The 130369-nt window shown below is 43.7% G+C and overlaps 10 protein-coding genes and 1 non-coding gene across 21 annotated transcripts; 6 read left to right on the top strand and 5 right to left on the bottom strand.

The window, feature by feature from the left end:
* Positions 1-14656: 14656 nt before the first annotated feature.
* Positions 14657-30893, bottom strand: bcat1 (branched chain amino-acid transaminase 1, cytosolic). The gene is made up of 11 exons (XM_064938493.1): positions 30791-30893; positions 29768-29827; positions 25041-25241; positions 24025-24135; positions 22579-22698; positions 22223-22383; positions 20504-20646; positions 19928-20013; positions 18362-18502; positions 17927-18001; positions 14657-16070 (listed from the first exon to the last, which is right to left on the bottom strand). Exons 1-11 carry the CDS (start codon positions 30842-30844, stop codon positions 16032-16034), a joined length of 1191 nt encoding a protein of 396 aa, XP_064794565.1. The 5' UTR covers positions 30845-30893; the 3' UTR covers positions 14657-16031.
* A 7394-nt stretch (positions 30894-38287) lies between these two features.
* On the top strand, positions 38288-62356 carry LOC135514836 (inositol 1,4,5-triphosphate receptor associated 2-like). The gene is made up of 36 exons (XM_064938489.1): positions 38288-38912; positions 39236-39343; positions 39826-40006; positions 40378-40436; positions 42215-42290; positions 42387-42545; positions 42686-42803; positions 44797-44847; positions 45480-45557; positions 45960-46016; positions 46318-46377; positions 46632-46696; positions 46845-46938; positions 47142-47276; positions 47586-47687; positions 48803-48954; positions 49751-49862; positions 50735-51014; positions 51786-51838; positions 52768-52867; positions 53051-53225; positions 53573-53648; positions 56379-56425; positions 56677-56762; positions 56859-57019; positions 57471-57555; positions 57733-57778; positions 57914-57947; positions 58025-58165; positions 58330-58464; positions 58585-58741; positions 58820-58863; positions 58979-59106; positions 59964-60068; positions 60433-60552; positions 61400-62356. Exons 1-36 carry the CDS (start codon positions 38288-38290, stop codon positions 61662-61664), a joined length of 4470 nt encoding a protein of 1489 aa, XP_064794561.1. The 3' UTR covers positions 61665-62356.
* Positions 62340-70450, bottom strand: dnai7 (dynein axonemal intermediate chain 7). The gene is made up of 16 exons (XM_064938490.1): positions 70113-70450; positions 69787-69804; positions 69430-69517; positions 69106-69197; positions 68872-68976; positions 68536-68673; positions 68148-68282; positions 67913-68016; positions 67434-67743; positions 67219-67333; positions 66764-66927; positions 65812-65995; positions 65377-65591; positions 64984-65142; positions 63220-63333; positions 62340-62865 (listed from the first exon to the last, which is right to left on the bottom strand). The coding sequence occupies exons 1-16, from the start codon at positions 70113-70115 to the stop codon at positions 62596-62598; spliced, it is 2214 nt and encodes a 737-aa protein (XP_064794562.1). The 5' UTR covers positions 70116-70450; the 3' UTR covers positions 62340-62595.
* A 6868-nt stretch (positions 70451-77318) lies between these two features.
* On the top strand, positions 77319-78680 carry LOC135514838 (electron transfer flavoprotein regulatory factor 1-like). 2 transcript variants are annotated; one of them, XM_064938492.1, is made up of 3 exons: positions 77319-77426; positions 77975-78051; positions 78225-78680. In XM_064938492.1, the coding sequence occupies exons 2-3, from the start codon at positions 78007-78009 to the stop codon at positions 78468-78470; spliced, it is 291 nt and encodes a 96-aa protein (XP_064794564.1). In that variant the 5' UTR covers positions 77319-77426; positions 77975-78006; the 3' UTR covers positions 78471-78680. The 2 variants fall into 2 exon arrangements, with proteins under 2 accessions (XP_064794564.1, XP_064794563.1); XM_064938491.1 differs by lacking the exon at positions 77319-77426 and adding an exon at positions 77465-77631.
* Positions 78681-83092: 4412 nt separating this feature from the next.
* LOC135514835 (electron transfer flavoprotein regulatory factor 1) lies at positions 83093-85432 on the top strand. 6 transcript variants are annotated; one of them, XM_064938482.1, is made up of 3 exons: positions 83093-83184; positions 84310-84386; positions 84537-85432. In XM_064938482.1, the coding sequence occupies exons 1-3, from the start codon at positions 83115-83117 to the stop codon at positions 84780-84782; spliced, it is 393 nt and encodes a 130-aa protein (XP_064794554.1). In that variant the 5' UTR covers positions 83093-83114; the 3' UTR covers positions 84783-85432. The 6 variants fall into 6 exon arrangements, with proteins under 6 accessions (XP_064794554.1, XP_064794555.1, XP_064794560.1 ...); XM_064938483.1 differs by having other exon boundaries at positions 83094-83184; positions 84313-84386; XM_064938488.1 differs by lacking the exon at positions 83093-83184 and adding an exon at positions 83238-83520 and having other exon boundaries at positions 84313-84386.
* A 1686-nt stretch (positions 85433-87118) lies between these two features.
* LOC135515094 (sodium-coupled monocarboxylate transporter 1-like) lies at positions 87119-94514 on the bottom strand. Its single transcript, XM_064938926.1, has 14 exons — positions 94164-94514; positions 93565-93630; positions 93393-93444; positions 93202-93269; positions 92862-93016; positions 92571-92711; positions 91035-91164; positions 89770-89858; positions 89359-89468; positions 88144-88211; positions 87962-88048; positions 87623-87837; positions 87299-87402; positions 87119-87204 (listed from the first exon to the last, which is right to left on the bottom strand). The coding sequence occupies exons 1-14, from the start codon at positions 94512-94514 to the stop codon at positions 87119-87121; spliced, it is 1722 nt and encodes a 573-aa protein (XP_064794998.1).
* Positions 94515-95389: 875 nt separating this feature from the next.
* LOC135514832 (small subunit processome component 20 homolog) lies at positions 95390-101209 on the top strand. 5 transcript variants are annotated; one of them, XR_010451737.1, is made up of 9 exons: positions 95390-95436; positions 96231-96306; positions 96970-97095; positions 97236-97587; positions 97775-97886; positions 98004-98083; positions 98390-98565; positions 98753-98856; positions 98999-99089. XR_010451737.1 is itself a non-coding variant. In XM_064938477.1 (9 exons), exons 1-9 carry the CDS (start codon positions 95412-95414, stop codon positions 101051-101053), a joined length of 1170 nt encoding a protein of 389 aa, XP_064794549.1. In that variant the 5' UTR covers positions 95390-95411; the 3' UTR covers positions 101054-101209. The 5 variants fall into 5 exon arrangements, 4 of the variants coding, with proteins under 4 accessions (XP_064794549.1, XP_064794551.1, XP_064794552.1 ...); XM_064938477.1 differs by lacking the exons at positions 98390-98565; positions 98753-98856 and adding exons at positions 99629-99750; positions 100904-101209 and having other exon boundaries at positions 98999-99125; XM_064938479.1 differs by lacking the exon at positions 98999-99089 and having other exon boundaries at positions 98665-98850.
* On the top strand, positions 99228-99355 carry LOC135515139 (small nucleolar RNA ACA64). The gene has a single exon (XR_010451765.1). It is a non-coding gene; the product is annotated as a small nucleolar RNA ACA64 (small nucleolar RNA).
* Positions 101210-101463: 254 nt separating the features above from the next.
* Positions 101464-107463, bottom strand: LOC135514834 (ADP-ribosylation factor-like protein 1). Its single transcript, XM_064938481.1, has 6 exons — positions 107359-107463; positions 104272-104409; positions 103965-104046; positions 103626-103737; positions 103257-103435; positions 101464-102133 (listed from the first exon to the last, which is right to left on the bottom strand). Exons 1-6 carry the CDS (start codon positions 107360-107362, stop codon positions 102103-102105), a joined length of 546 nt encoding a protein of 181 aa, XP_064794553.1. The 5' UTR covers positions 107363-107463; the 3' UTR covers positions 101464-102102.
* Positions 106879-118262, top strand: LOC135514831 (DENN domain-containing protein 11-like). The gene is made up of 11 exons (XM_064938476.1): positions 106879-106910; positions 107805-107908; positions 108012-108436; positions 109216-109315; positions 109743-109901; positions 113679-113835; positions 113972-114110; positions 114334-114465; positions 114702-114852; positions 114966-115034; positions 115216-118262. Exons 3-11 carry the CDS (start codon positions 108046-108048, stop codon positions 115409-115411), a joined length of 1494 nt encoding a protein of 497 aa, XP_064794548.1. The 5' UTR covers positions 106879-106910; positions 107805-107908; positions 108012-108045; the 3' UTR covers positions 115412-118262.
* A 3530-nt stretch (positions 118263-121792) lies between these two features.
* On the bottom strand, positions 121793-125647 carry LOC135514540 (FYVE, RhoGEF and PH domain-containing protein 4-like). Its single transcript, XM_064937970.1, has 11 exons — positions 125428-125647; positions 125172-125317; positions 124781-124937; positions 124316-124454; positions 124023-124081; positions 123673-123813; positions 122983-123167; positions 122851-122881; positions 122670-122747; positions 122273-122398; positions 121793-122099 (listed from the first exon to the last, which is right to left on the bottom strand). Exons 1-11 carry the CDS (start codon positions 125629-125631, stop codon positions 121893-121895), a joined length of 1473 nt encoding a protein of 490 aa, XP_064794042.1. The 5' UTR covers positions 125632-125647; the 3' UTR covers positions 121793-121892.
* Between the last annotated feature and the right edge of the window lie 4722 nt (positions 125648-130369).

The following is a 130369-nucleotide window of genomic DNA, read 5'->3' as shown; positions in this document are numbered from 1 at the left end:
TATGCTATGGGGGTACATTTGTGTCTTTTTGTTTTTATTTTCAATCAAAAATAATTGTTCTGAAAACAACCTTTTCCCGACACATAGGAAGTCAAAGCGGACACCTACGAAGATGTCATCTCAGATAAGCAGCTCTGGGCTGTATTGACGTATCCTGAAAATGACATCCGCTGCTTTAGATTGAACGGTCATATCTCAGTTATTGTTTTCATATCTATAAAAAAATCAAGCTGTTTTCTTTACTATCAGAGAGCGAGCTGATCAAGGGGTCGAAAATGTAGATATTGCCAGATGTTCACTATCCGAGGAACAGGCCGTGGAAGCTGTATTGCTGGAAAAAGTGTTCATAACCAGAGGTAATTAAACTGTTCTGTGTTCTTTTTCTCCATCTCTGTCTGTCTTGTGGTACATGGAACCTGTCTCACATGTATTAATTAAAAAACCCTTAAGATGTCAGCTGCTTATTTTCAGATTTACACCAGACAAACACAGCCATTTTCACTGGACTATCTGTTGCTATCGGTTGCTGCCAAGTCATGATTTCCCTGGGGGTTAGCCTTGCAATAACCAAGTGGTGAGAATTATATATATATATATATATATATATAAATGTTTCAGGTACACTCCGATAGGTGTCTCCATCACATACAGTATCTTCTATTGACATTATCTTCAATTGTTTGTTCTCATGTGTCTGTTTTTCAGCATACAGTACTCTGTAGCCACTCAGTGTGGACACCAGGTGAGACCACACTCACACAATAACAGTCTCTCTTCTTCACTTCATCCCTCTCCCCCTTCTACCTAAATCCTCGAGGTTATATCAACTGTTTTGGTGAACCACTCCCGCATCTAAACTGCCTGACACAGAGGGCACAGCATGATCATAGGTGAGATGTCCCTTGGTCGGGTCAATAGGAAGTATTATTAAAGAGATGCTTTACATTGAAATAAAAATGAATTAGAATTTAAAAAACAAGGCCGAATCATGCTCTCTCTCTATCCATTTGTCACTCGTTTGCAGGTATGTTTTGATGTGAGAGAGGAAGCCAGTCCTGTCATCGCCACACCACCCGCTCTTAAGATAACCTTCAGGCCAACTGGGGGCCCAAGGCTGGTTAGGAGACACAGCAATTGTGATGAACTGAGAGAATATTAGAGTAGCACTGTAATTCATGAATCATATACTGTCTGCCACTGTTCTTATCTCTTTCCCTTTCTGTCTTCTCCACTTCTCTCCCCACCTCGTCTTTCTTCCTCGTTTTATAATGCACACCATATGAGCATTGAAGTACAGATTCAACTTGTATTTATAATATAATATTACAATTATCATAATTATAATGCATTTATAACACATGGATAATGAACTTCTTTCAACAAAGCGTTTCACATTCTCCACTGGTTGAAACTAAGTATCTCATTGAAATGCTATCCTGTGTCCTCAGATTAATGCAGATGAAGGGAGTTAGATGTGCATAGTAATTGTTTTCTGTATATATGAATTACAAATCAATCATGTTTCTAGTCTATTGCATAGTTACAATGTGTAATCATTGATGTCCCAGGAGCAGGAGTGGTAAACACTGTTGAAGTGTATAATTGTAATACATACATGCAGACACAGCATCATTCAAATAATGGAGTTTGATATGACTGAAAAAGAATGTCTTAAGAGATTCATACCTGAACCGCACCTTTATTTGCCAAGGAAGAGTTACATGATCAGTGAATAGATTCAATGGGGCGGCAGGCTGGCCTAGTGGTTAGAGCGTTGGACTAGTAACTGGAAGATTGTGAGTTCAAACCCCTGAGCTGACAAGGTACAAATCTGTCGTTCTGCCCCTGAACAGGCAGTTAACCCACTGTTCCCAGGCCATCATTGAAAATAAGAATGTGTTCTTAACTGACTTGCCTGGTTAAATAAAGGTAAGATAAAAATACATTAAAAAAAAAAATGTACAGGCGACAATGTGAGAATCTCATGCGTGGTAATAACTACAGTATGTGTATATAGGACTTGCATCCTTGGCACAATAAAGTTATTATATTCTACTCTATCCATAGATAACAGTATAACTTCTGTCCCTCTCCTCTACCTGGGCTCGAACCAGGGACCCTCTGCACACATCAACAACAGCCACCCTTGAAGCATCGTTACCCATCACTCCACAAAAGAGCAGAGCAAGGGGAACAACTACTTCAAGGTCTCAGAGCGAGTGACGTCACTGATTGAAACGCTAGTAGCGCGCACCCCGCTAACTAGTTAGCCATTTCACACCGGTTACACATAGGCTTCCTTAATGCCATTCAGACTTGAAAGTTGATACAACAACTATGATAGCTGAGTTTCATAGATAGGTTCTGAACTAATATTCATACCAAATGTTTTAGGGTCCATACACAGATCGGCTCCATACTGTAGCTAGCTACACATCCTTAGACACACAGTTATATACATACAGCACTACACAATAAGGAAGTAAATAGTTAGCTATGTTACTTCAGCTGCATTGCAAGACAAGCTTACGCAATTGTACATTCAATTTGCAGTAAATGTTTTAGCTAGCTAGATTCTTTACATCCACTGTTTCACCAGATGACAGCCTGGTTTGCTGGTTTTCTCAGGAGTCCCTAAAAAAAAAATAATAATCTAAATTCATTCTCCTAACAATAGCTAGCTGGCTAATGTTAGCTAGTCAGATAACTTGCTAAATAGCAATTTTCTCATTTGTATATATATACTGTATATACTTTTTTATATACATTGATTGGTTGATTCATTTTAAGCTACACAATGATAAATAGCATACATTTTTTTCAAAAGGAATCCAATCTGTTAGTAGTTGGATGTGTTACACCCATTACTGAGATGATTTGCGGTAGTCTCAGTATTCAATCTTCAATACTGTATTCCCTGCACTGGCAGTCATTCTGAATGCAGATCGCGGGTGATAAAAAATTACACTTGTTGGATATCCTAACTCTGGCTGGATTCCAATATAAATTAAATTATTAGCATAATGTGACTTGCAGACCTGGTGTGGTCTGTAAAGCAGGAGTTTCCCAACACCACTGTGTCAGGGTATAACTAGTACCTCAAAGAAAGGCCTTGTGATATATGTCATATATTGTCATAAAGAAATACATTTTGGGGCTTGTGGAACCATTCATAGATGGTTCTAGGAAGAACCTTAAGATTATAAAATCTGGGATCCTGATTCCATTGGGTCACTTTAACACAGAACCTGTCCATTGTGAAATGTACTTGTAAAGTCTAATAATTTTCCTCTGTATATAATTTCTGCTCTGTTTGTAATTGTATCTGTATAAAATGTTTGGATTGTTGATTGTTATACAGGACACCATTTAAAAAGAGACCCTGGTCTGAATTGGGATTCCCTGTATAAGTTATTCTAGTGGTTAAGAGCGTTGGGCCAGTAACCAAAAACTTGCTGGTTCAAAGCCAACTAGGTGAATGTCATGACTTCCGCCAAAGTCGGTGCCTCTCCTTGTTCGGGTGGCGCTCAGCGGTTGGCTTGGCCGGGTCTACTTGCCATCGCCGATCCACTTTTCTTTTTCCTTTGGTTTTGTCTTTGTTTTCACACACCTGTTTTCCATTTCACAATTGTTTGTTCCTGTACTGATTCTCCTGTGTTTCCCCTGGTGCTGGGCAAAATAAACCTAACTGAACATGTAATAATCCTGCACAACACCATGGGGGAAACAGGAACAAATAAATACAGGAAGAAATAATTGTGAAATGGAAATCAGGTGTGTTAAAACAAAGACAAAACCAAAGGAAAAAGAAAAGTGGATCGGCGATGGCTAGTTTACCGGCGACGCCGACCGCCGGGCACCGAACAAGGAGAGGCACAGACTCCCGCACGCGGCTTGTTGTGTAAAGTACGTTGCTCACTCATTCTGCTCTCCTGCACCTGACTTCATGCACCAGCTTCACTCACCTTCTGACAGTGCAACAACTTTCTGAGCCCTTGAGCAAGGCACTTAACTCTAATTGCTCATGTAAGTCGTTCTGGATAAGAGCAAAATATCCTCTCTTATTTTGTCTCTGTCTGGCAAGAGCTGCCCCTATTCTCTTTATATACAGTGCCTTCGGAAAGTATTCAGACCCATTGACATTTCCACATTTTGTTAAATTACAGCCTTATTCAAAAAATGTTTTTATTTTTTATCCTCAGCAATCTACACACAATACACCATAATGACAAAGTGAAAAACTGTTTTTTTTTTGCCAATGTATTAAAACTAAAAAACAGAAAGACCTTATTTACATAAGTATTCAGACCCTTTGCTATGAGACTCGAAATTGAGCTCAGGTGCATCCTGTTTCCATTTATCATCCTTGAGATGTTTCTACAACTTGATTGGAGTCCACCTGTAGTAAATTCAATTGATTGGACATGATTTGGAAAGGCACACACCTGTCAATATAAGGTCCCACAATTGACAGTGCATGTCCGAGCAAAAACCAAGCCATGAGGTTGAAGGAATTGTCCGTAGAACTCAGAGACAGGATTGTGTCAAGGCACAGATCTGAGGAAGGGTACCATTCATAAATCGAAGAAGTTTGGAACCACCAAGACTCTTCCTAGAGCTGGCCGCCCAGCCAAACTGAGCAATCGGGGGAGAAGGGCCTTGGTCAGGGAGGTGACCAAGAACCCAATGGTCACTCTAACAGAGCTCTAGAGTTTCTCTGTGGAGATGGGAGAACCTTCCAGAAGGACAACCATCTCTGCAGCACTCCACCAAATCAGGCCTTTATGGTAAAGTGACCAGATGGAAGCCACTCCTCAGTAAAAGGCACAGGCCGCTTGGAGTTTGCCAAAAGGCACCTAAAGACTCTCAGACCATGAGAAACAAGATTCTCTGGGCTGATGAAACCTAGATTGAACTCTTTGGCCTGAATGTTAAGTGTCACTTGTGGAGGACACCTGGCACCATCCCTACGGTGAAGCATTGTGGTGGCAGCACAGGCTGTGGATGTTCTTCAGAGGCAGGGACTGGGAGACTAGTCAGGATCGAGGCAAAGATGAACGGAGCGAAATACAGAGAGATCCTTGATGAAAACCTGCTCCAGAGCGCTCGGGACCTCAGACTGGGGTGAAGGTTCACCTTCCAACAGGACAACAAGCTTAAGCACACAGCCAAGACAACACAGGAGTGGCTTCAGAACAATGTCCTTGAGTGGCCAAGCCAGAGCCCGGACTTGAACCCGATTGAACATCTCTGGAGAGACCTGAAAATCCCTCATTCCCTCCTCCCTACGCTGTCACTGGGAGTCCAGCCAAACCCACTGAATATGTCTGACTGTTGTCCCTGTAATGTAGTTATATTAACTCACATTCACTGGAATTCACACTGGAATGCTTTGGTTAAGTGCATTGCAGCCATTTCTATCTACTATCACCGCAAGTCATTGTGGATTTTTGTTGAGTTTTTATGCGAAGTCGTCATTTAAAAAATAACATATTGGCAATTACAGTCAATAACAATAAAACAACCCAGTGTTGTTACAGAGGTCCTAATCTCTATTTACTCCTGCAGTATTACTTGACACACACATACACGTTGTTTCATACAGATTTATGCTTTAGGTGTGTGTGGGGAGGGGGTGTGTGTGCGTCTGTATGTAAAGCTGATCTCAGTACACCACACATCAAACTCTAGTCTTGGGCCCCCCTCGAGTCTAGTGTGTCCCTTATACAGTAAACATTCTGGGGGGAGTGTTTCTCCTCTCTGCCTTAGCCAGCCTCAGTCAGCAGTACTCGCCAGGACCAGGGATGGGGGCACGGTGAGTAATGTTGTCTTTTCCTGATCCCAGTCAGTCCTACACACACACACACACACACACACACACACACACACACACACACACACACACACACACACACACACACACACACACACACACACACACACACACACACACACACACACACACACACACACACTCAGTCCTATTCCTACTCTCACATGCACGTGCACACACACCCACGCATGCACGCATTCACAAACACACAATCTCACACAGGTCGCGTCAGGCCCCACTAACAGAGCCTGGGTCTGGGGGGTTCAGAGAGGGCCCCCCACTCCCGTCAATGGCTCCTTTGTCCTGCTCTGTGTTTGCAGAGGAAATAGCTGCTCTTTATTCTCCTGTGGGGAATATGAAGCTGAGATCACCTAATCAAACGGCACTGACAGAGCAGCTCAGTTAACCCTCGGCACCACACCGCTTATACACACACACACACACACACACACACACACACACACACACACACACACACACACACACACACACACACACACACACACACACACACACACACACACACACACACACACACACACGCACACACACGCACACACATGCACACACACACACAAAATGAGACACGCACACACAATGGGCCTTTTATGTGACCCCCCACACCCTATCTCTCTGCCTACATTCATAAATCCTCAGACGGAATCTCTTATTCTCTCTGTCTGTGTCTTCTTCTCTCCATTCCTTCATCTCTCCCTCTCCCCTCCCTTCTCTCTCCTGCTAGAGCTCTTCTCTCCGTCTCTTCATTTCCCTCTACCTCCTCCCTCTGTCTCCTGTCCCTGTCTCAGCAGAGAGGTTAAAAGAGAGACACAGTGTCATCATACTGTAGGGATTAACAGCAGTGACACTGGAACAGATTAACTATGCTGACAACACAGACACACACACATACAGAAGAGAGGGGAACAGTAAAGGAGAAATGGAGAAACAGCGAGAGACAGAGAGAGAAGAGCTATTGATGCTTTTATGGCTAATAGAAAGAAAACATAGCGATCTGCTGCTATTCAGCCTCCAACCACAGGTCTGAGAACATCAGAACAGGTCACGGGAGGCAAGACAAGGGAATGGTTCTGCATCTGTGTACGGCAGCAGTTTCCATAGCTCTGTAGCTCCAAGAGAAAACACAAAGATGAGTCTTCATTACTATTTGTCCCTGACCCTGTCCAAGCTCCCTGTGTTCTTCTTCTCCTTCTCACATCTCCTCACACTCCGCTCGTATCGAAGCCTGGAACAAACACAAGGTTACAACCCTGCTTCCAGCTGGCATTGTCTACAGCTGGCATTGGTTCTCTGACTGTGAAGCTACCTGAACATGCGGGGTCACAGTCGATTCAAAGAGGAGTTCTGTGAAATGTCATTTCATTGATGTTTCATCTGAACTAACTAATGGGAACGGATGTTCTGACTAAGAGAGTGTTCTTCTCTGTACGGTTAGGCTGTTATTGTGTTAGTACTCTCTGTGGGAAGGGAGGCTGACCGTGAACAAGGCTGAAGGTTCAGGAGGGGAGCGAGAGAGGACGTGGAGGAGGAAGAAGAGGGGGAAGAGGAGAAAAGGAGAGGAGAGATAAAGGAGGAGAGCAAAGTAACTCCGTCCCTGAGCTGCCCCAGGGCATAGTGCAATATTGATGTGAGGGGTGAGAGACCACACACAGGCATTCACAAGCACAAACACACATGTATATACACACACGCACAAACAAAAGTACCTGAGTGTGCAATCAAAGACTACCCGCACATGCACACATAGAGTGAGTACTCTGACTGCACTTTCACGAAGGTCGTAGGAGCAAGGCAACGTCTATCTTCATTAAGAGAACTAGTCCCTTTGACTCTGTAACCAGCTCTGCTATTCTTTAGTTCACAGCAGATGGGATGAATCATGATAAATCACAGCTACCGCTCTAACCCTGTGGCCCCTAAAATACCAGTAGGACCTGGTAAGCCTAAGTCCCAAATGGCATCCTATTCCCTTTATAGTGCACTAATTTTGGCCAAAAGTAGTGCACTATAAATGGAAAGTAGTGCACCATAAAGCGAATAAGGTGGCATTTGGGACACAGCCTAACAGACCAGGGGAGACCAACAACTCCCAGCAGGGTGTGCCAGGCCACAGTGGTAGTCAGAGAGGGGAGAGGACTGAAGTCTATTCCCATGTAAAGATCAAACCACTGACTCTGCAGGGGAGAGATGTTGAATATGCAGAGAGGAACTGCTGTTTGTGGTGTATTCTTTACAACTGGACCCTTTTAAAACATGCAGAGGACGAGACGAGTGAGTGTGTGTGAGTGTGTGTGTGTATGTCGAGTGGTGTTACCTCTCTTGGGAATCTCAACACCGCAGGGAGTAAATTACAATTACAGTGTTTAACCGTTTTATCGGCACTTAGAGGCCATGTATGTTATGGTACTTAAAACACACACACATTTACATACACACACACACACACACGCACACACACACGCACACACACACCAAAATACCGTGTTCTATTGATGAATCCATCAACCTAGGGTGAAGCCACCTCTTAAAGAACATCGATTTACAGATGGTTTTCAGTGTTGTACAGTACACAGACCATTAAATATGACTCCATAAGATATGAGTGACTGATAATGGAGGGAGAGGGAGAAAGGGAGAAAGGGAGAGAGGGAGAGTGGGAGAGAGAGAGAGAGAGAGAGGGAGAGAGGGAGAGAGGGAGGGAGGGAGAAAAAGAGCAGTGAGCAGTGGAGCAGGGAGGGAAAGAGCAAAGCAAGAGGGGGACAGAAACAGAGGGAGAGAAAGAGTGAGAGGGAAGAGAGAGCAACCAAGACAGAGACAGAGTGAGAGAGAGGGAAAGTAGAAGGGCACATTGTTCCTGTGCTGTACGGGTATGTAGTGCTGGCTTGTCTCGGTGCACGTTGGCCAGTTGGCTGCTACGTCCTCTGCCTTGCTGGCTGGTAGGAGGCTGAGGTGGTCAAGGAGCTATGGGTGGCTTCTCTTCTGGCAGAGTGGTGCGTGCGTGTGTGTGTGTGTGTGTGTGTGTGTGTGTGTGTGTGTGTGTGTGTGTGTGTGTGTGTGTGTGTGTGTGTGTGTGTGTGTGTGTGTGTGTGTGTGTGTGTGTGTGTGTGTGTGTGTGTGTACGGTGACTCATGCCCACCTGCAGGGAGACAGAGCAGTGCCAGCCGCCAGGCCTGGAGAACATTACTCACCATCAGGACTCGTCTCTCTCTCTCTCTCTCTCTCTCACACACACACACACACACACACAAAACTCCACTGCCAGTTTATCATGACCCTTTGGAAAATAAAATATACACGCATCCCATTGATTCAGGTGCAGGACAGAAATAACGCATGAAAAACGGAGTAAAATCCTCATCACCAATATGCTCCCCAACACACAACTCACAAGACATCAAATGTTTGGACCCCCACATAGACCCCTTTTTCTTCTGTGTCTGTGTTGCGTCTCTGAAGCGAGGGATGAAGTGAGATATGAGGTGGAGAGATGGAGCGGGACAGTGTAGCTTTGGCCAGGGGGTGATACACTGAAGGGAGAACACCACAGGAAGTCGACACACAGACAGACATTGTGCTCCACACCAGCATCTAGCCCTACCTTTCCACTGCTGTGTATGGCAATGAACGAAGATGAATAACTATCTGAAAGGCCTACAACTGAACAATGGCATTGTTCCCTCCCACTGGGAACACACTGGCTGGAATAGACGTTGAATTGACATCTGTGCCCAATAGGATTGTTCTACATTTTGGAATTTGGAAATACTAATAGAAATATTTTAGACATTTATCATCAGACCTGAAGTCAGTAGAATTTGAGTATTATCTAACCGGTCCGTTTTGTGGCCTGTACATTTGGCATGTCACACAAACCACAGTAGCCTAGTGTGACTGTGAGTGAAGAGACCAGAGTGATCTCTATCCGTCTATCCCTCCATTACCGCCACCCCTCCATCCTTAAGCCCTTAAGCAGCGCTGTAGTTAAAACTCCCTAAAACTCTGTTAAGGCAGATAACATGTGTCAGACAGGAATAATGCTGATATAATGTCATCTCTACAAGTGACACCTAACGTTCTGTCCCGGGTGCTAACAAAACCCATCACACGGCATCAGACAGGGAGAGCTAGGCTAGGAGCTGTCTGTCTGTCAGAGTGCTTAAATCTCCTCTTAATCACACAGAGAGAGGCTCTTATTTTTATTTTTTTAAATAAACATTTTAATGTAACAGCAGAGTTTAACAGAGAGAGGAGAGGGAGATGTTGATGATTTGTGATTAAATGATTTCATCACTGTATCAGGGTATTAAGACAGCCATGACATAGATTACTTCTACATCCAGTTTCATTCTGATTGGCAGCGATCCAGGATCCCAGAAATGGGGAAATGAGGAACATGAGGCAGGCTGGCTCTGATGCTGTGACGGACGGATCAGTGGCGGTAACCACAGCTGGTGTACGCTGCTACCGCCACCTGCTGGCGATGTGGGTCACGGCTGTAGAGTACGACGTCTCTCCTTTGGATCTCTTACTTTTTCCTTTCTATTTATCTCTCTCATTCTGTATTTCTAGCTCTCTCCCCTTTTCCTCCTCTGTCTTAGCCCCTGGAGCTGTCAGTGTCACGTCGAACAGAGAGGGAGAGAGAGGTCAGAGAGAGAGAAGAACATATATATATATAGAGAAAGTGAGAGACAGCGAGTCGTCAGCCATTAGGTGATCATTCCTGGCCTCCCAGCCATTAGCCCTCAATATCAGAGAGGTTTGTGTTCAATCACGATGCCTCTGTTTGCCTCAATCACGACGCATCTGTTTGCCTCGATCATGACGCCTTTGTTTGTCCTGTGGGACTCCTCATCGTGGCGCTATGACCTAAATACCCTGATACCATCTTCCTCCACTGTCTGCGTCTCAGATCAGACCAGGGTCTGAAGTTCCAGCCTCAGAAAGAGCAGAGGGGAAGGAGAAAGAGTCAAGAGAAGACAACTAGAAGACAAACAACAGCGGCGAGCGAAACAAAACGGCTGCGAGTTCACTAATTAGCATTTCAAATTGGACAAACTCAAGATGACAGCGTCGTGCTTGTCAAATCAGATCATGCCCTGGCGGTGGGAGAGAAAGAGCGGAGATGAGAAAAGCGAGGGAGGGGAGGGAGGGAGGAAGATGGAGAGCGCTCAGAGCTAAATTCCTCTTGCTGCAGCTGCTTGATGACTGGGCGCCAGCGGTTTCTCTCTCTCTCTCTCTCTCTCTCTCTTTCTCTCTCTCTCTCTTTCTCTTTCTCTCACTCTTCTCCCTCTCATCTCCTCTGATTACTCTGGCCCGCCCCTCCGCTCTGTGCTGTCCCCTAGTGAATGTCACTGCTGTCTAAATAAGATGTGACAATTAAAACATAATCTTATCTTCAGGCTAAGAGGAGGAGAGGAGGGTGGATAGGGTCCCTGCTTGTCTCTGGGTGTAGGGCTATGACACCACAGGAGACCACGTGAAAAAAATACTACAATTTACTATGGAATACTACAGAACTTACTATAGAATGCTGTAGTAAACTATAGTATACTGTAGAGTACTATACTACACACATACTATAGAATGTTGTAATATACTGTAGTATACTGGAGAATACTATAGTAAAAACTACAGTATTATCAGCAAAAACACTCAGTAGTAAATACTACAGTAATGTCCGCAAAAACATTACAGTCAGCAAAAATACACACAAAAAACACTACAGTAAATAGTAGAATATTTAATTTGCATATACCTTGCCCATTTCCCTCCCCCATATCCCAATTTGTGCCACCCATAAGTGAGAAACCTACGTGCCAAGTATAGACCATATATTGTGTTCCCTACAAGTTATAGAAAAGAGGGTGGGTGGGTGTAAGCTCCTCGCTCCAAGGCACTCTGCAGGGAGGCAAAGAAGAAAACAGAAGAAGAGTGACAATAAAGAGGGGAAGGAGAGAAAAGAAAGAGATGATGGAAATGATTAAGAGAGAGAATAGAGGGAGATGATGGAGAGGACTAATGGAGAGAAGAGAGAGAATAGAGAGAGATGATGGAAATGATTAAGAGAGAGAAGAGGAGATGATGGAGAGGACTAAGAGATGATGGAGAGATGATGGAGATGACTAAGAGAGAGAAGAGAGAGAATAGAGGGAGATGATGGAGAGGACTAAGAGAGAAGAGAGAGAATAGAGAGAGAAGAGAGAGAATAGAGAGAGATGATGGAGAGGACTAAGAGAGAGAAGAAAGAGAATAGAGGGAGATGATGGAAAGGACTAAGAGAGAGAAGAGAGAGAATAGAGGGAGATGATGGAGAGGACTAAGAGAGAGAAGAGAGAGAATAGAGAGAGATGATGGAGAGGACTAAGAGAGAGAAGAGAGGGAGATGATGGAGAGGACTAAGAGACAGAAGAGAGAGAATAGAGAGAGATGATGGAGATGACTAAGAGAGAGAAGAGAGAGAATAGAGGGAGATGATGGAGAGGACTAAGAGAGAGAAGAGAGAGAATAGAGAGAGATGATGGAGAGGACTAAGAGAGAGAAGAAAGAGAATAGAGGGAGATGAAGGAGAAGACTAAGAGAGAGAAGAGAGAGAATAGAGGGAGATGATGGAGAGGACTAAGAGAGAGAAGAGAGAGAATAGAGAGAGATGATGGAGATGACTAATGGAGAGAAGAGAGAGAATAGAGAGAGATGATGGAGATGACTAAGAGAGAGAAGAGAGAGAATAGAGGGAGATGATGGAGAGGACTAATGGAGAGAAGAGAGAGAGAATAGAGAGAGATGATGGAGAGGACTAATGGAGAGAAGAGAGAGAATAGAGAGAGATGATGGAGAGGACTAATGGAGAGAAGAGAGAAAATAGAGAGAGATGATGGAGATGACTAAGAGAGAGAAGAGAGAGAATAGAGGGAGATGATGGAGAGGACTAATGGAGAGAAGACAGAGAGAATAGAGAGAGATGATGGAGAGGACTAATGGAGAGAAGAGAGAGAATAGAGAGAGATGATGGAGAGGACTAAGAGAGAGAAGAGAGAGAATAGAGGGAGATGATGGAGAGGACTAAGGAGAGAAGAGAGAGAATAGAGAGAGATGATGGAGAGGACTAATGGAGAGAAGAGAGAGAATAGAGAGAGATGATGGAGAGGACTAAGAGAGAGAAGAGAGAGAATAGAGAGAGATGATGGAGAGGACTAAGAGAGAAGAGAGAGAATAGATAGAGATGATGGAGAGGACTAAGAGAGAGAAGAGAGAGAATAGAGAGAGATGATGGAGAGGACTAAGAGAGAGAAGAGAGAGAGAATAGATAGAGATGATGGAGAGGACTAAGAGAGAGAAGAGAGAGAATAGAGAGAGATGATGGAGAGAACTAATGGAGAGAAAAGAGAGAATAGAGAGAGATGATGGAGAGGACTAAGAGAGAGAAGAGAGAGAGAATAGAGAGAGATGATGGAGAGGACTAATGGAGAGAAGAGAGAGAATAGAGGGAGATGATGGAGAGGACTAATGGAGAGAAGAGAGAGAAAATGGAGAGAGATGATGGAGAGGACTAAGAGAGAGAAGAGAGACAACAGAGGGAGATGATGGAGATGACTAAGATAGAGAAGAGAGAGAATAGAGGGAGATGATGGCGAGGACTAATGGAGAGAAGAGAGAGAGAATAGAGAGAGATGATGGAGAGGACTAATGGAGAGAAGAGAGAGAATATAGAGAGAGATGATGGAGAGGACTAATGGAGAGAAGAGAGAGAATATAGAGAGATGATGGAGAGGACTAATGGAGAGAAGAGAGAGAATATAGAGAGATGATGGAGAGGACTAATGGAGAGAAGAGAGAGAATATAGAGAGAGATGATGGAGAGGACTAATGGAGAGAAGAGAGAGAATAGAGGGAGATGATGGAGAGGACTAATGGAGAGAAGAGAGAGAGAATAGAGAGAGATGATGGAGAGGACTAATGGAGAGAAGAGAGAGAATATAGAGAGATGATGGAGAGGACTAATGGAGAGAAGAGAGAGAATATAGAGAGATGATGGAGAGGACTAATGGAGAGAAGAGAGAGAGAATAGAGAGAGATGATGGAGAGGACTAATGGAGAGAAGAGAGAGAGATGATGGAGAGGACTAAGAGAGAGAAGAGAGAATAGAGAGAGATGATGGAGAGGACTAATGGAGAGAAGAGAGAGAGATGATGGAGAGGACTAAGAGAGAGAAGAGAGAGAATGGAGGGAGATGAGATGTATGAGTCAAGAGGGAGAAGAGAGAGAAGGAGATGGGATGGAAAGGAGAAGTATTCTACTGCAAGCCGCCACATGTTGGGGAATTTGTTTACAGTTTCCTGTCCTGCATGCGATCAACAACCAGTTAAAAAGGACTACAGTGCAAAAGGGGAAAAGTACTGTATCTAAGGCCTTTCTACACTACCCCTAACATTTCCTTCCTGCATTGTCAGTGTGAAGCTACAGACTCAACTCCACTGGGGAAAAGTACTGTATCTAAGGCCTTTCTACACTACCCCTAACATTTCCTTCCTGCATTGTCAGTGTGAAGCTACAGACTCAACTCCACTGAGGAAAAGTACTGTATCTAAGGCCTTGGGAGCTCAGAGCTGTACCAGGGGGTAAGTTGGTAAGATATGTGGGCTGGGCTCTATACCAGCCTGCCACAGGGCACAGGGCTGGAACCAGCACCAAACAGCCCTATTTTCACTGGGAGGCAGCTCAGCCAAGAACCACAGGCCCTGCCCTGGGGAACCACACACACACACACACACTGCACTGAACATAATGCAATAGACACAAACGTATGTTTTGGTGCATATTTATTATTTGAATCAACAGAACAGGCAATATTGTATCACTCAACACATTGCATCGATTACATATATCTCTTCCATCTAAGTATATATAGAACTTGACACAAAACAGATTTTGTGCAGATAGAGAGAGAGGTCAATCCAGGTCTACAGTAAATTTAGGACAATCCAGGTCTACAGTAAATTTAGGACAATCCAGGTCTACAGTACATTTAGGACAATCCAGGTCTACAGTAAATTTAGGTCAATCCAGGTCTACAGTACATTTAGGTCAATCCAGGTCTACAGTAAATTTAGGTCAATCCAGGTCTACAGTAAATTTAGGTCAATCCAGGTCTACAGTAAATTTAGGTCAATCCAGGTCTACAGTACATTTAGGTCAATCCAGGTCTACAGTAAATTTAGGTCAATCCAGGTCTACAGTAAATTTAGGTCAATCAGGTCTACAGTAAATTTAGGTCAATCAGGTCTACAGTAAATTTAGGTCAATCCAGGTGTACAGTAAATGACAGACATTGGTCCAAGATAGTACATCTCTACACAAATGACCAGTATTATGTTTGATTAGATGTCACCATCAACAGATTGTAGATATAACATACATTTTGACATTAAGCATCACACACTTGATTGTGCACAGCAACTGGCGTGGAATGATATTACTACGTGCTACTTCGACTTGTGCTTTCCTTGATACCAGTGGTTGGTGTGTCATTCTACCACTCTAGGGTCCAAGCTTCAGACGTCAGGGATCTCTCTCACTCTGATATATCAGGGCTTATTTCCAGTGCCCTCTGAACTCATTCATCGTTCTCTTTTAGCAGTACTAAACTGCGCTCCATGATAAACTTGCTCCGTCGTTTAAGCTCACATTAAAAAGTATATAATTGTGCGAAATACAATTCTAAAATCATCTATTCAAAATAGAAATGCCATACTCAAAAAAGAAGGTTTTCACATGACACGGGTTCAAACAACACACGTGCATGTAACGATACTGAAATACATAACATCTGCCTACATAACATGACCCTTCTAAAGGCCTACTGAGTCAAAGTGGTTTAACATGAGTTGCTGGTCATTGCTCCTCCTCTAAACCTTCTGCTGGTAATACTTTAGAGCTAACCCTTTAGCAGGGCTGCCACACCAGGGCAGACTATTGAGATCTGCGCTGTCTGCGTGTCAGTTCTGTGCAGGGCAGGGCGTGTTAATGGGGAGGTCGTGCACAATTTGAGCAGAGTTAGAGTGGAATAATATTGCTACTGACCCTATGGGATTTCAAACTGAGTGTGTGTGTGTGTGTGTGTCTGCGTATATGCATATGCAGCTTGTTGGTGCTTGTCCCAGATACCCACACCACTTTGTCTCGGTTACACGAGGACAGACCAGTCACTCTGGGTCCGGCCGTACTGTGTCCAAGGAAAGAAAAGGTATCAGAGGGTCAAAGGTTAAACTGGGGTCAAACAGGCATAAAAACACAGGATAACAATTACCTTAGCAATGGCAAACTGTTTTAACTCCTTGCCTACAACACAGTGAATGGTGCAACCGAAAACACAAAACAAAAAGAACAAATAAGCAGAGGAAATCTTGCGAACTCAGCCGCACACAAAACAACAACCAAATCAAAACAGAATGTTCCTGAAATGCGACAACCGCGGAGACAAATCCAATTATTTACGTCTCATGTTGCAAATTAGTTCTAATGGACGGAGTCGTGAAAATAAATAAGCACCCGCGATGAGAAACAAAAGAAATGCAATTTCTAATTAACATGAAAGAGAAACGGAGGGCCGTGTTAGTAAACCCGTCTTTCATCCCTCTTCTCATCCCTCACTCCCCTCATCTTAGACAACGTGTTTGTTGTGCCCAATGTCTTCTTCTTGGGGATGCCATTCTGTTTCTCATCCAAATTAAATGTCAACAGATTTAACATCAGGCTGGAGTTTTTTTTTTCTTAATTTTGTCAATGTTATTGTTCATTAGGCTCCTCCGTCTCTCCCCTCCCCTCCCTGCCTCTCTCTCTCTCTCTCTCTCTCTCTATCTCTCTCTCTCTCTCTATCTCTCTCTTGTTCAAGCAGGCTTGCGGTGTCTTGGCTTTGATCACAAAGGCTGAGACAATAATTAAGTTTGTGTAATTACAGCAGGCATCTTAATGAGAGCTTTCAGGGCTGTGTGTCTGCTCTATCTCCCATCCCTGCCCAGCCATTACTACATGAACCTCCTCCTATCTCCTCTGTCTGGGTGTGTGTCGGCGCCACAATGAGCTAAGGGGGGGGAGAAGCTATCGCTAGGGCCACACATACACTCAGATAAGGTTTACACACACAGGCAGGCAGGCATGCACACACACATACACACACAGATACACACACAGGTACAAACGCACAGATACACACACACAGCACTAGTGATTTGGCAGACGAGGCACATGCAAGCTCTTACACAAAGCTGTGCCAATGAGGAGATTTAGAGGGAAAACAATAATCACCTGACCCTGACAGGGTGAAATGATATGAGGCAAAGAGGAACACAAACTCACAGACATAACAGAGAGACGGCCAGACAGAGAGAGAGAGAGATACGGAGAAAGATCTACACTGAATGAATGACCCACTCAGTTTAACACCAGATATTCTGGTAGGCAGGCAGGGTGAGTGGGATGGTGTCCCTTTACAGCTCTTAACCAAAGTGATGGAGAGTAGAACATACAGATATGTGGCAAGCTACAGGGCAGAACACCCACTACACTTTACTAATACAAACCGCCCTGATACACAAACACAGAGGAGACAGAATCGAGATGAATCTAGTATGTATCTCTATGGAATAGTCTGTGTGCTGAGGATGACATCAGTCTAGGTCAGACAGTTGGCAGGCCCTGACGTCCATCCAGCTGTTACCATTACTGTGGGAGAGGCCACATCTGCTGTGTGTGCCTGCATACATACATACGTGTTTGGTTGCGTGACGAAGTACACTGTGCTTGCCTAACTGTATAGCTTTTTTCACTGTCCCTGTCCACTTTCTGGGCTCAAATGAGTGATCCACTGCTTTGCAAACACACGTGACCGCCAACCGGACAACTTCTTGGACAGCTACGCCTCCGAAAAGGTTCCAATTTGATAGCGCGAGAGGAGGTTAAAGTACAATCTACCTCTGTTACACGTGTCTCACTGACCACACACTGGTTGAATTCAATTACGTTGAACCAGTGTGGAATAGACATTGAATTGATGTCTGTGACCAGTGGGGTGTATCTAACCTGTATATCTGTGAGTTCCTTCATCAGTCTAGAGGCCACCTGGGGGAAATCGTCCTGGCAGGGGATATGAAGGTTCTAGAGAGAGACACACACAATTTAAAAATACTATGTTCTGGAGTAGCTGTTCAGCGGTTTATGACAAAGTGTTAAACATGTGAAATTGCTTGATTGGAATCATTCCTTCCTCTATTTAGTCATCCATCCATTCAGTCATCCATTCACTCATCCATTCATCCATTCAGTCATCCATCCATTCATTCAGTCATCCATCCATTCATTCAGTCATCCATCTATTCAGTCATCCATCCATTCAGTCATCCATCCATTCAGTCATTCATCCATTCAGGCATTCATCCATTCAGGCATTCATCCATTCAGTCATCCATCCATTCAGTCATCCATATGTTGTAAGGGTAGTGAGTAGTGGTTGTGTACCTCTCCCTGGTAGAGTATGCGTCCCACGGGACTGACCACACATGCAGTACCAGAGCCAAACATCTCCTTAACACGGCCCTCTTTCAGAGCACAGCGTAGGTCTGCCATGGTCAGGTACCGCTCACACACCTTAAACTCCCCCTAGAAGAGGAGAGTCGATGAGGAGAGAGGGAGGTGGATGAGGAGAGAGGGAAGTGGAGGAGGAAAATATATCTAATGAAACTCATACAAGGGCAGGCTTCTGGATGCTTCTCATCTCTGCTGAAGACTTCCTGCATGCTGCACAATAGTTCTCTCTCTCCCTATATCTCTCTCTCTATATACCAGGGCTCTCCAACCCTGTTCCTGGAGAGCTAACCTCCTGTAGGTTTTCACTCCAACCCCAGTTGTAACTAACCTGATTCAGTTTATCAACCAGTGATTAAAATAAGGTGCACTAGATTAAGGTTGGAGTCAAAACCTACAGGATGGTAGCTCTCCAAGACCGGGTTTGGAGAGCCCTTCTCTCTCTCTCTCTCTCTCTCTCTCTCTCTCTCTCTCTCTCTCTCTCTCTCTCTCTCTCTCTCTCTCTCTCTCACACACACACACACACACACACACACACACACACACACACACACACACACACACACACACACACACACACACACACACACACACACACACACACACACACACCTCAGTGTGGTATCTTTGTTGTCAGATCTGCCTGTGCTTTAGCCAAGTCCCCCAAGATTCCTTGTCATGCTATGCATGTATCTGATCTGGCAACCAGGCTACTGGTTTAATGGCCAGTCATAACCCCTGGTATAGTGCCTGTGCCCCTGTAGCAGATGGAAGCAACCCTGCTAGTATGTCCATGCGGGTGTCAAGTCCATCTTTCCCTTAAACCCAGAGTGCCATGGAAAGTTCAACCCTCTATCTCTCTCTTGCCCCCAAACATGTGCACTGTGTTGTTGTTGAACTATCTTGTGTCTTACCCTTAGAGAACACATTGTACTTGCCCCCATCTTACCCTCTCTATTTACAGTACCAGTCAAAGGTTTGGACACACCTACTCATTCCAGGGTTTTTCTTTATTTTTACTATTTTCTAATAGTGAATATATCAAAACTATATCAAAACTATGAAATAACACATATGGAATCATGTAGTGACCAAAAAAGAGTCAAACAAATCAATCAAATCAAAATATTAGTAGCCACACTTTGCCTTGATGACAGTTTTGCACACGCTTGGCATTCTCTCAACCAGCTTCATGCGGTAGTCACCGGGAATGCATTTCAATTAACAGGTGCGTCTTGTTAAAAGTTCATTTGTGTAATTTCTTTCCTTCTTAATGCATTTGAGCCAATCAGTTGTATTGTAACAAGGTAGGGGTGGTATACAGAAGATAGCTCTAATTGTTTTGCTTTGTCATTATGGGATACTGTGTGTCGATTAATGAGGGGGAAAAAACTATTTAACCCATTTTAGAATAAGGCTGTAACATAACAACATGTGGAAAAAGTCAAGGGGTCTGAATACATTCTGAATGTACTGTATATAATTGTCTCTCTCTCATACCCATTTCCTGGTGAGTTCCAGGATGCTCTGCCGCGTGATCCCAGGTAGGATTATTCCATCCAGAGGGGGCGTTGCCAGCTCCTCCTCTGAAGAGAAAAACGTTGGATGCACAAATGAATTAAACAGGTCATTTAGTGTCAATGGAATATCCGATCTGAACCCAGTTTACAGAGATAAGAGAAGAGGTGAAGAACAGCACTGGCTATGTGAGACTGCAGCTGCTGTGATATACACTCTGCCCACTAGATGTCGCTGTTGTACAATCAGACACAAAGATCCATTTCCTGTTCAGTAATATTATGTCCACATCAACCGATCCAGAGGAGGATGGTCGTGTTCCCCTGCGGACGCATGCCAGATCTTACAATGCCTGGATAGGAATTTTAAGTATTAGCTAACCACGTCATATGTTCTAGCAATTATGTGGCATGCAACCATTGGTTGATGCATGGAATGTCTGAGCATGGGAACGCAACCTGTATTTTCTTTGGTCTTGTCCAACTGCAATAGCCCTAGTAAAGCAAAGTTATTATCTCTAATCTCATTGGCCATGACACTGAAAGTGATCATGATTACCTCCATTCTCATTATTCCAGAAGAGGAACATGTTCATGGTTCCGACCTCTGTGATTTGATGGTCATCTCCGTACAGCCAGAGGACCTGCTGGCACCCATAATCCACTGCTTCATACTGGGCGTAGATAGATGCTCCGTAGTTCCTGTAAACAACTCCCCAAGTTCATGTTCATTTTAATCCACAAACGAGAGTTGTCAGTTTACATTTAAATTCCATGTGTCGCAATCCGAATGATTTGACACTGTTCCGGTCGTTAGAGTAACCAAGCGTGGGCCCCTATTGTGTACTGTACATAAATGATGTCACAATGAAATCCAAAGCTCTTTAGAGTTGAATCTGGAGTAAAGCTGTATTAGTAGTGTTGGCAGGGTGGGGATATCAGGGTCAGGACAAATTAGTAGAACACGTTGCAAAGCAAGCATTTTTACTGCATCTCAAAAGAATACTGTCATGTCTGACCTGCCTATACTCAAAGGGTACAGTAACCAAGTCCAATCCTAACTTGTGAAATGTAGGATATTAGAACATAGACTCTGTCTCTTTAACCTCCCATCTTACAGTCTCCCATCCCTCCTCTAAACCCCCCATCTTAAGTCTCCCATCCCTCCTCTAAACCCTCCCATCTTACAGTCTCCAGTCCCTCCTCTTACCCTCCCATCTTACAGTCTCCAGTCCCTCCTCTAACCCTCCCATCTTACAGTCTCCAGTCCCTCCTCTAACACTCCCATCTTACAGTCTCCAGTCCCTCCTCTAACCCTCCCATCTTACAGTCTCAAGTCCCTCCTCTAAACCCCCCATCTTACAGTCTCCCATCCCTCCTCTAATCACCCCATCTTACAGTTTCCAGTCCCTTCTCTAACCCTCCCATCTTACAGTCTCCAGTCCCTCCTCTAACACTCCCATCTTACAGTCTACAGTCCCTCCTCTAACACCCCCATCTTACAGTCTCCAGTCCCTCTAACACTCCCATCTTACAGTCTACAGTCCCTCCTCTAATCACCCCATCTTACAGTCTCCAGTCCCTCCTCTCCCATAACCCTCCCATCTCTCCACCCTCCCATCTTACAGTCTCCAGTCCCTCCTCTAACCCTCCCATCTTACAGTCTCCAGTCCCTCCTCTAACCCTCCCATCTTACAGTCTCCAGTCCCTCCTCTAACACTCCCATCTTACAGTCTCCAGTCCCTCCTCTAACCCTCCCATCTTACAGTCTCCAGTCCCTCCTCTAACCCTCCCATCTTATAGTCTACAGTCCCTCCTCTTACCCTCCCATCTTACAGTCTCCAGTCCCTCCTCTTACCCTCCCATCTTACAGTCTCCAGTCCCTCCTCTAACCCTCCCATCTTACAGTCTCCAGTCCCTCCTCTAACCCTCCCATCTTACAGTCTCCAGTCCCTCCTCTAACCCTCCCATCTTACAGTCTAGAGTCCCTCCTCTTACCCTCCCATCTTACAGTCTCCCGTCCCTCCTCTAACCCTCCCATCTTACAGTCTCCAGTCCCTCCTCTAACCCTCCCATCTTACAGTCTACAGTCCCTCCTCTAACCCTCCCATCTTACAGTCTCCAGTCCCTCCTCTTACCCTCCCATCTTACAGTCTCCAGTCCCTCCTCTAACCCTCCCATTTTACAGTCTCCAGTCCCTCCTCTAACCCTCCCATCTTACAGTCTCCAGTCCCTCCTCTTACCCTCCCATCTTACAGTCTCCAGTCCCTCCTCTTACCCTCCCATCTTACAGTCTCCAGTCCCTCCTCTCCAGGCTCTGATGTATTTGGAGTCGGCCCAGAGAGAGACAGGTTTAGCTCCTGTACTGAAATAGGAACCAACAGGACTCAGGATCACATAAAGCAGAGCACGGGACGGCTTCTTCACTCCTAGAGACGGCTAGGAAGGGACACAGGCCACACACACACACATACACACATGTCAATAGTTGACATACTCGAGCTATTCACAAACTAATGATTACTACTTCACCAACAAGTATAGGGGAAGGTAGCCCTGTCACAGCATACGAGAGTGAATGAGACAATCCCTCACAGAAGGAGACAGAGAGTGGTTGGTTGGTCATCTCCTCACCTCAGTACCCAGGAAAGTGGGTCGGATGTAGAGACTGGCAGAGTCTGACTTGGGTACCCACTCCAGATCCACCTGTACCAGCCTCCTGATACACTCTACCAACTCTGCCCTGTCAAAGGCCTGGAGGAGGGAGGGGGGAAAGGGAGAGAGGACAAATTAAAGGTTGAGCCGGGAAAGGAGAAATGGGACAAAAATATGAACAAATAGAACATTCAGTGACTGCAGCAGACACTATAGAAAGTAATTTAGCAGGCTCCTATCCAGAGTGACTTACAGTTAGTGCATTCATCTTAAGAAAGTTAAGCGAGACAACCACATACTACAGTCGTAGTAAGTTTTTCTCAATTTAAAGGTTATCTGCAAAGTCAGTCCTAGCAGGATCAGGATCAGAGACAAACATGTTGATGTCCTGGGGAACATTGTTCCAGTCTTGTACTGTACACGATATGACACACTGTAGATACGAGACACTGTATCTATATACCTATTAAAAAAAAGGTAGAGGCGTGGGTCAGAAAACCAGTTTTCTGACCATTTGCCTCATGTAGCGAGACACATCTCCTTTACATAGAGTTGATCAGGCTGTTGATTGTGGCCTGTGGAATGTTGTGCCCTTCCTCTTCAATGGCTGTGTGAAGTTACTGAATATTGGCGTAAACTGGAACACATTGTCGTACATGTCGACATGTCGATCCAGAGCATCCCAAACATGCTCAATGGGTGACATGTCTGGTCAGTATGCATACCATGGAAGAACTGGGATACTTTTTAGCTTCCAGGAATAGTGTACAGATCCTTGCGACATGGAGCCGTGCATTATCATGTTGAAACATGAGGTGATTGCGGCAGATGAATGGCATGACAATGGGCCTCAGGATCTCGTCACGGTATCTCTGTGCATTCAAATGGCCATCGATAAAATGCAATTGTGTTTGTTGTCCGCAGCTTATGTCTACCCACACCATAACCCCACCGCCACCATGGGACACTCTGTTGAGGTCAGCAAACCACTCGCCCACACAACGCCATACATGTGGTCTGCGGTTGTGAGGGCGGTTGGACGTACTGCCAAATTCTCTAAAATAATTTTGGAGGCGGCTTATGGTAGAAAAAAATGTACATTAAATGCTCTGGCAACAGCTCTGGTGGGCATTAATGCAGTCAGCATGCCAATTACACGCTCCCATAAAACTTGATACATACATTTTAGAGTGGCATTTGATTGTCCCCAGCACAAGGTTCACCTGCGTAATGATCATGTTGTTTAATCAGCTTCTTGATATGCTAAACCTGTCAGATCGATGGAATACATTGGCAAGGGAGAAATGCTCACTAACATGGATGTAATTTTGATAGAAATAAGCTTTTTGTTCAGAATAAATAGAATATTATTTTACAGGCTGTAGGCTTGTGCTGTATAGTACCATAGCCTGTACGTGTTCTTACCGGCAGGCAGGCCCTCTCTGCAGAATTGGCCATACGGTTCATGTTGAGCATGGGTCTGAAGAGACGCACTTTGTCATCAGCATCTCGGTATGCCTTCATACCCTCAAACAACTGACCGCAGAACAGAGGAGAGGAAAGAGACAGGGGTTAAGACTGGCAGACAGGAGAGAACCACTGAGCTCTAGTCATTCTCTGAACAAAGTGAATATACTAAAATGTAAATGTAAACCTAATGAATGAGGACCAGAATGGGAAATTGGCTTCCTGAACCTACAGTATGTGTGTGTGACAGTAAGTTCCAGTGCATATAGGGGAAGGTAGCCCTGTGTTGTGTTGGCTCTTTATGTCCAATCCACTGTCCTTCAGCCTTCCTGGCTGTGCTCTTATTAGAGCTACAGTTAAAGTATAGTGCATTCATCTTAAAGCTCTCACCACAAACTCTCAGCATCTCAGCAGCACAGTCTGTTTCCTGATTGAAGACAGTGAAATTGGGGCTGAAAGATGTGACAACCATGGGGAAAGTCCGATACCTGTAGTGTAGATGCTGATCTGTACATTTTTACCAGTGTTGGAATTGCTCACTGGAAGGCTGGTGAGAGCCTGTTTAACCCCTCCTGTGCCAAGTACGTTATATTAGCTATAAATGCCTGTTTAAGCCTATTCCTTTTCATTTGGGACGTTTGCAGACTTGTTGTTTGTTTAGACAGTCGTTTTGCAAATATTTTGTAAATATTTCTGCCATCCTTCATTTTTTAACACTATAATTTAATAAATCTGAATCAGATTTTGCCTCCTGCTGCTTTGTCATATCCTTGAATGAATGAATGTTATTAGACATATTTAAAATACATATAGATTACCTAAGTTATTTTAGTACAAAATAAATACATAAATAACGAAACAATCCACCGACATATTTCCACTGTTGTCTTCATCACTGTCAGGTGGGCAGCAAGAATGGACAGCGTGAGACACATGAACTTTCTAACAGGGCCTAACAAGGTGGTGTTTCCTACCTGCACAGCGTAGTGCATGGCTGAGCAGGCCGGGTGGAGAGACAGGTTACCAAAGGGCTTGATGTGAGGTTTCTGCCAGCCTCCAGCGTTGGTCCACTCTATGGTCAACATGTGGTCAGAGAACACAGTTCCAAACACCAGATTGGTCAGGTCAGGTTTGGCCTTGTGGGTCTGGGACAGCTCAATGACCAGGTCAGTCGCCTGGGGGGAATATAGAGGGCATGGTTTAGATGTAAACTCATAATACACACTGCTTTGGGTGTAATATACTGTATGTCATTGTATGTCATCGGGTGCTGTAAGTGTTGTAGGTGTCCTGGAGGACAGGTGAAGTTTGCGGGCGGTGCAGTTGCCATACCAGGTGGTGATGCAGCCCGACAGGACGCTCTCGATTGTACATCTGTAAAAGTTTGTGAGGGGCTTAGGGGCCTTCTTCACCACACTGTCTGTGTGGGTGAACCATTTCAGATTGTCAGTGATGTGTACGCCGAGGAACTTTTCACCTTCTCCACTGCGGCTCCATCAATAAGAATAGGGCGTGCTCCCTCTGCGGTCTCCTGAAGTCCACGATCAGCTCCTTCATTTTTGTTGATGTCGAGGGAGAGGTTATTTTCCTGGCACCACACCGGCTGCAACCTCACCACCTCCCTGTAGGATGTCTCGTCATCGTTGGCAATCAGGCCTACTACTGTTGTGTCTTCTGCAAATTTGATGATTGAGTTGGAGGCGTGCATGGCCACACAGTCATGGGTGAACAGGAAGAACGCATCCTTGTGAGGCCCCAGTGTTGAGGATCAGTGTAGTGGAGGTGTTGTTTCCTACCTTCACCACCTGGGGGCAGCCCATCAGGAAGTTCAGGACCCAGTTGCAAAGTTTGGGGTTGTAGGGTACTGTGGTGTTGAATGCTGAGCTATAATCAATGAATAGCATTCTTACATAGGTATTCCTCTTGTCCAGATGGGATAGGGCAGTGTACAGTGCAATGGCGATTGCATCATCTGTGGATCTGTTGGGGCGGTATGCAAATTTATAGTGGGTCTAGGGTGTCAGGTAAGGTGGAGGTGATATGATCCTTAACTAAGCCTCTCAAAGCACTTCATGATGACAGAACTGAGTGCTATGGGGCTATAGTCATTTAGTTCAGTTACCTTTGCTTTCTTGTGTACAGGAACAATGGTGGACATCTTGAAGCAAGTGGGGACAGCAGACTGAGATAGGGAGAGATTGAATATGTCCGTAAACACAAAGTGCATGCTCTGAGGAAACGGCTAGGGATACCGTCTGGTCCGGCAGAATTGTCTTACTCACGTCGGCCATGGAGAACGAGAGCTCACAGTCCTTGGGAGCGGGCTACGTCGGTGGCACTGTGTTGTCCTCAAAGTAGACAAGAAGGTGTTCAGCTTTCAGTTTTGCTCGAATGCTGCCATCTATCCATAGTTTTTGGTTAGGGTAGGTTTTAATAGTCACAGTGGGAACAACATCTCCTATACACTTCCTGTTGAACTCAGTCACTGTGTCTGTGTATATGTCAATGTTATTCTCAGAGGCAACCCGGAACATATCCCAGTTCACGTGATCAAAGCAATCTTGAAGCATGGATTCTGATTGGTCAGACCAGCTTTGAATAGACCTTAGCATGGGTACTTCCTAGCTTGAGTTTCTGCCTATAGGAAGAGAGGAGCAGAATGGAGTCGTGATTTGATTTGCCGAAGGGAGGGCAGGGTAGGACCTTGTAGCCAATGGTCGAGAGTTTTGTAGCATGAGTACTACAGGCAATGTGTTGATAGAACTTTGGTGGTGTTTTCCTCAAATGTTTTTGTTAAAATCCCCAGCTACAATAAATGTGGCCTCAGGATATGTGGTTTCCAGTTTGCCGTAAAATCCAATGTAGTTCCTTGAGGGCCGCTGTGGTATCGGCTTGAGGGAGAATATACACCGCTGTGAGCATAACCGAAGAGAATTCTCTCAGGAGGTAATATGGTCGATATTTATTGGTGAGGTATTCTAGGTCAGGTGAACAAAAGGACTTGAGTTCCTGTACGTTATCACAATCACACCATGAGTGGTAAATCATGAAACATACACCACCGCCTTTCTTCTTCCCAGAGAGTTCTTTATTCCTGTCTGCGCAATGTACTGAGAACCCAGCTGGATGTATGGATGGGGACAGTATATCCGGAGAGAGTCAGGTCTGCCAAGCTTGTAGCATCATACCCAAGAAGACTCAAGGCTGTAATCGCTGCCAAAAGTGCTTCAACAAAGTACTGAGTAAAGGGTGTGATTACTTACTGTATGTAAATGTGATATTTCAGTATTGTATTTTTTTATACTTTTGCAAAAATGTCTAAAAACCTATTTTTGCTTTGTCATTCTGGGGTATTGTGTGTGGATTGATGAGGGGAAAAAAACAATTGAATCAATTTTAGAATAGGGCTATAAAGTAACAAAATATGGAAAAAGTCAAGGGGTCTGAATACTTTCCAAATGCACTGTATCTCATCACGCTCTTCAGAGTTCTGCAACTCTCCCGCTGGCCAGTAGAGGACACTCCAGGCTTTTAACTTCTAGGAACATGAGCTACTCAATAAACGAACACAACCACAGAGGACACCTTACACAACCGCTCTCAGGGTAGGAGTTGTCTTTACCACAGTTCTCAGATCAGATTACTCTCCCCCAATCCTAACATTAACCAGAAGGGTGGGGGTAAATATCAAACTTAGTCTAGATCAGTAGCTAAAGGCAAATGCTCTGCTGTGGTTGGCTGCTCTCAGTGCCTGTCTGGATTAGGTCTGTCTCAGATCTACCCTTCCTGGGCTACATTTACACAGGCAGCCCAATGCTGATCTTTTTTCTCACTAATTGGTCTTTTGACCAATCAGCTGTGAAAAAGGTATCACGTGAAAAGATCTGATGGGATTGGTCAAAAGACCAATTAGAGGAAAAAAAGATCAGAATTGTCTGCACGTGTAAACACAGACCTGTAGCAGCATTGCGTAATTTCAGATTACAGAGGGGTAGTGCTGGCCAACAGTCTGAGAGAGCACTATCAGAATACTCTCTCTCTTTCTCACAGTCACACATCACTGACAGCAATGGTTACCAATGTTTCGGTCTAATATCTCCATTTACTTATCCAGCCATGAATCGGACAGATTGATATTTTAAAACTTCAGTGTGATAAAATTTGAAAAAATACAGTATAGTTTCTGATGACTTTATCTTCTCATTAGTTCAGAATTCACACACTTCTTTTAAGAAGTGCGTTGCATGACAAATCACTTCTGACCTGCTGTGAAGAATCTGAGATAGGCCCATTTACAGAGATACTGATAACTCTGTTAACTAATGTAATAGCACCCGTGAGCATGACTTAGCTGTGTAAAGGTGAATGAGTTTCAAGTAATCCATGTTCAGTGTAACATCACATGCTCCGTTGGTCAGGGATTACCAAACTATAAATCCTCCAACATCCAGCTCAGGTGGGTCACAAAACAGGAGTCAGATTCCTACTAGTGTGTACAGCAACAACACAGGGGTCTATAGCGTACACAAGCTAGGCTCAGGTACAGTACTACAGAGGTGCTCGTACAGTAGTTCAAGACTACAGACCTGATGCAATTATGAGTCTGTGGCATCTACAGTATATGAGGCCAGTTTCTCAGACATTGATTAATGAATTATAGGCTTAACCCAGCCCTGAATGCGCAAGTCTTAAAATGGTCTATAGCAGTGTCCAACTCTTTAAATGGTCCTGCACAGTCAATGACAATTCTCTCTCTCTTTCTCTTTCTCGTTCTCACCTCTTTTCTCTCCAACCTTTTCTCTTCCCCTCTATTTCTCCTAATCACCAAATCACCTGCCTGCCGCCTGCCTGGCTGTCTCCTCACTGTGCAACATTAGACAGCAGAGTAAATCAGACCTAAAGCAAACCACAGGTCACAGCTCACAGCCTGACTGACAGGTTGTGCTTAGGGTGATCTGGGAAAGTGGATTCTCAGCAGAGATGACACAGGACCTCCTGGATCAACCAGGGCCCTTATCCTCCTCTCTCTCTACCTCTCTGAGGGCCACAAAGGGCAACAGCATTGAGTATGTGGTTAGCACAGGGGTCTGGGGAGCACAAGCCAAAGGAGGGGCCCCAGAAGGGGTTAACCACCATGGATCTATAAAATGAACATCTTGGGATCTCAGGTGGATTTCTTTGACTCCATTTTGCTAAGGAGGAAGTATTGTTGTTTTTGTAGGGGGATGTGTTGTTTTTTTTGGATCTAACGGACTGAGAGGCATTAGGAGAGCCATGTGGTTGGGGGGAGGTGTCCATGCTGTTGGTGTGATCTGGACCTTTTGATTGACAACCAGGGGAGTCTTTATGAATATCAGAATCATATCCAGGAATATCAAGATGGTGCAGCTGGGCTCCTCACTGAAGGCAAGTGATTAATCTAATTCACCACAGTGAAATGGGCAGTTGGAGGGGTAGGCTTCTCCAGTTTGCCATACACTGACAAACTTCAAATGTCTTGTGATTGCAGTTTACATGCAATATAAATTACTAATGTAGCAGTATGTGCAATATCTGAACTGTTCCACATTAAAATAGCATTGCTGTACAACATGCCTTTGCACACACTTGTAGTGAATGAGGCAGCGATCACAATGTGTTACACAGAATAATGCTCGTTGCCATATACATTATACCACCGGGTAAATGATGAGAATGTTACCTTGAAGCTGTGGACACTGTCTTCCATGCCGTTTCTGCTGGATACATCTTTACCGGAGCCCTGGGAGGACATTGTAAAAAACTGTATATAGATGACAACTTTACATAGGTTGTAATCAACTACTTATAAGCCTAAGCGTATTAAAACATTCACACTCGGGTAATGTATTCAGACAATGAGAGGATAACAGGGTAAGTTATTTAAAAAAAATGATAATGGGTAACAGCATGGGATGGGGAGCAGGGAGAGATGGGGTTGTCGGAAAGAACAGTGAGGTTTTCTGACGTAAATTGAATGAGGATAGGACTATGTATTGTCTGTGAGGGCCTGTGTGAGGGTTGAATTCCCTGCTCTGCTCAGCACAGGAGATCATTTTACCTGCAGAAAGACGATAGTCTGTCGCCAGGTGAACTGAAGGCTTACATTTACATTAGGCTATCATTACTCCACAAGCAAAGCGCTAATCATATAATAATAACAGGCATAATAATAATAATAATTGTGGTTGATTGCTATTCTATAATGTAAGCTATTTTAACATGTGATCATGCAGTAAATACTGTGAAATAACGTCACTGATTACCCCTCGTAGTTATTATGAGCCATTGGTAGGCAGCCTATAAAAACAGGCTACTACTGTAGGCTACTGTAATAGACAAGCTGGTTATAAGAGCAACAGACGAATAACAGAACATTCCGTCGGCGTGATGCAGTTATATAAAATGTGTCGTCACATGCTACAGCTGCCATCTCAAAACACATAGGGCAAAGCAATATAGATATGTTAAATCGTTTTTTAAATCGGTATATCAAAAAAAAATAACAGGCGCAGTTGAAACAAGTGTATTGAATTGCAATCCTATCTTTTGTCGGTCGTACGCGGTTTAGTGTTTACTGAACGCGACCTGCGTCAAGAATTCTTATCCCGTCATTTTCAGAAATAGGCAACGATAACGTATAGGTTAGCAGTGGCGAGGTCATCCAGCATGGCCGTTTTTCGGTTACTGGGAAGAGGACGTTTACCTTGAGAGATGGAGCGTTCGCTGCTGATGGGGGGACGGCTGTAGAACTCGCCATGATGAATCATACACAACCGAAGACGCGCGCTCTCTCTCTGTCACCAACACACTCCTAAACCGCTTACAGATTAAACATTTGTTCGCTGTCAAGCCCATTGTATAATGTTAGATCTAGGTTCCTGGGCCAACCACAACATTGGTTTTCGTTGAAAATGTGTAATGTTTGATTTGCTGGCCAACTTTTGGTTTATAACATTTTGTGGGACAAATGTTATTGTGGACAGGCGGTCATGCATAAACCCTCACACACATGGGACAGTCACATTATAAAGATTAACCAGACGGCTTTCTCAAGCAGGGTTGTCATAGGTTTTCCATATGGTTATCTATAGAAGCTCATGTGGATATAGGCATATGTCCTTTTTTTTGTTACAGTAGCTTACTTCCTTCCAACTGGTCTCCCATTAGTCATAGACAAGCTGTTTTATTTGTATATTATGGACATATTCAAACTCTCCCTATTCCAGTCCCCACATGCTTCAAGATGTTCACCGTTGTTGCTGTGCCCAAGCAAGCTATGGTAGCTGAACTAAATGACTCGCTCCCTGTATGCCTTCACCTCTGTCATCATGAAGTGCTTTGAGAGACTAGTCAAGGATCATATCACCTCCACCCTACCTGATACACTAGACCCACTCCAATTAGCTTACCGCCCCAATAGGTCCACAGACGATGCAATCACCATCACACTGCACACTGCCCTATCCCATCTAGGCAAGAGGAAAACCTATGTAAGAATGATGTTCAACACATTTAAGTCATTTGGCAGACGCTCTTATCCAGAGCGACTTACAAATTGGTGAATTCACCTTATGACATCCAACACAATAGTACCCTCCAAACTCATCATTAAGCTTGAGACCCTGGGTCTCGACCCCGCCCTGTGCAACTGGGTCCTGGACTTTCTGATGGGCCGCCCCCAGGTGGTGAAGGTAGGTAACAACATCTCCACCCCGCTGATCCTCAATACTGGGGCCCCACAAGGGTAGGTTCTCAGCTCTCTCCTGTACTCCCTGTTCACCCATGACTGCGTGGCCATGCACGTCTTCAACTCATTCATCAAGTTTGCAGACGACACTACAATGGTAGGCTTGATTAGCAACAATGATGAGATGAGCCTACAGGGAGGAGGTGAGGGCCCTCAGTGTGTGGTGTCAGGAAAATAACCTCTCACTCAACGTCAAAACAAAGGAAATGATCGTGGATTCAGGAAACAGCAAGGGGAGCACCCCCCTGTCCACATCGACGGGACAGTAGTGGAGAAGGTGGAAAGTTTTAAGTTCCTCGGCATACACATCACGGACAAACTGAAATGGTTCACCCACACAGACAGCGTGGTGAAGAAGGCGCAACAGCGCCTCTTCAACCTCAGGAGGCTGAAGAAACTTGGCACCTAAAACCCTCACAAACTTTTACAAATGCACAATCGAGAGCATCCTGTCGGGCTGTATCACCACCTGGTACGGCAATTGCACCGCTCTCAACTGCAAGGCTCTTCAGAGGGTAGTGCGGCCTGCACAATGCATCACCGGGGGCAAACTACCTGCCCTCCAGGACACCTACAGCACCCAAAGTCACCGGAAAGACAAAAAGATCATCAAGGACAACAACCACCAGAGCCACTGCCTGTTCACCCTGCTATCATCCAGAAGGCGAGGTCAGTACAGGTGCATCAAAGCTGGAACCAAGACTGAAAAACAGGTTATATCTTAAGTCCATCAGATTGTTAAACTGTTATGCTGCCAGCATAGAGACTCAAATCACTGGCCACCTAAATAAATTGATTTAATAAAGGTATCACTAGTCACTTTAAATAATGTCACTTTAATAATGTTTACATATCCTACATTACTCATCTCATACTGTATTTTATACCATCTATTGCATCTTGACTATGCCGCACGGCATAGTGCATAGATATATTTATATGTGTTCCTGTGCAACTGGGTCTTGGACTTCCTGTCGGGCCGACCCCGGGTGGTGAGGGGAGGCAACAACTTCTCCGCCACACTGATCCTCAACACGGGCCACCCCAGGGGTGTGTGCTTAGCCCTCTTTTGTACTCCATGGGTCACCCACGACTGCGTGGCCACGCATGACTCCAACTCAAATATCAAGTTTGCTGATGACACAACAAACAACGACAGAGCTGAGGGCATTGGCATCATGACATTTACCCAGTGCCAGGACATTTTAGCCAAAAACCTGTTTGCATCTCCCAGGAGGCTTAAACTTGGCCGCAGCCCATCAAAATCCACAAAGAAATGGTTAATTGACCACAAAATCAACATTTTGCAATTGCCATCTCAGTCTCTGGACTTGGACCCCATTGAAAACCTGTGGTTTAAATTGAATGGAGCGGTCCATAAGCGCAGACAAAGGATACTGGTGTTGTGTCTTTGGCTATGCCGGATTAAGTGATATGACATGCTATTCTATAAAATCATTTTTCTGTAATTAATATCACCTGATTGAGCTAATCATGTTAAATGCAATTAACTAGAGAGTCGGGGCACCATGAAATAATATTGATAGAGCTGTTATCTTCCGAATAAACTCTTAAAGACCTAGTAATATTTTACATCAATAGCAGTCAATATTAAATCATCACCTTAATTTAGTCTCATCTGAAAGTTGTAAATTCTTGGTTATCTTCACGAACCCTGGCTAACAAGTTGAATCAGCAATACAAAATTGGGTTTAATTATTTATTTACTAAATACCTAACTAATCACGCAGAATTACACATACACATAATTAATCATAACTTGATTACAAATTACGTCATAAAGGAAAACGTCCCTAGCGGGCAGAACAGATATGACAGCTTGTTGCACAAAGGAAAAGGGGCTGGGTTTGAGTGAAAGAGCGGGAAGACTGAGGAACAAAAGGACGAAGCTGTGTTGTCGTAAATACAGTATCAAATGCATTCTAAATTACCGCCCATTTTGAAAAGGAAAATGCAATAAATATTTCCTCTGAGCTGCGCTTCGGTAAGTTGGAAGATGGAAGGCCGTGTTGCCAAATCGAGTCCTTTGTCCTTTGAAGAATGTCTCTGTTGGTCAATTGGATACGTTGTTGTGACGTCGTTGTGTGGTAGACGGGATACTCTGTCTGTTCCTTCCTAACCTGCGTTTGCAGCTGCTGTTGCTAACTCAACGGCTAGGAGGTATCACTTCTGTAGTGAATAAGAGTTCAAAGTTCATACCATTCGCAAACAAAGCTCACGCTGATGTTGGCTACGTTCTGTAGTTATTATCTGAACCATTTTGACATCGGACCGTCGTCCTCCCATCCTCGGAACAGGAGGTTACATTGTCGTCAAGGCTTTATATAGGAAGGGAGAGGAAGGCGTGTTTGAAACGCTTTATAGCCCATGTCCCTTCACAGGGGCTGGCCACTGATTGAGCATAGCTCTAACCTTATGAAAACCCAAATCTCACATTTTAGAAGCTAAAATCACATTGCATCCCATCACAAATAATTTCATATTCAAACATTTAAATTGAACAACAATTCCATGTAAATCCGATAACTCTGATGTGTAGACTTTCCACTGTAGAGTTTATGTCATCTTATCATTGATGAGAATGTCTCAGATGACAACCGAACTGACATCATATTCATTAAGTACCACAGCATATGTTGAATTAATTTCCCCCCACCTTCTGATGTTCCCAGAATCTCTATGTTAACCAAAGGGGTTTTCAAATGTAACATCAGTAGGGTAGAGAGAGGAAAAGGGGGGGAAGGAGGTATTTATGACCATCATAAACCTACCTCCAGGCCAACGGCATGACACTGGGAAACATTCTGTATGGAGGAATAGTCTAAGATCCCTCCAAATATGTTCTCCAATCTCATCAAATATTTTAGAAAAAGGCTCGGTGCCATTATCCTTGCAAGGTGAGGTACAGTATATTGGAAGCAGGGGTGGCAATCATTTGTACCCCTATCTGTTTTAGAAAAAAAGATTACTTGTTAAACAAAATCTCTTTCTCTCAGCAATTGTATTAGAATCAAATATTATAATTTTCCCCCAAAAAATATGTGTGCAATGTAGCTCAGTATTTGTATTTTTTATTTTATACAATCTTTTTAGCTCATCTTTATCAAGGTTGTCAATCATTTTGGACCTGACTATATGTGTACAGAGGTCGGTTGTATCATTGAACATAAATATAAACGCAACATGTAAAGTGTTGGTCCCATGTTTCATGAGCTGATATAAATAATCACAGACATTTTCCATACACACAAAAACATATTTCTCCCAAATTTTGTGTACACATTTGTTTACATTCCTGTTAGTGAGCATTTGTCCTATGCCAAAAGAATCCATCCACCTGACAGGTGTGGCATATCAAGAAGTTGATTAAAGAGCATGATCATTACACAGGTGCACCTTGTGCTGGGGACAATAAAAGGCCACTCTAAAAGGTGCAGTTCGGTCAAACAAGTTTTGAGGGACTGTGCAATTGGCATGCTGACTGCAGGAATGTCCACCAGAGCTTTTGCCAGAAAATGTCATGTTTGTTTCTCTACCATAGGCTGCTTTCAATTTGAATGCACAGAGATACCGTGACGAGATCCTGAGGCCCATTGTCGTGATATTCATCCACCGCATCACTTCATGTTTCAGCATGCTAATGCACAGCCCCATGACTCAAGAATCTGTACACAATTCCTGGAAGCTGAAAATGTTCCAGTTCTTCCATGGTCTGCATGCTGACCAGACATGGCACCCATTGAGCAAGTTTGGGATGCTCTGTACGACAGCGTGTTCCAGGTCCCTTTCAATATACAGCAACTTCGCACAGCCATTGAAGAGGAGTGGGACAACAGTCCACAGGCCACAATCAACAGCCTGATCAACTCAATGCGAAGGAGATGTGTAGCGCCATATAAGGCTAATCGTGGTCACACCAGATACTGACTGGTTTTCTGATGCATGCCCTTACCTTTTTCCGTAAATGTACCTGTGACCAACAGATGCATATCTGTGTTCCCAGTCATGTAAAACCCATAGATTAGGGCCTCATGTATTTATTTAAATCAACTGATTTTCTTATATGAACTGTAACTCATTAAAATCTTTGAAATTGTTGCATGTTGCGTTTATATTTGTGTTCAGTATATAATATGCATTGTGGTATACAACCAAACAGGTTTTCCTCCCTGAATTGTCCCTGCTGTTTATGGCTTTTCACTTACTGTTCTTCTCTCATTTATATATTAAATGTACATTGTCTTCCATGCATGTATTACCCTAAGTTTATCAAAGCCTACTACAATAAACCATTGTTGATGCTAAATGATGCACAGACGTCTCAAAAGATACAGACAGGAAGAGAGAGAGAGAGAGAGAGAGAGAGCATGAGGACAGAACATTCATTACAAAATATGTTGTGGAAAGTGTTAACAGTGTTTCATTCTTCAATGTACATGATATATGAAAAACACAGTGTATCTAACTATTATTATTGTACTTTAGTTGGTATGATACCATACTATGTGCCCTATGTGTGTTCTTGACGGCAGGCAGGCTCTCTGCAGACTTGGACATACGGTTCATGTTAAAAGCATGGATCTGAAGAGACACACTTTGTCAGAGAGACAGAGACAGAGACACAGAGAGAGAGAGAGAGAGAGAGAGAGAGAGAGAGAGAGAGAGAGAGAGAGAGAGATTTGAACTTGTATTGTACAAAAGACATTCCAACGTGGACCTTTGGTGTAGATTTTCACTAGCCTATAAGCTCTCTCTGAGGACATGATGTGACCTAACCTGTTCTTCACTCTTAGAACACATTTCTTCATGCAGAACCCTGGCAATGATCAATTGTACTCTCACAGACATCAGAACCATGTTTGTATTGATATAAACAGTAACAAAGTTATCCATTAGCTTACATTGAGGTGTGCTGTTTACATTGGGATCACAGCAAGTCTACTGAAAAATAGGTACATTGATTTGGCATTAGTTGACACGATATTCTATTCTTCAAAGTCACCCTGTAAAATACTACTTGGTTTTAAATATACTTAAGTATCAAAAGTAAATGTGGTTGCTAAAATATACGTTAGTATCAAAAGTAAAAAGTACTTATTTATTTATTTACAGATAGCCATGGTCACACTCCAACACTCAGACATAATTTACAAACAAAGCATGTGTGTTTAGTGAGTTCACCAGATTAGTGGCAGTAGGGATGACCAGGGATGTTCTCTTGATAAGTGTGCGAATTGGATAATTGTCTGTCCTGCTAAGCATTCAAAATGCAATGAGTACGAGTCAGGGAAAATGTATGGAGTAGAAAGTACATAATTTAGGTATGTAAGTGAAGTCAAAGTCAAAATTGTCAAAAAAAGATCAATCGTAAAGTAGAGATACCCCCCAAAACGACTTAAGTAGTACTTTAAATACTTTACACCAGTGCAGGGTAGGCACACTGTAATCAACTTCATAGACAACACCTGGCCGGTGGTACAGCGTATTTGTTGGTTTTTACCACTTTCTCCAATCACACATCTCCAATTGTGGATTTTTACACTGAAAAATAACTGACTTTCGACTTGTGAGTCTGAAGGTCTGTGATCAAACGGGGATGCAACAATATTATTGGCCACAAAGGGTCAGTGTTGGCTTGGTTTTAGATGAGTGATCTACCTACCTCGTCGGTTTCAAATTGCAAACACATGTCACTCAAGCGCTCTGATTGATTTGCCGAGTGTGGTTTGACTTTGAAGGCTGTATCAAGCGAATTTAGACGTCAAATAGGACTATTTACGTTTACAAAAGATAGGCAACACGGTAAAGAGAGGTAAGTAGCCTACATCAAAATCCAAGTATAAACTACGACAGTCTGTCCATATTTATTGAAAAAGAAAGAAAATTGGCGTCAATTATTCATGGCAGTCCTTTTTATCGTATTTTGCATAACACAAGGCTACAACATTTTTGTCTTGTCAACAAAATATATATTAGGGTAACTCACTTGTTAGTTTAATGTTTTTAGAAACATTTGTTAGTTTACAGAAGATTTGATTTAATAATAAGTGTCCTTTCAGTTAGTGGCTCAGGTAAGCTCCTTATTTTTATCCAGGTAGACTGCTGGCGTGCTGTGCTCTGTTGCTCCCATTTAAAAACTAACCCTATGGTCTACACACAAGAAACACAAGAAGGATACACTACAACAACCTCAATCAACAACTAGTCTATTTGGGATGTCTGAAATGTGATGAACTTGGGAAGTATCAGGTGTGATGGACTATCAGTGTAATTCCTCTCCTTTCACTAAACCCGTCTCCTTTTAATGATTTATTTGACCTTTTACTTTACCAGGCAGGTCAATTAATATCAAATTCATGTTTACAATGAGGCCGGTCTCCAATGACAGCTTCTCCCCTCTTTAGTTCTCGTGTTGTCACCCCCTGCTCCAGCATGGACCTTGGAGTGACCCATCGTCAACGCCACAACCCTGTTGACAGCATCTGTCGTAAGCTGCAGACCATCCAGCGGCACGACCGTGAGGTTAACCCCTCCTCGCCCTTCCAGATTCCAAAGTTCACGTCCAGCAGCTACGACAGCCCCCAGTCCAGCCTGCGCCGTAACCTGGAAGTCATCCTGAAGAAGCGCGAGAGGGAGGGGCTGTTAACCCCCAAGGGTTCACCCCAGCTTCCCAGGAGCTCCCACTGTCCCAACCCCACCCCTATCAATCCCACCATGAACCCCCCAACCCAGGTCAATGCTACATTTACCATGAAGAGTAATCCTGGGGAGTGGAGGGGGGTGGGGTTAGGAGGGCAGAGGAACTGCTCCACCCCAGCTGTCCAGACTGGAGACACTTTTTTCAGCTTCTCTCATGGTCACCAGTTTACTCAGCCTGAGGCGGGGACAGGGTCTGATGGCAGCGAGAGGCACAGGACCCCATCTCTGACTCGCCCACCTGCACAGAGCCTGCTGTCCTACAACCTCAACTTCTGCTCATCGGACTCCACGGCCAACCCGCTGCAGTGTGAGCTGCCTTACCCGGCCCTGGTTGTCAAGAGACTGTCCATGGGAGACGGTAAGGGGAATGCACACCCTCACTGTGGGATTACGAAAGCACTGCTCAGTTCTTAGTGAACAATGACATCAATGATAACTATTGATCACAAGGTTAAGAGCGTTCCTCAGGCCTGTCACACACTCATTTCCATTTGCCATCTCTTCTTATGTCACACACCAGTATGTACATTTTATTATGTTGCCTCAAGGAATGTTATGCAACTGGCAGAAGATCAATCATGTTTATTGGCCACTGATGTCGGCTGATGAAGTGGCCATTGGCCAGTGTAGTTACAGAAAGTGTGTGTGTGTGTGTGTGTGTGTGTGTGTGTGTGTGTGTAGGAGCCATGTCCTCTGAGAACCGGAAGGAGACGATGACTGAGGTCAGTCTGATCTGTGAAGAGGATTTACTAGACACCATTTTCCATGTTTGTGACACCCAGCGCAGAGGTACGCACTCGCTCACATACAGCATTAATCTCTCAAAGTATCAAATATATACTGAGCACAGAAGGACACTCAAAATATCAAATCAAGCACATTGTGGAGTACACACTCTTCTATCCCGACTCACCGTATCAAACACGCATAAGGAGGCACAATCTCATACACACACTCACTGTGATAAAGTTTTGTTAAAAAGGCAGCCAGTAATTTACTCCACTGGGGTGTAGCCAGGTCTGCTTTCTTTTCTTTGTTTCTGAAGCAGTCAATGATGTGATACAAGTGCTCTAGATTCCCTGTGGGTGGTTGTCTCTCCACAGTTCTATTTTGTTTACTAAAAGCTGTTACTGAAAGAACCTCAGGTGGAGGAAGGCGATTGCTATGACTCCTGGGGAGGTCCCTTCCCATGCTAGTCACCAGTCTGACTACGGTAACCCAGTAAATGACTATGATAAAGACGGTAACCCCGCCTCCTCCTGCTCCTTCAGGTAAGGTGTACGTGTCTCGTATCGTGGACTACCTGCGTCACACCACCAGCCGGGGTTCTGAGGACAGTGGGCTGGAGGACCTGTGTAATATGCTGGACCCAGAGCACAAAGATGTCTCCATAGACCTGGACACCTACCACGCCATCATGAAGGAGTGGATCGATGACTGCAGAAAGAATGGGTACTGGAGATGTTTTCTGTGCCCCCCCCCCCCCCAAATGGCACTCTTCCCTTTTATAGTGCACAACTTTTGACCAGGGCTGTGGTCAAATGTAGTGCACTACATAGCAGTGCATGTTGTCTTATCCCTCTTTTGCCTGTAGAGGGTGCTGTGTTCTAGTTCATGTGTTCTGTCACAGGGGCAAGTGGATACCAAGTTTTCAGTCGAATATTCTCATCAAAGAGCTTGTTGTCTATTAGATAAGCTTCTGTAACTTTTGTGTTGTAACAGATACATTAACCTCTGCGTGTGTGTAAGTAAGCCTGTGATATTGTGTGACTGTAATGTCATGTTTCTGGGTGTCTGTCTCCTTGTCTTCACCACAACCACAGGGACGACACACCAGAGGACCTAACTCAAGAGTCTGTCAGACTCCGAGACAGCCTGTCAGGTGAGTTGATAAAGACATACAGTGCCTCCAAAAGTATTCATCTCTCTTGGCATATTTTCTATTTTGTTACATTACAACCTGTAATTTAAATTTTTATTTGGAATTAATGTAACGGACATACACAAAATAGTCCAAATTGGCGAAGTGAAATTAAAAATTAGTTTATTTTTTTACGGTGAAGTGGTGTGTGCATATGTATTTACCCCCTTTGCTAAGAAGCCCCTAAATAAGATCTGGTACAACCAATTACCTTCAGAAGTCACATAATTAGTTAGATTGCACACAGGTGGATGTTATTTAAGTGTCACATGATCTCAGTGCATATATACAGTTCTTCTGAAAGGCCCCAGAGTCTGCAACACTACTAAGGAAGGGTCACCACCAAGCAAGCTGCACCATGAAGACCAAGGAGCTCTTCAAACAGGTCAGGGACAAAGTTGTGGAGAAGTACAGATCAGGGTTGAGATAAAAAAAAAATCTAATTTTGAACATCCTTGGAGCACCATTAAATAAATAAAAAATGGAAAGAATATGGCACCACAACAAACCTGCCAAGAGAGGGACGCCCACCAAAACCCATGGACCAGGCAAGGAGGGCCTTAATCAGAGAGGCAACAAAGAGACCAAATAACCCTGAAGGATCTGCAAAGCTCCACAGCAGAGATTGGAGTATCTGCCCATAGGACCAGTTTAAGTTCATTGCTTAAAGAAAGAAATAAGCAAATGTTTGTTTGCCAAAAGGTGTTTGGGAGACTCCCCAAACATATGGAAGAAGGTACTCTGGTCAGATGAGACTAAAATTGAGCTTATTGGCCATCAAGGAAAAACACCTCATCACCCTGAGAATACCATCCCCACAGGGAAGCATGGTGGTGGCAGCATCATGCTGCGGGGGATGTTTTTCATTGGCAGGGACTGGGAAACTGGTCAGAATTGAATGATGGATGGATGGTGCTAAATACAGGGAAATTCTTGAGGGAAACCTGTTTGTCTTCTAGAGGTTTGAGACTGGGATGGAGGTTCACCTTCCAGCAGGACAATGACCCTAGGCATACTGCTAAAGCAACACTCGAGTGGTTTAAGGGGACACATTTAAATGTCTTTGAATGGCCTAGTCAAAGCCCAGACCTCAATTCAATTGAGAATCTGTGGTATGACTTAAAGATTGCTGTTCACCAGCGGAACCCATCCATCTTGAAGGAGCAGGTTTGCCTTGAAGAATGGGCAAAAATCCCAGTGGCTAGATGTGCCACTGCCAAGCTTATAGATATATACCCCAAGAGACTTGCAGCTGCAATTGCTGTAAAAGGTGGCTCTACAAAGTATTGACTTTTGGGGGTGAATAGTTATGCACGCTCAAGTTTTTTTAGTATTCTCTTTTTTCACAATAAAACATATTTTGCATCTTCAAAGTGGTAGGCATGTTGTGTACATCAAATGATACAACCCCCCCCCCCAAAAAAAATTATTTTATATATTTTAATTCCATGTTGTAATAGGAAAAATGCCAAGGGAAGCCACTGTATAGTCTGTCAGACTCCGAGCCTGTCACAGACATATAGGAGACATTAGAGGACTAATCAGAGAAATGGATGACTGTTGTGAGGGGTGAAGCTTTTCTCTGGTACCATGCCTCCAAGTAGCTCTCTCTCTCTCGCTCCACCACTCACTCTCTTACACACAACTTCTCATTTTAGCAAGTCAATGTATTTTCTCTCTCATTCTTTCTATAAGCATAGACCACTTCTCTCACTCCATCTCTCTCTTCTCTCCATCAGCTAAGAGGTCTGTCCTGCTGAACATGACCTCAGGTAGTCTGGAGGCATTTGGAGGGGAGGTGTCACGAACAGATCTGTAAGTAAATGCTCGTGTTCCTGTGTGCATGCAATTGTCCAATTTGACATTTGACTAACTGTGTTTTACCCTGTATGTGACTGTTTTTCTCCCCAGTGAGACGTCAGACCTGGTGTTCTGTGTAACCGACCTGCAGTTCAGTAACCAGAAGCTTCAGGAGGAGGTGAGGAAGCTGAAGCAGAATGTGGAGACCATGGAGGATCATAACCAGAAACTAGCAGAGGAGAACGAGGAGCTCAAGTCACAGGCCAGACTGTATGGATTGTACACACACACAGTCACGCGTACACATACCTTTGAAATGCCTGCCTTCCTATTCCGCCTTCTCTCAATTGAACCTCCTATTAGGCTCCACATACACACACCCAAGTATAATGTCTCTCTCCCCCCTGTAGAGGCCAGCAGCTGGCCCAGAAGGAGAAGATGTTGAAGGATGAGGTGGAGGAGATGAAGATGAGTCTGAGCTGTACAGAGGAGGGCAGAGCCAGGGCCTCGGCTCAGACCAAACATATGGTATATACAATCACACACACTACTTCACTGTCATGCTATTCAACTATCTACACTGAACAAAAGTATAAACTCAACATGCAACAATTTCAAAGATTTTACTGAGTTACAGTTCATATAAGGAAATCAGTAAAAAAAAATGTTTTTAAAATAAATTCATTAAGCCCTAATCTATGGAATTCATATGACTGGGAATACAGATTTGAATATGTTGGTCACAGATACCTTAAAGAAAAGGTGGGGGCGTGGATCAGAAAATCAGTCAGTATCTGGTGTCTCCACCATTTGCCTCATGCAGCGAGACATCTCCTTTGCATAGAGTTGAGCAGGCTTTTGATTGTGGCCCTTGGAATGTTGTCCCACTCCACTGGAACACGCTGTCGTGTACGTCGATCCAGAGCATCCCAAACATGCTCAATGGGTGACATGTCTGGTGGGTATGCAGACCATGGAAGAACTGGGACATTTTCAGCATCCAGGAATTGTGTACAGATCCTTACAACATGGGGCTGTGCATTATCATGCTGAAACATGAGGTGATGGCAGTGGATGAATGGCACGACAATGGGCCTCGGGATCTCGTCACGGTATCTCTATGCATTCAAATTGCCATCTATAAAATACAATTGTGTTCATTGTCCATAGCTTATGCCTGCCCATACCATAACTCTACCACCACCATGGAGCACTCTGTACATAGCGTTAAAATCAGCGAACACCTCGCCCACACAACGCCATACTCTGTCGGCCATCTGCCCAGTACAGTTGAAACCAGGCTTCATCCATGAAGAGCACACTTCCCCAGCGTGCCGGTGGCCATCGAATGTGAGCATTTGCCCACTGAAATCGGTTACGACTCCGAACTGCAGTCAGGTCAAGACCCTGGTGGGGACTACGAGCACGCAGATTAACTTCCCTGGGAATGTTTCTGAGAGTTTGTGCAGACATACTTTGGTTGTGTAAACCCACAGTTTCATTAGCGCTCTGTGTGTTTGGTCTCAGACGTTACCGCTGGTGAAGACTGGATGTGGAGGTCCTGAGCTGGCGCAGTTACACGTCGTCTGCGGTTGTGAGGCTGGTTGGACATACTGCCAAATTCTCTAAAACGACAGAGGCGGGTTTTGGTAGAGAAATTAACATAAAATACTCTGGCAACAGCTCTGGTGGACATTCCTGTAGTCAGCGTGTCAATTGCATGCGCCCTCAACTTGACACATCTGTGGCATTGTGTTGTGACAAAACTGCACATTTTAGTGACCTTTTATTGTCCCCAGCACATGGTGCACCTATGTAATATCATGCTGTTTAATCAGCTTCTTGATATGCCACACCTGTCAGGTGGCTGGATTATCTTGGCAGTGGAGAAATGCTCACTAACAGGGATGTAAAAAAAATTTGGACAGAATTTGACAGAAATATGTTTTTTGTGTGTATGGAACATTTTATGGGATCTTATTTAGGCTCATAAAACACAAGACCAACACTTTACATGTTTAATTTTATAGTTTTGTTCAGTGTGTATTGAAAACAGGTGCTTCCACACAGTTGAGGTTCCTGAGTTCATTTAGGGTCATCTATAAAGATGCTGGACAGGCCATTATTTTGGCTACCATGGCTATGCCACCATAGGATGATAAATGCCCGTGTCCACGAGGCACAAGTGGTCACTGAATGGTTTGTTGAGCATGAAAATGATGTAACCCATATGCCACGGCAATCTGTTACCAGACCTCAACCCAATTTGAACACTTATCGGAGTTTCTGGAGTGGTGCCTGAGACCGCATATTCCACCGTCAACAAAACCCCAAATTATTGAACTTCTCGTGGAAGAAGTGTGTCGCATCCCTCCAACAGAGTTTTAGACACTTGTAGAATCAATGCACCTTGGCATAGAAGTTGTTCTGTCTCGTTTTGGTGTTTCCTTTGGCTGTCTCCTGTATCCAACTAACTATACCACGTCCACAGTCCTATACTAACTCAACATCTCCCCAACAGGAGAGAGAGAACCAGAGTCTGATTGCCAAGATAAGCTGTCTTCAGGATGAGGTGCTGGAAACCTTTCTCTCCACACAGAACCCCTTTCATCAACATCTACATTGCTTTTGGGTCATTTCATTACTTTATCATGTATTTAATTGGAGGCATCGTAAAGGCACCTCGAGGGCTTCTATGTGATTGTCATTCCTTTTAATGAGAGATTGGATTTGGTGGCGAGTCATCAGGATTGTGCTCACCGACCAATCAGTGTCATTGATCAGTTAAGTGCCTACTAGGGCAACACAACAACAAAGCAGCAGGACTATCTGATTCCCCTGGGAACTTCCTGTCTGCTGTTTTTCCAGGATCTAAGACAGTTTTTCCCAACCCTGGTCCTCCATTACCCACGACAGTACAGTTTTGTTGTAGCCCTTGACAAACACCTCATTCAACCCATTGAGGACTTGATGATTAGTTGCCAAGTTGAATCAGGTGTGTTTGTCCAGGGTTACAATAAAAATGTGTACTGTTGGGGTTACTGGAGGACCAGGGTTGGGAAACACTGATTTAGGAAATGCCATTCCATGGCTATCTACTCTGATGTACCTTGTCCACTTTTAACTGACATGGTAGGTTAAAATAAGGCATATTTTTCGGGTAGAATTACTCATCTCTCCCTCCTCCCCCTACCTGTGGACTAGAACATCAAGGTCACCATGGAGATGGATGACCTCCAGAAGAGGATGATTGAACTGTGTGACCTAAACGCTGAGCTGCAGGTGGGTCCACACAACTATATTGAACAAACTATTGTACTGTTGAGGGAATAAGCGATTCAAGGTTGGCAACGAGAAAGCGGTTTCCTGGAAACAGATTGATTAAGCCTAGTTCTCAACTAAAAAACAACATTCAATTAAGATTCTCCATTTTTAGAATGCTTCTTAGTCCAGGACTAGGCTTAATCTGTTTCTGGTCAACTGTGCCCAGAAGAAAAGGTTGTGTGAATGTTTGTTTTGCCTTTCATGGTCTTCTGAAGAAGTCCTGGAGTGCAGTGCTATGGACCTACGTAACTGGCCTTTAGGATCAAAGTGATCCCCACGCCTGCTCCTGATTGGTCTGCCTGTGTGTTGTGGATGAGTGCCAGTGGTTTCATGGTGTAGTGTCTGTTCTCTCATCCACAGGTCCATAACCATTCCTTTGATGCTGTCGTGAGTGAAAAGGAATCCCTCATACTCCAGGTCAGTATCATCTGAATAAAAAAACAAACCATTTCTTTATAGTACTTTTTGTTCCGTATCTGTTCAGTAATGAATAAAGATGGGTCATTGTTGTAGTCGGGCTGTCCCCTACTGCACATTCTCTATGATAACACGGCTGTACAAAGCAAAAGTCACATTATAGATTGGGGTCCTTAGATAAGTGATAACCCAGGCTTCAGGGCATAGTCTGTTGATCTATTCATTCATATGACTGTACATTTGGAACGGGGGGAAATATGATAATCAAGAATATTGCTGTCATGTTGTCTCCCCTCTACAGAAGTGCAGACAGATTGAGGAGCTGATGGCTACAGTGATGGAGTACTCATCAGTCACAGAGGTGAGGAGGCAGTCTCGATAATCATTACCCTATCCCAAATCTCCCCTTAGCCCCTACTCCCATGCACTAGATCATAAAGGAGTGGATGTGTACAAGCAGCAACGTTGTAGCCTCACTGCTCTGAACTGCGACCAGAGAGCTCTGCAAAATGATTTCTCTCTCTCAGCAGAGCCCTATATGATATGCCTGCAGTGAATATGTATTAGCTGTAGTGGTGTTATCTAACCGTGTTTGATGTCTGTTGTCTCTGACAGCTGTTGAGAGCAGACAAGACCAAGCTGGAGAGCCAGATACACATGATGCCGCCAGACATGGCAGTGTAAGTACACTGTACTAGAGGTGAAGCCTTGACTGGTCTAGTAGCAGGATTGGGGAATTCTGTGTATTCTGTGTTTAACTATATCCTTTTCTCTTCGTAGTTTGTTCTGATTGGTTCTCTCTCTCCTCTCTCGCTCTCCCTCTTGCAGTGCAGGTCTCTCCCTGTCGGTGGCGTACAGGTTGAACCACAGCACTTCAGGATCCCTGCAGACAGAACTGGCCCTTGCTCAAACACCTCCGGAGGTCAGTTAAATATATCCCCTCGTTCCATGTTTGCAGCCTGTGAATTGAACACCCACTCTCTCTGAGTACCCTCACACCTTTGAGAACCAATCCACTGTATTCACCCAAAACTTCAGCTCCAGGGACCCTATTATGCTATCGTTTACTGAAACCATCAGCCTATCCGCTTCAGGGTTAATGACCAAGTCGTGTTTTATTTCCAGGGTGCGGCGTGTGTGTCGCCACAGAGCTTTGCATCTGTGCTAGATGAGTCTCTGGACAGGGAGGTGTTAGTGCTCCTGCAGGGCCCCACACCTGACCAGATGTCACCGGAGTTCAAGAGCCTCATCAACAAACTGGTACTCTATACAGTAGATACAGCAGACATTGTCCCAATTGTACACTATAGATACAGCAGTCCTGATATTTCATTAGATATCTTCAGCCCTTACTGTCCTAATGATTCACTCAGTACACTATGCAGGGACTGGTATCTAACCAGCACACATTTCAAAAGCATGGAGAAACCATAGATGCACAAAAAGTAGTTATGATTGTGGTGTAGATGCATGACTTATTTTCTTCCATAGAAAATTGAATTGATTAGTACTTAAAGGAGTTACACGGATAACCTGAAACACATTAATTGTTTTTCTGGTTGTTTTCAGAAGAGAGATTTTAAGGACGAGGGCCTCTCCATCTTGTCAACACTCAGAGGACTCATGCACCACTATGGCGGACCAGGGGCTAGTAAAGACCCCAGACTGCAGGTGAGGGGCACACACACACACACACACACACTATCTCGATCTCGCGCAGGCGCGCACACTCCCTCTCTTGTTCTCATTCCTTCTTTCTGTCCTCTAACTCTGTCCTTTCATCCCCTCTCATTCTCTTGCTCTCTCTATCCTCACTCTTGCTCTCTCTATCCTCACTCTTGCTCTCTTCTCTCTCTGACACACACACTCATGCTCCTCTCGTTCTATCTCTTGCTCACTCTCCCTCATTCTCTCACTATTTTTCTATTGTTCTCTCTCCCTCACTCACACACTAGAGCTATTCGAGTGGATGTATCAACCCACTATCCAACTCAGTGGTAGAGGAGGATGTTACTGAGTCACTCTGTACCAGAGAACTGTGTGTGTGTGTGTGTGTGTGTGTGTGTGTATCCTGGGGGTCACATATCTGTATCAAAGAAGAGGTTGGTGTTTCTCTAGGTTCAGAGATTCAAGAGAAAAGAGCAAATACCTTTTGGTTTTCCATCATATTGCTTTTCACTTATCCTGTTCTTTCAGATCAGTGCAGAATACAGATACAGGAAATGAGACACGGAAATGAGCAATTAGGCTATTGAGATGCACCCTACTGAGTTCAATGTGGAGAGTAGGGAGGAGTTTGGGTTGAATAGGACTCTCTCTGCTCGTAGCTTTTAGAGGATTACATAATATGGCTGTTCTCTCTCTCCTCTCCAGAGATCCCTAATCTACACTGTTATATAACTATCTCTATCCCATCAATGCCTATTAATGCAGCGTGGCTTAGTTAGTGTGCTGTAGTGTAAATTCAGTCTCTCTCGCAACACACACACACGCTCGCTCTCGTTCGGTCCTTGTCACCTCCCTCTGCCACCCTCTCTCTTTCATTCCCCCCTCTCTCCCTCCCTTTCCTCTCTCCCACCTCCTTTCTCTCTCCAATCTGCATTCGTCAGACACGTCCACAGTAAACCTTCTTCTTGAGTAAAGAGTGAGTGCAGTAGTGTCACTGACTGTGACTAAGAGATGGACATACTTTACTGTACGTCTAGTACTGCTGGATAGGCTGTCTGACTGCCTGAGACCCTGTAGCTCCAGGAAGAGGCTGACTCCCTGCCCTTTCTCCCCCACAGGCGGTGCAGTCTGAGCTGGATCAGAGGAGGACTGAGTGGGGCCTCAGCCTGGAGCAGTTGGACCAGTACACCGACTCCCTGGAGAACAAACTGATCAAGATGGCCAGCAGCATAAGGAAGTCCCGCACTGAGATACTACACCTGTCAGTCAGGTGAGTGGGGGTTGAGTGTGTGTGTGTGTGTGCGTGCCTGCCTGTTGGAAGTGAGGGTCAAGAGGAACTAGTGCTGCTTTTCTCTCACTGGTCAAGTAGAGTTTGCAGGTCTTGTATAAGAAAGGGTTACAGTGTGGTGGGAGGGGCTTTCATTGTCTAAGAAGATACAGACTCTGTGCAGGAGGGATCTATGGAGGAATCTGGTCATATTTGGTTGCTTGCCTCTGCTCTCCTGAAGTCTCTGTGCTCTGGGTCTGACTGGGTGACCTCTAACTTGTCTAAGTAGTGGTTGGGTCCTGGTCCAGTATGGCTCTGTCTATAGCTGCCTCACTGCCACGTGGGCCCGTTCCACACTGCCGCCCTGCTCTGGAGGATAAGGGGGGGGCGTTATCAGGCCAGACTGTGGGAATGTTGTCTGGGCTAGCCAGCTGTGCACAGACCCTCTGGACTAGTCTGGGACTGGGTGTTAGGAGCTGTCCGATACTGGGAGCTAGGGGCTCTCCAGAGCTCCTGCCATCTTAGTACAGGCTGGGCAACAGCAGCATGGGACACTGCATGTGCCTGCGGATTGGGTACAGTATGTTATGTTATGGACCCTTCACTACGCTGTCAATGGGCTGGGTGAGAGTGATGAATCTGTTCATTTGCTTTGTAGTCACTGGATGCATGATTGCCGTGGTTTCAGAAGTATTTGTGGCTAGTGACCCTTTTTGTTGTTGATGTTTTTGGGAGTGTGTTGCTTTACGTGTCTGTCTGTGTAAATATGTGTGTAATTTACGTGGGTCCGTCCGTGCAGGGTTCAGGAGCAGGAGAATCAGAAGCGGCAGCTGCGTGAAGAGTTGGACCGGCTAAATACCCCGGGGGACAGCAGGGAGGCCAGCTGCCAGACCCCCGACGAGGACACACTGGTAGGAGAGGGAGAGATGGAGGGAGGGAAGAGGTAGACGGGACAGCAGAGACTGTGAAACCCCTGACCCTGATGATCCACATGTAGGACTAATTGAGAGATGGAGAAAGAATGGAGGAAGAGGTGTCCCCCGTGTGCCACAGATGCCATGTAGCTTTTGAATATCTGTGGAATATCTTGTAGAAAGATGGTATGGGAGAAAGATGTCGGGTATAGTGGATATTGGGCTACTGTTGGGACACAGGCATTGAGAGCTATGGAACATAGCAGAGAATAGAACTCTGATTCAGATGGTGAATAGCTGTGTAACTTTGGAGTACGTTTTCTATCCAGATGAAGAGGCTGTTTAATAGAGACGCTAAAGGATGGAGTGGGAGGCTGAGTGGACACTTAGAACACTTTATGATCAGGAGAAATATTATCTGTCCTGTTCTGTCATGTTAATTTGTCTATCGGCCGTAGCCACAGATCTAGGATCAGTTTACCATCTCCCCAACCTTAACTATTAGGGAAGAGAAACGTACAATTGATCTTAGATCAGCATTCCTGGGAAAATTCTGAAATCTCACATTAGTACTTTGAACAGGCTCCATTCTATGTATATATCTATAATTTATTTATATCTATAATTTATTTAAGTAGGGACAGATTCAATTAAAACATTGACACATTGAATAAACAAGTAACTTTATCCTACTGTTTGTTTTGTATTCATTAGACTTTTTAGACAGTTTATCCTGTGCTTCTACTTGCTCTTTGGTGTCTAGGCAGAGTTACTGGAAAAACCTCTTTCTGCTAATGTGGAAAATGCTTTAGAAATAGATTTGATTGATTCCCTGAACAGGTTTTAATTCAGTTCATTTATTTTGTCAGGCTGGGGAAGACCTGGACTGGGACGAGGAGTTTGTCCTCCAAGACTTCCTGAAGAACGAGGGGGTGGAGACGTACAGGGACTTCAAGAGTCAGGAGAAGGGCCCGACGGAGGAGGACAGACTGACGGAGAGGGGGGACCAGCCTGGAGAGGGGGAGGTTGGGGAGAGGTGGACCGTGGTGGGGGGAGAGGGACCAGAGGGGGGAATGAGGGGGATCTCCCTTCTCTCTCCTCTCTCGGAGCAAAGTGAACCCGACCAGACGGAGGGAGAGGATCTGAGAGGTGAGTAGGATTCCACAGATTAGTGATGATCATATCCTATTAGAACTCCATATTGGGCTGTATTTTAGTGAGTTGACTGGAGTTCCTGTAAGGTTTCTCTGTGGTTCTGGGCTACTGAGCTGGGTGACACACTGGGTAAACCAGGGGTTAGTGAGTCCGTCCAAAAGCCTGTGTGGATCACCCCTGTAATCCCTGGAGTCACAGAGTACTCAGCCACCCTTGAAGAACCACACCCACACAGCCCTCTGGGGTTTGTGGCAAGGACAGCCATAGATGGCCAGGGTCTCCAGAAAGGAGAGTGTGTGTCCTGGTTAAAAGCCCCTAGACGGCCCAGCCTTCTGTCTGTTTGTGTGTGTGTGTGTGTGGCTTGTTTGTGTGTGATTTGTTGGCAAGTCTTCTATGCCCCAGCCTTCTATGGCCAGGTGTTAAAGTCATCCAAACCTAGTGGAAGTGGTCTCCCTGCATCACTGGCTGCCAGAACCCAAAGAGTGTGTTTATTACTGCCTCTAAACCCACTCTAACACAGACAGGGAGTTTAACAGGCTAATAATATGGTCTAAGATGGTAGTGAGTGGGGCTTAGTTTGACCTTGCCAGTGACCCCAGCTGAATATCACGGAGATGATTTTCAATTTTAACTAATTAGCTTTTCTTCCTTCCGGTCTCTCTCCCCCTCCCTCCCTCCACCCCCCTCTCCCCCTCCCTCCCTCCACCCCCTCCCCTCCCTCCCTCCACCCCCTCTCCCCCTTCCCTCCCCTTTTCCCTCTCTCAGAAACCACAGCGGCAACAGACAGTGACCAGAGGGTGAACAGTCTATCCCCACAGGTAGATGGCAGTCTCTAAAACCTATTACTCTGTATGTAACCTTATTGTGTCAGTGTGCTTTAAAGCTTTTCTCTGGATTTGTTTTCTGGTTGTCCACTCCAGACTTGACTGGTGGTTGTTTGTCATATAAATGAATTGGTATTCATTTGAGTAGAATTTCACCTTGGAACATTGCTTTGAATGGGGATGTCCCTTCTAGCATGTAGATCTCCGTAGTCGTCAGAGTGCATGTGACCGTATGTGGTGGTGATAGTTTTAAGGGGCCACTTCTTCCTTTGGTGCTGGTGGGCAGGAAAAGGGGGAATGGTCATAGGCCCCGTTCAAATACAAATACTGAACATGCATCCTTCCCTCGCCTCTTCCTTGAATGAATCAACTATCTATCCTGATCACTTAGGTTTTGTGTAGCTTTTACCAGTCCTGCTATCATGTCTGATCAGTGACCACTCCAAGGAAGGAACAGAGTAAGGAAGCATTTTAAGAGCATTGGAGCAGAAGTGTTAACCACACCTCAGTGAATAGACAACAGGACATGGACCAATCTAGGCTGGAACACGCACTCTTTCCATCTTCCTCTCTCATACTTTTTACTTTCCTCCCACTTGACAAACTCATGCAACCTTGCTTTTATTCATTAGTTCAAGAAAGACTAAACGGAATGGCTCATCTACTGAAGTCGCGCCTTCTTACTTAATCGGATCGATAGGGAATGGACAGTGACTCACACTGATACAGAGGTGACGTAAGAGGTTGTTTTATACGCTTTTGTTGTTGGATAAGCAAAGGCACTGTTGCTTGCCAGTCTGATATCGCTACATCCTTTCACATGAACTGAATGGACAGGTGGCTGTTATGTATTGATGCTCGTCTGTTGATCATATTCATACTTTTCTTTCTCTTTTAAGTGATATGTATGTGTTGTGCCTCAGGGTGTTAAATTACCAGAATGCTTTGGGCCTGAGGACGCCCACCAGCATGCTGTTGACACCGAGGAGCATCCACTCCTTCCCTCCCACTCTTCTCTATCGGGTAAGACAAACTCTTCCTCCCCTCTGATCAGTCTTTTTCTCTCTGCACTATGTAATCCCTGACTCTCTCGAGCCTGCAACTACAGCAAATGAGTATCTCTCTTCATGCATTCAGTATATTTAATTGAGTCGGATGGCCCTCTCCAATGCCGTTTCACTTATGACTCCTCACCCTTTTGTCCAGATGCAATGAGCCCTAACACCATAGTGCCCCTTCTTCAAGACACACCTCAGCCTGGCTCACCAGAACACGACAGGGCCATCACTGCTGGGAACAGTCCACCCCCCAGGCTGGCTGAGATGGTATCTCCCAGCTGCACTTACCCTGTGATGAATGAGACCATTTTACTGACTTGCAGGTGAGATCAGAACTCTGTGGCTTTTACATTATTCGTAGTTTCGGTGTGAGTGCACTGTAGCATGCCTCTCTTCCTCTCTGGACACATTTGCCAGTCAAATGAGTTTCAAGTTGAATGAGGGAAATGTTGGCTATGTAATTGGGCCCCTTTAGCGATAATTTGCATACCCACGATGCACCTGTAATCGGGGCTGGGGCAGTGACTTTGCTCTCATAGGTTTGCGCAGTCAGTCAGTGACCCCAGCTGCTTCCTACTATCTGAGAGAGATAAGCACACCCCAAATCATTTGTCATTTCTCTGGTTGGGCTCTATGCGACACATACCTTTCACCTTTCTCTCGGGGTCAGCTCCCAGCAGACAGACGGCAGTGAAAGAGGAAAAGGAGAAGACATCACCACCTCGACCAATATGAGTGACACACAGGTCAGTACAATACACAGGAAGTATTTTACTGATGGCACAATGATGGGAAGACTAACTTCCTTCATTGACAGTCGCAGCCACTGTGACACCATCTCTTGACTTCCCCTTTTCTATCGCTCTCTGTCCCTCTTTTACTCTCTCTGTTCATTCTCTTCCTGGTTGGGCTGAGTGGCGCTGTGTTGTGGATGGAGGGGTATGGACAGGGCCTGGTCGGCTGAGGGGTGTGCCAAGAGAGGAGGGGTTTAGGGTGGAGGGGGACACATGGTCCCTACCTCCTGTGAGTATTCTACTCCAGTTGCTTCACTGCACACTTTGCTAAGGGAGGCAAGTATGACTTAGTTGGTTTCTTCATCCTGATTGTGTACATAGGATGTTATGTCTGTGTAATGAGTCTTTATGTTTACGTGTATACCGTTGTGTAGTCGACTAAACTTCTCTCTATTTTCTGAGCCGGTTTGTGTGTGGTTATTTAAGTGTTGTCCCAGGGGTTAGCCGTGAGTCCATCGACAGAGACAGACATGCGATTTCTGTTATTCCAGTCTCCTGCTCTGTGTAGGCACAGTGGGGTGGCACTCCCAGAGGGAGCAAACATATTTCTTTGAAAAGAGTTAAGAGTGCAGGTTTCATCTGTCTGGGGTGAGGATTAGCATTTAGAGCTGGATCTGTGTGTCAGTTTGGTAGACTGGAGAGGAGTGAAAGAGCAGGTAGCCTAGCAGTTAGAGCGTTGGGCCAGTAACCGAAAGGTTGCTAGTTCGAATCCCTGAGCCAGGTGTAAAATCTGTCTGTGCGCTTGAGCAAGGAAGTAAACCCTAATTGCTCAAGGGTCGCCATTGATGATGGCTGACTGTGACCCAACTCTCTTAGGGTGTCTTGGGGAGAAATAAGTCATTATGTTTCTGTTTGTAGGCTAGTAATCCAGTTTGATTTATGTGAGTTTATAAAACTCAAGTCAACTACAAGGATTAACAACCATAACCGGGATCCCAGGACAGGGAAATTACAATATTTTCCCCCAATGTCGCACTAATGCAATTCCACAAAATATACAACATGTGCAGCAGCAGATTGGCAAAACAATTAAATAGCACATTATCCACGCATGTTGTTGCATGGAATCCCAGCATATATACTTCACACAGTCGCCATAAATTAAAATCACACATTGACACGGCCGGACTGCACACAGAGACCCAAACCAGTTTAGAGGTTGCGTTATCAAAAGCATGTCAAAATACCGCTAGAACTTTTCCCGCGTCCACTGCGCTGTCTCCTATTGCTGCCTATATGAGAGCTTCCGTAGAGAATGTGGGATCAACAAATGTTACGAGAGTAGATATGGATATTTGTTTTTAGAGTTGATCCCCATTTTAAGATGTCTTGAAATGTAAACAATTTCCTCATCTCTCTGTTATTCACGAGCTGACTTGCTATCTGCATAATCATCAACTCGATTTTGCCAAATAGAAGATATTATGTAATTTAGTTGGTTATCTAGCAAGCTCAGCAACTTTGGGGATGTGACTTTTGTTTGACTGCCGTTACAAAGTTTGTATGCTTCGAGAACGCTTTTAGCCTTCGCCTACTCGGGGTGCGTGCTGTGTCGCGATAGGCTACTCGGGGTACGTGCAAGCCTACTGCTGAAATGCGCTGAACTAATTGAGGAACATAATAAGCTCCGAATTCATGAACGGCTATTCAATTCACAACGATGTCATTGGCGATCAAAGTTACACTCATTACTAAATATCAGTTTCACTTACTGTGAAATCTTTACATAGGCTAGTGGCGCAGCCAAGCCGGCAATGCACAGACAATCTTATTTTGAGAGAACCCTGGTATAGTGAGTGACTAAATGTTGGTTTTAAACAGGCAGTTCCGATTTTTACCGGTATTTCCTGGGACTCTCGGGATAGATATGAATTATTCCCGATGTTGAAACTTGGTTGAACACTTAAACCTTTTATAATCCCTTTATGAACACTTAATGACCCACAGCAACATCAGCTTTGCCAGTCTGGCAGTTATTCAGTAGCAGGAAACGAAGACACTGGCATTATTGGCCAAATCTGCCTGACTTCACCCTGTTTGCTTATAAATTATGCAATGTCCTGGACTGGTTGTTGCATGAATATATGCAACAGTCTTGGATTGTCCTGTGTCCCCGCTTCTGAATAACCGTTTTGTTTCTAAACATGGGCTGTGTAGAGTTTAAAAGCTTCATAGATAATACATAAAAGGGATTTGGATCCAGCTTGTATGTGTTTTGCGGTGAGATTTGAGTTTGGTTTTTATAGTGTCATTTTCCTCTTGATTGTCATGCACAGTTCCATTACACAACAACCACTCAAAGCATAGCTCTGCGCTCGAGTAGCCAGCTTTATATAGTCTAGTGCCTTCCGCTCTTACCTAGCTGTAGTGTGTTCTGTATTCCACCGCCCACACTACTTACTGCCCTGCCAGTGGAGTGCGTTGTCCGCGCGCGCGCACACACACAGCTGCTCTCCACCAACCAGCACATTAAGTAGGAAATGAGAAATCCCCATCCTTTCTATTCACTGTACAGAGCAGAGATAACATTCTGATGCCATGGGACAGGTATGGTATGCAATTTTGCGCATGTGTCACACTTTTTAAATCATTAACTTCCTCTGACGAGTGGTGCTGAAAGTATGTTACAAGGTTACTTGTATTCATCTCTCTCATTTTTTTTTGTCTTTCTCTCTCTCTCAGAAGATAACCAAGGACCAGCTGGCGGAGAGAGTGCTAGCAGAGGACAGGTGAGTGTGTGTATACATGATTGTGTCCTAGTTACATGATGGAAGTGGTGTACTTTTCTCTGACATATGCTGTCTGTGTGCTGAGATGAATTTTCTGTTAGGAGGTTAATGTTGACTTTGTTTGAAATGTTTAGAACGTTACTCTTGCTTTTGGTTGTGATGGAGACACACGGTAGTGATAATGGCAAGTTGTGCAATTGTTTTGGCATGGTGGAATTGCTGCAGCGCTCTGTAATGTGTGTGTGTTCCAGCACCAGCCTGTTACCAGTACTAGAGGAGGAGGAGGACACACAGGAGTCAGTGGTGCAGGTGCCTACAGTGGAAGTGGACTTGTCAGGTAGGAGGATACAGGAGCTATGGCATGCCATCAGTGTGTGTGAGGGAGAGTGTGTGCCTTTGCATGTGTATAACACTTCTTTCACTGGCTCTACAGGGACAGTCAGTCTGGCAGGGGACAGAGGCTCTCCGACCATGGATGGACTGAGTGTTGCGCCCACTGACCCATCACAGGGTCCAAAGGATGCTACCACACCTGACCCTTCAGGAGCCAAAATTGACTCCCTGGTTCTCAGGAGCAAGTTCAAGAAGGAACTGGTGAGCTGTCTATTTAATTATTATATGGCTCGCTGTCTCAAATGGCACCCTAATCCCTAGTGCGCTACAAGGAGTCCTGATCAAAAGGAGTGGACTAATCATTTGAGATGAGAGCTCTGTGATAGTGAGAACTTTGCATAAGTAGTATCATGACCTTGTGAAAATGCTGTCTTTCATGCCTTGTGTGGAAGTGAAAGAATGTTCACTCAAGTCGACTCTGTGCTTATCTACACAGGGAAGCACTTCACAGCACTCAGGCAGAATGGAGGATAGTCCTACAGTATACCTAGCTAGATCTGTACAATGTGACACTGGATTACAGTCTGTTAGAATCGAGTGTGTGTCTGTGGCGGCGGGTAGCAGCGAGACCGAGAAGTGTGTGTGTGTGTGTGTACAGTGAGGGAGAGTGTGTGTGTATACGGAGTGTGTAACGTTCACCACAATCATCCAGGAGCTGTCTCGCAGTATGGATGTCATCGAGGAAGGGAAGGTACAAGAGGACCTGAGTGAAACCAGTGTTACCACCGAGAAGGACAGTGAGTTGACCCCAGATACCTCAGCTGAGAACGTTCCTAATATTTTAATACTTGCATAAGTCTAATTACTGGCTGAAGTCAAAATTAAATTGTCACGTTGTGTGGTTGACTAGGAAAAAAACAATATCGGTCTCAATAGCAAGACAAATGTTTCTTTCTCTCTGTGTGGCGTACCAGTTGAAGCCTCTGTTTCTGAGGACTCAACCATAGGGGACAGAAGCAGGTAGGCTGCTCAACATACAGTACCTCATCTTTTAAAGATGCATTACAAGATAATAATATAAATGCTCTCAGGTACTGACACTCATAGCTCTGTTTTCTAGTGACATACTGTATTACTCTGTTTTCCTCATTGCAGCCTGTCCCCTAACGGCAAGGAGATTGAGGTAGTGGTAAGCTTTCCAACATCTTCTTTCTCTTGACTATCTCTCTGTATGTATCATAGAGTTAAGGCTTGTGTTTCTGCCAGACTGAGTTCCAGCGCCTGTCCCTGGGCTTTAAGTGTGACATGTTCACCCTGGAGAAGAGGCTGAGGCTGGAGGAAAGGTCACGAGACCTGGCAGAGGAGAATGTCCGGAGGGAGGTGTCCAGTTGCCAGGGACTATTACAGGTGAGAGGGAAGGGACTGGGTACAAGGGAGACTTCAACCACATGTAAAGGGACCGGTTGAAGAGGGAGACACAGGAGTGAGGTGTCCAAATGTAGCTGTCAGGACCTGCTACAGGTGAGGGGCATACAATTTCCTTTTCCCTTCCTGGTGTCTGCTCTTCCCAGGCCCTGGCCCCTCTGTGTGAGGATGATAACCAGTCTATGGAGATCATCCAGAGACTTCAGAAGAACCTGGACATCCTCATCCAGTCCATGACCAGAGTGTCCAGTCGCTCAGAGATGCTGGGCGCCATACACCAGGTACAGTACAATTGAATTGCGTGATTTGTCCCCCTCTCTCTCCCCTCACCTTTTTTGAAGAGAGTCATATAGGTAGACGGTGTAGGTCGGCGTCTGTGTGACTTCGCTCTCCCCCTCCAGGAGTCTCGTACAGGCACGGCAGTAGAGATAATGGTCCAGCATGTAGAGAACCTGAGGAGGATGTACACTAAGGAACACGCTGAGCTCACTGAGCTGAGGGAGAACATGCTGCAGAACGAGAGGTCCTTCGGATCCCACTCAGGAGGAACACACTCGGGTGAGGAACACACACACACACACACACACACACACATTTATCATATGTTTCTTCCTAATACTGAATATTTTCCTTTAGATGATTTCAGAGGCAAGAAACCATCTGGAGCAACATCCTATAAGGTAGGTCAGTTTAGGCTCAGTGTATATGATGTGCTGCTGTTTTAGTCACTGTAGTGATCACTGTCTGCATCTGTACACTGTCTTGTATTGTTTTCCCTATTCCTCCTTTCCTCAGGCATCAGCCCGACGGGTCAGCATAGCAGCTATCCCCCGGTCCGGTGGGGGAGGGGGACCCATGCATTTTGACATGCCTAATAAACCACAGGACACTGAGGCAGAGAGACTCACCCGCAGATCTCCCTGGTAGGTAGACTGCAGCACTGTGTGGGGGAAATAGGGAGTTGCTTAAGAATATTTAAAACGCAGTTTTGCAAAACAAACCCCATTCTGATTTCTGAGGAAGAAATTTGCATCTAGGGGTTTGTAAATTGGGGGCCTTTGTTAAAACATGACTTGCGGGCTGTGTAGTCTGCGTTAGTGGAATGTGATGTGTTGATTGTGTATGTATGTGGCGCGGTTACAGGAATATGACGTGTGTATTGTGTATGTATGTGGCGCGGTTACAGGAATGTGACGTGTGTATGTGGCGTGGTTACAGGAATGTGACGTGTGTATGTGGCGCGGTTACAGGAATGTGACGTGTGTGTATGTGGCGCGGTTACAGGAATGTGACGTGTGTGTATGTGGCGCGGTTACAGGAATGTGACGTGTGTATGTGGCACGGTTACAGGAATGTGACGTGTGGATTGTGTGCGTATGTGGCGTGGTTACAGGAATGTGACGTGTGGATTGAGTGCGTATGTGGCGCGGTTACAGGAATGTGACGTGTGGATTGTGTGTGTATGTGGCGTGGTTACAGGAATGTGACGTGTGTATGTGGCGCTGTTACAGGAATGTGACGTGTGTATGTGGCGCGGTTACAGGAATGTGATGTGTGTATGTGGCGCGGTTACAGGAATGTGACGTGTGTATGTGGCGCGGTTACAGGAATGTGACGTGTGTATGTGGCGCGGTTACAGGAATGTGACGTGTGTATGTGACGTGTGTATGTGGCGCGGTTACAGGAATGTGACGTGTGTATGTGGCGCGATTACAGGAATGTGACGTGTGTATGTGGCGCGGTTACAGGAATGTGACGTGTGTATGTGGTGCGGTTACAGGAATGTGACGGGGAAGAGCACGGCGCGTCCTCCTCTAAAACGCTTTGTTAGCTCCGGGGCTTGGATTGAGACTGACGAGCCCTCCCTCGTGATGCTGATGAAGGGGTAAGTGCTGATATCGGCTGTGTTGTAGAAGCACTCGCGTGTCTCATATTAGCCCAACCTGAAAACAAACATTCTGCATTTAATTTCCCCAACCATATACTGTATCTGTATGTAACAAGTCAGCAGGAGAACAACCTGCAAACATAACAGGCGCATGTGGAACATTGACTGCAGATTATCTGTGTGCATGTAACAATATGTGGGTCCTAAGTGTGTGTTGTTCAACAAGTGTGTGTGTTGTTCAACAAGTGTGTGTGTTGTTCAACAAGTGTGTGTGTTGTTCAACAAGTGTGTGTGTTGTTCAACAAGTGTGTGTGTGTGTATTTTGTGTGTGTGAACCGTGCATGCCCACCCCGTCCCACAGGCCTGCCTACGACGCAGACTCTCCTTCAGATGAGGAGAGGAGGGAAGTTCCCGTTCAGAGGAAGTCCAGTCTCACTGAGCTGGGCAACAAAATCACCTCCCTGATTATGCCCAACAAGACGTTAGTAGGGAACCAACCGCTAGTGTTTCACTTCCATCTACAGCCAGGCAGCACTGCTTTCTACTGCTGCGTAGCTGGTTAGGCTTAGTAGCTTCTCTGCTGCTCCTGAGCCTTATACACTTTTCATACCATCGTGCCCACCTGAACCATACTGTACTGTCCTGGCTCAGATAGTTTTTTCCACCAACTACCGTGGAAGTGTAACGAGGCCAGAGCAGTACAGCTCGGCTTGGCGCAGTAGTGTGAAAAGGGTTCTAGATGCTGTAGCCTGGATTCCTGTCTGCTTTAGCCAACTGCTTGACAAATGTAAAGCGGTTGGTTAAATCATAAGCCCATCTGGATTCCAGGCAGTGCTGCTTTAGGTCTGGGGAGCAGACATCTGGTCCAGATTGACTGAGCAGAAAGACTGGTGTGAACAATATACCTGGTCAAGAGCGAACGCTTTGTGAATCTGGCCCTTGGTCTCTTGAGCCCGAGCAGTCTCTGGACGTGTGGTTCTGGTTTCTGCTTCAACCAAACTCTCCTTCGGCTCCAATCTCTTCCATCTATTCCCATCCTGGGGAGTGTATGTGAGACATGCATTGCCTCGCCGCTCAACATGCTCTAGGGCTGTTTTTCTATTTTCTGTGTACCAGGTGTGTGCTACAGAGAACACTTTGGAGTGGTGGTCAGTCCACGCTGCTAACACCATCCTAATTTAGCCTAGGCGCCAGTGTGTTTCTGCATCGCTACATCACTGCTTTGGGAAGATGGACAGACATTAGCTTGGCTTCAGCTAACCCAGGCTAAGTCTTACTTTGGCTTCCATTCTAAATAGTCTCTTTCCCCTCTCCCACTCTTTCTCCAGTCCCATCCTGGCAGAGCAGGCCGCAGCAGCCCCGTGTTTGGGCTACTCCTCCCGGCCTGCGTCTGCAGCCAGCGTGTCCCGGGGACTGTGGCTTTGGCTGGCCCTAGTAGTGGTCCTAGCAGGCCTTCTGGCCCTCCTAGCCAGCCTGGTGCTGCAGCCGGCCGTGGATGGAGCGCCCGTGGGGACCGGGGACTCCTGGGTGACCATCCAGCAGCTCCTGTGGCCCTACACAGGGCTGAGGCACAACGGACAGCCACCGGTTTAGAGGGGCTGTGGCCCCAACAGACGGGGATGGACTGGTAGGCACCTGGGTATGGTCAACCCCTGGAAGGTCTTCTGCAACTTGAACCATCACGTGTGATAGACTAGTTAGTGTGTGAAGACAGAAGCAGTCGGTGTTTGTACTGGGGCTACTGAACACTGACCACAGATTTCCTATTGGTGCCCGGAGACATTCTACAGCGCCGTTACGGAAGGGGGATTGTAATGTTGCTATTTGTGGGCACAATGTTGACCAATCAAGTCGAGGACACCAGCATTGGGCTGTCCAATTATGTAATGGACTTCAGCGCATGCTATCCAATCACGTCACACCTTTTTTGAGTATTTGTTGGTCCATTATCCTATGTGGATTTAGCCGCTTTTACTTTTTAAAACACATTTCATAGTAAACTTCTGAATCTATTATGGTATTTGTGGTTGCCTGAAACAACAATTACAACAATTAAAATGCAATTTTTTAAATGTTTTAATTTATCGTTTGACAGCATTAGTGTTAGGGGATATGTGTGTATCTATTATATTGCGTCTTTGTGTTATAACCAGCGTTTTGTTACAACTCATACAAATGGTTTTTACTCTACTTTAAGTGCTCATTTATGAAATTCATCCACTTTTGTATGTTCCAAAGGGGAGTCAAAATTTACACAATAAAGGAACTTTATTCTACAGAAATAAGCTTTGTGGTTTTTCATGAGGGTCCATCTGTTGTAAGGGTTAAAGTTCAGTTAGCAGTCTGTCATACCCACGGTGTTCCGCACAGTAGGTTGAAGTTGCCGCTAACCTACCTGATACAAGATCAGAGATACATATTCCCCCTAATGGTTAAAGTTATGATTGGGAATAGTTAAATCTGATCCTAGATCTGTGGTTGTTGGCTACTCTGACAGAGCTTGGGGGTCTAGTATCTACTGTAGTCAGGAGTATGTGAGAGGCCGTGTGGCACGCAGCAGTCTGTGCACGGCATCAACGAACAGATGGTGAGAGCGTCGTTCCTCTCCGGCGGGTGACATGCCGTCTCGGAGCATGTGCAGGAAGGTGGAGTGGAACTCGCTGCCTGGGTCCAGCTCTGGAGAGAATGCCTCACTGTGTTCCTTGATCCTCAGCCTTTGGCTCCTCTGGGCCCCCAGCAGGTACACACACCACGAGTCCTCTCGGACCGGGACCGGGTCGAGGTGCTCACACACCTGGGGGAGAGGTTAATCCTACTGTACACACACCACAACGACACTGGGATGGCTGCTAGGTGCTCTCACACTTTGGAGAGATCAATAGTAGGGGAATATCCTGTCCATCTGCACGGACAAAGTACTATGCAGGTGCAAGGAAATGTCAGTACTAGAGGTGAATCTCAACCAAATCTAGTCTGTCCAGTCAACCAGCTCAGTGTTTCCCCTATATGCACTGCAGCTCTTCCTGATTCTGAAGCTACTTCTGTTACTTTCTGGGGAGGTCCTCTATGCAAGGACTCAGAGTGTGTGTGTGTGTGTGTGTGAGGATGTGGGTGTGTTTAAACCGTATGCATCTAAGTGTGAGTGTACCTGCAGCACCAGACGCTCATGGCCACACTGCGTGTTCCACTGGCTCCAGGAGAAGGCGAAGGCAGAGGAGAGCAGGGCCATCTGTTCATACACAGCGTATTCTATCAGAGGGTCCTGGAGAAAAGGTTAATGTTATGACAAGCTTTTCAACAACACCATTTAAGCCTAACCAGATTTTCAGATCCACATTTTTTTAGAGGGTCCTACAAGGGAGGAGAAAGATACCGCATCAGACGTTTCTACACCCCAACCTACTGTATTTTATTTTTAGTGAAAACGAAACATCCCATTTTCAGGACCCTGTCTTTCATAGATGATTCATAAAAATCCAAATAACTTCACAGATCTTCATTGTAAAGGGTTTAAACACTTTCCCATGCTTGTTCAATGAACATGCACCTGTGGAACATTCATTAAGACACTAACAGCTTACAGACAGTAGGAAATTAAGGTCACAGTTATGAAAACTTAGGACACTAAAGAGGCCTTTCTACTGTCTCTGAAAAACACCAAAAGAAAAATGCCCAGGGTTCCTGCTCATCTGCATGAACATGCCTTAGGCATGAGGACTGCAGATGTGACCAGGGCAATAAATTGCAATGTCCGTACTGTGTGATGCCTAAGACAGCTACAGGGAGACAGCACGGACAGCTGATCATCCTTGCAGTGGCAGACCACGTAACAGCTGCACAGGATCGGTACATCTGAACATCACACCTGCAGGACAGGTACAGGATGGCAACAACTGCCCGAGTTACACCAGGAACGCACAATCCCTCCAGTGCTCAGACTATCCGCAATAGGCTGAGAGAGGCTGGACTGAGGGCTTGTAGGCTTGTTGTAAGGCAGGTCCTCACCAGACATCACCAGCAACAATGTCGCCTTTGGGCACGAACCCACCGTTGCTGGACCAGACAGGACTGGCAAAAAAGTACGAATCGCGGTTTTGTCTCACCAGGTGTGATGGTTAGATTTGCGATTATCATCGAAGGAATGAGCATTACACCAAGGCCTGGACTCTGGATCGGGGTGGTTACGGTCTGGGGTGGTGTGTCACAGCATCATCGGACTGAGCTTGTCATTGCAGGCAATCTCAACGCTGTGCGTTACAGGGAAGACATCCTCCTCCCTCATGTGGTACCCTTCCTGCAGGCTCATCCTGACATGACCCTCCAGCATGACAATGCCACCAGCCATACTGCTCATTCTGTGCGTGATTTCCTGCATGACAGGAATGTCAGTCTTCTGCCATGGCCAGCGAAGAGCCCGGATCTCAATCCCATTGAGCACGTCTGGGACCTGTTGGATCAGAGGGTGAGGGCTAGGGCCATTCCCCCCCAGAAATGTCCAGGAACTTGCAAGTGCCTTGGTGGAAGAGTGGGGTAACATCTCACAGCAATAACTGGCAAATCTTGTGCAGTCCATGAGGAGAAGATGCACTGCAGTACTAAATGAAGCTGGTGGCCACACCAGATACTGATTGTTACTTTTTATTTTGACCCCTCCCCCCTTTGTTCAGGGACACATTCAATTTGTTAGTCACATGTCTGTGAACTTGTTCAGTTTGTCTCAGTTGTTGAATCTTATGTTCATACAAATATTTACACATGTTAAGTTTGCTGAAAATAACGTTTTCTTTTTTTGCTGAGTTTAGGTTTTTGTTGCTGTACAGGTTCAACAGTGTTACAAGCAACATGATTTGTGTGCCCACATTGCTTTGTGCAACATGCATCATCTAATCCACAGTATGCTGATGGCACTCACCTTTGCGTTTACGCTGACATATTTGTCGGAGTATTGGTTGACGAAGATGTTGACCCCGGCGCTGACCATGGCTTTCTGAAGTCCAGAGGGACTCATCCACTGGCCCAGGATGTGGTTCAGTCCTCTCTCCTGGTCTGACTGGAGCATACACTTGCTGCCCTGTCAGAGAGATGAATCAGGATGCATTATCTCATGGATTTGGGTAATTCCTCAATACAATAATAGCCTCGTTTCCTTCATTACCACTGAAAACATTGTCTAGATTTCCACACTACTGTTTCCCCAGATATGAATCACTGAGGAATGTTCACGAATAGAGGAAGCCATTTTAAACTTGAAATGCACCCAACAGTGTCTGAAGGAGATGGAGCATGACAGATAGCGAGTTCTTGCCTTGATGGTGATGCTGACTTCAGTGAGGGCTGCGGTGATGGTGAGCAGGGCAGAGTCCTGGCCCAGTGGTCTGAGCTCCCAGCTCTGGAACGGCATGTTGGCATACGAGTCCTGTAGAAGCGTGAAGGCGTAGAAGGAGTCCATCTTGAACGAGATCTTCCGCTCTGCCTGGTCGTACGACGTCTCACTGATGCAGTCGGTCTTCCAGTGCTGACCTATTGATTGACAGAATTTTTAGATGTGTTGACTAGACATCATGGCTCTCAATAATGTAGAAAAGGGAATCATGTCAACTCCACACATTTCTATCTGAAAGTTCTGTACTCCCCCCCCCCCCCCAAGGTAGGAACTACATTCAGATTCTGGCATATGTTAAATACTTGTATCACTATCAGTCCCATGTGGAGCCCGTCAAGTTCTCCAGGTGTCTCTCACCTTCAGGGTCCCAGCGGGCCACCTGGGGGTCCTCCAGGAATAGGACAGAGTCAGGCAGGGTGACTGTGACCCCTACAGGGGGACTGGTCAAGACCCCACTGTCCTCCAGCTTCATGGAGGCAGAGCCCTGGATCTGAGTCTGCTCTGTGGGGTAGGGGAACAGCTGCAGCCCTGTGTCCAACAGCTGGGGGTTGGGGTGAGAGACACTGATGTTAACTTAGAGAAATAAAGCTGGTTCTGTTACTTTCCTCAAGGTTATCTAGTCCCCTTGATTAATGCATCATATACTTTATCAAGGAGTTTACACATTCAGTAACACACAGACAGGGTGCCCAGTGAAAGTCCATGGAGTAGGAAGGGAAACTGCTGTCAGAAAGGGCACTTTCTGAACTATACTGAACATAAATATAAACCCAACATGCAACAATTTCACAGTTCAAAGGAAATCAGTCAATTGAAATAAATTGGGCCCGAAATCTATGGATTTCACATGGATGGGCAGGGGCGTAGCCATGGGAGGGCATAGGCCCACCCATTGGGGAGCCAGGCCCAGCCAGTCAGAATGAGTTTTTCCCCACAAAAGGGGTTTATTATAGACAAAAATACTCTTCAGTTTCATCAGCTGTCCGGGTGGCTGGTCTCAGACGATCCCGCAGGTGAAGAAGCCGGATGTAAAGGTCCTGGGCTGGTGTGTTTTACACGTGGTCTACAGTTGTGAGGCCGGTTGGACGTACTGCCAAATTCTCTAAAACAACATTGGAGGCGGCTTATGGTAGAGAAATTAATATTCAATTATCTGTCAACAGCTTTGGTGGACATTCCTGCAGGCAATGCCAATTGCACGCTCCCTCAGAACTTGAGACATCTGTGGCATTGTGTTGTGTGACAACTTTACGTGTTGCATTTATATTTTTGTTCAGCATAGGTGCTGTACTTGGTGGTTTTGGTTCACCTCTCTCATTTCCCATCCATTGAGTTGTTGGGACTGTGGCGGCAGACGGAAGACATCGCAGTAGAAGACTCCTCCCAGGGGTGTGTACTGCTGCAGGTCAACCACCTGACCCTCATAGCTGTCAATCACTGGGTCCATTGGGGTAGGGGTGGAGTCTCCCTCACCTGGACAAGACACACGTACCGGTCAACATGGGATTCACAATATGGAATGAAAGGGGCAGGTTAATTCACAAGCCGTGTTTATAGTGACATGGCTAGGGTTGCAAAATTCTGGAAACTTTTCCCAGAAATCTTGTTTGAAGGACTTCTGGATTTCCTACTTATTCCTTTCCTGATTCCAGGAATGTTGCAACCCTAAACATGACACTAAAAAGAATCCAAACAGAACAGTGTAATATATAAAGGGACTGTTATTTGACCACTTTGTCCTCTGAGCCAGTTGTAGTCTCTCACCTGAGTCATCTCCCTCTAACATTGTATCTATCTGACTCCCATTCTCCTCCAGCTTCTGTTTCGCATCCTCCAGCTGCTTCCCCTCCTCCTTCATTGATATCACACTCACCGCACTCTGACACGCATACACATGCACACATGGATACGCACACAGACGTTAGCCCATGTCACTTTTTTTTTATTTGATTAATTCATCCTTTTTGTTTCCAGCTTACCTTCCTGCCTTCAGACCCTCTGACAGACTGCACCTCTTCTTCTGCACCTCCCTGCTGTGTGCTCCCTCTCCTGTCACCATCTCCCTCAGTCTCCCCACACTCCCCCACAGGGGTCGCTCCCTCCAGAAGTGGTTCCTCCCTGGTCCCCAGGCCCAGGGACATCCTGCTGGGGTTCTGGCTTTTCAGGTTAGCCAGGTGAGACAAGTGGTCGTAGTGGGTGTGGAGGATTCTCACAGCGACGTCACTGACTGCCAGCTGTTTGGGCAGCTCAAAGCCCAGTCCCACCTCCTCGAACTGGAACCCTTTAAACCTGGGGAGCCACAGAGAGAGAAACACTAAATTGTTCTGTTTTTTCTTTACCCAACACAGAATGGGTTTGAGTAGAAAAGTAGACAAAGACTTAGCAAGGAGACTAGATAGAAAGTCTCTATTTGTGTGAAGTGAATAGAATGAAATTCAGACATACGTCTGTGACATGCCTTGGGTTCTTGTTAAGGTTGGCCCACAGACACAGTGTGATGATGTCATCCTGGACCACTGTCTGCATGTTCCCCGTCTCAATGTCTGAGTGAGCATTGGCCCACTGTGGCCAGGGAGAAACACACAGACCTCAGCAAAACATGCTCATCTCACATTACAAAACTTAAATACAGTCGTTTCCTAAAACTGTCAGACATGTTTTCTGCATGTCTTAAACATCATCAGTACCCCTACCTTGAGTATCTCCTCAGTGCTGTGGTCAAGTTTGGATTGGATGAGAGTCTGGATGGAGAGCAGGGTCTCCTGGTACCTCAGGGCATCAGCTGGTTCAGGCTGGTCCCTCAGCATACCCTCCAGCTCCTCTAGCAGCTGCAGGCGGAGATGAAGTGCAACCGTGTTTATGTTCATCATTCATTTGGTAGAATCCTTATACAGATCAATACCGGTCTCAAATAGAAGTGCTCTTGACAGAGTCCCATTAAGTGGGCTCAAACAGGAACAAGTGTTTTAAAATGCAAAACTGAATTGAGCGTTCTTATCGGACACATTCAGAACCGGTAGAATCCCCTTCTCCTGTTTCATGTCTCCATAATGTTACCCTGGTGTTTAATAGTAAACCCACCCGTAGCGCCAGGGCACACTCCTTTAGAATCGGTTTGATCTGGACCTCTGGGTCCTCACACCACAGGTTGATGAAGGTGTTGATCTCCTGCTGGACTGACGGGTCTGGACTCCCGTCACAACGCATGTACCTGTCCCACTAGGGAGAAAACGAGCAGTGTTTAACTATGTCAAATGGGGCTCATCTGATTTATTTATCTACATCTACCAAGGCCATTACGGTAGTCTCTTGGACACGGTGTCTGGTAAAATCATAACATGAAGACTCGGACTAGCATAGCTAATATCTTAATAACTACACAAAAGTCAGAGTTAGAGCTTTAGAACAATCACACACCTTGGCTTTCGCTCTGGAGTCAGTCTCCCACTTGGTGACTGCAGTCTGGTTCTCTTCCACTAGATGACGCAGTTCGTTCAGCTCATCCTCTCTGCGATCTTTGTCCTGTCACAGAAAGCAAGCAATGATCACTCTTTTTCATTAGAACATTACGGACAGGTTTAACTTCAAGAGCCCTCGCTGTACACAAACACACCGATAACCATGAATGATAATGGTCAGTGATGGTAATACCTTTAGTTCCAGTTTCTGATGCTCCTCCTGCTCCTTTCTCTCTCTCTCCAGCCTCTCTTGCTCCTCTTTCTCAGCCAGGAGTTGTGCCTCCTCTACACAGCAGAGGGGGAAAGGAGTCATGGGTCAAACATACACTCATGGGGCTACTTCAATGGCGTGTACTGTATCTGATGTATCACTGTGCATACTATTGAAGCATCTATGATACAAATGGCAGTTCAATAACACAGATCAAATGGTACAAATGTGCACACAGACATACAACAATTAGCATATGACAGAGGTTTCATCATGGATTGAATGATAATGAGAAATGACCAGTACCCTCTTCCTTCTGTCTTCTCTCATCCTCCTCTTTCTGAAGTTGCTCCTTTTCAGCCTTACTGAGCTTGCCTCCTTTCTTTTGGGCAGACTTGAGCCAAATCAACAATTCAACTTGATGAACAAATGTAATCAATTGTGATCATAGACACATCTGCAAACTACTGAATTCTTGCAAGTTGTGGGCATTACAAAAGTGAGTATGAAGGTGGCTATCTAAAGAACTTAAACTCTGAGATGCTGGGTAGAAACTGAGAACGTGATATTATATTCAATTTAGCTAGCTATATCTACTAGGCCGAGCTTGTTAAATCTCTCATGAATCAATATTATGCTATTCATAACAGTTAACAGAGTTACCTTTGCAGCCTTGGGTGGCTAACAGGGAGAGAACATACAGAATCGAAAGTTAGGGGATATAGTATTTAGCTGTAGCAAGATAAGGCTGAACGAAGCAAAAAGAGACAAACACAGACTTGCAGTAGCTAGCTAACGTTAGCTAGATTACTTAGCTAACTCTGGTTTAGCTAACAAACGTTAGCTATGTAGCCAGTTTGTTGCCAGAGCAAGTAACTTATGCAACTAGCTGTATCTATCTACTTAATATTTTAACAACCTAACCAGATATTCATTTTCTAACTCACTAGTTAGATAAAGTAGATAACATTTGTTTGAAAACTGCTCACCATTTTCTCTTGGTGGGATATCTGTCAGCTCTCAACTATTTTTCGCGTCCAAGTTACCATGGAAACGGTAACGCCCGCACAGTAGGTCAATATTTTGTTTTGCGACATGTACAACGATTTATGGCGTTGTTTATTAATATGTTTAAATGTTTATTATGAACACAAAAAATACAACAACAACAAAAAACAAATATACAAACAAGAGTACATAAACCTAACAGACGGGGGTTTTACATATCAAGATTCATTTTTGAATTTGTTAGATACTTTTATGGTGCGTGTTGCTTTTTTGTTTTTACATTTACTGATCATTTCAAAAAAATATTTCAATTTATTAAATAATGTGAAACGGGGTTTGTTGTCTGCCCACTTAATTTTATGGACAAAATCTTCCATGAAAAGATAAACAAATTAAAAATGGAAGTTAAATCAGGGTCCATATAATTTGGTTCAAAATAAAATATAATATCAGTCTTTCAAATGAACCTTAACAGTTGTTTATTTTAAAATCAAATCTAACTCACACCAAAATCTTCTGACTTAAGAGCAGTCCCAAAATAAATGGTCAAGAGTCTCTGGGTCACAATCATAAAATGCACACTTGTTATCAATAGCTATTTTAAATCTGTGTATAATAAAGGTCTTTACAGGGTAGATTCTATGAATGAGTTTATGATACTTATTTCACCTTATTAGATATACAATATTTACCAGACAACAACGAGACTTTGTTCCAGTTCACTTGTCCTAGGGCTGCATTCCAGTACATTTTAGCAGAGGGAATAGTAACACATTGACATAGTTTCCTTATATACATGTTATAGTTTAAAATGTCAATTCCTTCTAGTTGTATTGAGGCTACAGAATCCTCAACAGTTGTACTTGGAGTATTGTTATATTCTCCTAAAAGAAGTATAGCACCTTTAGGGACAGCTCTAACAACAATTTGATACTCCTCTGGAGTGAATGTAACATTGTGTGTTGTAATAAATTCTGGATAATCATATAGTTGTCCATCATTATTCAATAATTGTTTAACCTAAATAATGTTGTCAAACCAGTTATGAAAACCAAAGACTTGTTTTTATATTTTATGTCTTTATTATTCCAGATTGTATACCTATGAGGGGAAAATTGTGTTTGTACATGAGGTTCCAAGTTAGAAGTACTTGTTTATGAAAGTTTGCAAGCTTAATAGGGATTTTACCCATATCAAAGTTGCATTTGAGTAACAATTCTAGACCACCAATTTGTTGGAATATTAAATTAGGGATGATATTCCAGATGCAATCCTTATTTCCTACATAGTTTTTTAAAAATAAGAAAGAGATTGGGCATCCTTGTTTAATTCCATGTCTAATGTCGAATATTTGTGAAGTTCCATGGGATATTTTACAGAGCTGTTACTATTATTGTAAAGTATTTTAATTACACTTTGAAAATATTGACCAAAACCAAAAAAATCGAGGTCTCAAAAAGAAAATAATGTTAATAATGTATCAAATAATGTATCAAATAATAATGTATCAAATGCCTTGTAAAAGTCTACAAATAAAAGAAAGCTATCGTCCATAATGTGCTCATTGTAGTCTATCAAGTCCAATACTAGTTGAATATTATTACATATGTCTGCCCTTCAGAAAACCAGACTGGGTTTAGTCAATGATTTGGTCAAGAACTTTTTAAAGTATTTCTGCAAAGATGGATGCAAGTATCTTTCCATCATTATCCATTAATGTGATTGGTCTCCAACATCATAGAATCTTTGTTTGGTTTGGGTATTACAGAAATTAGGCCCTGTGTCATAGAAACAGGCAGGACCCCTAAATCAATTGCCTCCTTAAAAACATGAAATATAAATTCAATAATATCCTCCTGAAAATATGTATAGAATCCACTGATAAGGCCACCATTCCCTGGAGATTTGTTCTTTCAACCTGCTGATACATTTTTTTTTTCATTAATCTAAATAATTTCATCACAAGACTTTTGGAAGTCTTCATCTATGAATTTTGCACTGTCTTTGACAGAGTCTACAAAGTCATATTTTACTAGTAAGACAGGCATTACTGGTATAAAGGTTAGAATTCTGAAGCATATTTTGAAATATCTTTGGGGTTTTCATTTTCTTTACCATTTATATTGAGCTTATGAATAGATGTAAATTCAGAATTCTTTCTAAATTGTAAAAGTATTTTGTATTTTTTTCACCTTCCTCCAACCATCTCCTTCTTGATCTTATAAATGTCCCTTTTGCTATCTCTTCATACATTCAGTCCATTTCTAGTTGTAAAGAGAATAACTGAGCCTTTCCTTCTTCATCAAGGCCCTCCATAGAGATTAGAGAAAGGATTTCCTTAACAAGTTTATCTTCCCTCAATCTTTTAAGTTCAGCAATTTCTTTACCTCTCTTCATGGCTGTTTGTCTTGTTCCATACTTCATTCATTCCCCATAACACTTAAATAGTTGGGCTTTCCTCCAATTGTCTTGTTTAATATCTTTGACATCCATCTTGAAATTATCATCTTCCAACAGTCTACTATTGAGTTTCCAATAACTGCGATTCGGTTTAACTTCAGATCGATTCATAGTTAAAGATAAGTATATAACTTTATGATCAGTAAGAATTGATGGTTCAATTGATACCTTGACTACAGAATTATCTAATGAATTAGAAATCAACCAGAAGTCAATTCTTGACTGTCTGGACATGTCCTTGTTAATCCAAGTGAATTATTTTTTTATCAGTATATTTAGATCTCCAAATATCTACTAATCCAAGACCAAGACATAATCCTGAGTTTAAGAACCTAACTATGCTGGATCTGTTAGGAGGGGGATATCTGTCAATCATCACATTAGATACAGAATTAAAATCTCCACCCAAGATCATTTTGATATCCTGAAATACACCTATAACTCTGTCAATTTCTTAAAATAATATCCTGTTGTTTTGTTTGTTGTTGGATGCATAAATATTCCCTAATAAAAAGATTTCACTGTTGAAATGTACTGTTAAAATTAACCAACGTCCAGAGTGGTGAATCGTACTACTGATGACCTTCCCTTTAAATTCACCTCTTAAAACTGTTACACCTGCAGAGTGGTTGTTGCCATATGATAACCAGATTTCATTACCCCAATGATTTTTTTTCCAAAAAGATAGATCGGAAGAACAAGAATGAGTCTCTTGTAAAAAGTAAAAGTCTGCATTAAACCGTTTGCAATACAGGAAAATAGTCTTACGTTTGAGTAAATGTACGAATACCCCTGACATTAATTGAACAAAGAGATAAAGACAAACTTCAACCAACAACCTTGTTATGCTAATATAAGCTTTTTCTACGGATATGTAACTCAAAAGGATTTCCATCACATTATTAACCTCTCCAACAACAAAAAAACAACAAAAATGGTCATAAAGTTACCAAAGTATTCTTACTCCCACAAGGGGGAGACATTGCGTAGACTTTACAATAAGCAGTTATTCATCTACAGTTAGTGTTTAGCTTACCAGTTCTCAGGTCAGCCTTTTCTCATTCAAGTGGTTGTGTACATTTTTATAATAAAAGGCTGCTTTTCACCTGGTAATCGTTTTGTTTTTTGGCCTGACAGTTCTGTCCGAGTTAGACTGGTTCTCACTCAAATGTTCTGATTTGGCCACATTTCTTTCCCATCGATCACTCTTGCACCGATTTAAATATATATATATATATAAAATATATATATATATTATATATATATATATATTTTTTATAAGGCATATAATGTTTTTTAAAGGCCCCCTGCCTTTCGAGCTGCAGCCACCATCGACCACAGTTTCTCTCTTGTCACTTCGTCTGCTGAGGTCAGATCTCCGTGAACCTCAATTTTTTGCTTGATGAGGAATTCACAATTCTTCGCTCGCCTCCAAAGAAGATCCCGTGTAGATCTGTTGGTGAACCGGATGACGGTTGTCCTCGGTCTCTTGTCTTGATCCTTAAGTCTTCCCAAAGGATGGACGCTGTCTACATTTTCCTGAAGTTTGGCTTTTGATTTGGGAATGACAGCTCCACAGACGTCAACTACTCTGCATTTGATGTCTTCACCCGCCTGCTCTGGAATTCCATGGAGCCTCAGGTTCCACCTGCGCTGGTGTCTCTCCGCCTCATTCACCTTTTGCTCGAGGTCAGCCACCTTCTTTTCATTTTCCTGGCAGATAACGTCCACTTTCTTCATGTCACTTTTGAGGGTTTTCACTTCACCGAAGATAAAGTCAACAGATTTTTTTAATGGCCTCAATTTTCATCGTATTCTCCCTAACCATGACCTCCAAGCCATTTGCCCTTTCATCCATCTCTGCTGTCAAAAGCACTAAAATATTGTTTTGCATCTCAAGAAGTGACACCCTCTTTGCCTCATCTTTTCCCCCATGGGGCTTGACTGGAGTGCCTGGGTCGTAAGGTAAAGGCCTGAGCTGGGGACTGTTTATGATCTCATAGTTACATTTTGATTGTATAACGTAAAATGCCCTTTTTTCAAAAAAATGTTTTTGTCATACAATCAAAATAAAACGTCAATAAAAATGCAAATTAAGTCATACAATCAAAATCTTGACACAGGTCCATGTAAGCACCTGTCGAGAGGTTCAAACCCATAATGTACTGTATATTTTTGTGCTTTCATTACATCTGGGAAATTCGACGTCAGTGATCTTCAGGTCGCAAAGTCTGCGCTCTAGAAAGAGGCCTGGGTTGCCGACATGGAATTCCGAGTGGGATTACCGTTCAAAACGATTTTTCCAGGTTGGAGCTCGTTTTTTTCCGAGTTCTCAGTTGTCGTGAATACACTGAAATCGGAAATAGGATTTTCCCGAGTTCCCAGTTGTTTTTGATTACATCGGGTTCATATTGTCTCACGTCAAGGAAGAGTGATGCTCCTCGTGCTTTCTGACGTAATACATTGGCCGTGTTCAAGAGGATCAAAACCGTATTATGTGTAAACTGTGACTGCCCTACAAATAATAATGAGTCGGTATTTATGATGAATTGTGATTTTGTCGATGAGTCAGTCGGTAGTCACCTGCACTCGTTTTGATGCTCTCGAACACTGTCAATGACATAGGTCATAGAGTCTCCACCCACACTGCCCGTTTTACAAAAAAAAATATGATTATTCATGTTCTGAATCGTTCAGTGGGCTCCTTCTCTAACATTTTATTGATACTATATCCCAAAACTCGGATTTCGTCTCCAAATACATCTGATAATAAGCACCGAGCTCTGTTGACATTGCAATGCAGGTTTCTCGTAACATCATTTGAGGATTTTACATTTTGTGGTCGTCGTCTTCAAAGTTGTTTCCGCGGGTCGCAAAAAACGGCTAGTTGGACCCGTCTGAGCGGTTGGCTGAAGATGCCCTTACCCGCTAGTAACTTAAACTGACTCTACTTTGGTCTGACCCACTACAGGCGATCTGGCAAGAACCAGGTAGATGTGTCCATATCCAGAGTTTTATTCTCCAGTCTGGTGTGACGTTTTGGTAACCGGGGAAATCTCTCTAGGATTTTTGACCGCTTTTTTTTCTCTGGCCTCCATTGGTTTACAGTAGTTACCCTAATCCTGTCTATCCTACAAGGGTAAAAACTTAAATAACTTTTGAATGGATTATGGTAGAGACATGATGTTTGGACCATTTGGTTTTCATAGATTAAATACACAATTACATTGTGGCCGTGTTCGAGAGCGTCAGAACTGTGATGTAACATGGATAAATTGGGACTGACTGACTGATCTACAACAGTGGAGCATGATAGGAGGATGGGCTCATTGTAATGGCTGGAATGGAAGAAATGGAACAGAGTCAAACATGGTTTCCATATGTTTCATGTGTTTGATTTCATTCCATTCCAGCCATTATAATGAGCCCGTCCTACTATAGCGCCGCCCACCAGCCTCCACTGATCTACAAATAATATTGTGTAGTTATTTAGGATGCAAGGTGATTTGTAGATCAGTCAAGTCTCAACTCGCCTTTAAAGTCGGCTTCAATGTCGAATGAGCCCATTATTTTACCCATTGGGTAAATTATGACTGACTGACTGGGTGCATTTGACATTGCAGCCAGATTTAAAGGTGAGTCGTGACTGAAATTTAACCAATTTAACCATGATACAACACCAATTTATGCTCTTGAACTGGCTGACTACAAATAATAATGGGCACGTTCGAGCCAATCACTTTGTCAAGTCGGTGACCAAAGTGTGTTGTAATAAAAATGGTCCAACTTGTCATGTGATCATGACGTTTTGACTGAAGTCCACTGCAGGTTTCTGCAGTTGCTCTTCACCAACTTCACCCTGCAGCCATTGCCTGCATTGTAGACAGCTACTGTACATTGTTAACCAATTATTAGTTGTTGTTTTTTACTCATGCAAAAGTAACCAAAGAAAATAATTGAAACAGGAACCAATTTTGCCATGATTAATGTAATACATTTTCGTACCCTACAAAAAGAAATTGAACTGTATTTTAAGACGGTTAAATGCTCTACTAACAAAAAACCTGTTAGAATTGTAAGTATATGCATGTCCCTTAAGGTCCTTGTGCAATTGTAATGTGATATTGTACCCCCTAGCTCGATTGTCTATTGTTTGTAATCTATGTATGCTTGTGTTCCCTCATGTGCTTTATGTATTGATTTGATATAAAAAATAAAAATGTATACAGTGGATAAATTCATGTGATGTTTGAGGCCCTCACACTAATTGATTGTACAATGTACAGTACACACATGTTTGTTAGTGTGTGATATGGGGTTTGAAAACATGTTTACTTCGACATTATAAAGAAAAACGTATAAACAATGGCAACACTGACAGATTAATCTGAGCGTTGCTGTTGGAAAAGCAGATTCGTGTCTGACATTCGGCTGTCGCAGATGCACCTCCCCCGACTTCACTCCGCGACTTTCCTCTACAGTCAGTTAATTTAGCTTTACCACTCAAACGCTCCCAGTGAGTAGTTATTTATGACGCAAGGTTCTTTGTAGATCAGTCATGCCGCGTTCATGTTCTAGTTGAAACTATACAACTCTAACATGTCCGATTTGCTAACTGGTTGTAGGAATATGCGTGCCGCATTCAACGAATCAACAAGTAGGAAATGTCCGAGTTTCCTAGTTCCGACTTGCATGTGAACCGGAATCAGTCGGCAGTCGCTTGCACGGTCAGCTGCCTGCAACGCTTCAGAACGTGTCACTCCTATGCGACGCTCGTCCCTCAAACAGCTGTATTCGGATATGGCTAGATGGGATCCAACGTTCGTCAAATTAACGTAAAAAGTTCATTTTTAAAATGTTATTTTAGCTAACCATGAACCAGTTTTCTAACCTTCTATGAAAAGTCAAAGTCCCTTCTAGCCGTGACTCTGGAATCGACGCGTTTGACGTAATGCTCCCATGTAGCCAGTTTTCAGCAAGACAGATAGCGTTCAGCACAGCACTGCGAGGATTTTATCGATAAGGGAGCCTAGCGATAATGTAATGAAAACTAAATTATATCGTGTGAATAATTCGACTAATAATAAAGCAAATTACTGTTTTTATAACCGAGGTGTTTAGCCAATTACGTTACTATTAGCTGGCTAATCATTCGCTTTACCACCTAGCCGTAGACTTTGTACTGTTACCTAATCTACCTGCTTAGTGAACTAAAATGAGCTAAAATGCACTATGCATGACACATGGATAGCTTAATATAAGGCTCACAGGATACGTGATTGACAACAATTAGACATAAACATATTTCTTTCTGAGCCGATTTACATCAGCTGCTGAATAGTAATTCACCTGTTGAATCTTCTGTCTTTTTCTTCCATCCCAGTGGTGAAGGCTGCTACGGTCTCAGGCAGTGGCATGGCCAACCCTCTGAGGAGAGAGGTTAGACAGCTGTACAAGAATGTGAGTTCAACACTGACCGACTGCTGTCAATGCACCAACGCTTTGTTGTTGTTACCCACACTTACTTTCAATAAGAGATTTGCTTCCACTCATGCAATCTTTTACTGTCTGTCCCAAACAATCTCCAAAGCACTGGGATTATCACTAGTAACCTGCCTCCTTCCCACTGACAGCTACTGTATCTGGGACGGGAATACCCCCAAGGAGCAGACTACTTCAGGGAGCGTCTGAACAGTGCCTTTGTGAAGAACAAATATGTCACAGACCCCAAGGAGATCAGAAAGCTTGTCAATTGTGGAGAGGATGTGATTAAGGAACTGGGGACCCTGTACTATCTGAAGGAATATAGCGCCATGAAAAAGCGTTTCTACGAAGAAGAATTGTTAGGTCTGCTGAATATAGGCAGACCGACAGACTGATAGCCTAGATGTTTGGCAGCTGAATCTTCAGTATGCGGGTTGTTCCATGAATAGAGAACATTTTGGGTAGTGTAACTTGGTCCCCCAAAAATATTGTTTTCACCTAATTTTAACATTCTGTCATAAAGAGCACATGTCAAACTTTCTAAAAACATTTTGTTCCCATGTCAAGGGCTTAAATAAAACTAATGACTAGTAAGTGCCATTCAAGTAACAGGTTTGTGGTTTTCGTCTTACATTTGCCATAAATCCCCTTTCGAAATGCAAACTTCACAAAAAATTAAATGTTGAAAAAATATTTCTATTCTATCTATGGGTAACAGGGTTGACATGTTATGCTTGATGAAATGAGAAGACCTGGAGTACCCTCTTCCTTCTGTCTTCTCTCATCCTCCTCTTTCTGAAGTTGCTCCTTTTCAGCCTTACTGAGCTTGCCTCCTTTCTTTTGGGCAGACTTGAACCAAATCAACAATTCAACTTGATGAACATAAATGTGATCATAAACAAATTTGCAAGCACTGTATGCTTGCAATTTGTGGGCATTGCAAAAGTGAGTACAGATAAATAACATAACTAAAGTGTAGACTCATGGATGCTGGGGAGAAACATGGTATAATCTATTTAGCTAGCTAGGCCTATATCTACTAGGTCTAATATCTCATGAATCTAATGTAGAGAGAGCTATGCTATTCATAACAGTAACAAAGTTAACTTTGCATCCTTGGGTGGCTTACAAGGAAAGAACATAGAGAATAGAAAGTTAGGAGATATCAAATCAAACTTTATTTGTCACATGAATACATAAGTGTAGACTTTACCGTGAAATGCTTACTTACCCTTAACCAACCAGCCCTTAACCAACAGTGCAGTTCATGAAGAGTTAAGAAAGTATTTACCAAGTAGACTAAAATAAAATGTAATAATAAAAAGAACACAATAAGAATAACAGTAACGAGGCTATCTACAGGGGGCACCTGTACCGATTCAGTGTTGCCAACTAATTATCAGGGTAAGTTGCTGGAGGCAGGTTGATTTGTTTCTAAATGACGTTGTGATGTCATTGCGTGATAACCTAAAACTGCGTCATTGTGTAGAATACATAATAACGTTACCAAAAATTAATCGTTAAATACTGTAGCAATTTTTACAGAAAATTGTATAGCTCTACATATTGTCAGGAATCCACAGATATTTATTTTACTCACTGAATAATGTTCACTATCAGTGATATAGAATCTAAACAGTCTGATGAACCCATCAAAGTTGAAGAGATTATAGAGTCAATCAAACATCTAAAGAACAATAAATCACCAGGTGTTGATGGAATTACATCAGAATTTTACAAATTATTTTCTGAACCCTTCCTATTTGAAGTATTTTTTAGAGAGTATTTAAAACGATGTTCTCCCTCCTACAATGAGTCAGGGGTTAATAACACTGATACCTAAGCCTAAAAAAGAAGTGCTGCTCATCGATAACTGGCGTCCAATTTGTCTTCTTAATAATGACTATAATATTAGCCTTACAAAAAATAATTAAAGATTTCCTGGCTGCAATCATTGATGAAACACAATCTGGCTTCATGAGGAACAGACATATTTCTAACAATATCAGACCATTATTAGACATACTTGACCACTCAGACCTAATAACTGAGGATAGCTTCATATTATTTGTAGATTTTTATAAAGCATTTGACACAGTAGAGCATTAGTTTCTCTTCCACTCCCTTGAGAGACTTGGCTTTGGGGATTTTTTTCTGTAAGGCTATTAAGACTCTATGCAAATGGTAACAGCTCTATCAAATTGAAATATGGCACCTCACCTAGATTTGAGTTAAAGAGAGAAATTAGGCAAGTTTGTCTTATCTCTCCGTACCTGTTTTTATTAATCACCCAACTTCTTACAAATTCTTTAAATAATAGTCCTGTACAAGGTATTTCCATAGCTGGTAAAGAAATGATTATAAGCCAGCTGGCTGATGATACTACACTTTTTCTGAAAGATGCTAACCAAATTCCCATATCGATCAATGTGATACAATCCTTTTCCAAAGCGTCTGGTCTATATCTTAACATTAATAAATGTGAAGTCATAGCTGTCAAAGATTGTGTGACACCTTCATATTATGGTATTCCAGTAAAAGAAGAACTTTCATATTTAGGCATAACCATTACAAAGGATCAGAAGTCTAGAGGCTTACTAAATTTTAATCCTCTTATTAAAAACCCCCAGAAGAAGCTAAATCAATGGCTACAGAGGGACTTACCTTTAAAAGGTAGAGTCTTAATAACCAAGGCTGAAAGTATCTATAGACTAACATATGGTGCTCTCTCTTTATATCTTGACAGTAAAATAAGCAAGGAGTTAGACCAGATGCTTTTCAACTTTCTGTGGAGAAACCGTACCCATTACATTAGGAAAACTGTTGTAATGAACACTTATGAGAATGGTGGACTGAATTTTCTGGACTTTACTACTTTAAATAAGACTTTTAAGATCAATTGGATAAAACAATTCCTAAGAAGACCCACTTCTATCCTGAATTTTATTCCTCATCATGTCTTCTCTACTTTTGGTGGCCTTAACTGCATGTTGTTTTGTAATTATAATATTGACAAAGTTCCAGTGAAACTTTCTGCTTTTCATCGGCAGGTTTTCTTATCATGGTCCTTCATTTATAAACACAATTTTTCTCCATACAGATATTATATATGGAATAATCGGGATATATTGTATAAAAATACTTCTTTGTTTTTAGAATATTGGTTCCGAAATAATATCCTATTGGTGAGCCAACTGGTAAATGCAGAGGGTATTTTACTCAGTTATAAGGAATTCTTATCACTTTACAAGGTCCCTGTAACACCTAAAGATTTTGCAATTGTTTTAGATGCCATTCCCTCAGGTGTTGCTTTATTATTCAGGAACGTGTCAAGAGCTGACCCTCTGAGCTTACCTTCTGTTGACCCTGTTGACTCATCAGTAGGAAAGATTTGTTTCTCTTTTGGTCCATTCAACAACAGAGTGATACGATCCTTGTTTCAGCAGGATGTTGTATCTATACCTTATGTCATGCCTTATTGGAATGGATTTATTGATAATATCTGTTGGAAAAAAGTTTGGATGTTGCCACACACATACCTACTTGTTAACAAAATTAAGGAAGTTTCCTTTAAAACTATTCATAAATATTATCCTGCCAACCACTATATGAGGAAGTTTAAGGAAAACATCAACTCAAATTGCTCCTTTTGTAATGACCACCCAGAAACAGTGTTGCATCTTTTTTGGCATTGTATACATGTAAGAAAACTGTGGCAAGACATCAGTAGGTTTATAATTGAACACATTTATGAAGATTTTACACTATTGTGGAGAGATGTGCTGTTAGGATTCTTAACATAAGATAGAAATAAGCTGAAACATTTTTATGTAATTCATTTCATTATTCTTTTGGCCAAATTTCATATACACAAATGTAAATTTACAAACAGAAAACCACATTTTCTTACCCTACAAAATAAATGGAACTTTATTTTAAGATGGTTAAATGCTCTACTAACAAAAACGCTGTTAGGTTATCTACAAGTCTCTGCTAGGTAAAGCTCCGCCTTATCTCAGCTCATTGGTCACCATAGCAGCACGCGCTCCAGCAGGTATATCTCACTGGTCACCCCCAAAGCCAATTCCTCATTTGGTCGTCTTTCCTTCCAGTTCTCTGCTGCCCATGACTGGAACGAATTGCAAAAATCTCTGAAGCTGGAAACTCACATCTCCCTCACTAGCTTTAAGCACCATCTGTCAGAGCAGTTTACAGATCACTGCACCTGTACTTAGCCTATCTGTAAACAGCCCATCTATCTACCTACCTCATCCCCATACTGGTATTTATTTTGCTCATTTGCACCCCAGTACCTCTACCTGCACATTCATCTTCTGCCGATCTACCATTCCAGTGTTTAATTGCTATATTGTAATTACTTCGCCACCATGGCCTATTTATTTCCTTAACTTACCCCATTTGCACTCACTGTATATAGACTTTTTGTTTTCTTTTGTTCTACTGTATTATTGACTGCATGTTTTGTTTATTCCATGTGTAACTCTGTGTTGTATGTGTCGAATTGCTACGCTTTATCTTGGCCAGGTCGTAGTTGCAAATGAGAACTTGTTCTCAACTAGCCTACCTGGTTAAATAAAGGTGAAATAAAATGTAAAAAATTATTAGAATTGTATGTATATGTATGTCCCTTAAGGTCCTTGTGTAATTGTAATGTGGTATTGTACCCCCTAGCTCGATTGTCCATTGTTTGTAATCTATGTATGTTTGTGTTCCCTCATGTGCTTCATGTATTGATTTGTTTTTAATTTAAAAAAAAATACATTTAAAAAAATACTCAAATTGATTGGCCATCTCTGCAAAACATATGATTTGACATTTGTTCAGGTACAGACTCCCACTCTTTTCTATACTTCTGGCTGTACAATTTTGTTTGAGACATGTTGATTGACTTTGTAAGTTTGTTCAAGATCAAACATTCATGACCAACTATATTCATTGGGTTTGGCTCGTCGAACCCGTACTACTGCTGCTGCAGTCAGACAACAATGATTTGTAATTTGCTGCTGACGTCACTCACAATGCACTTTTGCAGCCAGGCACAGTGTGACAGAGAAAATCGTTTTTGTGTCATTGGCATCACTGGTACAGGTTAGTTGAGGTCATTTGTACATGTAGGTGGGGCCGAAGTGACTACATATATAACAAACAGCGAGTAGCAGCAGTGTACAAAAAGGGAGGGGTTTCAATGTAAATTGTTCGGTGGCGATGTTATTAATTGTTCAGCAGTATTATGGCTTGGGGGTAGAAGCTATTAATGAGCCTTTTGGTTCTAGACTTGACGCTCCTGTATAATATTTAGTTGTAGCAAGATAAGGCTGAAAGAAGCAAAGTAGAAACAACACCGACGGCGCAGCACGCTTGCAGTAAAAGGAAGCTGATTTGCATTCACTTGCTCACCTTGAGTCCTATCTAGCTAGCTAACAGGTAATCTAATTTACTCTGGCTAGTAACAGCTGGCGATTTATAAAACGAGCTACTTGGCTTGTAAACATATCAACCTAACCACAATATTAATTGTATAACTCTCTGGTTAGCTTGCTATATAGGTGATGAAATAACATTTGTTGGTTACTATCTTCTCTTGTTGGGATATCCGTCAACTCTTAGCGTCCAAGTTACCATGGTTTGCGACATGTAAAAAGATTTACGGCGTTGTTTATTAACTCTTATTTGAACTCGTGTGGACGAAGGGCGAAGTAACCAGCTATCGACACTACTTAATTGCAAGGATTTATTGACAAGGGACATTATAATGTAATGGAATATTGATTATATCGTGTGAATGAATCACAATGGATGTTTTTATAACCGAGGGAGTATAGCTAATTAGCTACGATTCGAACAAGACTTGTCTGTTGACGTTGTTGTGCTGGGAGACATAACGTTACTTGTATGTCTCCCAGCACAATGTCAAAAGGCAATTATTGGTTGAATTGCACCTGCCAATTATCTAGCCAGCTAACTAATCATTAGCTTTGTGACCGAGTCGCAATGTGGCCAATTTGCACTGTTAATTACTAACCTACCTGCTAAGTGAACCAGGGTAAAGCTCAAATGTATGCATGACACAGCTAAGATTGTGAGGCTCACAGGATATGTGATGTGTGACAGCAATCCCACATATGCCCATTTCTGAGCTGTTGTTGTTTTACGTAATCAGGTGCTGTATGCTAAATCACCTGTTGTATGTTTTGTCCATTTCTTCCATCCCAGTAGTAAAGGCTGCTACGGTCTCAGGCAGTGACATGGCCAACCCTCTGAGGAGTGAGGTTAGACAGCTGTACAAGAATGTAAGTTAAACGCTGACTGCTGTCAATGCACCCAACCGTTGTTACCCACACACCAAATTTGCTTCCAGTCATGCAATATTTAGCTGTCTTTCCAAAACAATCCCCAAAGCCTGGAATTATCGTTGGTAACCTGTCTTCTTCCATTGACAGCTCCTGTTTTTGGGACGGGAATACCCCAAAGGCGCAGACTACTTCAGGGAACGTCTGAAGGGTGCCTTTATGAAGAACAAAGATGTCACAGACCCCAAGGAGATCAAAAAGCTAGTTGACCGTGGGGAGTTTGTGATCAAGGAACTGGAGGCCCTGTACTATCTGAGGAAGTACAGAGCCATGAAGAAGCGCTACTACCAAGAAGAATTGTCCGCCGTGCTGAATATAGGCAGACCGGTAGACTGATAGCCTAGCTGTTTGGTGGCTGAATCTTCAGTGTGCAAGTTTTAGTTTAGCCGTCCCTGAACAAGAGTGTTATTAGCAACACAAATGTCCTTAATTAAACACAAATGTTAGGTATATATTACAGACAAGTGTTATGAGCTACACTTGCCACCCACCTCGAGCTGTGGAATGACATCCACCAAATGACTTTATACAGTTCAAATGACTACAGTTCTCTCGTGTACATAATTGTAAATAATACATGATAGAATGTATTGATAGCGTGTACAATGTCATTTCATTATATAAATGAGACACAGCTATTACAAATGAAAGTTTATTTTAAATGTACAACACTGATAGTCCTATTTTTGAAATAAATGAGAAACATAAGTCAAGTCAAAGATATATAATTTTTAACAATCATAACTTTACGTGTCTTTTTAAGTCGATGTGATGTAGGCTACTCCATACAGTACCTTCAGAAAGTATTCACACCCATTGCCTTTTTCCACATTTTGTTGTGTTACAGCCTGAATTTAAAATGTATTACATTTAGATTTGTTTGTCAGTGGGCTACAGAAATTACCCTATAATGTCAATGGAATTACCCTATAATGTCAATTGAATTATCTTTGAAATTAACAGATTCATTAAAAATTAAGCTGTCATGTCTGGAGTCAGTAAGTATTCAACCCCTTTGTTATGACACGCCTATATAAGTTGAGTAAAAATCACATACGTTGCATGGATTCTGTGTGCAGTAATAGTGTTTAAAATGAGGGACTACCTCCTCTCTGTACCCCACACATACAATATGTAAGGTCACTCAGTCCAGCAGTGAATTTCAAACACAGATTCAACCACAAAGATGAGGGGTTAACCAATGCCTCACAAAGAAGGGGACCTATTGGTATAAAAAAAATAATCTGACATTGAATATCCCTTTGAGCATGGTGAAGTTATTAATTACACTTTGGAGGGTGTATCAGTACACCCAGTCAGTACAAAGATACAGGCGTCCTTCCTAACTCAGTTGCCGGAGAGGAAGGAAACCGCTCAGGGATTTCACCATGAGGCCAGTGGTGACTTTAAACAGTTTAAACCTGAGTTTAAAAGCTATGATAAGAGAAAACTGAGGATGGATCAGCAACATTGTAGTTACTCCACAATACTAACCTAATTGAAATAGTGAAAAGCAGGAAGCCTGTACAGAATAAAATGTTTTTTTAAATGCATCCTGTTTGCAACAAGACACTAAAGTAATACTGCAAAAAATGTTGCACAGAAATTAAGGTTTTGTCCTGAATACAAAGAGTTATGTTTGGGGCAAATCCAGTACAACACGTTACTGAGTACAACTCTCCATATTTTCAAGCATAATGGTGGCCGCATCATGTTTTGGATATGCTTGTAATCAATAAAGACTGGGGAGTTTTTCAGTATAACAAATAAATGACACAGGGAAAATCCTAGAGGAAAACCTGGTTCAGTCTGCTTTCCACCAGACACTGGGAGATTAATTAACCTTTCAGCAGGACAATAACTTAATAACAAGGCCAAATCTACACTGGAGTTGCTTACCAAGAAGAGAGTGAATGTTCCTAAGTGGCCGAGTTACAGTTTGACTTAAATCTGCTTTAAAATCTATGGCAAGACTTGGTGGTCTAGCAATGATCAACAACCAATTTGACAGAGCTTGAAGAAACGCAAAAAATAACAATTGGCAAATATTGTACAATCCAGATGTCCAAAGCTCTTAGAGACTTACCCTGAAAGACACACAGCTATAATCCCTACCAAATGTGATTCTAAAATGTATTGACTCAGGGGTGTGAATACTTATGTAAATGAGATATTTCTATATTTCTTTTTCAAAAAACAAGTTTTTACTTTGTCATTGTGGGGTATAGTGTGGTGAGGATTTTTTTTTGGGGGGGGGGAATTCAGGCTGTAACACAACAAAGTGTGGAATAAAATACTTTCTGAAGGCACTGTATATAGAAATATGAGGATATAGATGAGATATTGATACAATCTGTCAGGACATTCATGAGTCACGTGAAAAACAGCGGCACTGCGGAGGGAGAAGTATGAGAAGAAATAGCAACTGTTAAGTCATGGTTTTATCAGTATGATATGTAGGAAGACTGCTCTTTGTGAAATTCAACTCGTGGACAGTGCAGAAGCCGGGGTTATTGTTTCCACATTTGTTCTCTCTGTTTTTTGTGAGGTCCAGCTTTCCTGCTCGTCTCATGGCCTAGGTATGGATGAGAGCTAAATGAATACAGGAAAGTGGTTGAAAGAGAGAGAACGTCTTGGAGGTTATTTATTGAAACACTCATATCACTTACCCTTTATTTAAAGAGCTTGTAAAAGCAAAATAACATTGTATCTTCTTTCATCAAAGTCACCCTTGGTTCCAACTTCAACTTCATACCCCCTGGAAAGAGACATATTTTAGTGTGAAAAAACATGTTAATTAGACACAACATGTAATATGGTAAGAAGCAACACTACCATTTGGGGAAGAGTACCTGAAAGTAGACTGACCACCAGTCCAACAGCCAGTGTTGTAAGTGACCCAATAGGACTGAAGTAGAGATAAGACAGGGAGTACCAGTTATCAGCCAGGAAGGGTCTGCAGGGGAGACAAACATAGTGGCATCCAACAGTTATAACATTGCATATATTGTTTACAGCTGATGCAGTTCACTATTCTAACATGACAAAATTATTCCTGTTCTACAGTACATTTCTAACTGAATAATTGTTTTAACTGTGCCCATATCAATATACTTGTTCCCTACAGAAAAAGCCGGTCCTGTCCTTAACCAAAGATACTGAAGCCCGCAACGTACCTCTCTGCTGTCTTTTGCTTTAGTACTGTAGTGTATAGGCTTGGTTCTGTTGGGGATGTGGTCCAGTTGAACGCATCGGCTGCGGTTGTGAAGTTACAGCCATGTGTGGTCAGACCCAGAGGCCTACTCTGCTCTGGTAGAGGAGGGTAAAACTGGGCCCCTATCCCCACCCACAGAGACATAACCAGCCCAGAGAGCAGACCAGCCAAGCCCCCCTGCAGCACAGAACACACAGAAATAACACATCAACACTTCAACATAAACATTCAGAGAGATTAGCTAACAGTTAGATTGGTTGCATGCTTATAATCCTGCTTTTGTTTAAGAGACTGTACTGACTGTGGCATTGGCGTATGGACAGAGGATCCCCAGTGAGAAGAGACCCAGTAAAGGCCCTCCGATGATCCCAAAAATACTGATAGCTGCCTACATGGGGAGACAGAGACATATTTTTAGAGTTGCATACCTCAACACAACATATTTTATGTAGAAGGACATACTCCTTTTGTTGTATCGCATACCTGCAGCAGACTTCCCATTAGTGAGGCTATGCCAGCCATTCCAATACAGAGAGCCCCATACAGAAAGCCTAGAATGGTGCATAGGGATAGCAGTTAAAATCATGATAAATCATGGTTTATTAATTTCTAATATCAGCAAGAATATATCAATAAGAAGATAAATATATCATCAAACATGAATATAGCTCTCTGAGTTCTGTGGTAAATGCAAATGTCACATCTGCTCCTGCTATGCCCTCTGGTGTTCATCCAGTGTATTCTTGACCTGCAGTTACTCCCCCTGTACATTCTCTCCCTCTTCCTGGTTGGAGACAGGTGTACTGGAGTCTGAGCAAATAACCTACCAGCTGCAACTCGTTCCATAATCAAGACCTCTACAAATACTCAGTCCTGCCACTTCTGCTCTGCCAGATTGTAATCTCTGCTCAGTCAGTTCATGATTCTAGCCATTTATGATTATGCAATATCCTGTTACTCTGCTGTGCCTGTTTCGCTGCCTGACACCGTTTATCCTCTCAATCAAATGTATTTATATAGCCCTTCTTACATCAGCTGATATCTCAAAGTGCTGTACAGAAACTCAACCTAAAACCCCAAACAGCAAGCAATGCAGTTGTAGAAGCACGGTGGCTAGGAAAAACTCCCTAGAAAGGCCAAAACCTAGGAAGAAACCTAGAGAGGAACCAGGCGATGAGGGGTGGCCAGTCCTCTTCTGGCTGTGCCGGGTGGAGATGTTCAAATGTTCATAAATGACCAGCATGGTCAAATAATAATAATCACAGTAGTTGTCGAGGGTGCAGCAAGTCAGCACCTCAGGAGTAAATGTCAGTTGGCTTTTCATAGCCGATCATTAAGAGTATCTCTACCGCTCCTGCTGTCTCTAAAGAGTTAAACTCTCATTGCAGTTTACCTCTGGCTCCTGTCTCCCGTTCCACATTTCACCACCCAACTACCTTGCTCAGGATTTTACTCCCCACCACTACCCTGGATTCCCCTCGGAACCTGTTTACCCTGTTCTACTCAGCTAAGTCCAACCTCCACATTTAGTTTTTCTGCAACTCATCCGAGCTTCCCCAGATCTGCACTCCATATCTTCCTGTGTAACAATAAATATTTTGGTTCATTCATCCCTGTTTCCTCATCTGAGTCTGCTCTTGGGTTCCCCTGTGTCGCTCTGCTTAACAGCAAAGACACGTATTGATATCATTCACTCACTAAGGCCTTTAGAGGTCCAGGACAGATGTTTCTCTGTCATGTGTATGTACGGCTTGATCATGTCTTCAATAGTCACGGCAGCCAGAGCATTGACACTGGACGATACCGTACTGTGGACGAGAGAGAGCAAATATAGTGCTATTATTTACCCAGAAATATAACATAGTGTGGGTGAGTGCTATGGAAATAGTCATCTTTGTGCCCCACCATAGGCTGCGAGAGTAAATATTAAATCATAGTAGTGATATTATGAACCTTGAGATATTGCATGCAGCACAAATAGTAACAAAAGGACACTTAATCTCGTAAACATATAACATAATGTTACATATTAACATTATAAACAGTAGCAATAATTAAACGTAAGATCAAGTTTGACATACAGTATAAGTATTAGATGGGAATAGTCACCTTAGGGTCCCACTGTAGGCTGCAGCCACAAACAATCCTGGCAGTCCAGGGTAGTCTCTCAGGATGTCCATCACCATATATGGCATCAGCTGTACAGAGAAAAAGGGCGTGGTCAATGGTCAGTGACTATCTGAGTGGTACCACTGGGTTTGGGTTATTTGAGATATTTTCCTGGGATCAATCTGGATGTATGGCCGATGCGGGGGAAAAAAGTTTTACCACAAAAAAATGTTTAAGGTGGTTACACCTAGTGGCTGGTAATGTTATCAGTTGAAACTGATTAAAAAAAAATATATCCGGAAAGTGGCAGTCTGGCAGAATAGTAATATTGACAGTTGTGGTAGCAGAATCAGAATCCTTTAGGTAACATTGATAAATAAGATGTTTTATCCATTTTCATAAGTATGCTTATGTGGGAAAAAAAGTTACTTGGGCCCCAGTGAGGGGAGAGGTCAGGCTTCTCTTCATATGTAATGATATATTTTAAACCATGTGAAGGGATGATTGAGGGGGAACAAATTATCTCTTTGCTCCACAATGTCTGTGTGCCAGTCACTCCCTACTTTTCCCATTGGGGAGAGGAGGATGGCAGTGTCTGGAACCATTGTATGTTCCCTCTGAGGTTGCCCTTATCTTGACCTAGAGGCTCACTCTTCTCTCCGTGAGCTTGTCCAGGAGGGGTTGTATTTTTGATGGGAGTGTCTAGAATTGACAATTGATATATGCCATTGTATGGGGTAATGTTTTGGTTCTAAGTGGTACCAAGAATGAGATAAGAACTTCGGTTTAGGAGACCAAACTGAATGATCATTTATAGCCAATGCTGTCTGGCCATGTGTGTCTTGGCTATAAATGATACTAGGAACTGTTTTGTAAGCACTCTCAGAGAATTCATTTGTAGACACTGAATTGATCTGAGCGTCACAGGGCTATGGTGAAGCTCATATAATTAAAGATGGACTTTATGATAACTCTGACTTGTGTGTGGTTTGCTCTTTGATTTGGTAATACAGCAAATTTACACGACACAGTGCCTGGTATTTATACAGGTTAATGTTTTTTTGTCTTGAATCTTGTTCTGGAGGCAGCTCTGCAGAGGGGTCACTACCTGGCACAACCACAAAATCTGTCATAAAATCTACCTAACCCTAACCTGGCCAATCCAGCAGTAATCGCTCAGTTCTGCCTCCAGGACAAGACTCGTCCCAATAAACATCAACCTGCGGTCTTTATTAAAGTGTTATTTCCTAGTTCGTGTCCTCAACCTGATCTGGCGCTGACACCATGCCTGCTGTCCAGGGATCACAGTGCTTGTAGACGGAGTACAGACACAGCCCCGCAAACACAGAACACAGCATGATGACCCACAGTCCTAATAGGTTTATGTAGAGAGACCTGGGAAGAGAAGAGAAGAGAAGAGAGAGAGAGAGAGAGAGAGAGAGAGAGAGGGGATAGAGAGAAAAAGGAGAGAAAGATTGAGAGAATGGGGAGAGAGAGTTTGTGTTATCAGAAAGATGAATAGGCTTCAACTTCCCCATCGTTTATCAGTGCAATTTTGGCAGCCAACTATCTGAAAAGGTTTGAGAGGGTTTATCTAATGTTCCTTCGTTACATTTGAGCTAATCTTGCTCTGGCTAGCATTAGTTGTTGATATTGTTGCGTTGTTGCAACTGCCTGTAAACACCAGTTGTGTAAAGTACTTAAGTGGAAATACTTTAAATTACTAGTTAAGTAGTTTTTTTGGGTATCTGTACTTTGCTATTTATATTGTTTGACTACTTTTACTTTTACTTCAGTACATTCCTAAATGAAATAATGTACTTTTTACACCAAACATTTCCATGACACGCAAAAGTACTCGTTACATTTGGAATGCTTAGCAGGACAGGAAAATGGTCCACTTCACATCCACGGTCATCCCTACTGCCTCTGGTCTGGTGGACTCACTAAACACAAATGTGTTTTGTTGTTGTAAATTACATGTGTTGGAGTGTGTCCCTAGCTATCCCCAAATTAAAAAACAAGACAATAGTACCATCTGGTTTACTTTTGATACTTAAGCATATTTCTAACCAAATACTTTCAGACTTTTACTCAAATGGCTTGTTTGTACACAGCCCTACCATAGCTCTGATTTGCTATAGTGCACCGGTGTGTGTAGACTTGGACGAGACAGACGTTTATATTAGATTTTATTTACTGCAGTGTCTATTTACCCCTAATTGGTAGTTGGTAGTTACAGTCTACCCCTAATTGGTAGTTACAGTCTTGTCCCATCGCTGCAAGTCCCATACTGACTCGGGAGAGGTGAAGGTCGAGAGCCACGCGTCCTCCAAAACACGGCTTCTTGACACACTGCTCGCTGACCCAGAAGACAGCTGCAATGTGTCAGAGGAAACATCGTCCAGCTGGCAAACAAAGTCAGCTTGTAGGCGCCCAGACCGCCACAAGGAGTTGCCAGAGCTCGATGGGACAAGGAAATCCCGGCCGGCCAAACCCTCCCCTAACCCAGATGACACTGGGCCAATTGTGCACCGCTTCATGGGTCTCCCGGTCACGGCCGGCTGCCATAAATGCCTTACTATACGTGATTCCCAAACATTCTAAGAATGTATGAACATTAAAATAACCAAATGTTAGTGCTCGCTTGCCAGATTTTTTTTTGTGTGTGTCAAAAATCAACACATTTGAATAAGATTTCATGTTGCTAAAATGCTGTCAGTTCCACTTTAAACACTGGGGATAAACAGGAATTAGATCTTCATGCTTTACTCTATGGTTCCATGAAGATGATGACTCACATTTTGGCGTGAGTCATGGATTTGCAAGAGATGTATCTCTGCACCTGGGCTTGGTTGATCCCATAGATACTGGTCCAGACAAACGTGCCTCCAAACGTGATTGTCCAGAAGGTGTGCCTCCTCAGTGGACTAGCATCAAAGCTATAAAGGAGAGACAGAGAGCGAGAGAGAAAGAGAGAGAGATTCAGACATTTGCATGTCTTATATTTTGCGCCAACATACTGCGCAAAGTCCAGGTGCAGATCTTCTCTTACTCTTTTACATCTATAATCTACATGACAATCCACTCACTCCCAGAAGTTGAGTCGTCCTCCGAGCTCTGCATGGTTGAGGATGGTGGAGACTCCTCCCTGCAGGACCACGGCTCTGATGATGACAGACAGGAAGCCTGCCACCATGATGCCCACCTGGAACACGTCCGTCCACACCACCGCCTTCAGACCGCCCTGTCACAATACACACCACAGCCGTGTCACACACATGGTTTAAAGGTCACCGCAAAGGTCACCACAGTGCTACACAAATCATGTCTCAATCTAACCTCCATCTGTATTTCCCTTATATCGGGGAGTAAATGTTGATAAAATTATGTTTACAGCATTATTTATGGACATCACTGCCTGTCCAGTACCATAGTGCAGTAAAACGTGCAAACCACTCCTGTTGAAATGACAGCACCCCAGAGATCCATCCCAGTGACTGGAGAGAGGAGGAAAAGGAGAGAGAGAGGGACATCATTGAGCAGAGGAGTGGTTTCAAGTGCACTCAATGCCGATGGGGCACGAAATGAAATTCTTTCATGACTTTTAGAGACTACTGCACCTTGGTTTAATGCCAGAGCTGGAGCATAAATGACTATTCCTGTGTAGAGTATCTGTGAGACAGAGAGACATATCACATGGTGGCTCTTATAATCACCTGTAGCACAAGGGTTGTTCTCCTATTCATGTAATTCATAATATGGAGTGGGAGAGTGTTGTGATAAGGAACTCACAGTCTGAACAATGAACATCACTGTCCCCAACAGACGGGTGGCTCTGTTGAACCGGATCTCCAGATACTGCAGAATGATGACCACGAGGAGAAAAAAGAAATAGGACACTTTTCTGTTACATTTCCCATGGACAGGACAAGGACATTAGTTCATGTGTCAAGCCCAAAAGACAAAGCAAAGAGTACAGTCAGTAAGAGGATGATTCAGTCAGCTAATGAAGATAAAACACAGACCCATATTTTAGCTGTTTGAATCACAATCGTAATCTCAGCATCTCAACAAGACTAAGGAATGGACAGGTGCAGAGATATTAAGCAATGGAAGCCATGACTACTATGATTTTACCTGTAACAGCAGTATGTTTGTTTTATAGAAAGATTACAAAATTAGGTCAGTATTTTATTTCCTGAATAGATTGCATTTGTCAATTGGTCACTTTGAACAAACTTTGTGACCCCCAATATATTAATTTCAGGGATTTAGAATTGCTTAGAATGTGCATTGCAATTCATCTGGCTAATCTCTACCAAACATGTTATACAATTTCTGTTGAATTGAATAGAACATAAATCAACTCAACAGGGTGGATTGATTCTAACCTCATAGGTACTTGTGATGCCCAGCCTGTAGAAGACAGGGAGGAAGACCTCTGAGCTGACCACCACCACCAGCACATAGGAGAGGCTGAAGAGGCCGTAGCTTGCCCCGTATCGGTACACCTCGGCTGGGGTGGCCAGCACTGTGATAGCCGACATGAAGCTGGCAGTCAGGGACAGAGCCACAGGTACGGCTGTCATACTCTGGCCCCCCATCAGAAACTCTCTGGAGCTGCTCTGGCCCCTTCCGACGATGGCATAGTACACCCCGATGGCTGCAGACACCAGCAGCATCAGAGCAAAGACTGCATAGTCCGCAGCCACAAAGGATCCAATCACTGGAGAGGCTGCCATTGTAGCCATCTGATTGTGAGGTATAGGCGACTGTACTCACTGGAAGATTGTCCTACTCCACAACTTGTAGTCCCTTGTGGTTTCTGTTATTGGAATGCAATGAACGGCAGAGAATTTGTATTTCTCTGTGAAATCTACGATAGCTCGCAGTAGGCTGCTGTGCGTTCAGATAGAATGATGTCCTTGTCCATATGTCCTTGTCACAGACAGGATATGAGCTGAAACAGGATAGCAGTGAGCTCTGAAGTCTTCAATGTGCCTGTGTGTTTCTCAAAGACATTACTAGCAGGTAGCAGTGAGCACACCTCTCCAACTCTCCACGAAATCAAGAGCTGGGATTGTTCTGTTGGCTGAACCGATAAGTACCCCTGTCATCAGCCCTACCTTTTGGATGGCTGGTACACACGGACACACACAGAGGCATACCCATGCGTACACACACACATACGCACACACACATTCACACACACGCTTCTATGTTGGACCCCAGAGAAAATATATCTATCTTTATACTAACATGTCCAGTCCAGTATAATGTGTCAGGTGTTCAGCATGTCATTTCCACTAGTTAGTACATGTATGGACCACAGGAGGTTGGTGGCACCTTAATTGGGGAGGACAGGTTTGTGGTAATGGCTGGAGCAGCATAGTTGGAATGGTAGCAAATATACCCATGTGTTAGATGCAATTCGATTTGCTTTGTTGCACCCGTTATTATGAGCCGTCCTCCCCTCAGGAGCAGCCATTGGCATGGACACTGTATGGATACTGACTGAGCTGTCATTAGAGAAACAAAAGTATCCAGAAAGTCATCCTTGAAGTTGTTTCAAAACCACACCCCATTCTGTCTTCTCACTACGTGGAAAAGCAAAACGTTCCCATGATGCTTCATCCAACATGGCTGCGCCCCTGCATCAGACATGTGTGTAAACATATTTAGCCTATACATTGTTGTTTTCATACACATTTGAATCCTAGATTACACGCACATATATATATATATATATATATATATATTTTTTTTTTACATATATCAGAAAAAGAGACACTCAAAAATGAAGATCAAGTCGTCGTCTCATAAATCTGAGAACACATTCATGTTGTTGGGAAACTGCAGCACAGTTGTTAGCATAGGTAGCGACGACTGCTTCGCTATTGCATTTAACAAATATAGTTATCTCGTATGCCTTGTTTTCGTAATGTCTGAACAGTTTCAAGTTAAACACGTTTTCCTGTTGCTACGTTGAATGAACCAACAAGCATAGCTGCTTAGATATGTTAAATATAATATGTAACCTAGCTAGCGAGTCATTTCATACCGTATCGCTCACTGTAACGTTAGTAGACCACAGAAAGTAGCTAACTTTCGAACGTTTGTTTTACAGTTTCTCACGTTTGCTGAACGGCTTGTCATTATCGATGTCATCCATTGCATTGACAGAACTGAGACTTATAATGAAGTATGTATGCTCTGAGACTGCAGATCCCCTATTAAACGTGTTAAAAATGAAGTTTTTCTCGTTAAAGGTCGCACTCACATCGGCTACTCGCGTCAATTCAATCTCAGCTGTTCTCGCTATATGCCCATTTAGCCTGCATATCAACTGCATGCTCAATTAAACGTACTTATCTGACCCGTTATCAGCCTATCTACCTAAACAGCAGGTAGTCTCCGTCAGTGTACTGCTATCAGTGTGTGACTGTGTGTCTGTTCAGTTGCTGTGCCACCAGGACCAGCAGATTTAGAGGGCAGCATTGGAGTGTGTTCTGACCCCAACGTCCTCCCCTACAAGTAAGTCTGCTCTCTGGGTTATTTCTGAATGACACTGTCACTCAACATCTCATCTTAACTCTTGTTTTAACATACCTTCAGTCCTTTTACAGTGTGCCAGGCATAGAACGTACTTTCCACTATCACCATTTAACATTTTTGTTCAGATGATTGGAGTAAGAGTAAGGGATACTATTCGTTATGGACTCCCGGTCTCTCAATGGGAGTCATTGTTACCAGTACTGATAGAGATCGGAGTCATCACTGAGCTGGAATGTTAACCTCCCCCAAGGAACCACAGATCGGACAGGAGTTCACTTATTCACTTATTAAACTATCCATTTACTTACAATTGCTCATCTAACAGGAATTGTGATGTTCTGTTATTTCATTTCCCGTAATGTACAACTGACCTAGTTCACAGAATCACTCGAGACCCTGTGTAGACCCTGTCAACAATGTTGCTCTGCTGCCTCTTTGAAGCTGTCCAGGCCGATATGCCCATAGAGTTGCTAATATATCAGGATTCAATATCTGGTGGCCATTTGATACACTGTCTTTCTGTGTTTGATGTGATACAGAAAAATACATTTCTATTACTACATCTGACATGTCCTGTGCTTCTGGACCTACAGTCCTGCGTTATTGAATGTCTCTGACTGATGTGCTGACTGTTGTGTTCAGGGAGAATCTGGAGAGGCTGCTGGATGACAAACACTTCAAGGATGAGATCGTTCACTTCAACATCTCAGAGGAGCAGGCCGTGGTGGACGCCTCGCACAGGGCACAGCTTGTCCCACTGCTTATGAGGTGTGTGTTTGTGATTACTTGTGTGTGTATGTGTGTTGCATCTTCAAGTGAACTTAAAACTTGTAGCCTATATATGTGTCACCTTTACTACTCCAATATAACCAACCCATCCCCCCTCTCCTCTAACCTAACTTTTGTAGGGTTCTGTTTGGGCCGATGTGCAGTAAGACTGGCAGTAGGTTCCAGGGCCAGTCTGGCGCTGTGCAGCGTTCCTCCATTGTGCTGAGGTTTCTGGCAGGATGCCAGTCTGAGGAGCTGAGCATGTTCATTGACCTCCTGCTGGAGCCCGTCTGCCACCACAGAAATGACAGAAATTTGTCTGTATCAAATTCATTGAATGATCCTTCTTTTTGCTGTCAGTCCATCACCATCCTAATAAAGAACATGAAGACACACACGATAACTGTGACGCAGCTGCAAGTGCTGCTGGGATACGTTGAGGAGGACATTTATGACCAATCACGTCAGGCAACAACCTTCGGCCTGCTAAAGGTAGCTAACACCCTCCCTCTTCACCTGAGACCATATTTTATTGCTACACCTAATACATCAGATCCCAGCATTTTATACCTTTATTTAACCAGACATATTGATGTATTTGCTTTCAAAGTGTATAATGAAATTCTTAAACTGTCCTCCTCTGTAATATGTACTATATCCTCTCTATCGCCACCTACAGGCCATCCTGTCCAGGAAGCTGGTAGTACCATCTCTGGTAGGAGCTGATGAAGAAAGTGGCCAAGCTGTCTGTTGCCGGGCAGAACGGCATGATCAGGGTCCAGTGCAGACATGTACGGTTTTGTTTCTTTTTATATACATTTTCAAACCTGTATTTAACCGTTTGTATTTTATTTTTGAAGATGTCTTGTAAAAAGTTATTTGAGTGTTTCTGTTATTTTCACCTGTAGATTTACCAGAAGTATATCCTGGATTATCCTATGGGGAAGAAACTGAGATCACATCTGGACTTCATCGTGACCCAGCTCCGGTAGGATATATTTGATGCTTCTCTGGAGCTGATGGCCTATATCTTCCAGACCTTCCCTCTGGTATCCACAACAATCCTCCTGACACACACACATCCCATAATTACTTGAGTTCGACTCGCAGTAACTCTGGTCGCTTTCTATACCCACAGCTCCTGATCGAAGTTGGCTATAGAAACAGATCCCACATACTAACCATTTAGAGGGAATAAACTCAAAACTGACCTTAGATCAGTTTGTTTTGGGACAACCTATTTCTACTCCTATGTGTAACTGATTAGTCTATGTCCTGGAACCTGCTGCTGCAGCACAGTGGGTTGTTCTTCGTCCCTCTGGCTCTGGCCATGGTTAACGATGACTCGGCTCGCTGTAAGAAGATGGCCGCTGTGGCTATCAAATCACTGCTGAGTCAACTGGACCAGGAACACCAGAACACCAGAACACTCTTTTCACCCTGGTCAACACTTGGCTGTCTGGAGACAAGGTATGGACGCACGGACAGACACACACACACCCACACACACACTAGTCTTAATTGTCTTTCTCTATGCATCTAATAAAGCAATGTAAATGTCTGATGAAGTGCAAATAAAGGAGAGAAATCCACTTGAGACTATTGAGATGCACCCCATGTCCTTCTGCTGTGACCTCTGCGTCGTCTGGGGGCCCAGTTGTGTGGGCTGTTTGTGGAGGTAGAGGGGGTTCGGTTTGGCCTCCGTTTAGATGCCCTGCTGCCCCTCATCGAGAAAGAGATCCACCCGACAATTTTGAAGACGTGAGTCGAACATGAACTATTTTACAAATCAAACTTTTAAGATATAAACTATGTGGAAAGTTATACTTTCAAAAGCATTATCTCAGCAGGATGTTTTATATCACCTGTGCTAACAGCTGCTCTATATCTGTGTGTCTGTCAGATTGAGGAGGAGCAGAAGGCAGCAGACAGACTGCTGTTCAGTTACCTCACCCTGGTCACCAAACTCACCAAGGACTGTAGCCTACTGGAGCTCAGCAAGCCTCAAGACACACTCACTAACATCCTGGGTAAGACACTACCTCTAGCCTGGCACCACATCTGTTTGTTCTGTCTTTCCTATGGTCGGAGCGCTGGTTGTAGATCAACCATCACGTAATTATCAGATGAGCCCGGTCTGAAAATCACCTCCGGCATCTCCGTTGTCTGGGGTGAGATAAATAGTCCTACAGTACTGTGGTATGTTAAGCTTATTGCCTGCTCTGTATAGCAGTGTGATTAAACCCATGTGCCTACACTTGTTCTATGGGTTGATGATACAGTCTAGAACTATAGATCTACATCATGGATCATTGAATGTAATATTTTACCCTCTAAACGGCTGGCTTCCCCTTGGTGTAACGGAGCAATGTGTTTTCCCTCTCCACCAGGTCCAGTTGAGACACACCTGCACTACCCTCACTGTTGGGTGTGGCTGACCGCCTCTCAACTGTATGCTGCCCACCGGTCAGACCAGCTGGAGAGAGATTAAATAGAGCACTAATTGAATGTATCTCTGTGTTGTACTGCCCAGACCCCACCCTGAAAAACCTGTCCCAGGAGCTGTTGAAGAAGCAGGTGGGGCTGCAGACCTTCTCAGCCGTTCAGAAGATGCCTCAGAGGGCGGCCCACCGCAAGAAACACAAGGCTATGCAGGTATGTACTCTATGGCAGGGGTCTCAAACTGTTTGGGTCCGGGGACCCCTTTTTGTGACAGCAAATTCATCAGGGACCCCCTCATAATCAGAACACATCTCGAGGGAGAAAAAAATAGCATACATGCACTGAATTCGACTGCATGTTTGAACGAAGTCTCAGGCCCTGGAAAGGAACACTTTACAGGCCTGCCTCTTGACACAGAGGGAGAGTGTTTGCAGTTTTCAAGCTCATTACCTGCAATTCAACAGATTTTGTCGTGTGGCAGACGTTTTGTTACAGCTTTAAAGCTAATATCCTGTAATTCTACATGAGGAAGAGAGAAAACATACTTTTAAAACGTAAATCACAGCAGGGATACGGAACTCAGTCGGCGTCTCAATTTACTGTTGCGAGGTATAATACACATGGTGCAATTCTGAAATTTGGTTGTGCATCAGCAGTTTCTCTTATGTCATCAACATTTGCTTATTGTGTATGCAGACCCACAAGCAACTGTGGCCCATCATGAGTTCAGATTTTTGTTGTGGCCCCCACTCCATAAAAGTTGCCCATTCTTGTTTAACCAAAAATATTACTTTTTAAAAATACAACATTGGTGGATACTAATATCCCTGGTAGCCCCCCAGGCCCATAAATATAACATTGGTGGATACTAATATCCCTGGTAGCCCCCCAGGCCCATAAATATAACATTGGTGGATACTAATATCCCTGGTAGCCCCCCAGGCCCATAAATATAACATTGGTGGATACTAATATCCCTGGTAGCCCCCCAGGCCCATAAATATTACATTGGTGGATACTAATATCCCTGGTAACCCCCCAGGCCCATAACCATTACATTGGTGGATACTAATATCCCTGGTAGCTCCACAGGCCCATAAATATTACATTGGTGGATACTAATATCCCTGGTAGCCCCATAAATATTACATTGGTGGATACTAATATCCCTGGTAGCCCCCCAGGCCCATAAATATTACATTGTATTACACCCTCAAATTATTCCAGATTCCTTGGCCAATATTCATTTAAATATTTTCAGATCTGTTGTGAGAACCCTGCTCTGTGTGGCCACACTGGTAAATCGGTGATGAACAGCAGACACTGTTATGATACATCTCACACTAACCTTTTATTCTGCTCTCAGGCGGTGGTTAACCCTGACATCGCAGCCAGGAAGAAACACAAAAACAAGATCGAGGCCAAGAAGAAGAAGATTGAGTTCCTGAGGCCTGGCTACAAAGCCAAGTCCTTGAGGGAGTTCCTCTATGGTGAAATGATATTATCCATTTTCTAGCTAGGATGGATGAGAAGACCAGGCAACCATATCCTGCTTAATGCAGGAGCTGACAGTCACCTCTGTATGAATTCTCAGTCAAGGATTTGAGAAGTCCAAGATTGTCTAAGGGGTTTACACACAACTTTTTCAATTAAATACTATATTGTGCTGCTTTCTTTGAACAATCTTATTGGAAAAGTATCAGTGGTCCTGTTGAACGTTACAATAATGCTTCTTGGGTGGGAGATAAATAATTTGACCACAAAGGTGTATATATTCAGTCTGAAATCCGTGTTACTGAGGGTCATTTTCACAGAGCACCTCAACCAACGCTCAAATATGCAATAAAAGTTGTAGCCTACAAATTAAGCAGTTAGTGTCCAACAACTGACATGAAAGTTTGAGCATTCCAATGAAAAGACCTAAACTAACAACCTCAAACTTTATTTACACAACCAACAGAAGTTTAATGAAAAAAATCAAAAAATCTGAATGAGTAATACAATAAAAAACAGCACCAGCTGCAGTAACGTTGCTCAGGTCCTCTTCCTTGAAGGGGCCGGTCAGTTCCCCTGAGCCAGCCCCTCGGTGTTTACAGGTCAGAAGGAACTGGAAGGGTTCACCAAAAATAGCAGAAGATACTATATAATCTGTGTACCGTACATCCAGTTGGAGGTCTAATGTGGAGCCATCACCACATTACTTGGTCCTCTTCAGATCTGCAAACACCACAGGGCTATGGGTGATAAGTGTTTTGGGACAAGGTAATATACTATATTGCAGCCTCTCTATCCCAGGCTGGAAGGCATGGCATGGTGAAGGCTTCAGGGATAGGGCGGGGCTGTGTTCAGCAGGGCACAATGTTTTGGAACCTTCATATAGAAATGTATCGTGTAGAACCTGTCACATGAAGAGTAAGGATTCACGTCAGCTCTATTCATGACATTTCTATTTACAACATTTGCGTACTGAAGGTGCCCCTGGAAGGAGTGCAGTCACTGGTCCTCCTGAGCGGTCCAATCAGGAGTATAGGAGTATTTACAGAGAACAAGTGGTGTGGGCTGTCTTTACTGCCTGCTCTTCAGGGCTTCCACCAGCCTATGGAGAGAGAGAGAGCAAACATTGTTGAGTAATAGTACATCAACATGCAGATGACATGATTCCTCATCACTAAGCTAAGGACCCTGGGACTAAACACCTCCCTCTGCAACTGGATCCTGGACTTCCTGACGGGCCGCCCCCAGGTGGTAAGGGTAGGTAACACTTGCCATGCTGATCCTCAACACTGGGGCCCCTCAGGGGTGCGTGCTCAGTCCCCTCCTGTACTCCCTGTTCACTCATGATTGAAAGGCCAGGCACAACTCCAACACCATTAAGTTTGCTGATGACAACAGTGGTAGACCTGATCACCGACAAGACAGCCTATAGGGAGGAGGTCAGAGACCTGACCATGTGATGCAAGGACAACAACCTCTCCCTCAACCTGATCAAGACAAAGGAGATGATCGTGAACTACAGGAAAAGGAGGACTGAGCACGCCCCACTTCTCATCGACGGGGCTTTAGTGGAGCAGGTTGAGAGCTTCAAGATACTTGGTGTCCACATCACCAACAAACTAATATGGTCCAAGCACACCAAGACAGTCGTGAAGAGGGCACGACAAAACCTATTCCCCCTTAGGAGACTGAAAAGATTTGGCATGGGTCCTCAGATCCTCAAAAGGTTTTTACAGCTGCACCATCGCCTGGTACGGCAACTGCACGGCCTCCGACCGCAAGGCACTACAGAGAGTAGTGCGTACGGCCCAGTACATCACTGGGGCCAAGCTTCCTGCCATGCAGGACCTATATACCAGGCGGTGTCAGAAAATAAAAAATTGTCATAGACTGTTCCTCTGCTATTGCACGGCAAGCGGTACCAGAGCATCAAGTCTAGGTCCAAGAGGCTTCTAAAGAGGCTTCTAAACAGCTTCTACCCCCACGAGGACACAAGGACAGGACACATCTCTTCTACATGTGCTAAAATAACCTCTGCTCTACCTCTTAATATGCTATGTGGTTATTATTTCACCCACAGTGAGTGGGACTCTGGTTAACCAACTGGAGATGACAGCGTGTTCTAGACCAGGAGAACTCAAATCGCTGATGTTAAATCCGGGTGTAGTAAATCGCTGTTGAAAAGAGCGTCTGCTACATGGCTATAATGTCAAGCAAACCCTCACCACTCCATGGCCTCGTCCAGGCCTGTGCCCTTGGTGGCGGAGGTCTTGAAGATCTGCCACTTCCTGTCTTTGAGGGCGGGGAGGCCCAGAGAGTTGGCCACCTCAGCCGGGGTCATGGACTGTTCCATGTCCTGCTTGTTTGCAAACACCACCAGGATGGCTTTCTTCAACTCCTCTTCCTGAAGAGACAAACACACACACAACGTGAGAGAGAGAGTCATATGGAGAAAATACATTGAGCATTACTATTTGTCCAAAGTTGCTCTCCAGAGCACCTCAACCAACAGTCAGTATACCTGCCTCATACACAAATTGACACCGGCACTCTTATCAATGCAATGAATGTAAGCCTATCCACATGACCTATACCTCCAGCATGGTGACAAGCTCAGACTTAGAGATGCCCATTCTGTCTCTGTCACTGCTGTCCACCACGTAGATGACAGCATCTGTGTTGGAGTAGTAACAACGCCAGTATGGCCTGGGAGAGAGATACAAGTGTTTGAAGGAGAGAGACAAAAGGTTAGAGGGAGAACGAAGGGCAGAAGCAAGGAGGCCAAACCCTCTAAATTGTAAAGAGGTATGGCACAATAATGAATGGAAAGTTGCGCTGTCTTGAGGAAGTGTCCGTCTACCTTTCACAGTGAACAATGTCTGTGTGTGTATACATAAACAGGAAACGCTTGCTGTGATATTCATAGAAATTACCTGATACTCGTCTGTCCACCAAGATCCCACACCTGGAACTTCAGGTTCTTGTACGTCACCGTCTCCACGTTGAAGCCGATCGCTGTACGACACAATGGCAGAGATTTAAAAACCTTGAGCACAAATGGCAAAGAAAGGAATGCACTTTAACCACCCCTCTATTTATGGCATGTGGGAAGACTCATTCAATTCATTTTGGAGCAGACTAATGGATTTTCCATGTATGCGCCTGGAACTAGGCAACAGATCTTGTGTGAACAGTCTTTCGAAGTAGGAAGAAATTAGAAGAAGAAAAAAAGAGAATTACTTGGAATGGTGGTGACCACCTCTCCGACCTGCAGGCGGTACAGGATGGTAGTTTTACCAGCGCCGTCCAACCCCAGGATCAGGATCCTCATCTCTTTGGTACCAAACAGGCCAGAGAAGAGACTGGAAAACCACCCACCTAGAGCATATGGACATGAGATGAGTTAGACAATCCGTGCTAGTATAGCCCATTCATAGGCGTTAACTACCTTTAGCGCCAATTGATGAAGGCATCTTCTTCCAGGGTGACTTTTGTTAAGAGCCTCGACGCTTGCTATATAAGTGTTGACAGACAAGCATCGCATGTGGTACGGTTTTGGAAAGTCACGCATCTTTCATATCGGCGAGGTTTCATTTTCAAAACACAAAAAAAAAGGTTAAATTACTACACACCTTTATGGCCGTGTGGGAACACTAAACCTATATCGCCACATTTACAGCGCTTGTTTACGGAAGACAGACTGAGACCACCTGTGTAATTACCTATCAAGCACTCCGAACACCTGATTGTAACTGGGGTGGAAGTGTAGTACGTCAACTCGGTAAGTGTATCCTTATTTGAAAGGTTAGTTCTCGCTGATAAGAAAGGGCCATATGTTTAGAAAACCGTTTAGCGATAATTGAGGTTTCTAACACTGTCAGAATTGTAGATCACACGGCTAGCCGTGGGTGAAGCGAACTGCTACAGACCCTATGGAGAGAAGGATTTTCCAGAGTGCTGTCAATAGGACTGCGCCGAACAGAAGCGCTCCTCCAGTTTCTAGAAGGGATACAGGTGGCAGGACACATAGTACCAGTAAAAGTTTAGGACACACCTACTCATTGTAGTGTATAGGTGCAAGGTTAGATGTTGGCGCAATGTAGGATTTCCCCCTTCTCCTTTTTTTGGGACAAAAATGTGCAATCCGCACTCCAACAGGCAGCAATACGCAGGCACAGCGTCTAGTCTGCCAGAAATTCACTCAGAACAATATGGTTTTCCAGAGCTAAATTAGTGCTAACGTTTGGAACACTACTGTAGTGATTGAGGGGGGACAGTTGAACCAGGGCCTGAACCAGTAAGCACACTAGCTAATAACTCAACAAATAAACCTCCCCTTTTCAGGATCCTTTCATTCAAAGATAAGTTCATTCGTAAAAATCCAATTAACAGATCTTCATTGTAAAGGGTTTAAACACTGTTTCCCATGCGTGTTCAATGAACCATAAACAATGAATGAACATGCACCTGTGGACACTAACAGCTTACAGACGGTAGGCAATTAAGGTCACAGTTATGAAAACTTAGGACACTAAAGAGGCCTTTCTACTGAACCTGAAAAACACAAAGAAATATGGACAAGGGTCCCTGCTCATCTGCGTGAACGTGCTTTCGGCATGAGATGTGAGATGTCTGCAGATGTGGCCAGGGCAATAAATTGCAATGTCCGTACTGTGAGACTCCCAAGACAGTGCTACAGGTAGACGGGACAGACAGCTGATCGTCCTCGCAGTGGCAGACCACGTGTAACAACACCTGCACAGGATCGATACATCCGAACATAACACCTGCGGGACAGGTACAGGATGGCAACAACAACTGCCCGAGTTACGCCAGGAACACACAATCCCTCCATCAGTGCTCAGACTGTCCGCAATAGGCCGAGAGAGGCTGTACTGAGGGCTTGTAGGCCTGTTGTAAGGCAGGTCATACCAGATATCACCGGTAACAATGTCGCCTATGGGCACAAACCCACCGTCGCTGGACCAGGCAAAAAGTGCTCTTCACTGACGAGTCTCAGTTTTGTCTCACCAGGGGTGACGGTCGGATTTGTGTTTATCGTTGAAGGAATGAGCGTTACACCAAGGCCTGTACTCTGGAGTGGGATCGATTTGAATGTGGAGGGTGCGTCACGGTCTGGGGCGGTGTGTCACAGCATCATCGGACTGAGCTTGTTGTCATTGAAGGAAATCTCAGCGCTGTGCGTTACAGGGAAGACATCCCCCCCCTCATGTGGTACCCTTCCTGCAGGCTCATCCTGACATGATCCTCCAGTATGATAATGCCACCAGCCATACTGCTTGTTCTGTGTGTGATTTCCTGCAAGACAGGAATGTCAGTGTTCTGCCATGGCCAGCGAAGAGCCCGGATCTCAGTCCCATTGAGCACATCTGGGACCTGTTGGACCGGAGGGTGAGGACTAAGGCCATTTCCCCCAGAAATGTCAGGGAACTTGCAGGTGCCTTGGTGGAAGAGTGGGGTAACATCTCACAGCATGAATTGGCAAATCTGGTGCAATCCATGAGGAGGAGATGCACTGCAGTACTTAATGCAGCTGGTGGCCACACCAGATACTGACTTACTTTTGATTTTGACCCCCCCCCCTTTGTTCAGGGACACATTATTCCATTTCGGTTAGTTACATGTATGTGGAACTTGTTCAGTTTATGTCTGTTGTTGAATGTTGTTATGTTCATACAAATATGTACACGTTAAGTTTGCTGAAAATAAACGCAGTTGACAGTGAGAGGACGTTTCTTTTTTTGCTGAGTTTATATTGGCTAGCTAGTGTCTTGCTGGCTATATCCTGTTCTGTCCTTGCCATAAAGGTCCAGACCTATTGGTAGACGTGAAGTCAGCATACAGGGAGGCTACACAAGGTTACTATGATATACATACATGTCACATTCCTGCATTTTAACTTTAAAAAGCTAGCTGAATACATAACTAGCGATAGATAACCAGTGATTAACCTTTGTCAACTAATCAGGTTGAGATTGAACTCTAAATTAGCTGGGCTACAAGTACTCCGCGTGTTAACACAGGGAATTAGCAGTACAGCTAGCTAGCGACTGTCAGTATTTACGAATCACGACCAGTTAGTGATTAAAATTGACTCAGACTCAAGGGGATTTGATAGTTTGATCAACTTAATAACAGTAGCTGTCCGTGAGACGAAAATAATTATTGCGTGTTTGTTTGCTACCTATTTATGTTACTTAGCAAATAACCCAATTGCATGGTTCGTAGCGGGAGCTGGCAGAATAGCTCGCGCATTCCCAGTATCGTTTTCAAAAGAGATTAAAAAAATATATTTTAAAAACGTACCCATTCTGAAGACACTAAACCCTTGATCAACAGTGTTGTAGATCTCGACACGGCACCGCTTCTCAAGTTGATGGAAATCAGTGACGTGTCGCAGAAACACGTCATTAATGGAACATCCGGTTTCAATTGTCAGTACATTCAACATCATACATGTATTTTGAAATGTTAAATAGTTCAAACACAATTGCATGAAACTATAAATATTATTTGTTTTATAGCAAATTGTCCCCTTAGTATTTAGTTGCAAGTTCTGATAAAAAATACTAGATAGAATGTGTGTTGATTAGGAACTAGAGACCTACAATGAGCTGTATTCAAGATGACAACGTTACAAAACGTTTTGTCTTGTAGAAAGACCTCCAAATAGCACGTATAATACTGTGGATTCTTGAACGCACGCCAAAAGAACGAAATAATAATTTATGTACACTGTTTTTATACCTAAGTGGATGTGCATCTTTAGATGGCCCTATGCAAAAGGAGCAGGCTATCATACACAAAGTAGACAGCTTGTGTTTCAACGGAATCAATCAATTTAACATTTGCAATTGTGAGTATGGATTTATTTCAACCAACGCGTAGCTAATGCATTACGAATGGCCTCCGCTCCGTGTCTGTACACGATTCTGTTCTCCTGCATCCCTTCGTCACAGAGTCAAGCCGGGGGTCGCTGACAGCTGAGCCGCAATGGTGGAGAAGTCCGACCGGGCACCGCTACTGGACTGGGAGGAGGTTCCTCCCGCAGAGAAACCTGTTCCCACACCAGAACAGGAGAAGGACGTCAAGGGACCAAGCCCTGCCAACAATCGGGCGTTGGGATGCACTGCGCCGGGTATAGGGTGGAGCACCAGTTCGGGGGGTCCTGGGTCTTTCACATCAGCAGTCTCTAGCATAGACACATCCCTCTCATCTAGGAGCACGGTCCCCACCCCTGCGGAATGGGATGCTCAGTGTCTTGACAAGGATGACCATACCCCGGCCCCAGGACAAGGAGAGGTGCCGCACGATATCATGGTGAAATGGGAGGAAAAGGATCCGATCGTGGCCGTGTTTGTGGTGACATTTGATACAAGATCAGGTGAGTCGAGTCGAGGACCTCGGATCTTTTTTCATGCTGTGCTGCTGCCTAGAGAATGGTCACACCTGCATGGTCACACTCGTATATCAATTTGTAACATCTATAGGCCTATAGCATCCATGCATGTAATAATGATTTTTATTGTTCATTATAGGCCTACTGGTTATTGTTTGCAGAAATTGCATCAAAGAGCTTGGAATGGATTCATTTGAACTAGGCCAGAGAATTGATGACCCCAACCATGGGATGCAATGGTTATAATGTGGTATTCGCCTACGCCATGAGGATGCTCTTGAACACAAAGACCTCTATATTCTTACTCAGGAACCCCAAAGTCACAGGGGATGTGTGAATTCTCTATGACCACACCCTAAAGGCATCCCCTGTCGTTCACCTCGGAATATCGGAGAGAGATAAGCCATAGTAGACTAGATATACACATCTATTGATAATGTCTGACCACCGGCTTTACAACCAATGAGTTGTTATGTACGTATTCTTGAGACTGTCTGGGACTATACATTCTTAATGAGTGAGTAGGAGAGAGAGGGAATCAGCCTGTGGATTTCACTGCAGATTGAATGACTTTAATCAACGAGGGCATTGACTTCATTTGGTAATGACGGCTTATTCCAAATAGTTTGAGGCCTATGGTTGGTTGGTTGATCTACATGCAGATTTGCACAGATTTCCACCCCATTTTAGGACAGTTGTTGTGGTAACCATAGCTACAGTATTGCCTAATTTCACTCCCCTTTATGTCTGTGTTTACTGTTTAGGTAACATGTTAGAGTGGTGTCTGCCAGGGGACATGAACCTGGAGGGAGTAGAGTTCAAGGCTATGGCCAGCGGCTCCCACAGAGTCTCCAGCGACTTCATGCAAGTACACCCGGCCGCATCTCAATCATATTAACTGGATTCCTTTATTTTGAACCTAACCCGAGTGCATCTCAATAGTATAAAGTGGCATCCTTACGTTGTATGGATGCACCTAGTCTAATAGGCTGCCTGTCCTCGTCTTCTTCATTTAAACTCATTTGAAATCACAGGAAAAGCCATGACCATAGGGAATGCTACCGGTGTCCTGTTCTCCTCTGCCGTGTTCTTTCATAGCAAAGCTGATGAATGAAAGCACATAAGTGAAGGCGAGGAGGAGCTTTTAGATTAAACATTTAGATGCACCCCCTGTGCCTCCTTGGCAGGACAGCAAAACTTTATATCTGATGGTCAGCAGAAACAACAGCCAAATGTCAGGGCAGTATGTTCCCTTGGCTTGACTCATGGTTCTTTCACTGGCCCCCCACAGATACTTCCGTAAGGGCGGGTACTTTGGCCTGGCGTGCTTTGCCAACATGGTGGTAGAGAGTGTGGTGGAGAGGGGGGCAAGAATGAAGTCTGTGGGTATCCTGTCAACCTCTTACACCCTGCTGTACCGATACATGAGCTTCCTGGAACACCAAGTCAGGTAGAACCCGTTTAAGTTATGTTATCTATCTATAATATCCATCCTCTCTGTTTTTTGCTCTCTGTCTTTGTCTCGCTCTTTGTCTTTTTTTGGTCGTTGTTTTTCACACACGCTCTTTCCCCGTCACTCTCTATTTCTATCACTGGATCTCTCTTTCTTATACTCTCTTTCACCCACCCTCTACCCTCTCTCCCCCTCTCCCAATCTTCCTCTGGGTCTCTCTTTTTCTGTTTCTTGTGCTCTATATCCCCATGCTCTCTTTCACTCTCTCTCACTTTCTCTCACTCTGTATCCTCTCTCATGTCAGTGTCTCTTTCTTTCTCCTCAAGTCACAGTCGTCTCCCTGGGTATTTATAATTATCTCATGCATTAAACATGGTGTGTGAGAGTCAAGGGGTGTCAGATATCCTGCTCAACAAGACAGGCTCGGTCTGAAAGTGGCACCCTATTCCCTATATAGTGCACTACATGTGACCAGAGTCAAAAGTTGTGCTGGCAACCTCTGGTAAAAAGTAGTGTACCAATAGGGAATAGGGTGCCAATTTCAGACTCAGTCTATTTTGTACACAAACATACTGTCGAGTAAAAAACAGCACTTTCTCTTTTTCTCTCTTCCTCACGCTTCCTCTTTTTAGGCTCCCATGAGAGTAAATGTGATTCCTGTTGATCTGTTCTATTGCATAGTTATCACATGTTATGGTTAAACATTTGCATTTTTGTAGCTGCTTACAGAAGTACAGTGCCTTGCGAAAGTATTCGGCCCCCTTGAACTTTGCGACCTTTTGCCACATTTCAGGCTTCAAACATAAAGATATTAAACTGTATTTTTTTGTGAAGAATCAACAACAAGTGGGACACAATCATGAAGTGGAACGACATTTATTGGATATTTCAAACCTTTTTAACAAATCAAAAACTGAAAAATTGGGCGTGCAAAATTATTCAGCCCCCTTAAGTTAATACTTTGTAGCGCCACCTTTTGCTGCGATTACAGCTGTAAGTCGCTTGGGGTATGTCTCTATCAGTTTTGCACATCGAGAGACTGAATTTTTTTCCCATTCCTCCTTGCAAAACAGCTCGAGCTCAGTGAGGTTGGATGGAGAGCATTTGTGCACAGCAGTTTTCAGTTCTTTCCACAGATTCTCGATTGGATTCAGGTCTGGACATTGACTTGGCCATTCTAACACCTGGATATGTTTATTTTTTAACCATTCCATTGTAGATTTTGCTTTATGTTTTGGATCATTGTCTTGTTGGAAGACAAATCTCCGTCCCAGTCTCAGGTCTTTTGCAGACTCCATCAGGTTTTCTTCCAGAATGGTCCTGTATTTGGCTCCATCCATCTTCCCATCAATTTTAACCATCTTCCCTGTCCCTGCTGAAGAAAAGCAGGCCCAAACCATGATGCTGCCACCACCATGTTTGACAGTGGAGATGGTGTGTTCAGGGTGATGAGCTGTGTTGCTTTTATGCCAAACATAACGTTTTGCATTGTTGCCAAAAAGTTCAATTTTGGTTTCATCTGACCAGAGCACCTTCTTCCACATGTTTGGTGTATCTCCCAGGTGGCTTGTGGCAAACTTTAAACAACACTTTTTATGGATATCTCTAAGAAATGTCTTTCTTCTTGCCACTCTTCCATAAAGGCCAGATTTGTGCAATATACGACTGATTGTTGTCCTATGGACAGAGTCTCCCACCTCAGCTGAAGATCTCTGCAGTTCATCCAGCGTGATCATGGGCCTCTTGGCTGCATCTCTGATCAGTCTTCTCCTTGTATGAGCTGAAAGTTTAGAGGGACGGCCAGGTCTTGGTAGATTTGCAGTGGTCTCATACTCCTTCCATTTCAATATTATCGCTTGCACAGTGCTCCTTGGGATGTTTAAAGCTTGGGACATCTTTTCGTATCCAAATCCGGCTTTAAACTTCTTCAAAACAGTATCTCGGACCTGCCTGGTGTGTTCCTTGTTCTTCATGATGCTCTCTGCGCTTTTAACGGACCTCTGAGACTATCACAGTGCAGGTGCATTTATACGGAGACTTGATTACACAGAGGTGGATTGTATTTATCATCATTAGTCATTTAGGTTAACATTGGATCATTCAGAGATCCTCACTGAACTTCTGGAGAGAGTTTGCTGCACTGAAAGTAAAGGGGCTGAATAATTTTGCACGCCCAATTTTTCAGTTTTTGATTTGTTAAAAAAGTTTGAAATATCCAATAAATGTCGTTCCACTTCATGATTGTGTCCCACTTGTTGTTGATTCTTCACAAAAAAATACAGTTTTATATCTTTATGTTTGAAGCCTTAAATGTGGCAAAAGGTCGCAAAGTTCAAGAGGGCCGAATACTTTCGCAAGGCACTGTATATAAGTTCCCTTAAAGCCTATGTAAACCCCATTGTTCGGATCCAATAAGGCGGTATACCTTATTATAATATGTAATAAATCATCTTAAATCTGCAATATGTAACTTTTGGGGCGACCTGACCGAGGATTGATTTTTAGGAAACCCTGGTTTACATGGTACAATGATTCTCTACACTATACTTGGTCGTTTTGTCACATAAACTGAAGTTAGGCTAACTATTAGAATTGTATCAACCAAGAAATGGTAGAGTGATTTCTACGTAGTGCATCTTTAATATTATAGAAGGATGTGTAATAAAAATACAAATAAAAAGCAACATTTTCATTTGCAGTATGTAAACTTAACATGATGAACAGGAATTACATTTACTCACACTAATAAACCAAGCCTCCGGAAAATACCCACCTGCTAGGTCAACCAGCATGAGAGTAAAAATAACCAATTGCTGGTTAAATTAACCCATGTTTGGGTAATCCCAATTTGTTGGGCTATACATGTAACCCAATTGGCTGGGTCAAAATAACCCAACATATGTTCTGTCCATTATTTAACCAGCTCTGGGTTACTAAATAACCCAAATTGGGTTGGTTTTAGCCCATCAATCAATCACATTGATTTATAAAGCCCTTCTTATATCACCTGATATCTCAAAGTGACGCACCCCTCCAAGGGACGGCATGGAAGAGCACCAGTAAGCTTTGTAGGTTAGCAGTAAACCCTTGAAATCAGCCCTTGCCTTGACAGGAAGCCAAGCCCATCACTTTTTAGTGTGAGTAGCATGCTCATCTGTTGTTTCAAGGACACTACTGTTGCATTGATAGGCCAGGATGGATCCTGACATGAGGTCTACTCTGCATGCATAACTCATTTTCAGTTGTCAATGTTATACACACAGATTGAAATTTAGATGTCAACCCTTAGTAGAGTTGAAGAGAGAATGCTGAATGCTGAGAACCCTACTCCCAATCCTAATTTATCATTAGGGGGGATGGGAACAACTGTTCCTGTATCAGTGTTTAGGAGCAACTTCTACCTACTCTGTTATTATAGCGTGACAAGGAGAGACTCTATTACAGTAATCTACCTCCAGACTCCTAAACAGACCCATTCCCTGACAGATACACAATGGCTTTACATTAGATAGCTATAAATTAGCCCAAATCTTACGTTACCACTGGTTAATTCAATCTTTGGTTAAAATGGACCATATTTTGGGATTAACCCTTCAGAGGTGATATTAGAACCCCCTAATGTGAATCTCTATCCCAGTCTCGTTCTTTCGTTCTGCCTGTCTTTTCCTGTCCATCTCAGGCCCTTGCTCGAATACCTGCATGCATTCTGCTTACATTGCCTCTATGACTTTCAATTTGTGTTTGTGCGTACATGTGTGTGTGTGTCTGATCCAGGCTCCAGTTGAAAACTCCTGGCCAGTACTCTCCCCTGGAGGCGTTCTTTGAGGATAAGAGATCAGTGCTGCCCCCCGATGGGGAGAGTGTGGTTACTGCATGTCCTGGCAGTGCCTGGGGAGCAGCAATCAACCACTGTATGCACCCTGAGATGAAGGTGAGAGGTTGTGGTTTACTATTACGGGAATATGAAATGTTTTTTCTTGTGGTAGGGTCCTGCGTGTGTGTCATTGTGCCGCTAGTATTGATGGTGGTGGTGATGATGATGACAGTGGCTCTCCTCCTCCCTCCAGATCACCCACCCAGCTGGCTGCATGTCTCAGTTCATCCAGTTCTTTGGGGAGCAGATCATGGTCCTGTGGAAGTTAGCTCTGCTGAGGAGACGTATCCTCATCTTCTCTCCTCCACCTGTGGGCGTGGTCTGTTACAGAGGTGAGGGGGGGCACTAACACATGCACGCGCACAGACACACTGACACGGATGCAAGCACAGACACAGACACGGATGCAAGCACAGACACAGACATACACAGTAACTGTTTGCGTTTGTTTTCTTCATGCTCAAAAGAACACAATGCTACTCACCTATGTGCTTTTAAACATACACTTTTATATACATATTCATTAACTTCATCTCTATTTCCTGTCCTCCCTAGTGTACTGCTGCTGTTGCCTGGCCAACGTGTCCATCCCAGGGGTGGGCGTGGCCGTGCCAGAGTTCCGCCCCTTCTTCTATGTCAACGTGGCAGACATCGATACCCTGGATACGGAACTGTCCTACGTAGCGTGTGAGTGTCTGGAGTCAGGGAATAGGGCATTTTCATAGTCTTAAACTTCCCCTTTAATTCATCTACACTGATCTGAAAACTGAAGATGGGTGAAAGCAATATGGTGGATGCATTGTAGGGTTTTGTTATCACTTCTACAACCAGTCTATTTCTTTCACATCTATGAGAGACTGAGCGGAATACACTTGAGACTTTTTACCCTCATTACAATAAACCTGAGGGGCTTGTGTGTGTAGGCACCACAGAGAAGATCTTTGAGGAGAAGCGGGACCTGTATGATGTCTATGTGGATAACCAGAATGTGAGGACGACCAGAGAGAGTCTGAAGCCTTTACTGCGGCTCAACACTGCAGACCGAGAGAAGTACCGCAGACTCACTGAACAGAGGTACATTACAGTCTGCAAAACAACCCGAGGGGGAGAATGTTGTTCATGTTATCTTCTTGTAGTCGATACAGAGGATGTAAGTGATGATAATAATGACAGCATTGTGTTTCCAGGCAGATGCTGTTATATTCTCAGGAGGAGAATGGAGACTGTGTGTCCAGTGAAGAGGACCACTTCATTCTGTGAGTGTATTACACCAGGACCCAGTCTACAACTGGCGTTATAAAGAACCCTTCAAATTTGAATTATTATTATTATTTTTTTTTTTATTTTTTTTACATTTAAGCAGTTTATTTCTACATATAAACTAAATACAAATGTCTATGAAAACAGTATTTCTTATTTTTTTCCTTACCGTTGTAGGTTTTTCCTTGAGCAGAATAACCGTATCTTCCAGACGCTCAGTGAGGTGGCAGGGAGCCCTGAGCCCATCCTAACCCAGGAGAGTGTGAGGGCCATGGGGCTCGACCCTCATGGAGACAGGCTCTTCCTGCTCCACCTGCTGGAGACATACGGCTATGACAGCCTCCTGGTCACCGATCACCCTTGCTGCAGCTGAGGCCTGGGCGGCACACTGACTGACATACAGGGTCCTACACACTCAGACACACAGACTCAATACAGACAGTCTGGAGTCTGGACTATGAGAGGTCAGAATACTTTGGCAAGGCTGAGACCAGAGCCTGTATTCATAAAGCGTCTCAGTAGTGCTGATCTCAGATCCGTTTAGCCTTTTAGAGCTCATTGAATAAGACAGGGGGGACCTGATCCTAGATCAGCATTCCTACTCCGATGCTTTATGAATATGGGAGAATGGAGAGAGCCACTGAACAAGAAAAGACTAATGGAGTTTGCTTCTTGGTACTGTCCTATGACATTCATGGATGCTCAGTCTGGACTGTTAACCATCGCCTTCCTGCCCGCCAATAAAATGTACAGTACAGAGGAATGTCATTCACGTCTATCCCCAACCCTCTTTTTCTGGAGGAGTGGAGCCAACCACAAACATCCTGGAACTCTGGAGATTCTGTGCCTATGAGCAGGAACTTACCAAGGAAGTCATGCTTAGGTTTCCTTATGTTTTCAAATGGGGAGTTAAATCTAAAGTCTGTGGTCATGTCCTCAAACCGAGGGAGGATGTGTCACTTCTCTTAATAGGATGTCTATGTTTTTGAGAGAAGAAATCGCCAAGCTTTTTGTCTGTAAATAGAAAGGGATCTGTAGAATGTGTTTTATTATAAAATGATCCCATTAAGTCACTGCTAAGCCCAGAACCTCTGTGGTCAGCATTGTATAGAAATGGCCATCAACACCATCTATAATCATTTGGTTTCTGGTGAAAGAGGGGTCTGGACTCACCAGCACACTTTCTTATGATGTCCAACATAGAAATGTAACAACTTTATATGACTTTAAAAATGTACCTTTAAATCACTGCTGTTTGACCAAGAGGTTTTGGGCTCAAATCTAAACGTATGCTTTTGTGTGTTTCCGCAGTTCTCTATGTCAAATACACAAAGAGTGAAAAATGTGAATGAGCTGCTGGCTCAATGGTTAAATCCCATCCTTGACACCAAGAGGTTGTAAGTTCAAACCTAATTTCCTATACTGTCGTGTACTTTTCAGCAACTCGATGTCAAACATACAAAGAGTATGGTATAAAATGTAATGAAGGTGGTGGTGCAATGGTTCAATTACTGCCTTGAGACCAAGAGGTTCTAGCTTCAAACCTCGTCTACTTAGCTTTTGTGTACATTTCCGCGACTTAATTGTCAAACATACAAAGAGAAGTGTAAACAATGTGATGGTGGTGTAGTGGTTCTATCTCTACCTCAACGCTTAGAGGTTGTGGGTTCAAAACAAAAAATGTCTGCTTTTGTGTGTGTTTCCGCAACTCTCGATGTCAAACATACGAAGGGAATGGTAAAAACTACTGTTTCCATTTCTGTTGAGGTTTAAATTGTTTTGGGTTTGCGCCTCTGCAATTGTGACTTTCAGATATACAAAGAAAAGCATATCTACAGTAATGGACCAGTGGAGGCTGGTGAGGGGAGGACGGCTCATAATAATGGATGTATTGAAGTTAAGGGAATGGTATCGAACACATGGAAACTATGTGTTTGATACCATTCCATTCATTCCGCTCCAGCCATTACCACAAGCCCATCCTCCCCAATTAAGGTTCCACCAACCTCCTGTGACCGAGACACTTTACGTCAATGTTGGTAAACTGTGAATGACTGAGGGTGGCAGGTAGCCTAGCGGTTATGAGTATTGGACCAGTAACCGAATGGTTGCTGGTTTGAAGCCCAATACCGAATAAGTGAAAAATCTGTCAATGCCCTTGAGCAAGGCACTTAACTCTAATTGCTCCTGTAAATCGCTCTGAATAAGAGTGTCTGCTAAATTACAAAATACATTTAAATAAAAATGTAAACAAAAGAATTGTCTGGCTTAACAAAAAAATGATGCTCTTTATTGATTCATCCGAACTGTTCACATCAGAAATCATTACATAATTGACGGTGCTCCCGTCACATAGGGAAGAGCAGGTAGCCACTGAAGGTGTAGTTATTAGAATTATCAAAGAGCCTCCTGCCTGAGGGGAGACGCATGTAGACCACATCCCCCTCGTCCAGCTCTAGAGTCAATGCATTAGACCTGTACTGAAGATCTCCATGGGTACCATATTAGTTATTTAACAGAACTCTCTTGTCATTGTGGTAAAGATATACACACATGAATGTGATGTGAGGTAATCCATGGCAGTGAATCTGATGTAGTAGACTCCTCTCACTGGTGCTGTGAAGATACCTGCATCAGAGGAGGGAGGGATCAGCCCTGTTAATACCTGGTTCTAACATGCAGTCTTTGTCCTGATGTTGTCCACATTCTGATTGTGCCCACGTTCTAAATGACGCAGTGTGATGTGATCAGATCTAAAGTGTAAAAAGACAAGATGAGGGCGCATGTTAATAGCAGGTATAAACACCTTCTCAGGTTACAAACAAGTGCAGCACTTCTGACTGGAAAACAATACTCCTGTGCTGTATTGGTTATACCTGCGTTCTCTCTCTTCAGCTCCTCCCTCTCTCTCACTGACACTCCACCTGGCTTGCAAAGCTGTGATTACAGGAAAGGACTCATTAGTAAACTGTATTGGTTATACCTGCGTTCTCTCTCTTCAGCTCCTCTCTCTCTCACTGACACTCCACCTGGCTTGCAAAGCTGTGATTACAGGAAAGGACTCATTAGTAAACTGTATTGGTTATACCTGCGTTCTCTCTCTTCAGCTCCTCCCTCTCTCTCACTGACACTCCACCTGGCTTGCAAAGCTGTGATTACAGGAAAGGACTCATTAGTAAACTGTATTGGTTATACCTGCGTTCTCTCTCTTCAGCTCCTCTCTCTGACACTCCACCTGGCTTGCAAAGCTGTGATTACAGGAAAGGACTCATTAGTAAACTGTATTGGTTATACCTGCGTTCTCTCTCTTCAGCTCCTCTCTCTCTCACTGACACTCCGCCTGGCTTGCAAAGCTGTGATTACAGGAAAGGACTCATTAGTAAACTGTATTGGTTATACCTGCGTTCTCTCTCTTCAGCTCCTCTCTCTCTCACTGACACTCCACCTGGCTTGCAAAGCTGTGATTACAGGAAAGGACTCATTAGTAAACTGTATTGGTTATACCTGCGTTCTCTCTCTTCAGCTCCTCTCTCTCTCACTGACACTCCACCTGGCTTGCAAAGCTGTGATTACAGGAAAGGACTCATTAGTAAACTGTATTGGTTATACCTGCGTTCTCTCTCTTCAGCTCCTCTCTCTCTCACTGACACTCCGCCTGGCTTGCAAAGCTGTGATTACAGGAAAGGACTCATTAGTAAACTGTATTGGTTATACCTGCGTTCTCTCTCTTCAGCTCCTCTCTCTCTCACTGACACTCCACCTGGCTTGCAAAGCTGTGATTACAGGAAAGGACTCATTAGTAAACTTAACATTTGTTAAACCTACCTTAAGTACAATGTTGTTGTTTTTTACAAAGTTTGATTACCTGTGTTGCCACTCACTGGATGTCACAATGGCCTCCAGGGCTAAAATAATATGAAAGGAAACACATGAAAAATAGGCATAAAATAAACTGCCGACAAAAAAAAATATATTTTTAATTTTAATCAACACATGAGAAACAGTTGTTGGCCAAATTATTTGAAACTGCATTGTCTCTCTTTAGCTCCTCCACTTCCTCCTCACTGGCTTTCAGTATGGCACTTATGGCTGCAATTATGGTCAGAAATTTTCAAAATATTTTGGGGCTCTATTCAATCCGTGTCGCAGAAGTTCAGCGTGACTGAAAAGCAACGTTCTCGCGTTAGCGAAGACTGCATTCTGTCCACTTATCTACACACATACAAAACATAGTTAGGCACTGCAGGAGAAATGTAACATGTTTGTGATGTAACAGGAGAAAAACAATGTTGAGGATACTGATGAAGTAAAAAACGTATACAATGACATTCTAGACGATTCTGTGCTTCTAACTTTCTAGCAACAGTTTGGGGAGGGCCCTTTCCTGTTTTCAGCATGACAATGCCCCTGTGCACAAAGCGAGGTATATTCTGGAATGGTTTGTCGAGATCGATGTGGAAGAACTTGACTGGCCTGCACAGGGCCCTGACCTCAACCCCATTGAACACCTTTGGGATATATTGGAACGCTGACTGCGAGCCAGGTCTTATCGCCCAACGTCAGTGTCCGACCAAACTAATGCTCGTGTAGCTGAATGGAAATAAGTACTTCCCAGGTGGAGACTGTTATAGCAGCAAAAGGGGGGACCAACTCCATATAAAACACCCATGATTTGGAATGAGATGTTCAACAAGCAGGTGTCCACATACTTTTGGTCATGTAGTGTATTTAGTGGAAGGTCTCCTTCTCCATAAAATGTGTAGACTTAAAGGTTTTCCATAGGAATATATTTACTTAAAGACATGCTCCTGTACTTTGGTGAAATTATTTTTTAAACCTCCCACTTTGGGCTGAATGTGTTCATACATGCATAATCTATGAGAATTACTTTTTTTTTTTACATCAATTAGCTACGAAATCCCTAGATTTAAAGCGACTTTTCTTGAAGCTGTGCTGCACCACTTCCCGACATTTCCCTCCACGTGGGCCAGCCTCCTGGCAATTTGAGTTCAAGCCAATGAGTTTCAGCCTTTCGTATCTGAGCAAGAGCAAGCAAGAGGCCTGCCCAGCGTTATCCAATGTTGTTGCAGGGCGGACCCAACGGCTCAGTGGCCACAGCAGAGAAAGGTTGCAGCCTATTATTATAAGCCGGCGGGGCACCGGTCTATGGCCCCTTACATCATTGGGCGAAAGCGGGGAGAGAGGAGCACCCTTCTCAAATGGAACAGTAATCTGCGCCGCTCTGTCATTTTGTCAACAAGGCAGCAAGGTGCATCTTCCAGAAAAATCTCTCTTTTTCATAAACTAAAATGTTAGAATTTTAAAAAAAAATGTCTCATTGGGAAGACAGATAAAAGCCTTTTTATCAAAAGCAATCCATTTTGCATGGGAAAACAGAATCCTAGTAATTACATACATACACGTCATTTTGTTTTGAGCAGACATCGCAGTGGGCTTTGAAAGGGGCACCTGGTTCAAACCCAGGATGCAGCCTGGTTCCAAATCGAAGGCAATCAACTTCCAGCTGATGCAAAACACGCCTACACAGGCGGGATTAATCGAGAGAGCAATGACGTGGTCCACATATCTGCATGTAGTACGCACTTTTCAGGGACCATTGTTGGGTTGTGGGTGCTACTTTCAGAACTACTGGGAAAAAAGTATACAAAAGTATAGGAGAATCTCTTTAATAACACATACTGCTAACATAAGAAACTTAGCTGATAAGTTTCCAACTTTAATTTTCTAGTTCAAATGAACACCTTGCTTCACTTTTAAACAAGTTCAACTTTATTTATTCAAAAAGGTAAATAATTTCAAATACAAATTATAAGGTTAATTTATTTTCTTATTCAGATAGGGAAAGGCAGAACTCATTGCTTCTCTCGATTTTTTTTTACACAAAATACATCTCATTGCCAGCCCATTACGGTATACAGAGAGCACCAAAAGTATTAGGACAGTGACATTTTTGTTTATTTTGGCTCTGTATTCCAGCACTTTGGATTTCAAATGATGCAATGACTATGGGGTTAATGTGCAGACTTCCAGCTTTAATTTGAGGGTATTTCATCTAACATTTAGAAATTGCAGTACCTTTTGTACATAGTCCTCCCCATTTTAGGGGACCAAAAGTATTGGGGAAAAAATGATCTTATGTGTATTAAAGTAGTAGAAAGTTCCAGAATCATGGTAGCATCCACATTAATGTAGAAGTGTTTAGAAACATATTCTATTCTGATTTACAATACAAGTGACTCCAAAATTACATAATATATTATTTACCATACATTTCTTTTGGAACAAAATAATCTGAAACACAACAAAAACAAACAGCAAATGCATCCAACAAGGTTGTAGAGTCACAAGCTTTATGTAACCATTGCATGCGAGGAATATGGGAGCAAATACTTTGCACTACTTTAATATCCATATAAGTGAATGTGTCCCAATACATGGGTCCCCTAACATGGGGGGGACTATGTACAACATGTGCTGTAATTTATAAACAGGTCACCCGATATGGATGAAAATACCCTTAAATTAAAGCAGATAGTCTGCACTTTAACCCCAGTCATTGTATCATTTCAAATATGTCACTATCCCAATACATTTTGGAGCTCACTGCATCTCATTAAGGCCTTAACACTGAACACAAGTGCAGAGACTGGGGGATAGCTTGTGTTTGAACACGGAGGCTGTTTGAGCGAGAGGCCTCGCTGTCAATGACAGCCATCCCGTTTCTATTGGCGACACTCCCGTAACCATTATCAGTGACACTTTCGTTGCCATTGATGACCGTCCCCTTGCCATTGCCAACCATGGCGTTGTCCTTAACCACCATCCCATTTTCATCAGACAAGGCCTTCACATCCTGGGGAAAGGGCAGGGATGGAAATGTGGATGTGAGGTGTGGAACCTCTAGAATGCCCCCTCCTTGCCCTCTCCCCTCTGTTGGCCCGGAGGATCAGGGCGGAGTGGCAGTCTAGACACACCTTGTTCACCTTGTTGCCATCGTACTCCAGAGTTACTTTGTTGTCTGAACACCTCCAACACACCACCTGACAGACAGGTGGACACACAGGAAGTCATGGTCATATCGGTCTGGTTATGTTAGAAAGAACGGAAGTACAACACTGAACGTGAATGTCATTTCAACTAATCATAACCTCACCCCAGCCTTAGGTCAAGTCAATGTGAAGTGTGTGTTGTGTGTACGTGTGTGTTAACTCACACAGCCACAGGCTCTGCAGTGGTGTCTCCATCGGGTGAGGGCATTGAAGGGTTCGCTACACTTCATACACATAGTCACCTCATTGTCCCTGATCCATCGAGGGGCACGCCGACCCAGCTCCTCCATCTGTTCACGCACACAGGAACAAAAACCAACACTCAAAATCAGTTCAGTCTCGCCATGTTGTTTTACCACCCGCACATGCAAGAGGATCTCAAATTAGTTGTTTCTCCTTCCCTTTTGCTAAATGATCAGTTCCCCTCCACACCCACTTGCCTGTGATTTATCCCTCTATATTAATTCAGGGAGCATATCGTACATATGGAGGAACACACACAAAAGAATGGAAGAAAACATTCTATCAGTCTCTGTTTGCACAAAAATAAAGGGTCCTTACAGATACCTCTACTTCTTTAGAAGTTGACTTAAAAGTCTCATTCTTCTGTCGGAAAACATCAATAGTGTCCTGGAAAGCCTGGAAGTACAAAGCACGTCAGACCATGTGTACTCTCTCTATATACTCATCATGTGCCATTGGTCATTTAAACATGTTTCAAAATATGACAAAGCACTGTTACCTTTAACCAGTCCTCTTTGTCTTGTTCAGAGCTGGAAAGACAAAGCCACATGTTAACATTTATACGAAACATATACACATCCATCCAAGACCTTCAGGTGAGTTATATTATCGTGACACCCCCTCCCCTCACCTGGCCTGAAGGTCCAGGGTCCTCTCCAGGGTCATCTCCTTGCCAGACACCTGGAAGGTGTGGGGGTGGTGTTCGTTGGTGGTGCGCTGCACCGTCATGCCCTCCAAGTCAATCCGTGTCCGCACGGTGAACCGCTGCCCCCCCAGGCTGAACCGAGGAGTGCAGCACAGTAGCATGTTGTTGAACTGGATGGACATGGGGGGGGGGGCAAGAAAGACATGAGGCTTTTAAGTATGAGCCACAAGAGTCCTGAATGAGCCGTTAATGCAGGAGTGTCAATCTCATTCCACGGAGGGCCGAGTGTCTGCGGGTTTTTGTTTTTCCCCGTTCAATTAAGACCTAGACAACCAGATGAGGGAGTTGCTTATTAATTAGTGACCTTAATTCATCAAGCACAAGGGTGGAGCGGAACCCCGCCCTCCGTGGAATGAGTTTGACACGTGTGGGTTAAATGGATGGATGTTCAGTGGTTCCTAGTCAGTGAAGTGCAAGATTCTGACAAAATAGAGATGATTTCAGTTCACACTATACATAGCAGAAAATCATGTCTGTTCTACACTACACATAGCAACATTATGTAATGTTGCGTCTTCCTAAACTCCATAAGGTCTCCATTGGGAAAGAGGTGGTCTGACTTCAATGGGACTTCCTGGTAAAATAAAAGGTTAAAATATTGTGAGCTGGTCTAACCAGGAAGAGGTGTCTCTCCATGGCGGAGTTCCTGGCAGCTAGCATCAGGATGCGTCCCTCCCGGATGAACTCATTGGAGGGGTTCATCACGTCCTCCTCCCCCAACATCTCGTAGATCTCCAGCAACTTCTTCAGGTTCTCCTAGAGGACAACGAGGCAGAACAGAGGATGTTAGACAACAAAGCAGATCCCAAACTTCTGTCCAAACCGATAGCAAAATTACAAAGTACAGATGGTAGTGGTTAACAGTAGTAACCTCTATGCCTAAAGAGAAATGGTCTCTAGATATACTGTACTGACAATTGCTATCTGTAGTACGTAGAGGATTAGCATATTAGTTCTGCACGTACTGATTGGCGGATGGCGCTGTTGGAGTGTGTTGCTGCCATGGAGATGACCTGCAGAGACTCTGAAGGCAGGCAAAGAGATCAACACCTTATTTTTTTAGAAAAGCAAAACCACAAAACCTAATCTATTATGGTTTCTGTGAAAGTTACTACAAGTCTGAGTAAAAGTGATGACACTGCGTGAGTCTTGGCTAGTAAATGAGGACTACCTGAACTCTGCTACAGTAAGAGTGAGGCCAGCCTTTGTGGATCTACTGTATGTTTGACTATGTCTATGCTACAGTAAGGCAGCTCACTCTCTGCATGGCTGTGATCCGAGTCATCATCAGGCAGTCTCTTGAGGTAGTTTCTCAGCAGCATCTCATAACGAGGTAGTCTCTGGACCGGCTCCAACATGTGGTGCTGCAGGGTCAAACTACCACACACCTCCCGACTCTGGAAGATAACAGGAAATCAACAACAGGGCAAGATTGACTAAATGTTTCCACCACTGGAAAGTTAGCACCTATTGATTTTCATTAGGTGAATGGTGAAATGCAGATTAAGAGAATGAATAAGATATTCATCACTACTGTGGACGGTTCTTACATTTGCACACACTGTATATAGATTTTTATATTGTGTTATTGACTGTATGTTTGTTTATCCCATGTGTAAATCTGTGTTGTTTGTGTCGCACTGCTTTGCTTTATCTTGGCCAGGTCGCTGTTGTAAAGGAGAACTTGTTCTCAACTGGCCTACCTGGTTAAATACTGGCCTACCTGTATATCCTGTATGACGTTCCTGAATGGTGCGGACCTCTCCGTCCAGACTCTAAGCAGCTCCATGGAGTGGTCGAAGCTCATCACGTACTCAGCATACATCCTGAGGAAGGGAGCATGCTGCTGCATGACATCACCCAGACGAGGGCTCACAGACCTGTGGGGTCAAGGGTCGGAGATCAAAGTTCAAAAAATGATTATTTAATCAGTTTAGATATGCTAGCGATTTAATGTAGGAATGTTAAAACTACTGTGGTCTTTGTGAGGCCGGATGAATTACATAAAATATAACCATATTTTTAATTGAATAAAAAGGTTCCAATCCAATCATGTCCTTCAGTCCCATTATAGATAAGGACTTCTATTGCATCATCTATTTGGGTTGTCTCACCATTGGCCCATGTGCGTCTCCAGGTCTGGAAGTAGGAACTGGCTGTGGAAGGTGTGGATGGCGGAGATGTTGGAGAAGATGGTCCTCACCACATCTACAGGGAACAAGCCTTTACCAGCCTCCTGAGTCAGCAGAGCACAGAACACCTGCGCACACACATGTTAAAACACCGCTAATCAACACATACTGATCAAGTCATGTGGCGATAACTACAGTGGATGAACAGAAACAGTGAAGTTGACAGTGACACACTGACCTGGTCTAGCAGGTGAAGGCGGGCAACATAGGCCCTCTCTGTGAGTAGAAGCTCGTTGGCAATCTTATACAGCTTCTGTTCAGTGGAGTCCTGCACCCTCACCTCCTCACTCCCTCTCTTCATCTTCTTCTCTTCTGTAGAGCTCTCCTGAAGCATGGCCTCCTCCGTCCCAGTCGCAGCTCTGTGAGAGGGGGACAGTTCCATGTTGAGCCCTGTATCCACCTTCCCTCCGTCTCCTACATGGCCGTTGAACAGTACAGCGTCCCACATCAGGTCCAAACCGTACATATTTATGGGAGAGATTTCCCTCGCTCTGCCCTCCCTACAGGCCACTACTTCTGCCCTGTCTGGACTGTGAGCATTCAGTCCTGTGTGTGAGCTGTCGGTAGACCCACTGCCTGGGTCTCTAGGCTGGTCCAGGCTTATAGAAGTGGTGGTATGTGTTGGGCCGCTGTTAGCTGATCTGAGCACAGACTGGTTTTCCTCAAGGTGAATGAGGTCAGGCAGGCTGCAGGGTGATCCTGCCATCAGTCTATGTCTCTTTATCCTGGCTCCAGGGCTTCTCAGCTGGTTCAGCCTGGATCCCGCTCCCTTCCCTGGGGACTGAGATCCTAGTCCACCCTGTATGGAGCTCTTTCCTGGGCTGTGGATTCCTAGTCCCTTTCTTGGGCTCTGGGTCCCTGGTGGTACCCCCTTCACCAGTATATGGCTAGGCCTGGTCCCAGGACACTTTCCTGGGCTGTGGACTGCTAGCCCACTCCCTTGGGGTCCTGATCCCTTCCCTGTGATTAGAGCTCCTCCTGGCCCCTGGACAGGGCTCTTCCCAGGGCTCTGGAGATGGGCAGGTTGAGGAGACACTGCAGACAAGGAGGGAGGAGGGAGAAGCTGAGTAAGGGATCTATCCTAGCCTGGTTCCAGAACAAAACATAAACGCAACATGTAAAGTGTTACTCCCATGTTTCATGAGCTGAAATAAAACAAATCCCAGAAATGCTCCATACGCACAAAAAGCTGAGGAGTATTTCTGTGAGAAAAAAACTCATTCTGATTGGCTGGGTCTGGCTCCCCAGTGGGTGGGCCTGCGCCCTCCCAGGTCCAGCCAATCCAGAACCCCTGCCCAGTCATGTGAAATCCATAGTATAGGGCCTAGTTTATTGATTTCATTTGACTGATTACTTTAAGTGAACTGTAACCCAGCAAAATCTTTGAAATTGTTGCGTTTATATTTGTGCTGTCTTGCCAACCTCTATTGGCATGACAATGACCATATAAGTTGGCAAAACAGCACAAACAGATTTAGGACCAGGCTACATTTATCTTGCAGTGCACGTTAAACCACACTCCTTTCAGTCCCTGTACTGTGCTTTGAGTAGGGATTTCTTGACAGGGCTCTTTCCATTGACCTCCTCTCTATGAGGTAATGATGCTCCCACTGCTACAGTACTATACACAGAGCCACATGTACTGCTGCTCAGTTCTGAGGGAGAGCGAGAGACTGGACACCTACCAGTGACATACAGTAAGTTACGAGGAAGTTAACCTAGTTTGAACAGTCCATCCTCTGTAATGAATCAATAATAATCAATAATCAATCTGTAATCGACACCCCTGTGACATTGGTTGGAGGGACAATCTGTGATTGCTACAGCCATTTCTGGACTTTGAGATTGGTGAAATGTGTCCATTGATTCTTGAATAATGTAACTTGCAGATGACTAATGAGCTTGGATCAACCGTTTTACCGCGACGGAACGCAAAATGTAAGCGTGTTTTGCCCCGTTGTTTGTGAACAATGTACTTGTAAACAAAACACTATAACCTCAAATGGTTAAAACTATAGTTTTGGTCTACTGGATGCTCAGTCTTTGCATCCATAGCTGGGGTCTATGAATGTGAGAGTGGTTGCATTTCTCCACCCCTATTCTTCAGCTGTTTACAGGAACATTAGCGGGATGGCTGCTTTGTTGTTTGAAATGTAGATTGCCCCTTCAACCGTTGTACCTTGTGTAAAGTACGGTATCTTTAAAAGGTGACCGTTTTTTCCCCTCCCCTTTTCTTTTTGGTTAATTATATTTTTTCAATTGGGTTGACTAATGAGTGAATTGTCTGTAAAAACTGAATAAACAGTGAAAAAATAAGGAAAAAAAGTGTTTGAGCAGGAGAATGGTCTGTCACCTTGTTACAGAATTCATAATGGATGTAGCGCACTACTCGACCGTTTTTTACTCCAAATGTGGTGCCTCTGAATTCCTTTGTAAATGAAGTGGCCTCATTTTTTATTATGATAAAGAGGACATTGTTCTTTAACTGAAGTCGTTAGCTCGCTTATTCTACGAGTTTCCAATGCTTTCGGGAGTTTTCCCAATGATGTCAGGAGAAATGAAATACAAACAACTGCATTCCTGGACAAAATGATGCCAAGCTTAGTGATATTATTAACAATGCCAGGAATCAAAGTGAAACAGCTAAATTCCCCACGCGTCGCTGAGATGGTGTTTCTCCCAGTCACCAGACTGCTTTTCAGCCTCACTTCTCTCAACGTGTTAACCATTTCTAGTCTTTCTTGACGTCACTGGAAAGATAATCGGCTCCATGTTTTAACCAACAGACTGCAGTCGGTGTCTACTGAGGAGGAGTGGACGACTAAAGCGACCGTTTGTTGTTTTGAAGTGGGCAAAAGTTAGCAAAACTGGATTTCAGGCTAACATTCCAGTCCATGTACTCAGTCATGCTGTTTACCGTGATAAGGAGTGTCATGATAAGTCAGACAGACTGCTACCCGGGCTAGGTAAAAATTAGATGGAAAGAGCCAACTGTCAACACGAGTTTAGCCTAATAACGCTGACTCTTCAGTATTGGCAGAGTTTGTGTTCACAGACACACACTCAAACCCTGTGTGTTTGTCATACAGTTGCCAGTTAAATCGAATGTTAGTTAGCTAGTTTAAATGGCACTGTGAAATAGTCAACCAACTGAACGAACAGTGTTTTTATTTTATTTTACCAGGTAAGTTGACTGAGAACACGTTTTCATTTACAGCAACGACCTGGGGAATAGTTACAGGGGAGAGGAGGGGGAAGAATGAGCCAATTGTAAGCTGGGGATGATTAGGTGACTGTGATGGTATGAGGGAGAGCTTGTGAATTTAGCCAGGTCACAGGGGTTAACACCCCTACTCTTACAATAAGTGCCATGGATTCTTTAATGACCTCAGAGAGTCAAGACACCCGTTTAATGTCCCATCCGAAAGACAGCACCCTACACTGGGCAGTGTCCCCAATCAATGCCCTGGGGCACTGGGATATTTTTTAGACCAGAGGAAAGACTGCCTCCTACTGGCCCTCCCCCACCACTTCCAGCAGCATCTGGTCTCCCATCCAGGGACTGACCAGGACCAACATGCATGTTTCTGGTCAAGAAAAAGCCCACAACTTCAATTCACACGAGTGTCCCTTTTTGACTGAGTGGTCAGTCTGTCAGAATGGTCAGTGTGTGACTGTCTTGTCAGAGGATGTGTAAGGGGCAGAGCTTCCTGAGTGAATTCAGGTGACAAAACAGTTCCATCAATAACTCAAGAGTATTTGGTTAACATCTTACCTAGGTTGATTTTTTTACTTCTGACCCTATGACCTACTGTCTCCAGATTATTACTGGGGGCAATAACATTAACATGAGGCTATGGTGAGAAATACTGCCATCTCCACTACATCTTCACAAACAATAAACCAGTACATTAGCATGTAAGGGACAGTAAATCACTGTAACATATTATACCAGTCAGCTGTACTCAGTCAATGCCTTGGCAGACATCCCAGACACTCTCTGTTATGGCGTCAGCACTATGTAGACTAAATCTAGAGAGCCACAGGCAACCTCCAGTCATTTTGTGCAGGGGAAAGGAGATTTCAGTTTAGCTCAACTTCAGTAAACCCGAAGAGCTGAGCCCTGCTGCTGCCAATTTGCACAGACAAACACACAACACCCAGAGAACATTGTTTACAAACATATTCAGTGTTGTGTCAGGATACACACCCACCAGGGCATGCCAGTGGTAGATTAACATAACTAGTGTTGTGTCAGGATACACACCCACCAGGGCATGCCAGTGGTAGATTAACATAACTAGTGTTGTGTCAGGATACACACCCACCAGGGCATGCCAGTGGTAGATTAACATAACTAGTGTTGTGTCAGGATACACACCCACCAGGGCATGCCAGTGGTAGATTAACATAACTAGTGTTGTGTCAGGATACACACCCACCAGGGCATGCCAGTGGTAGATTAACATAACTAGTGTTGTGTCAGGATACACACCCACCAGGGCATGCCAGTGGTAGATTCATTTAACTAGTGAAATTACCAACATGTTCCTCTTCTGCCTTAGACAAGGCTGAGTTCACCCACTTCAGTAAAAAAAATAACATGGGCTAGTTTCAATGCACTTGTGCTAGCCACCCTAAAAACAAAAGTGCAGGGTAACTCAACCACTAATAATACATTGCCTGAGTTAGTTTACAATTAGAATAGGCGCTAATAGTGTCTCCATTGTGGCCATGACAGAAAGCCATCAGCTAGGCACTAACTAGGAGGCACTAGGGCCGTCACTGAATGGCTGGTGTTCTGCCACAACTGAACAGGGTTGACCAGACCAGTCAATTCCGACAGCATTAGATTGTGTTCCCCAATGACATGCACACCTCGTTCATGTCAACACACCACACCAGTGTTTGCCTCTCTCCGGTCAGACTTTCTATCTAAAGATGACTTGGCTGTGGGCATCTTCTTCACCGTTTACTCAACATATGACTTCAAGTCAGGAGCCACTGAAGATCCATCTCCACTAATTTGCTCAAAATGAGTTAAATCCATCATAACAAGCGATGCAAAAACCACACAGTCAACCTAGGCTATAGTAGGATACATTTGAAATGTGTCCAGT

Source organism: Oncorhynchus masou, chromosome 26 (genome assembly GCF_036934945.1).
Source record: "Oncorhynchus masou masou isolate Uvic2021 chromosome 26, UVic_Omas_1.1, whole genome shotgun sequence".
NCBI classification, from domain to species: domain Eukaryota; kingdom Metazoa; phylum Chordata; class Actinopteri; order Salmoniformes; family Salmonidae; genus Oncorhynchus; species Oncorhynchus masou.
The sequence above is the reverse complement of the archived record's forward strand: the minus strand, read 5'-3'. Positions and strand labels throughout refer to the sequence as shown.

Coding starts and splice junctions, on each gene's coding strand:
- bcat1 (XM_064938493.1), bottom strand. CDS start 30,844: ATGGCGAGTTCTACAGCCGTCCCCCCATCAGCAGCGAACGCTCCATCT. Junction 24,136..25,040: donor CCATGCACTACGCTGTGCAG/GTAGGAAACACC, acceptor TTCTGCGGTCAG/TTGTTTGAGGGTATGAAGGC. Junction 20,647..22,222: donor GGAGACTGTAAGATGGGAGG/GTAAGAGGAGGG, acceptor AGTTGTTTACAG/GAACTACGGAGCATCTATCT.
- LOC135514836 (XM_064938489.1), top strand. CDS start 38,288: ATGGACCTTGGAGTGACCCATCGTCAACGCCACAACCCTGTTGACAGC. Junction 52,868..53,050: donor CTCCCACTCTTCTCTATCGG/GTAAGACAAACT, acceptor CCTTTTGTCCAG/ATGCAATGAGCCCTAACACC. Junction 59,107..59,963: donor CTCACCCGCAGATCTCCCTG/GTAGGTAGACTG, acceptor GTGCGGTTACAG/GAATGTGACGGGGAAGAGCA.
- dnai7 (XM_064938490.1), bottom strand. Junction 68,977..69,105: donor ATCAGAAACTGGAACTAAAG/GTATTACCATCA, acceptor TTTCTGTGACAG/GACAAAGATCGCAGAGAGGA. Junction 65,143..65,376: donor AAGTCAGCATCACCATCAAG/GCAAGAACTCGC, acceptor TCTCTCTGACAG/GGCAGCAAGTGTATGCTCCA.
- LOC135514838 (XM_064938492.1), top strand. CDS start 78,007: ATGGCCAACCCTCTGAGGAGAGAGGTTAGACAGCTGTACAAGAAT. Junction 78,052..78,224: donor TTAGACAGCTGTACAAGAAT/GTGAGTTCAACA, acceptor TCCCACTGACAG/CTACTGTATCTGGGACGGGA.
- LOC135514835 (XM_064938482.1), top strand. CDS start 83,115: ATGCACTTTTGCAGCCAGGCACAGTGTGACAGAGAAAATCGTTTTTGT. Junction 83,185..84,309: donor CATTGGCATCACTGGTACAG/GTTAGTTGAGGT, acceptor CTTCCATCCCAG/TAGTAAAGGCTGCTACGGTC. Junction 84,387..84,536: donor TTAGACAGCTGTACAAGAAT/GTAAGTTAAACG, acceptor TTCCATTGACAG/CTCCTGTTTTTGGGACGGGA.
- LOC135515094 (XM_064938926.1), bottom strand. CDS start 94,514: ATGGCAGCCTCTCCAGTGATTGGATCCTTTGTGGCTGCGGACTATGCA. Junction 88,212..89,358: donor CTGGACCTCTAAAGGCCTTA/GTGAGTGAATGA, acceptor GCACCATTCTAG/GCTTTCTGTATGGGGCTCTC. Junction 87,205..87,298: donor GGTGGTCAGTCTACTTTCAG/GTACTCTTCCCC, acceptor GTCTCTTTCCAG/GGGGTATGAAGTTGAAGTTG.
- LOC135514832 (XM_064938477.1), top strand. CDS start 95,412: ATGGCTGCGCCCCTGCATCAGACAT. Junction 96,307..96,969: donor CCCAACGTCCTCCCCTACAA/GTAAGTCTGCTC, acceptor TGTTGTGTTCAG/GGAGAATCTGGAGAGGCTGC. Junction 98,084..98,998: donor TTCATCGTGACCCAGCTCCG/GTAGGATATATT, acceptor TGTGTCTGTCAG/ATTGAGGAGGAGCAGAAGGC.
- LOC135514834 (XM_064938481.1), bottom strand. Junction 103,738..103,964: donor GGTGGACAGACGAGTATCAG/GTAATTTCTATG, acceptor TCTCTCTCCCAG/GCCATACTGGCGTTGTTACT. Junction 103,436..103,625: donor AGCTTGTCACCATGCTGGAG/GTATAGGTCATG, acceptor TTGTCTCTTCAG/GAAGAGGAGTTGAAGAAAGC.
- LOC135514831 (XM_064938476.1), top strand. CDS start 108,046: ATGGTGGAGAAGTCCGACCGGGCACCGCTACTGGACTGGGAGGAGGTT. Junction 113,836..113,971: donor GTATGCACCCTGAGATGAAG/GTGAGAGGTTGT, acceptor TCCTCCCTCCAG/ATCACCCACCCAGCTGGCTG. Junction 114,111..114,333: donor GGGCGTGGTCTGTTACAGAG/GTGAGGGGGGGC, acceptor TGTCCTCCCTAG/TGTACTGCTGCTGTTGCCTG.
- LOC135514540 (XM_064937970.1), bottom strand. CDS start 125,631: ATGGAACTGTCCCCCTCTCACAGAGCTGCGACTGGGACGGAGGAGGCC. Junction 125,318..125,427: donor GCCTTCACCTGCTAGACCAG/GTCAGTGTGTCA, acceptor GTGTGTGCGCAG/GTGTTCTGTGCTCTGCTGAC. Junction 122,882..122,982: donor ACCCTGGACCTTCAGGCCAG/GTGAGGGGAGGG, acceptor TTGTCTTTCCAG/CTCTGAACAAGACAAAGAGG.